Below are 144,179 nucleotides of genomic sequence, written 5' to 3'. Positions count from 1 at the left end.
GTGAGGGGAGGCTGGTTCCCATGATGTGCTGAGTTATGTCCATGCTCTCTGCAATTTCATGTAGTCACAGTCAGAGTAGTTGCCCATCAAGCCATGTTTCCTATGGTACATCAATAAAAATTAATAAGGCTCAATGGGGACACACTAAAATTTCTTTAGCCTCCTGAGGAAGTACAGGTGTTGGTGAGCTTTCTTGGCTGTTACATCATTGTGCTTGGATGAGGACAGGCTATTGGTGATGGAACTTGACACTCTCATTGATGTGTGCTCCTCATCCCCAATTTTGAAGTCAATGGCAAGCTCTTTTGTTTCGTTGACACTGAAGGAAACGTTGTTGCTATGATCCACGTCAATAAACTCTCAGCATCCTTTCTGTACTCTAACTCATGATTATTTGAGATATAGCTGTGGTATCATTTAGAAACTTTAGATGGAGTTAGAGCAGAATCTGGCCATGTTGACATAAGTGTACATGGCAGTGGAAGGCATTGACTTCCTGAGTCTGCAGTTTGGTGATGAATTTCCTTGGAATAATAGCATTGAAGGCAGAACTGTAGTCAGAAAACAATGGTCTGATGTCAGAGTCTTTACTGCCCACATGCTCTGGGTCCAGGGATATGGCGTCAGTGTAGATCTGCTGTAAGAATAGGCAAATTGCAATGGGACTATGTTGTCTGGAAATCTGGAGTTGATGCATGCACAAGCAATCTCTTCAACGTAACACAGACTGGATAATGTTATCTATCAGGAAAGATTGTTTCAGGTGCAGTTGTTTTCATTAGAGCAGGCAAAGTTAAGGGTAACCAGAATTAATGTATGTAAAGTTAATGAAGAGCAGAGATAGAATATGGTGGAAGAACCTGCATCCTAATAGAAGTGGTGAAAACTAGAAGATGTTGATTAAAAGTAATAAGTAGAGGGGTTAGAAGGGAAATAAGGAAATGTTTTCCATCAAGAGCATGGTAAGGACGTGGAATTCACTATCTGGAAGAATGGTACTTGAACGTGTGCTTGGAGCAACACCACTGTGAACCTCATGCTAGAAGCTGGGATTAGATGGTAGGACCCTTTCAATCATGACGCACATGATGGGCCAATTAGCCTTTAATGTGCCGTAAATTTCTATGATTTTTCCCATGCTTTCTCCCTCCAAGATGAAAAGAGCAACGGATGTGTGGAATCTGGTAAATTTCTCCCCAAGTTTCACCTGGAAATGTATTGCTGTATCTTCTTCACTGGATCTAAATCCTGCAGTCTCCCTCTGTAGCAGCATTGTGGGAGTAGCTCCACCAGATGGCAGCTCAATTAAAGATGGGGCCACGTGAGTGACATTCACATCCTAAGGGACAAATACATTTTAAAATAAAAACATTTTGTAATCAACAGGTAGAATCTTCACCTAAGTTACTGGGAGAAAGATATTTTAAATATTGCTCATCACCTCCTGTTGAAACACATATGATTGCCTTACCTGATGTGCAGATGCCTTTCATGGGTTCTCCAGGGCTAGTCATAGTCATAGTCATAGTCATACTTTATTGATCCTGGGGAAAATTTGGTTTTCATTACAGTTGCACCATAAATAATAAATAGTAATAGAACCATAAATAGTTAAATAGTAGTATGTAAATTATGCCAGTAAATTATGAAATAAGTCCAGGACCAGCCTATTGGCTCAGGGTGTCTGACCCTCCAAGGGAGGAGTTGTAAAGTTTGATGGCCACAGGCAGGAATGACTTCCTATGACGCTCTGTGCTGCATCTCGGTGGAATGAGTCTCTGGCTGAATGTACTCCTGTGTCCACCCAGTACATTACGTAGTGGATGGGAGACATTGACCAAGATGGCATGCAACTTGGACAGCATCCTCTTTTCAGACACCACCGTGAGAGAGTCCAGTTCCATCCCCACAACATCACTGGCCTTACGAATGAGTTTGTTGATTCTGTTGGTGTCTGCTACCCTCAGCCTGCTGCCCCAGCACACAGCAGCAAACTTGATAGCACTGGCCACTACAGACTCGTAGAACATCCTCAGCATCGTCCGGCAGATGTTAAAGGACCTCAGTCTCCTCAGGAAATTTTAGACAGGCTATTTTCAGTCCATTACACTATTTTCTTTTGCCAAAATATCAAACTGGATAGAAAACTTGGCTCCAAAGGACAAGTCCAATCCTATTGATTGGGAAGGCAATCTCAGCACTCATTAAAGCTTCTACTACAAATTTAAAACAGGAAATGCCAGAAATGTTTAGAATTGGACAGCATCAGTAATTGGACAAGCAATATTACCAATATAGGCTGATGAAATTTCACAAGAAATTAAAAGACTCAGTACAATTTTTAAGTGACAGGGACACTTTGGAGGTCAGTGGCAATGGGAAGTCCAGTGCATAGAATGAAAGGCAAGAGAAAGTAGGGCTGATGCAGCATGACTGTAACTTTGATTTGTGGATAGCTTAAACACCAAAGAAAGGATTCACTGTTGATTTTCTCAGGAGGTTAGGCTAGACCATTAGAGTTAAATCAAAGACTTTCGGAAGGAGAGGATATTTTCTGCCTGCCCAGGTCGCAAATTCTTTGCATTGGGTAACGGAGCTCTTGCAGTTTTTATGCAGCGATTTCCATGACCTAATTATCAACACAAAAGCTCACTGCCTTGTTTAAATTTGGCTACATTAGAAGTTGCCAATTAATTTTTCTCATGTGACATGATGCACTTTAATTTCAGTCTCTTCTTTCAGTGAGCTGGGCTTAGGTCAAGGCACTTCAGAAATGGGAGTAGCTCCTTTTGCAGCTGGATCTTTGTTTTGAATTGTTTTATGTCCCCAATGCCCTCCTCAAGGATGGAAGCTTATCTATCCAACCCTTCCTCCAGTGTATGTTGTGCAATATTTTCTTTGCTTTGTTTTTGAAGGTATTTTCCAGATTGAACTTGATTTTTTCAGCCAGTTTTGCCCAGTAATGCTAGGCCCCTGTCATAACCACCAGAGCAGGATCCAACTGTTGCCTTTAAACTTCACTGGAACTTGAATCTCTCCCACAACAAGAGTTCTGTTGCCTTGCTTATGTTCAGAAGTCAATCGAATGCCAAAGTGAGCCTCCTCCATTTCATCAGCAAATGCAGTGCCCTCAGTAGCACTCCCGAAGCAATGACACAAGTTATCATATAGCTGTCGCATCGGAAACCACTTACAAATATTGTGTAGATTTGATCTGAAAAGGTGTGACAAAGGTGGAAAAGTAGGTCACCTACAGTGAAAATGCAAAAATGCAAAACATGCTGTGCCTACCCAGATTCTCACCAAGGGCAACTCAATCAAAGGAAGACGATTTTACATTATCATTTGTACTCAACTGATGGGAACAGAGGTGAAATTTAGATCAACAAACCCTGCCAAGAAACGCACTCTGCATACAACTGGACAGCAAGGCATTCCTGTCACTTTACCAGAGCACAAGGGGGCTCAACATAAGCTTCTTTGTGTACATGTCCTCTGTTAAAATGACTTAGATTAAGTTAGAAATGTTTAAAAGCATCTTACTGAATCCGTGTAACACAGATTTACCAATTTCTTTGGTGTAGTCCGAGTTTTGAGAAATCCGGTCTGAGGTGCCCAATATAATGACTGGTAGAGCTGCCTCTGAACATTGGCGATTAACAGCCATTTAAAACATACTGCACAAGAATCAAAGCACTCCTTGAGTTTCTCAAATTGTAGCACGTGCTCAATTGTTACCATTTTATTGCTCTACAGTTTTCCTATCTTCCCAACTGTGCAGGGATTAATTGTAATAAGGAAGCATTGTTGACTAATCATAGATTCCAAAACAATGCTGATCCAGGCTAATTTTACAGCATTGCCATTACAATAATACAAAGAGGGAACAGAGGCACATGTTGGTCATCTGTGTGCAGCCATTTTTATTCTTCTCCTCCTTAGTCCTCCTGCTGGTAAACAGTGTAAGCAAATGTTATTGGAGTCCAAGACAAGCAAACACAACTCAATATTTGACAGAAAAACCACATTTGAATTTGGAAGGTGGCATTATCCCTAAGGAAAGATAAGCTATTATACTTGAGCTGAATTTGGACAGGGGGCCTTGGGCATAGAGGTTGGACTAAGGCTCAGACAAACATTTTGAAGGGTAAAGTGCAGAAACATGGGCTCATACTTCAGGTTGTCCTTTCGGATGTAAAGTCAGCATCCTGACAGAACAACTGGTATCAGTGCTTACCCTTCCTCCACAGTGAACCTGCTTGAATGAATTGCTACCCCTATCTGCTCTCTCAGTATTTGCATAAGTATTGAGTGGTTCTTACCCAGGCAGTAACTTTGCTCAAAAACTCAAGGCAACATGGTATTCAACTACCCTTATATAATATGTATACATTTACACTGTGAATTGGAATTGGTTTATTGTTGTCATATGTACTAAGGTACAATGAAAAGCTGTCTTGCATACTGTTCAGACAAATCATTCATTACACAGTACATTACCACAAGGTAAAAAATAACAGAGTTTTGAACAAAGTCGCCAGATCATAACAAACTAGATTTTGAGGTCAAGAGTTCAGCTTATCATACAAGGAACCATTCATTGATCTTAAAACAGCGGAGTAGAAATTGTTCTTGAGCCTGGTGGTATCTGCTTTCAGCCTTTTTGTATCTTCTACCCAATAGAGGAAGTAATAATGTCTGGGGTGGGTAAGTCTTTGATTATGCTTGCAGTGAGAAGTTAGCTTATCAAGCCAGGATACGCCCAGATAGGACGCTTTCTATGGTGCATTGATACAAATTATAAGGGTTGACAAGGACATAGCAAATTTCTTTAGCCCACTGAGGAAGAATAAATATTGGTGAGCTTTCTCGGTTTGGGCATCTATGTGGTTGGACCAATGGTGTTGCTCACCCTTAACCTCTCAGACCTCTCAATCTCAGCACTGTTGATGTAGACAGGAGCAAGTGCCTATTCCACACCCACCCCGCCTTTCCCAAAATCAATGACTAGCTCTTTTGTTTTGCTGACATTGAGGGAAATGTTGTTCCTGTGACAGCATGCTGCTAAGTCATTCATTCCCTGAAAGTTAGAAGAGTAGCTGATACCGTGTGATTTATTTTGGAAGTTTAACCCACTAATTCAACTGTAACTGAAAGATTGTTGTGAGCATTTTGAAAAGGGAGAGCAATGTTCTGTTGGCGGAATTCTTACTTGCTTTCACATTGATGAAAATTGTTCAAATATTCAGAAATATGAAGAAAAAATGTTGCATTTGAGGACAATAACATGTCAATTTCTATTCAGTGGTTGCAAATCATTTAAGAAATCCCACTAATTTTCTGTTCCCTAAACTTTGTCTCTTTTCTAGAGCTGACAGGCATCAAATACCACTTTCAACGATATTCCTTCTGAGAGCTGTGCTAAGGGAATATTGGCAGGCTATTTGAGCATGGGAGTATCCCATCAAAACTGTAGCCACTTCTCCCTGGGAAATACGTCTGCACACAACATTAACATTTAATTTTGAGACAATAATGAGATAACTGCAATACATTTTGTTTCCTTTCCGGGGATAAATAAAACCATTTAATTTTATCTGTGGCCCAACTGACATTTTTCGGTGGTGCAGAAATTGTCAATATTGATTTGTACACTCCAGCATTCACCTTCATTCAGCGATTATTTCTGGATCACAATGTACTTGCATGCTGTCAGTATAATGAATAGTCCTTGGTTAAAAGCCACACATAAAAACTCATGAATGTAGTGGAACTGCTGGTATGAAGAAATAATCATCTGTAAAACACTCATTGCCCATACCCATAGTCCTGACAGACAGCCAATAAGTTAATTTATAGAAGAGTCAAGGTCTGTGAGAGTGAGTTCCGTATGAATGGACAATGGAGAGACCGGCAGAATTTGATCTATTGCATGTAAGGTCTGGAGGAGCTCATGATTTATATTTCGTTTAATTACAATTTTCAAAATGATTTGCCATTTGTGTTCCATGGGGACGGCCATTGTTAATATTTATTGTTTGACAAGTATGACTGTTTTCCACAAATTTTAGAGTTATTGTACACTACTTCCTTCGGTGGCTCATTGCCTAATTGTGTTATGCCTGGTTTGAAAATGCTCCTGTGCAGCACATTGAGATGCTTAATAAAACACTAAGTGTTGTTGTTGACCTCAATCCCAGTTCCAAAAATGTTCTGCCTTCTATTTCTGGGAGATGGTTTGGTGCTGGGAGAAACATCAGCCAACATGTTTCCAAAGGGAGTATCCTGAGTGTCTAGTAACCTCTCAGCTGTGCATATACAGTACTATGCAAAAGTCTTAGGCACATATAACCAGGGTGCCTAAGACTTCTGCACAGTATTGTAGTAATTTTACGTATTGCACTGTACTGCTGCCACAAAAAAAAGCCACGACATATGTGAGTGATGATAAACTTGATTCTGATATGGGTCTCTATTATGGACTGAGAATGGAAAGGGGGCAGGGAGAAAGGAATCATGGTTAGGAAAAGGAGAGGGGAGATGGGAAGGAGCAGGAAGCACTAGAGAGACATTCTGTGATGATCAATAAACAAATTGTTTGGAATCAAGTGACCTTGCCTGTTATCTCAGGGCTGGGTGTGTCTGCACCTGTGCCACCCCCTCCACCCCTAGCACTCCTTCTCTGCGCCGCCCCCCCCCCACGGCACTCCACCCTCACCATTCCCAACATCCTTTGCTCCTGCGAGGTTTACAAACTCGCTCTCCGCTCCACATTGACAATTGCAGTATCATGCAAAAGCCTTAGACACCTAGTGCTGTGTATTCCTAAGACTAGTGCACAGTACTGCATGTGTCTCACTCGCCAGGAGATGTGGTGGTACTGTTGAGCTCCAAATATATTTTATAAACTTCTAACGTGCTCCGCGCTGATTCCTGTGCATTCCAATGATACTATATCCTCCCAGCGAGCAACAGGGAAACCCTTGGAAGTTTTTCTCTGCTTCACACCACTCCCACTCCAGGTAAAGATTACCAGGGCAGGGAGATAGGGCATATATATATAAAGTATATTTTAAAAGAGTTAATCCTGGCATCAACTCTCTTCTTAAATATATTAGCACCACATCTCCTAGTACCATCCTTATGAGACTAGAGCTCAGCACTGCTTGCTTTCCGCAGCCAGAGTCCCAGACTAACCCAGATACACTATTCTTTTGCAATTGTTAAAATCAGATTGGCTTTGACCTTTCTAAATGACAGAACTGTAATTAAGGGAGTCAAGTGACCTTCTCCTGCTCTTAATTCATATATTAGCATAGCTGCTGCTTCAGTCTGAAACCAGGAAAAATACTAGCATGGACAGAAGATTGGCTGACTGGCAGATGGCAAAGAGTGGGAATAAAGGCTCAAAATTCTCCTCATGCATCAATTTTTACTAATGTTTCAAATGCATCAGGTTATTTTGCTATGTTAACAATGCTAAGACATGTAAGTTACTGTTTATATTTTGTCTGTGCATCTTGAAGTTGTCTCATTGCACCTCTCCAGCCAATCAATTACTTTTGAAATGTAGCTACTGCTGTTTTCTAGATTTCTACAGCTGTTTTGTGTGTATGGCAAGTCCCAAAATGAATGAAATATAAAATTGTAAAAGATTATTTCTTGTTTTTTGTTAAATAAGCCACATGCTTGTATTCATTATAGGAAGATTTGGAAGCTTCATAGAGCGTGCAGAGATTTATCAGGATGCTGCCTAGATTAGAGAGCATGTCTTATGAGGAAAGATTGAGCAAACTATAGCTTTCACAAACAGGAGAAAATCTGCAGATGCTAGACATCCAAGCAACATATGCAAAAAGTGCTGGAGGAACTCAGCAGGCCAGGCAGCATCTATAGAAAAGAGTACCGTTGATGTTTTGGGCCGAGACCCTTCGGCAGAACTTTAACAAAAAGAATGGCTTTACTCTTTAGAGAGAAGGAGGATAAAAAATGACTTGAATGAGGTGTGTACAATAGTAAACAATGGCTAATATGAGAAGGCATTCTTTTAAGGTGATTGGAGGGAAGTCTAGGGGGATTTCAGAGGTAGATTTTTACAGAGAGAGAGTGGTGGGTACGTGGACTGCAAAACCACAAGTAGAGGCAGATATATTAGGGACATTTTAGGATGAAAGGAAAATGGAGGGTTACGTGGAAGGGAAGGGTTAGAATGATTTTGGAGTAGGTACTGTGGGCCGAAGGGCCTCCACTGTGCTGTTCGACTTTTTTTTTTCACAAGAGCTTTCTCGAGTTTGATTTCACTTAATATATTGAATCTCACAGAGATTTTTTACATCAGTCTGGTGGGTGTAGAGATAGGAATACTGTCAGGGAGATGAGGTGTGCAAATCTCATTAAGCACATTAAGAACTCACACGTATAACATCCCTCCTCAATAGCAGTCAAAAACAAAATTCTGCACACACCCATGATTCAATTGTCGAACAAGTCAGAACTTTCAGAAAATATGTGCTGAGAACATTGGAAAAAAATCCATCTTTATTATCGCCTTCAATTATTACGCATAATGCTGGGAATTTAAAGCAGAACAATTGACTGTGTGTTTTGCTTATTTTTAGCATTTTTGCACAACTTTGAGTAGTGATAGAAGGAGGGGTGCATTGCTTAATGAATGAAACTGGCTCAAGGGACTAACTGGCCTACTTCTGTTCCTATGTCCCTAATGACAATCCTACCATAATGGGGAACAGCTATAATTGGAGCAATTGACCTTCACCCTTAAGCTAGGGAGGAGGAAAGATTAACAAGCTAAAGTTTCCGCTTCTGATTGCAATCTGGTGATCCTGTTGGAAAGTTTTTGTTTGCGGACATCAGGTGAGACAAGGTTAACCCTAGGCACTGTGCCTCACACTGACTCTCACAACCTCCGTCAATGTAAATTATGGAGGGATTGTTGGAACTAAATCCCAATGTATTTAGCACTGGGGATAGGGGAAAAAGAAGATTTACTTGGTAAAACCTCAATAAGCCTGAAAGCCCTACTGGAAAGCGCCACTGAAATATCAGCAGAGTTAAACAAAGTATACCACTCAATTTTTAGAAATGTTTTCAAAACTCTTGACCTGTTGTATCCACAGCTGAAGTGAGTCTCAAAAAAAAATCGCTGAAACATTGTAGGTTTTCACAAAAGTATAGTAGAAGGAATGTAATAAAACAACATTCCAGCATCAACAAGTGATGTATTTGGTTCTGCTTGCCCACACCGAAAGAGTGCTAAAAAATTACTTTTAAAATTACTGAGTGTGAATGTTTGTTTCTTTTTTTTTCAAAGATGTCTACATTAACTTTTCACTCACCCAAAGCTGAAACTTGAACTTTAACTACTGGAAGTCAATCATGGAAAACAATAAAACAAACATGCAGAAGAATGAGGTGTTAGCAGGGTTGAGGAGAAACAGAAACGAGCCCAAGCAGATCAGATGAGGCAAAAAAAAACAGTAGAAAGAAGTATTATAGTTAGAGGAAACATGCTTGCCAATGAAAAGTTTTCTTTTTGATCTCTCCAAAACCGGAAAGCGTTTGCCCCAGGCTGGTTACTGAGTGGAACTTTCCATCCCATTTATTTATAGTGAGATTTTCAGAAGAGTGGTTTGAATGTGTACAATGGACAAATTAACTTTGTTTGAATATGTTCACTAATACATTCCAAACATTGCACAGAAAAGTAGAGTAACTTCCACACAAGAGGTTTTTACCCTCTTGGCAATAGTTGATTGCTATTTATTGGACTTAATTTTTGCCCTAACATTGGAGTTTAATGAGATACTGTTTAGACAGGGCTTCAGTAAATGGTTTTTTGATATAGGTATCTTCAGAAAATTGCAAAAAATGCTGAACAGACAGACTGAGCAACAAATGATATCCTTTTTCTTACAGCCCCTCCTCTCTGAGTCAACTTCTTATTTCTCAATTAATTCTGTTCTCAGAGGCTTTTGTAACCGTGTCTACAATTCAGGTGATTTCAGCAATGGAGTTACCCACAGCCAGCTCTTGAATCAGTTTTGATCTACAGTGTGGGAGTAGCTGTCCTGGTGTTTTCCTCTAAAAATACTACAGAGGTTGGAAAAATCACAAGCTCAAAGCTCTGTTAACATTGGGTTGGCTTTTATTTTCAAGGCTAATTCAACCTGCTAGGCCACTGAGACATAAGAGACTACAGAAGCTGGAATCCAGAGCACAAAGCAAACTGCTGGAGTCCACTTATTACTCGCCAGAATCTGTTTCAATACTCCCCTCTTCCTTCAACCCTCCCCACGTGCTCCATCTGCACATTACCTCCTACTTCACTTGGTTCCAGCTCTGAGCGATCAGTCCTCTCTCAGACTTCTTTATACTAAAAAGCTTTCCCTTACACTTGCAGTACCCAAAATGTTGATGTTCCCTTCGCCTCTACAAATGCTATTGCCATTGCGTTTATCCACTGATGTTTTCATCTGGCTCGTGACATTTGGTGTGCAAATGTAGTCAGGATTCAGTTGCTAGATCTCACTTTCCAACAGAAGTGATAAAATACATATTATAACATTACAAATACCAGCAGAGAACAGCAAGTTTCACAATCTGCCACATTCTACCTTTCTCGCGCTCATTTCTCAGCTACCGCTGCTCTAAGCGAAGCTGCTTGCCGTCTCAGCAAAAGATTCAGGGGTTTGAAACAGCCAGCAGCTTGCAGGAAAAGGTGCAGCACCTGTGTTGCTTTGCATATCAATCTGCCCCTTTCAAAGTTGCCCACTGAATGTTCAGGCACACGACTGCTCCTGTGCATGACAGTGCTCAGTTTGCTCAGAGGCCAGCAACACCAAATCCTTATTGCTTTGAAAGGGAAGTTCATAAGGCATTGGCACATTTGAAACAGCTTTTTGTTTGCTCTTCCAGATAGTGTCTAGTAATACTAGTTTTCTGCAGGTTTTCTCAGAACTCCTTCTGCTCTGCCTGGGAAACCACAGAGGAAGTTAAGCAGTCACACTTGTAGGTGAAATTTGCCCTGACAACTTGGCAATGGAAGAGGAGAATTTCGTTGCCTTCTTCATTTCATTCTGGGATAAGTAGTGGGCTGACTAGACAGTGTCTACACATAGCGTCAGCTTCACAAACTTCAGCCCTGCATCCGATAACTCTTCTAAAAACCGTCAAAGAGCCTGCAGAGGTTCTTTGCAAGCTGTGTGAAGGTAGAAACAGGACAAGCATTCTTGTCTTTGTTGCAATAATTACCTGATAGGAATGAAAGAAACATTGACAGATTTTGTCCCCTTATTATCCCAGAGAGAACTCGTACGGTAAGTTTTGAAGAAGGGTGTCGGCCCGAAACATCAACTGTTTACTCTTTTCCATAGATGCTGTCTGGCCTGTTGAGTTCCTCCAGTATTTTATGTGCCTTGTAATATGTTGTCTCCTTTCTACCACTCTGGTTAAGATCAACCTACCCCCCACCCCACTCCTTACCAGGAATGGAGAGCAGGATGCTTCCCATCTGCTTTGTTCAATGAACTTACTAACGCAAAAGGAGAACAGAGAAGGAAGCAGGAGATGTAATATATTTTCCACTGAAACTGGTGAATAAAGAGTTAACTAACTTCCTGTCAGATAGCATCAACCTTTTTTTTCCACTGGGCTAGTTGGACAGGTCGGGTTGTCTGATAGCACAGTGCTGACATGCATCGTTTGAAGACACGTAGGCCCAGCTCAGGTTTCTCCTGTCAAGATTAAGAACGAGATGCAACCTGCGCTATTACCTTAGGTGAAATCATTATCTCCCTTTTGTAGAAGGGAGTGGCAGAATGTTTTCTGCTTCACCTCATTCCCACATGCATACTTAATATATTTAACATATTGCCCTCAGGGAGGGCAAGGTAAGTTTAGCAATGTCAGGTTAAGTGTTTTCAAAAGGTATTCAAACAAGTACCAACTCACTGAAAAGCTCAGGGATATGCCAGTAGAGCTTTAATTTGCACAAAGATCTAGGATAATCAAAAATATCTCAAGAGTTCATCAGTGATAAATTGCAAAAACTCTATCAGTGACATTCATTTGTTTGTTATCTGCAGTATTATAAAAATTAATGTCTTAAAGGTAACAATCTATCAAAGGTGGGCCAGGTATTACTTTGAACCTTTTCCTCTAGAATCTGCTTCAGCTAACTAGCAAGCTTTAACTGTATATCAAGTGGGTACATCATGCCCTTGTAGACTAAATGCTTAAGCCTGCCGAACCTCCAAATGAATTCCTCATTGCTGTGCAAACCAGTCATTTATCTACATCTTTTATTCCAGAATTTCTATTGTTTGAAGATCTCTTTTTTTATTCTGAGCATTCTAGATCAGACAAGGTGCAAATTAAAATTGATCCTGCTTTTGTTCTGAATGTGAAAGTCCTTAGTACTTTGCCAAGATATTACCTTCTTTCCTTAGATTCATTTCATTTCTTTGTTTCTTTGTATTGATTTTCAGGATATGTGTGTTGTTAGCAAAACTGGCATTTACTCTCTAACTGAAAAGTGACTTTTTGGACCATTTCAGAAAGTGTTTGAGAGTCAAATGCATTTGTGGGTCTGGCATCACACAAAAGCCACACTAGAGAGGTAAGGGTGCCCAATATTCTTCCTTGAAGGGCACTGCAGAGCCAGATGGGTTTTTATGAACAGTTCAGTAATAACTTGGTCACCACTGGTCATGTTATAAATTATTTATAACATAAATAATTTATTTTTTATTTATGATTTATTTACGTAAGTTCTGGAGCTAGCACAGAAGATTGGAACTCCAGTTTTTGCATTGACACTGCAAGACCCTGGTTCAGGAAAGAGTAACCTGGTCACTATTCCATAGAGCTCCTGCTCTGCCTGCTGTCAGAGAAAGTGAAATCTAGTATGTACCATCCTTTGTGTATGTGTGTGTGTGTGTGTGTGTGTGTGCTTTTGTTCATAAAGAACAGACCATTTACTGCTTCATGTCTCTTTGAATGAACAAATGGTTTTATAAAAAATATAATATAATGGACCAGATAACTATACAGATTGGCTGAGTGCTTTCATTAAGGCCACAATGCTTCCCAAAGTCCAATAGCAGATGGACAACATATAAAATACGTACAAAATAACTTATAAAAGTAACATAGGGAGCTACCAGTATATTCACCAACTACAAGAAGCCTTAAATCATCAGGCATGAATAAACTTATCTTCTTTTTCCTTCTAGCACACAATTTTTTTCCCATGATACAAGGTGACTTTTGTCTTATTTAACCTACTTGAGCTAGTTCTTAGCTTCAAATCAGCCACGTGGAAGAAAGTGGCTCTTGCTCTAATTCTGCACTGAAGCCTTGCCCACATATCACTGTTCCATAGTGGCTCCCTGCCCTCCAATGGTTCCAATTTTAAGATCTTCATTGTTGTGCATGTGTTTCAATCCAGAAGCGTTCCATCTGATGGAAAGTTATTGACCTGAAAATTCACTCTGTTTTGATTTCCATAGATACTGCCTGGCCTGCTGAGTGTTTTCTCCATTTTCTATTTTAGTTTGGACCCTTCCGATTGTTCCATTTGTCATCTCAACAAACCTCCAGCGTTTTTTTCAAATAGTTTTTCATTTATATTTCCCACTTCTCTTGCTTCACATTCTAAATTATCTCTGTAATTTCACTACTCCCTTAAACTTTACTTCCTCTCTAGTTTTCTCCTTTTTAGAACTATTATTCACCTTCTCCTAGGTCAATGAACAGACTGTCAAGCAGTCTACATTTATATATCACTCACTTTACAGTGCCGCCCAAAGGGGAAAAGATAGCCTCATGTTGGAAGCAAGATAAATGAGCCTTTGCTGTTGGGAGCAGGTTTTCTTTGTCCACTTTTGTGACAAGCTATCTTGCTACAGACTCAACAATCTGGGCTTCTGTCACAGGTAACTTGAATCTGTCATCAAATATCTCAAACAGAGAAGCATTCTGTTCCTTAACATCTCATATTCCTGATTTTGAATGAGTAGATTGAACTTTTTAAAAAATGGATTCTAAAAAGCAATTGTATCAATATATTAAGTGAATTTTTTTTCTTGCACCTGACTTGACACACTGGCACAAATGATGTGATTCAGTTAATTAATAAACACAATAAGCAGAAGCCCAATAAACATGTTGCTCAGAATGTCTGCTATTTAATAAACATAACTGGTTTGTAATGAAGCCTTTCTTTAAAGTAATGACTGTATCCCCTTATTTAGCCAAGTAACTTCTATCTTTAAGGAAAAAGAGGCTGACATAATAGAAAGAAATAACAATTTTATATCTAGCATCTACAAAACTCTGCAAAATTATCTGCCTTCCTACCTTTTGCCTTGTTGAAAGATTTAAGTTTCAAATGATAGCCTCTGAGCTGTACAGAAATAATTGCTGCAGCTGTGCTAGTAACTATTTTCAGTTGATGGAAAGCCAATCGTATCTTCCAAAAGTGAAAACAGCCCAACGCAATTCTCTTGAGTGAACAGTAAAAACCATCTGAAGGCCTTCTATTCACTTTCAGTTCATTTCAGCAAGGAATAAAGAGGTTATGAATGGGTTTAGGAAGGGGGGGGGACCATCAGCTGAATCCTGCACATGCCCCAGTGTAACAAAATTCATCGCAATGTTCTGAAAACTATTACATCAGTGTTAGGAGCAGCATTTTGGGTGACATGGGTTTGATTCATTGGTGCATAGACTGGTTACATTTCCCTAAATTATTATTTTTCTGTATAAAGATGTTGTGGTTTATAGCATTATTGACTCAGCCCAAACACTTTCAGAGTACATTTTCTGCTTTTCTTTATGTGGGACTGGTGGTAGGATGAACTTCGGTACTGTGCAGTAAGTGCTGAAACTTTCAATTATTGTATTGCAATGTGGGTGGAGTACACAAAGAAACATATTATTCTAGAGAGGAAAAGAGCTCCGTTTGGTGTAATATTAACTCCTTTCCCACTTTACTCTGAAAATAATGTGAAATAAATGTCTATTGGTAAAGTAAGACGCACCCTGCTGCTAATATTCTTTGATGGTTCAATCAATAAAAACAGAGACAGACCCTGGGATTGATTCCTATCCACTTTGAACTGATCCTAATTTGGTGGCCACAGCACTTCATTGGTCTATTGCCTGTATATTCACATGACTTCACTGTGGAAACAGTTTGATGAAGATGTTGACCAAATTCTAGAGGCAACGGCGAAAGGAGGGGTTCATGGGAAGCTGCAAGCCATGACAACAATCATTGTTAGCTGGATGGAGAGCGAGGTGTCCCAGTGGAGGTTGGTTGTAGGGGATTCGTAGTCTATTCTTTAGTTAGAGCCTTCAGCATTTTGGGCATCGAGGGAGAGAGGAAGAGGAGAGCCATCTGCAGTACCACCGATGTGGCAGAGAGGGCCTCAAGATGGCTGTGGCTCAAAAGAGGGGAGCCATGGAGTCATAAGTAGCTAGCCATTTGGACACAAACTGGGGTCTGATCAGCCCCGGCTGGGTCACCTGGAGGAGGCTGTATGATGTTGAAAGACCCGAAACACCAGATGATTCCAGGAACATCACTGAAGATGTGTCCAGAAGCATCAATAGATGTATGTACACAGCTGACTGAATTAAAATAAAGGCACTATGCCTGATGCCCTCTGCACTGCACTCTCAGAGGCTGATAGTTCAATTTGTAAATTTAAGGAGATGAGTGAGGCCTATAACAAGATTGGAGACCATTCATGTGATGTTATTGAAATGAAAATGCGATACTAGGTTGTGTGAAAATTCCAAAACTATAAAGAAAAGCTGATGATGGATCCACAATGAGAAAGAATCATCAGAACAAATATATATTAGTTTTCCTTCTCCATAGGAGATTCACCATTTACCTGAGCATCTGTGACAATTCTCTCCATTTCTCAAATGCAAAGATAAATTGTTGTTCAAAGGATGTATGGTGAGATAAAATAGCAAACCTTTAGATTGTGGAATTGTTTGTATGTAATATTATTATTTAGTATCAGGACAATAATAATATTTAACGGAGTCAGATGGCATCTTAAAAGGGAAATAGAATTTAACAATCCAGGGCGTCAAAGGTTAAGGGGAGAAGGCAGGAGAATGGTATTGAGAAGGATAATTAATCAACCATGATGGAATTGTGGAGCACCCTCAGTGGGATGAATGGCCTAATTCTGCTCCTATGCCTTAGGGTCTTATGGATTTGTGAACAAATCTAGTAGAGATTTCTGAGATTCTTGAAGGTGTATAAAGTGAAACAGTCAATATTGTACATCTGGATATTCCGAAGATATTTAATAGGAGTCACTAATTTAAGATTGAGGTCACACAATCTTTTTTTTTGAGGGGGGGGGGGTTTAGTTGTGCAATGATTTCAGACAATAAAACCATAAGGCATAGAAGCAGATTTAGGCCATTTGGCCCATTGAATCTGCTTTGCCATTCCATCATGACAGATTTATTATCCCTCTTAACCCTATTCTCCTATCTTCTCCCCATAACCTTTGAAGCTCTGACTAATCAAGAACCTATAAACCTCTGACATAAATATACTCATCACTTGGTCACCACAGCTATCCATGGCAGTGAATTTCACCACACTCTGGCTGAAGAAATTTCTCCTCATCTTTGTTCTAAATGGATGTCCCTCTGTTCTGAGGCTTTGCTTCTGATCCTCAACTCACCCACTATAGGAAACATCCTCTCCACGTCCACTCTTTCAATATTTGATAACTTTCAATGAAATACCCTCTTTCTTCTAAACTCCAGCAAATACAGGCCCAGAGCCATCAAATGTTCTTCATACATTAAACCTTCCATTCCTGGAATTATTCTTGTGAACCTCCTCTGGACACTCTCCAATGAGAGAACATCTTCTCTTAGATATCTGGCTACTGTTCGGATCGAAGTCTTCTTATCTTTACAGTTTCTTAACTCTGCCCACAAGGATTCTACATCTTCCGATCCCATGTCACCTCTTTCTGAGAATTTGGTTTGATTCTTAACTAGTAGAGCCTCCCCACCCCCTCAGCCTACCTGCCTGTACTTTCAACATAATGTGTATTCCTGGAAGTTAAGCTCCCAACTATGATCTTTTTCAGCCACAACTCAGAGGTGCCCACAATATCATACCTGCCAATCTCTAACTGTGGTAGAAGACAACCTACCTTATACTGTATACTGAGTCCATTCAAATAGAACATCTTCAGTCCTGTATTCATCACCCTTTTAGATTTTGCCCCCATGTTACACTGCAACTCATCCCTCTGACTGCAATGATGCCCTATCGTCTGCCTGTCCTTTCTCGCAGTCTCGCTACACAATGCATCCACGTGTATACCACCTGCTCCATCCTCATTTTATTAAAAGGAGGAACAAATCTGCAGATTTTAACAATGCGTCAACACAAAAATTAACTCAGCTACTCACGACTGTGTCAATTATTTTTGACAAAAATAATGTAAGTTTCCTCCTGCTAAAGAGCTAAGTGGAAAAGTAAGGCATGAAGAGGGTGTGTTATTGTCTGCTACGCTTGCTTCAATTACTGATGAAGAAAGTGTCAAATAGCATTTCGTAAATACCTTATACAGTATATTTCATTAGAAACAAACTAGAGGAGCTCAGCAGACTGAGCAGCGTCTGGGAGAGGAAAATAATTATATCCATGTTTCAGGTTAACACCCTGCTTTGAAACAGTCCCCCTCTGCTGTTTTCATTTCTCTCTGCCTCTTTGACCAAATTCTTAACAAGACTGTCTGCAGCCTCTCTCTTTCATTGCCTAAAAATGATTCATCTGTAACTCTTTCAAACTGACTATAATGTTAGTCTGAAGCCTTGAACTTTAACCCTTTATTTGACACTCTATAGTTTATTTTTAAATAAAAATGTGTAGAGGACTTATCTAGTGGTGATACTGATAAATGTAGTCCTGTAATGTAAGTAGGCTTTTGTTGTTGTTCCTCTCCATGCCTTGTGGCACATTAGGCAGCAACCTTGCCATTTCTACAGCATTTATATGCTTTTTAAGAGGTAAATTTGCTAGCTTGATGCTCAACCCAGCATGGATGGAGACTGTGTGAGGAGTTGGCTGGATTAGAGTCTGGAATCACTCACCTTGGAGTCTGGTGCCACTGTGCTACTGGCTGGCTTTAATATAAGAGGGTGATGCACAGAAATGTAGATTGTGACTCCGATTCTTTTATTTATCACATGTACATTGAAATGTGTCATTCACATTTACAACCAACACAACCTTTTGATGTGCTGAAGGCAGCCCACGAGTGTCAATGGACACTGAAATTGGAACTAATGAAGAGGCATGTAACAAAGTTAGGGTCTTTATGAAAGGCAAACCTGTGGAATATTGAAAACTTGACGAAGAGGTATAAGAGTACCAAAGGAGAATATGTAAAACTTTCTATAGAAAGCTGTAAGGCTTTATTAAGCATTTAAATAAGTAAAAATATTTATAGAGAGAATAGGAATGTTTGGAGATAAAGACAAAAACTTGTGGTGGAATGGAAATGTGAGCCAGGTTTATCATGTTAAAAAGAAAATCTTTTAACCAATAATGGTAAAAGCTAAGCAATGGCTGTGCCAAAAGGATACACAGAATCCATTTGTGGCTTAACTAAATCCATCACTGGAAACTTGCACCTGTATTTCATTAAACGCAGATTAAGTGCAGATTTATTTTTTCTTTTAACCTTTTCTAGCAGCGTTCTTTCCTATGTCGCTGTAATTTTAGTTCATCTGTTGTTCCACTCCAATCGAATGACTGCCAACTGATGAGAATTTTAATTGTCTGTTCCTTACTCCAGCGTAGGTACCCCTTGTGTATTGAACTGCCTCTTCAATATAATTACTCATACACTAACTTCTACCTGTCCTTCCACACTCTGTTGCATGTTTAGGGTTTGGTCTCCTGCTCAGATGTTTCATGTTATTCTTTTTATCCATTGTTCAAGACATTTATCTGGAGGCACTCCAAGAGATGTTCCAACACAAATACTTGGGGTGCTTCACTACAAAGCTGAGATGCATCCACTTACTGTCACTTTCAACATGCTGCGTGAGCCCCTGTTTCAACCCAGGTTCTGGCAGTGGAGTAAAGTAAAGTTTATATTATCGGACTAGCATTCAGAAATTCAGACTATTGAACTGGAACCATGAATGTATCACCCTAGCAGAACTCGGCAACAGCACTGGAATTGAACTCTGAACTCCGGACACCCCAAGCTGTAATAGTGCTGCGCTAACCACTACACTAGGGACTTTGCCAAATGTGAAGTCAGAGAAGAACAGGCTAATGTCCTGGAGCATGTAGGGGTTACTAAAGAAGCACTAGAATTGGCTTGCCCACAGAAGGCAGGTTAAGTGTGTCTCAGCTGGAGGTCAGTGACTAGTGGTGTTCTGCAGGGATCTGTTCTAGGACCCTGACTCTTCGTGATTTTTATAATTGACTTGGATGAAGAAGTGGAAGGGTGAGTTAGTAAGTTTGAAGGTGGTGTTGTGGATAGAGTGGAAATTTGTACAACAGGATATAGACAGGATGTAGAGCTGGGCAGAGAAATGGCAGATTGAGTTCTATCCAGGAAATTGTGAAGTGATTCACTTTTGAAGATCAAATTTGAAGGCAGGGCACAAGGTTAATGGCAGGGTTCTTAACAGGATAGAGGAGCAGAGGAATCTTGTGTCCACAACTATCGATCCCTCAAAGCTGTCACACAGATGGAAAGGAGGGGTAAGAGCCTTATGAGGATAGGTTGAGCGAGCTAGGGCTTTTCTCTTTTGAGTGAAAGAAAGCTGACGTGATAGAGGTATATATTTTTATTAGAGGCGCAGACAGAGTTGATAGCCATTGCCTTTTTCCCAGGGAGGCAATGGCCAATACGATACGACATTCATTGAAGGTGAGTGAAGGAAAGTTCAGGGGAGATGTCAGAGTTTTTCACAGAGAGTAGTAGGTGCCTGGAATACACAGATATTAGGTACATTTAAGAGATGCACATTGGCTCTTGGGTGTAAGAGCAATAAAGGGTTATGGGCTGCCTAGGACTATTAATTGTAGAGAAGGGTTATGTAGATTGACACAACATCATGTAGGTTGACAGGAACATAATGCGCTGTACTCTGCTATGTACTATGTATAGAGTCATGGAATCATAAAGCCAAAGACTTCATGCTGATTAAGACTTTTCTTTCCACATGCTGAATATTAACATGGATTAACATTCTATTTCTCAAAATTCATCCAATTTAATTTTTATATTGAGTTTTAGCCATAATTAAGTGTTACACAGAAATAAGCTATTTGTTTGTAGCATTTATAATTTATAAGTGTATTTTCATCATGTCTAGCAAAAAACCTACTAGTATATTAGACGAGCAATTAAATTAAAATTGTTGAGATTGTTTAAGGCTTTGCTCTTACTCTGTGAGAAGTACGTTTGCCATAGTTGGTTTGGAAACTATCCATTTTCCTCTGGCACTTGCTTTTACTGTAAGCTTAAGTAGGCTGAAGGTTCTTCCATGCCAATTGTAAAGGACAATAGTTGATTAATTTTAATTAGCTTCTAATAAATACTGTCCCAAAGTGAAAAAATTAACATGATTCAACAAAACTAAACTGGCATCTTTCCATTTTGTCTTAATATTACAATTGTACTGTACTTACTCTCTCTATTTTTCAAACGGACTTGCAAAATAAAACTGCTCATTTTCACTTCACTTCAAAGTTGCGAACACATGTTGGGACTTTGCCATTTCCAAAGCTGGATGAGGTCAATATAAATCATCAATATTTAGGAGAAACATATAAGATAAATGACATTAGCAGGTAATCTTTGAAAAAGTACATTCACTATGTATGAGTGCCATAGATAAGTCCAGTATGTCAAAGGGCATCAACACAACAAATACAGGTCTTAACTGTGACTCAGGTATAGTTACTCTTCATAATGTTGTGATGGTCCGTCTCCTTACATTCGGAAAAAGTTTTCCCCTATTATCACTGGCAGAACATGTTATATTAAATTTCAATAGCAAAATTCACTGTAGTAGTTTTCAAAGGTTGTTCTAGCTGTGCATCTCAAACAGCAACCATGAAGGCAAGAGCTGTCAGCAGGTGAAAACTCTGCTTCAAATCGCACCCTTCTCTGATCTGAAAATACAATTGTATTCCTTCATAATCACAAGGATGAAAACTTGGATCTCATCACTTTTCCAGAACTGCAGGTATATATTATCTCAGAAGAAACTTCATCTCCAAGTTCTCAGAGAAATTAGTATGGAACAATAAATGTTCAATATCCTGCAAAGCCCAGATATTCATAATGGATTTCAGTTTAATCAGCTGTCTTTGTCCATATAAGTATATATGTCCTGTAGGGAACACACTGTCTCTGATTACATACCAACATATGAATATGAAACAGGACCAGATCATTTGCCCCTTGATCCTGCTTCACCATTTTATAAGATTATGGTTAAATTGATCATAATTCCACTTCCTCGTTGCTGCTTTTTCCCCCTTCCTTGTTAAGTAACTCTCAACATAGAATATAGAAATCTGCAGCACATTACAGGCCCTTCAGCCCACAATGATGTGTCGACCATGTAACCTAATCTAGAAATTGCCCAGAATTTCCCTAGCGCAAACCCCTCTGTTTTTCTAAGCTCCATGTGCCTATCTAAGAGGCTCTTAAAAGACCCTATTTTATCCACTCTATCTTCAAAATATTCAACACCCTGTTCCCACTGTCTGTTGAGGAAGAAAGTCCAAATGATTCACAATTCACTGAGAGTTGTAAAAGTATCCTTACCTCTGTCTTAGAAGTGTAAACCCTCGTTCTATGCACTCACATCTAACATCTCAAGGTTTCACAGGATTTTATGTTTTAATTAACTCTATTCTCACACTTCTAAACTCCAGCAGATTCAAGCATAGCCTATCCAGCTATTCTTTATAAGACAACCTATTCATTCCATCTATTAGTATAGTAAACCTCTTAACTGCCTTGAATTTATTTGTATCCTTGATTAAATAGGGAGAAAACCGTACTCCAGATGGAGTCTCAGTAATGTCTTGCATAAATAACAACATTCTGTTAATTTTTCCATGTACTTGCTGTATCTGCAACCTTGCCTTTCATGAGTTATACACCCAGACACCTAGATTGCTCTACACCTTGGAGTTCTGCATTAATCATTTAGATAACTGTTCAAATATGCTTCTTTTATATTTTTCAGAATGGAAAATTTCACATTTTCCCACATATTTTCCACTTTCCAAATCTTCGCCCGCTTACTTAATCTATCTATATACTTCTGTAGCCTCCTTATATCCTTTGCAGAACTTACATTCCTACCCTCCCATGGATCATCAGCAACTTTAGAAGCCAAAGCTGTGGTTTCTTCATCCAAGTTATTCATAAAATTTATGGCTTTAATATTGTAGCCAGGACAAAACCAGCATCGCCAAGTAGATAGATAAAATGCATATGAAATATGCTATAAATCAGGGACCAGTCTCATGCTGTGTTACAAAATGGAAATCTGACTATGTATTATGGGACTTGATTACATTCCATTTCTGTGGTCTCATAGACTGAAGTGATGAGTTGGGCCTGTGTTTATCAGTCTTAAGGCAGTTCAAGCTGGTTATGGAAGGTCACTGAATACTAGGGCCATTGTTCTGGCTTAGAGACAATGAAAAAAAGTATCTGATAAACATCATGGGGCATTCAGAACTGTCTATCATGTGCCCATAAGATAGCTAAACTATCCCTTTATCCATTATTAGACACCTGTTGGGTATGTATGTATTGTACATAATGAGTTGTTAATATAACTGGTTTGTAGCCAGCCTGGGATGAACAATATAATAGAATATTTTCTCCCTCTGTTCTAGAAACATAGAAACATAGAAAATAGGTGCAGGAGTAGGCCATTCGGCCCTTCAAGCCTGCACCGCCATTTATTATGATCATGGCTGATCATCCAACTCAGAACCCCGCCCCAGCCTTCCCTCCATACCCCCTGACCCCTGTAGCCACAAGGGCCATATCTAACTCCCTCTTAAACATAGCCAATGAACTGGCCTCAACAGTTTCCTGTGGCAGAGAATTCCACAGATTCACCACTCTCTGTGTGAAGAAGTTTTTCCTAATCCCGGTCCTAAAAGGCTTCCCCTCTATCCTCAACCTGTGACCCCTCGTTCTGGACTTCCCCAACATCGGGAACAATCTTCCTGCATCTAGCCTGTCCAATCCCTTTAGGATCTTATACGTTTCAATCAGATCCCCCCTCAATCTTCTAAATTCCAACGAGTACAAGCCCAGTTCATCCAGTCTTTCTTCATATGAAAGTCCTGCCATCCCAGGAATCAATCTGGTGAACCTTCTTTGTACTCCTTCTATGGCAAAGATGTCTTTCCTCAGATTAGGGGACCAAAACTGCACACAATACTCCAGGTGTGGTCTCACCAAGCCCTTGTCCAACTGCAGTAGTACCTCCCTGCTCCTGTACTCGAATCCTCTCGCTATAAATGCCAGCATACCATTCGCCTTTTTCACCGCCTGCTGTACCTGCATGCCCACTTTCAATGACTGGTGTATAATGACACCCAGGTCTCGTTGCACCTCCCCTTTTCCTAATCGGCCACCATTCAGATAATAATCTGTTTTCCTATTTTTGCCACCAAAGTGGATAACTTCACATTTATCCACATTAAATTGCATCTGCCATGAGTTTGCCCACTCACCCAACCTATCCAAGTCACCCTGCATCCTCTTAGCATCCTCCTCACTGCTAACACTGCCACCCAGCTTCGTGTCATCCGCAAACTTGGAGATGCTGCATTTAATTCCCTCATCCAAGTCATTAATATATATTGTAAACAACTGGGGTCCCAGCACTGAGCCTTGTGGTACCCCACTAGTCACTGCTTGCCATTCTGAAAAGGTCCCGTTTATTCCCACTCTTTGCTTCCTGTCTGCTAACCAATTCTCCACCCACACCAATACCTTACCCCCAATACCGTGTGCTTTAAGTTTGCACACTAATCTCCTGTGTGGGACCTTGTCAAAAGCCCTTTGAAAATCCAAATATACCACATCCACTGGTTCTCCCCTATCCACTCTACTAGTTACATCCTCAAAAAATTCTATGAGATTCGTCAGACATGATTTTCCTTTCACAAATCCATGCTGACTTTGTCCGATCATTTCACTGCTTTCCAAATGTGCTGTTATCACATCCTTGATAACTGACTCCAGCAGTTTCCCCACCACCGACGTTGGGCTAACCGGTCTATAATTCCCCGGTTTCTCTCTCCCTCCTTTTTTAAAAAGTGGGGTTACATTAGCCACCCTCCAATCCTCAGGAACTAGTCCAGAATCTAACGAGTTTTGAAAAATATCACTAATGCATCCACTATTTCTTGGGCTACTTCTGGGATGCAGACCATCTGGCCCTGGGGATTTATCTGCCTTCAATCCCTTCAATTTACCTAACACCACTTCCCTACTAACATATATTTCACTCAGTTCCTCCATCTCACTGGACCCTCTGTCCCTTACTATTTCTGGAAGATTATTTATGTCCTCCTTAGTGAAGACAGAACCAAAGTAATTATTCAATTGGTCTGCCATGTCCTTGCTCCCCATAATCAATTCACCTGTTTCTGTCTGCAGGGGACCTACATTTGTCTTTACCAGTCTTTTCCTTTTTACATATCTATAAAAGCTTTTACAGTCCGTTTTTATGTTCCCCGCCAGTTTTCTCTCATAATCTTTTTTCCCCTTCCTAATTAAGCCCTTTGTCCTCCTCTGCTGAACTCTGAATTTCTCCCAGTCCTCAGGTGAGCCACTTTCTCTGGCTAATTTGTATGCTACTTCTTTGGAATTGATACTATCCCTAATTTCTCTCGTCAGCCACGGGTGCACTACCTTCCTTGATTTATTCTTTTGCCAAACTGGGATGAACAATTGTTGTAGTTCATTCATGCAACCTTTAAATGCTTGCCATTGCATATCCACCGTCAATCCTTTAAGTGTCATTTGCCAGTCTATCCTAGCTAATTCACGTCTCATACCTTCAAAGTTACCCCTCTTTAAGTTCAGAACCTTTGTTTCTGAATTAACTATGTCACTCTCCATATTAATGAAGAATTCCACCATATTATGGTTACTCTTACCCAAGGGGCCTCTCACGACAAGATCGCTAATTAACCCTTCCTCATTGCTCAAAATCCAGTCCAGAATAGCCTGCTCTCTTGTTGGTTCCTCGACATGTTGGTTCAAAAAACCATCCCGCATACATTCCAAGAAATCCTCTTCCTCAGCACCTTTACCAATTTGGTTCACCCAGTCTACATGTAGATTGAAGTCACCCATTATAACCGCTGTTCCTTTATTGCACACATTTCTAATTTCCTGTTTAATACCATCTCCGACCTCACTACCACTGTTAGGTGGCCTGTACACAACTCCCACCAGCGTCTTCTGCCCCTTAGTGTTACGCAGCTCTACCCATATCGATTCCACATCTTCCCAGTTTATGTCCTTCCTTTCTATTGCATTAATCTCTTCTTTAACCAGCAATGCCACCCCACCTCCCCTTCCTTCATGTCTATCCCTCCTGAATATTGAATATCCCTGAACGTTGAGCTCCCATCCCTGGTCACCCTCGAGCCATGTCTCTGTGATCCCAACTATTTCATAATCATTAATAACAATCTGCACTTTCAATTCATCCACCTTATTACGAATGCTCCTTGCATTGACACATAAAGCCTTCAGGCGCTCTTTTACAACTCTCTTAGCCCTTATACAATTATGTTGAAAAGTGGCCCTTTTTAATGCTTGCCCTGGATTTGTCAGCCTGCCACTTTTACTTTTCTCCTTTGTACTTTTTGCTTCTACGCTCACTTTACACCCCTCTGTCTCTCTGCACTGGTTCCCATCCCCCTGTTGTGAACTAACCTCCTCACGCCTAGCCTCTTTAATTTGATTCCCACCCCCCAACCATTCTAGTTTAAAGTCACCTCAGTAGCCCCCGCTAATCTCCCTGCCAGGATATTGGTCCCCCTAGGATTCAAGTGTAACCCGTCCTTTTTGTACAGGTCATGCCTGTGCCAAAAGAGGTCCCAATGATCCAAAAACTTGAATCCCTGCCCCCTGCTCCAATCCCTCAGCCACGCATTTATCCTCCACCTCATCGCATTCCTACTCTCTCTGTCGCGTGGCACAGGCAGTAATCTCGAGATTACTACCTTTGCGGTCCTTTTTCTCAACTCCCTTCCTAGCTCCCTATATTCTCCTTTCAGGACCTCATCCCTTTTCCTACCTATGTCATTGGTACCTATATGTACCACGACCTCTGGCTCCTCACCCTCCCACTTCAGGATATCTTGGACACGATCAGAAATATCCCGGACCCTGGCACCAGGGAGGCAAACTACCATCCAGGTCTCTGGACTGTGTCCACAGAATCACCTATCTGACCCCCTTACTATCGAGTCCCCTATCACAACTGCCTTCCTCTTCCTTGCCCTACCCTTCTGAGCTACAGGGCCAGACTCTGTGCCGGAGGCACGGCCACTGTCGCTTCCCCCGGGCAAAATGCACAAATTCTCTCAACATGTGATAAATTTTGATGTATTTTTCTTTCTTTTGAAGAAAGAAATTTCATTTGTTATTTTCCAATTTGATGAAACTTCCCTAAATTCAGGGTATTTTGGAAAACACACAAGCCCCTGCATCAACTATACCACCAGTTGCTTCTTTCAGGTTCCTATGACAAAGTCCAAAAAGAACTGAAGATTTGTTAGTCCATACTTTCAATAATTTGCTCAGTATGAGTGCCCTGGTGATTGAAATCTTCTGTGTTTCTCCCTTTGCACTGCACTGTGCTGCAAAACAAAAAATATAGCTTTGTTTAAGTCAGTGATAATAGATCTGGTTCTGTTTCTGATTTCGTTCCCAGATTTCAGGGGTTTTTTTGTGGGGTGTGACTTGTATCATCTGTCATCATCTTATTTCTTGTTATTTATTGTCCAGATTATATTCTATTTTAAGGTTCTGATCTACCACCAGCCTTTGCAGATACACTAACCAGTCGTTAATATTACTCACTTGTAGCCAGCTGTGGATGAACCAGAAAACAGTAAAACAACAGATCTTTTCCCCTCTGTTCTGCTGAGAAATTGTTTGCAAAATTCACAAATGTTCTCAATCTTTGACGTATTTTTCTTTTTTTGCATATGCTTTTCTGTACATTTGATGCTATCTTTTTTTGTTGGCAATGAAAGGGGAGTTACCTTTGATGCTATTCTGTTGACAAAGGGAGGAGTACATTCACCAATTCATGTTGTCGTATCCTTTGTGATGTTGAGCTTCTTGGCTGTTTCAATTGCACCAGAGCAGACAAATAGAGAATATCTAATTTTGGTCTCCTTACCTGAAGAAGATTATTGAGAAAATGCACTGGAAGTTCAGTGGAATGTTGCTTGGGATAGTAAAACTTTCACATAACAAGAGTTTAATAGGAAAGCTCTACATTCTCCAAAATTTAGGAAAATGGGACATGACCTCATTGAGAAAAACAAAACTTCATGAGCTTTGCAGTCTAAATATGAGAAAGATGTGGAATCACATGACCAAAATAAGAATCAATGAGGATAAATTTCTTCATTCAGTCTTTGAAATTCTTTTAAAGGCTGTGGGGACTCAGTCATTGATTGCATTAAAAATAGAGATCAGTCAGTTTCTTGATGTCAGAGGAATCCAGACAAATTTGTGGATATGGGGAAAATGGCATTGAGGTAGAAGTTCAGTCATGAACGGGGAGCTGGGCAGAGGGGATAAAAATCTAGTCCTGTTTCTCACACAAAATGCTGGGGGAACTCAGCAGGCCAGGCAGCATCTACGGAAAAGAGCAAATAGTCAAAATTTTGGGCCGAGACCCTTCATCAGGACTGGAAGAGTCTGATGAAGGGTCTTGGCCCAAAATGTCAACAGTTCAGGTTCTGCTGCATGTGAGGATGGACTGTTTTATTATCTGAAGACTATGAAGCTTCTGAATAGCATAAAATCAGTAAGCATCTTGATAGAAGACAAGGTAAAACTGTGATTTTGGAAACTATCCTGAAGGATTACTGCAATGATGTTCTGGGCTGAGGACCTTCAAAGTTCAAAGTTCAAAGTAAATTTATTATCAAACTACATATATGTCACCACATACAACATTGAGGTTCATTTTCTTGTTGGCATACTCAATAAATCCATAATTGAATAATAACCATAATGGACCCTATGAAAAGCCGTACCAACTTGGGAGATCAACCAGTGTGCAAGAGACAACAAACTGTGCAAGTACAAAAATACAGAGATAATGATAATAAATAAACAATAAATACTCAGACATTGAGATGAAGAGTTCTTGAAAGTGAGTCCATAGGTTGTGGGAACACTTCAATGCTGGGGCAAGTGAAGTTGAGTGAAGTTTTCCTCTTTGGTTTGAGAGTCCGATGGTTGAGAGGGTAATAATTTTTCCTGAACCTGGTGGCGTGGGTCCTGAGGCTTCTTCCTGACGGCAGCAGTGGGAGTGAGCATGACTTGGATTTTGGGGGTCCTGGATGCTGTATGCTACTTTCCTGCAACAATGGTCCATATGGAAGTGCTCAGTGGTGAGTAGGGCTTTACCGTGATGGACAGGGCCGTATCCATCACTTTTTTAGGATTTTCCATTAAAGGACATTGGTATTTCCATACCAGGCTGTGATACAGCCAGTTAATATACTCTCCACCATAGATCTATAGAAGTTTTTCAAAGTTTTAAATGTAAGGCTGCAACGTCCTAAGGAAGTAATGAAGTAGGCTGCCGTGCCTTTTTTAGTAATTGCACTTACATGTTGGGCCCAGAATAGTTCCTCTGAAACAATTACACTGACAAATTTAAAGTTGCTGACCCTCTCCACCTCTGATCCTCTGATGAGGACGGGCTCATGGTTTTCTGTTTCCTCCTGAATTCAGTAATCAGCTCCTTGATCTTGTTGACGTTGAGTAAGAAGTTGTTTTAGCACCACTCAATCAGACTTTGATTCAGCCAACAACATTGGTGTTGTCAGAAAACTTGAATATGGCATTGGAGCTGTGCTTAGCCACACAGTCATAATGTTAAAGAGAGTAGAGCAGGGGGCTAAGCACATAGCCTTTTGGTGCACCTGTGCTGATGGAAATTTTGGAGGAAATGGTGTTACCAATCTGCATTGACTGTGGTTTACAAAATCAAGAATCTAATTGCACTAAGTGGTATTGAGGCCAAGGTCTTGATGCTTCATGATTAGTTTTGAGGGGATGGAGGTATTGAACACTGAGCTGTAGTTGATAAATAACATTCCTATGTATGCTTCTTTGCTGTCCAGGTGTTCCAGGGTTAAGTGAATAGCCAATGAAATGGCATCCGCTGTGCACCTGTAGGTAAATTGGAGCAGATTCAAGTCGCTTCTTAGGCAGGAGTTGATGCGTTTCAACCTCTCAAACACCTCGTGACTGTGGATGTAAGTATTACTGAATGAAAATCATTGAGACATAGCAATACAACAGGTAGATAGAACCGTTGCCCTCATTGATTCAAAGGATATTATGATGATTCTTTAGTACTGCATTCAACTGAATATTCTCTGGAGGTATAGGCCATGTACTTTGATCTTAACTTCAGAAATCTGACCTTGTTTTTGTGTTTGGGTGAAGACTGTAAGGAATAAGAAGTTGGATAACCCCAATGAAAACTGATATGATTGACCAAATTATTGATGAACTAGTAGTGCTTGACATTGTTGTTCATTTATTCTGTCACTTTGCTCATTTGGATTTGTCTAATAAAATAATCAGCTAGGTTCACTGTGTGTGGGTAGGAGAAATCAGGGTCTGTGTTGTTATGTGGATGCCAGGGTGGTGGTTATACTGGAACAGACTAGCGTAGGCTGTAGCTTGTTCAGAATTTGAATCAAACTAAAAATAACATATCATGGAAGTTTTCCAACAGTGGCTAAACCAGCTTAATCTGATCATAATCTTCCTTTGGCTTGATTGATATCAATGAAAGGTTCCATGTTTGCTGGGAAGTCGCAGTGATCTGATAGTTTTTTTTCTCCTCATATGTAACTTTGCCAATTTGCCAATCAATGTGCTGTTGGATTCAATTAATTACATTCAGATAACACCTGCACACTTACCATCTGACCTGTCAGGGTGTATCCATTGGTTGTGTGAAGCATTTGTCAAGTACACTGTAATACATCCTAACAAGTTAGATAGGATGATTATATAATTTGGTCTTCTGGCTAAAAGGCAATTTACAACTGATTGACTAACATTTTTGATCGACTTCATGGTTAGACAAAGAATTTCTGCTTTAGTTCATTGCTAACCTTTCTGAATGGAGTGGATAAGGATCTGTTTAGATGCTGGCAAACACCAAGTAAAGCCTGAAGAACATATGGCTTACATTAAACCAACTCTGATTGCATGTTTTATTACTGGCAATGGAGCTTGCCAGTTCTCTGCAATTGGAATTCGCTTGATAGTATCTTGGAGAATGGTTAGTGCTTCCAACTCTTTCTTGATATAGGTAGCAAAATCAAAATGTGACATTTTGTCCCAGTCTCGGTAATTAAAATAATGAAGCCCAGGTGTATCCTACAGCACAAATGAAAATGTCCTTGGCCAAATGGTTTCATTTTAACTTATTATGGTGTTAGCTTTCCCTCATATTTTTCTTTGACATTCCAAGATTATGCTTGCTTTGGTAACACTGACTGCAATATATCAAGATGGATCAAATTTAATATATAATTTTTTTCACTAAGTAACTTGATTTTCAGAGGTGTGATTAAATTCTGAATAAAATTTTGGAGATCTGATTGGGCAACAGATAGTGAGAAAAGATTATCTAAATGTTTGATTGCTTTATTAATATGCCAATCAGTAAATTTACTTCCTGGATTAAACACTTTTGAAGCCAAAGCTGTCATGTTACCAAAAAAAAAGGGATGCTGTATTTAGATTGGTAGGAATTCTAATTCCTTTTGGGGTGCCATGAGAGTCAAACATAAACACTGTGAGATTATTTTTTGAAAGATGCATAGCAAATCTGAAGCCATTTAATCAATAAGTAATCATGAGAAATGGCAGGATCAGTTTGAATGTGAACTAACATTCTGAAATGTAGATAGATTTTCCCTCTTTAACCCTCTCCCTCAGGAAGGAATGCCTGGTACAGGACTTACTTTCACTCGCATCACCATTCTTCACATGCAAGTCTATCCCAATCCTCATCTGCAACAGATATGGTGTACAGCAGAACCCGCTTGCAGGATCTCAGGCCAATTCTTTTCCATTCTCCAAGCCCAAGGATATTGAGGCCAGATTCATTACGGTTAACGCTATACTGGCTGAAATCAGTGGAGGTCAACTAACTGAAATTCATATGGGCTCCATCTTGGATGGCATTTAATTTAATTCTGCATCAACCTGCTGACTTTACCAGCTGAACCATCCATCAAAAGGCAGCCAGTATTTAATGGCTGGATCAGTGCTGACAGATGCATCTTTTCTGAGAACAGAATATCTTTGTACATAACCTCAGACCGTGATGGTTCTGTTTTAAATTACATTATGTAGTTATTTTGTGCGCCTGAGATTTAGTACAGGTTCAGTATTTAAAACCTGTTTGTGTGAATTGAGGAAACAGATTAAATTGCTTTATGTCAGCAAGGAGGCAGACATTTGTAAGTGCCTAAATATGTAAACATTTTAGATGCTTTATACAAACATAGAGATTTACAGCACGTTACAGGCCCTTCGGCCCACAATGGTGTGCCGACTGTGTAACCTAAATGTTTTAATTTTTTAAAGTAGTAAAAGACTATGACAATGAACTTTACATGATGCAGGACAACTATGGAGCAGGGAGAAAGATTTGGCAATTAGGAGGGTAAGATGATCCATTGAGCATTTTGGACACATAAAAGAATACAGCTGTTGAAATCTGAAGTAGGATACCTAGCATGTCAGTCAGGATCTGTGGAGGCAAAGCTTGCTCAGGACTCTGCATTAGGACTGAGAGTAGAGAGAAAGTAGTCAGTATGCAGAAGTGAGAGGGAGGGGTGCACTAGTACAAAGAAGTGAGAGGAGAGTGATGAGCCAGAGGCTGATTGGTGTTGGGGGGTATGATGCTCAAATGGAGTCAAATGGGAAAAAGGTGTTTTAAGTCAGAGGCTGGTAGGTGATAGGTAGAAACAGATAAGCAAAACTGGGCAGATGGTGCTGGGTAATACTAATACTCCAGCTCCCTTTACATTCTGCTTATTTCACGTTTTATAAGTATTTGTTTTAGCACTTTTTTAAGATACTGTGATTGTGTAATGTAAGTGATTTATTTAGAACCTTCTGATATGGCTACTCATATGCTCCCTCTTCTCCCTGACCTGGCTTCATCTGCTCACCATTCCTCCTCCTCCCATCTGGCTCCAGTGTTCACTCGGTGAATGACAGGCTTGTTTGCGTTTACCTGCGGCTCCATTAGTGCGTGATGATTGGCCTGCTGCGAGATTGTTCTTGCCGGCAACATTCAATGCAGCATCAACCCACATGGCATGACACTCAGGGATTAGGGCTAAGTTATTATTCTTTTTTTATGACTGACTGTTTACTGCCATTATAATTATATGTGCTATATGTGCCTTGTTCTGTGAATGACTGCTGATACTGTGTTTTGCACCTTGGCCCTGGATCAAAGCTGTTTTGATTGGTTGTATTCATGGGAATTCATGTGTAGTTGAATGACAATTAAACTTGAACTTGAACTCACCTACCAGTCTCTGTCTCATCCTCTCTTTCTCTCACTTCTATATCGTGACTATCTTCTATTTACACACTCAGAAACTGAGCCTTTTCTTCACCCACAATAATAGGTCCTTCCAAAACGACTACAAATTAGATAAGTCATGGAAATAGGAAGGCAAAATTCAACCGGAAAATGAGCTATATTGGAAATTACTTTTTAAGACTAGCAGCTTCAGTTTGACAACTGTGGTGTGAAATAATCTAGCGTTGACAAGAGTATTCTTTTGTGGTTCTTCACTTTCACGGTTTTCTCCTGTACTTCAAATTTCAGATTTAAATTTCTATTTCACACTTCAAATAAATATTGTGATACAATAGAATTCAATATACCAAAGCTAGAGCAGAATCTAAGCTAACACATTTCTCTGTAATGGGAAATTCAATTCACAAACCTTCTGTTAAATGAAAAGTAAACGGTAAGTAGGAGTTGTGCTTTGCTATATGTTGCTTCTTTCTCAATCAGAGGTTTAGTTGTTTGTGCCAGACTATAGGAAGGTTCTGTACTAAATCTGAGCTCTTATCTATCATCAACATAATGCAACATCAGTGGTACAAACTTCTGTGCAGAAAGCTGCGTGGACTTGAACTGTTCTCTGTAGACATGAAAGACACTGCATATTTCAAGAAGAATATGGGGAAATTCTTTCTGGTGCCCTGACCAGTGTTTATTGCTTATCAGGATCATTGAACAGAGTGAGGAGAAGTTTCTCCACAGTTATGTTGAGTCTTTTTTTATTTTGATACAATACCCAATATTTTTACCCAATATTTTCCAAAGTAGTATTCATCATCATGGAATCTTAATGATATTCAGCACAAACTAGTTTTTGTGTTTATTTTAAAACATTGTACTGCAACTTTTAAAAGTCCAGCCTTGCCCATGATACCAGCCAGGTCCTTCGTTGGAGTCAATGACCACTGGAATTTTCCACTAATTTGTTGATCAGCTCTAAACTTTGAAATTGAGCTCTAATTTATGTTCAAGGACCTAAACCTTGTAAAGAGTACTTAAATGGAATGCTCTTCTACACCAATATAATGAGCAGGTAATTCTGTACCTTGATAAAATGATTGATTTTATGATAATTAAGAATAAAACATATTTTATTCTAAAATGCTGCCTGATTGTTTAGGCTGATGGCTGATTTTAGCAGGCAGTGATACGTAAGTAAGTGTGTGTGGAAACTTCTGGTACATTTGTGCCAATTCGTTGAGTTCACCCATGACAGAAGCTGTACCTTAAGTGCTCATGATAACAATTATAATTTAAACATGAGCCAATATCTTCCTGTGCTCAGATGAATAATGAGGAAGGTGGATTTCCTTTGGATAGTGAGGACCAATACTGGGAGACCCTAGTGTGCAGCAAATATAAGAATCATAAAAGCACTCACTGTATAAATAGGCAAAGCTTTGGTTATACATGCTGTTCCCACACAATCCCTGCCACCACCATCCGAGATTCTACCATTGTTAATGACAATGCTATACTTAATCATTTTCCATTTCTTCCCTTTGTCTGACTAAATAAGGTTTCACATTTAGTTCAGTGCACTTTAAAATTAGAAAGTTTGCCAATTATGTTAAGCCTCAGGAGTCTATAACAGTTGAAGCAGTAGTAATATTAAATAGGCAACTCCCCCTATCCCCTAGACAACATGTGAAGACAGACTCCGGCGGATTGAGCGGACGAGACCGATGGAAGGTCCAACGGTCAAGAAGGCGGTCTCTGCAAGCGTCGTGGAACGTGTAGAGCAGGACAAGACACAGAAGACGTCCTGGTCATCCACTGTGCCTAGTCCCATCTCCAGCCGTCTCGACTCTGTCTTGCCACTGGATCCAGATGGGAATTGGGAAGAGAGAGTGAGGCTGACGCTGCGCAACTCTCCCTCACTTAAATCCAAATCACGCGCTAGTCTCGACACCATCAATAATGGTGTCGCGGTCCTCATCAACGTACGATGGATGAACAACAACAACAACAATATTAAATAATAGTCTCCATTTTAACAGATTGAACAATTGTAGCTGCACACACAAAATGCTGAAGGAACTCAGCAGGGCCTGTAGCATCTGTGGAAGGAAATGAATAGTGTACATTTTGGCCTGAGACTCTTCAGCAGGACCATAAAGAAAGGGGGCAGAAGCTGGGAACTTTGATCAATGATAGCTGCTGGAACCAATTGAGTGATTTTAAGACCAATGATTTTGTTGTACACATTTTCTTCAGACATATCAGATTTTATTGAAAAATCATAGAACTATTTTTAAAAGAAGTGCTAAATTAAATAACTGAAAAAATGATGTAGGTAGTACCCAAAGGGAGTTGGACTATGAGTACTACAGTGGCCAACATGCATAATTGAAATAACTGAAAGATTAGAGTGACTGTTCAGTAGATAAGAATAACTGTTCTACTGTCTTTTGTCCAGCTGCCTGTTTTGGCACTTGGTGTGCTTTTAATGCATATGAGTAGTAATGGTGCTGATTGAAACTGGGTGTGTGGGAAGGGGATAGGGTTTCAAAACACTTGCAGCTTCGTGCCTTAGCTATGAGGTAAAACTGGCACTGCTATTAATTGGGTCAATGAGTAAGTTCTACAGTCAAATCAAGAAAATAGGTTCAAAAAACTAGGAAAATAAGTTCCTTTCAGTAAGAAAGAGACACAAGATGATTATTATTTATTTTTCATCATTACAAATTTCACTTACAACCAAAAATGTGTTTTGCTTCCAATTCATCAGACATTATCTGACCTTCATCCTTTATTTTTTTTTCCCCCCCAATGCAGGCTTTGGTTCCTGAACTTGTGCACCGCAATTTTCAGCCCATGTCTTCTGCCTTTTGTTATCACAAAGAAGATCAGTGTTTCATCTTAAATTGAGGATCTTGACTTTTTGCTTAAGGAGGATTCCTGCTTGCATAATAAATAGTTTCAAGTATTCAGCTGTTGAACAGCTTTCAGGGATCATGGGGCATATTTGAACTCTTTGAAGTCTCACTGAAATAAACTTGTGCAGCAAAGGTTTTGTTAGCATTGTCAAATAAGAAAAATTACATGCTATTCTTAACCTTTTACTGGGGCCCATGTTCTACAGGACAGATATATTTAAAAGCGGGTCATACAGCACCACTGAAAATGTTCTGGTGAGAACCTCTTGCTGTGTGGATGAATTATGAAATTCAATCTCTTCACTATATTAATAAATTTTGATATACTATGCAGAGAATCATTTCCTGACCCATTTCCTTTTCAGTTTTACCTTTTCTCTCAGTGTTCTGGTATGAATCCAAAAACATTGTGGCCTGTTAGTACAGTATCCAGGTGTCAGTCCTGCATTTATCAGGTAGCATTGCAGAGCTGTTTAACCACGCTATTGTTTTGTATATTCAGAGTTGCATAATAAAGCCAATGTGACTTACACTTCCACAGGTGGGGTATGAGGTAGATGATGTGGATGGGTAGGTAGGTTGAGGTAGTACACTCATTCAACCATTTATTCAGGGCTCTTGTGAATGCTCCTCCTGCACTTTGAGTGGTCAAAGGCCAGAAGTTCTCAGCAGTCAGTGGAAATGTTACATTCCTTCAAAGAAGCTTTGAGCACATCATTGAATCTTATCCTCAATCTACCTGATCATTCCCCCCAGGCGGAAAAAAAACACGGAATAAAGTGGGAGTTTCAGTAATCTGGTGTCAGGCATGTGAATGACATGATAATAGGAATAGAAACTGTTTGAAAATCTAAGCAGGTTAGGCAGCATCTGTGGTAGGAGAAAGGGTCAACATTTTGGTCTGCAACCTTTTCTCAGAAGTGATGCCATGGCCTGCTCAGCATTCATTTTGAGGAGACGAGAATATAAAAGCCAATATGTAATGTAAAGGCTGTATAAGGCATTGGTCAGATATATTTGAAGTACTCTGAGAAGTTTAGGGCTCCTTATCTAAGAAAGGATGTTTTGACATTAGGGAGGGTCCAAAGGAAGTTTACAAGAAAGATCTGGGAATGAAAGTGTTAAAGAATGAGGATTGTTTAATGACTCAGGGCCTGTACTCACGGGAGTTTACAAGAATGCAGGGGGATCTTATTGAAACCTACCAAATATTGAAAGGCCTAGATAGAGTACACGTGGAGAGGATGTTTCCAGTAGTAGGTGAGTCTAGGTCTAGAGGGCTCAGGCTCAGGATAGAAGGACAACCATTTACAACAGAGATGACAAGGAATTTCTTTAGCCTGAGGGTGGTGAATCTATGAAAGTCATTGCCACAGATGGTTATTGAAGCCAAGTTATTGGGTGTACTTAAGGCAGAGGGTGATAAGTTCTTGATTAGTAAAGGCTTCAAAGGCTATAGGGAGAAGGCAGGAAAATGGGATTGAGAGGGAATATAAATCACTCATGATTAAATGGCAGGGTAGACTTGATGGACCAAATGACCTAATTCTGCTCCTATGTCTGATCATTTTGTGGAGTGTACTTATCACCTCGGTGCTGGAGATACTGGCCTGGGTGATAGGGATAATGTTGGCCTGCTTATCCTTCCAATGAATCTGGATATGCCTATAGATCTGGTCTCATAAGCACATAGAAGGGAAAGAAACACTGCTGCCCAGTAGACCATGAGGCCAGACCAGATCTGAGGCCTTGATCTTCAAATACCTATTTCCTCAAACAATCAAAGGTTCTGCCAGAGCATTGAAAATGGTCGTGAATTTCAACATTGTTGTCTGCCTTTATCATGGCTTCTGAGAGAAGGGAAATGGTCCATATTTACAGTGTCTCATCCTGAACCTTTACCATGGTGAAGTAGGAGCCAATTAGTAGAGGCTTTTGGTCTTGTTGATATTGAGTTAAAGCTTTTCCTCCTCCATAACTTGATGAATGAGTTGACAAGGCTTTGGAGTTCACCCCCTGAGCATGTGCAAATACAAACATTATCTACATACTCTACCTTGGCTACTGAGGTTCGGGTGACTTTGGTTCCCGAGTTAGTTGCTGCCAAACAGTTCCCGATTACCTCTGAAGATTAGTCCTGTCCCCAGCAGGGGTTTGGGGTTTGTATGAGGTGAAGTGCAGCACTGTAACGAGTAAGATTATAAGAAGTGTTAGAGCGGTGACCATTGGCTTGTTTGACACCAGACATTACTGAAATTGTTTCTGTTGGTGAATTTTATTCTCTACAAGACAGAGACAAGCAGTAGCAGTCACTTACATTATGTCACCAGGGCTGATGCAGGGGAGATTTATTTTTTTTTAGATTTAAGAGAATGCTGCCAGAACTGGAGGATTATAGTTAAGAGGAGCGACTATCTAGACAGGGTTTATCAAAGTTCAAAGAAAGTTTTATTCTCGAAGTACATGTATGTCACCATATATAACCCTGATTCATTTTCTTGTGGACATACTCAGCAAATCCATAGAACAGTAACTCCAAGAGAATCAATGAAAGATCAACCAGAGTGCAGAAGACAACAAACTGTGTAAATACAAATGTAAATAAATAGCAATAAATGAGATAGAGTTCTTGAAAGTGAGACCACTGATTGTGGGAATATTTCATTGATGGGTACACTTACTGATGTTGAGTGTAGTTATCCCCTTTTGTTCAAGAGGCTGGTAGTTGAGGAGTAGTAACTGTTCCTGAGCCTGGTGGGGTGAGTCCTGAGGTTCTTGTACTTGATGGCAGCAGTAAGAAGAGAGCATGGCCTGGGTGGTGGGGATTTCTAATGATGGATGCTGCCTTCCTATAACAGTGCTTTGGGTAGATGTGCTCAATGGTGCGGAGGGCTTTACTCATGCTGTACTGGGCAGAATATATGACTTTCTGTAGGATTTTCCGTTCAAGGCATTGGCGTTTCCTTACCAGGCTGTGATGCAGCCAGTCAATATACTCTCCACTACACACATATAGAAGTTTTTCGAAGTTTTAGATATCATGTGAAATCTTCACAAACTCCTGAGGAAGTAGAGGTGCTGCCATGCTTTCTTTACTTTGGAATGAAGGTTTAATCAAGGAAAATAAAATTATGCTAGGACTTGATGAAATGAAGGAGAAAGAGCCTTTAAGAATGCAATAACTAGGGGGTCGTAGATTAAGGCTGAAAGTTAGTAGTGTTAGAAGTATTAGAAGAGAATTAAGAAAATATTCTAATTATTTGCGAGATTTCAAAATTTACTACCCACCAGGGTGGTGGGAAAAGAAATCCTGAACAGAAAAAGAGCCCTCACTTACACGACGATAAACCAAGGTCTCGGAAGTATGAATCATCTGACTCATTTTTGGCTGGCTGGTCATGGAAATTTGAACACAAGGATGAGGTTTTTAAGATCAAGTGTTGCCTGGCTTAAGGGGAGGCAGTTTAGGTCAATGAACTTGAAATGATAGCTGAATGTGACTTATATTCACAGGGTACAGAAATATTATTTGGCCCATTGAGTCCACACCGTCATTCAAACACTTACTCATACTGATCAACACAGTGACCCATTTGCTGTGAATTGGGATATGGGCGGCGGAATGTGAGACAGTGAAAACTTATCAGAGAGTGAAGTGTGGCTGATCAAGGGCACTGGATTGGTATGAAAGGTATAAAGGGCTTCAGTAACAGATGTGCTGTGATTGAAGTGGGTGTTGGGCAATTTTACAGCAATAGAATTAAGTTGTCAATGTGATGATATGAATAGGTGGTTAAAAGATATTCTGATCAATTATTCTTGTTCTTCCAGATTTTACCTGCAAGCTCAAGCCAACGTATTTCACATTGCTAAAGGGCTGCTTGTTCCCCATAGCCTATTATGCTAGCCTTTCAGGTGAACCACTCCTACCACTGGGCCAGAACCTCAATGGATCATGTGTCACTTTAAATTGTGAGCACATTGTCCAGGCTACTTCATCAATGTCTTTCCGAATGTCAAACAAGTATTAAACCGAGGGTTCATCTGCCTGCAAGGTCTTGTGACACTAAGGAAGAAAGGTTGGGTAATTCTCCTGATGTTTTAGGCAGTGCTTATCCCTCCAACAGCACAATTGACTTCCCACAGTCCCATAGGACATAAGAAATTTACACAGGAGAAGAGAATATAGCTCCTCATGGCTGTCCACCATTCAGTAAGATCAAGGCTGCCTGAGTGCCACTTTCCTACACTAACTATATATATCCTGATTTTTTTTAAAAGCACGACGAATTTATTGTTCATTAACTTGAATATATGCAGAGGGTTATAAATAATTACTACCCTGTGGATGTCATTTTTTTTCTCTTCTCTGTCCTGAATGACTAACCCTTATATTCCGGTAAGATGGCAGCACGTTCGGTCGTAGCAGCTTCTAGGGCTAACTAAAGGTATTGTCTTTTTGAAATTTATTTTTTACAATCACAAGTTCCTGCTGGACATTAAGAACTTGAAACAAGTTGCTCATTGGCGGAGAAACTGAAGGAGCTAGACTTGGTGCGACTCCTATGTCAGAGCGGCATCGGATGAGTTGGTGCACCAAGCCCGGGTGCAGTCCAACAGCGGGTGATTGAGTTTCTTAGTCGCTTTTCTTGCGATCAGAAAACCCTGATGGACGTTGTTAATGTGGAATGCTGCAAGTTCGAGTCACTGATCTATTGGCGGACGGCAGGGGCGGGTAGCGTGGGAGCTGCACGGCCTCGGTCGTAGTGAAGACACGGCCTCAAGCCACAGTGTCGCCTGTTTACGGCTCCCCAGGAGAGAGGCACTGGAGTCGGTGCACTGCATCAGAGTGCTGGGGGTGGCGTGATGCAGCATCCAAGCTGGAGTCAGCGTTGCCCACCCCCCCCCCCGCCCCAGTGTTCAGTCGGCAGAGGACAAGCCATTGTGTTTGACTGCAGACTCCTGCAACATTCAAGGACTTGGGGATTTTAGACATTATATTTTTGTGTGACTGTATTTTACTGATATCTTATATGTGCTATTTGTGCCTTGTGTTGTGATGACTGTTGCTACTGTGTTTTGCGCCTTGGCCCTGGAATAATGCTGTTTCATTTGGCTGTATTCATGTATGGTTGAATGACAATTAAACTTGAACTTATTTTTGGAATGTGACATCTGGTTCTGGCCACTAGAGGCACAGTTCACTTGGTATGAACATCACTTCCGGGACATAAGTTGTTTTTAATATTATTTCCTGCGCGGGCTAATTTGGATTTGATTCTCTATTGAACTTAATGTGAATATTACTTAACTTTCTGCAGTTTCAGAAGTAAAAACCCTAAAGAAAAAGCTTCCACCAAGGGTGATTTTTGAGAAAGTGTTTAACTTGCTGCATAGTTGAGTAGAGACGGTGTGAGGGCAGTAAAATGCTCTTGCCAGGGAAGTACAATATTTATCCTGTCAAACTCTTTGAAAATTTTGTATGTTTCATTGAGATTACCTCTCATTTTCTAAGCACAAGAAAGGTCCTCTCAGCTTAATCTTTCCACCGGGCAAGGATGGTGTTTCCCATGTTATCATATTCCACTCCACTGGCTTCCACATTCAACCAGTCATGCTCCAGCCATTCAAATGTACCGTTTGCTCCATGACTCCCTGATTCACTCTTAAATCTTTACCATCACACTTCTGAAGCAACCACCTCTGTCCACACTCTGTTTTTGGGGGTGCTGCCACTTTCACGTGCTCTTTACAGGACCTTCACGATCTATTATTGTCACTTTAGCATTTCCTTTTGCACTGCCTCAGAATGAATGACAATCTTGGCATCATTCTGCTGCTTTGCACTTGCTCATTGTATTTAGTATTGTACTCCTGCTTGTTAGTACCATTTATTTGTTCTGTGAACTTCATGCAAACAAGGAATTTCATCGCATCTTGGTATATATAACAAGAATCTAATCTATTCCCTTCTCAAGGCACTTCTGCTTCTCATTTTTTTTTCAATTTTGAGGGAACCTACACTCCTCCCATGTGATGTAGCAATTTACTTGCCCTTTTTCCAGTTGAGTGTGCTGCATTTGGCACTCATGATGTCAACTCCTTTACATCGGAGCAACTAAATGAAAATTGGGTGAGTGCTTTCCATAAGATCTCTAAAATGAGCGATCCTGACCATCCAGTTTAATTTGATATCCCATTCTCGTTCTGATTACTTTGTCTTTTACATTAAGTCAGACAAGTCCAAGGTAAGTTCAAGAAACAGCTTTTTGTCCTCCAACATAAAACATTACAGCATTTAAGGCTCAACTTTGATTCCAACAACTTCAGATAACCAAACTTCCTTACTTATCTTGACAAGACTAGAAGTAGGGGTTGAAATATTTAAGGGGAACCTGAAGAGAGGTCAACATCCCTGGACGTGTGCTCAAGGAATGTGCTGATGTATTAACAGATGTCCTGACAGACATTTTCAACATCTCCCTTAGTCAAGCTATTGTCCCCAGATACTTCAAAACCTCCACAATCATCCCTGTAGCAAAGAAATCAGTTGTAGCCTGTCGGAATGATTACCGTCCCGTTGCCCTGACCCCCATAGTGATGAAATGTTTTGAATGGCTTGTCAAGCCTCATATCACAGCCAGCCTCCCCTCATCGCTGGATCCTCTACAGTTTGCCTATCGTCCAAATCGCTCTACAGAGGACGCAATATCCACCACACTGCACACAGTTCTCTCTCACTTGGACAACAAAGACACTTATGTCAGAATCCTGTACATTGACGTTCAATACCATCATCCCGCAGAGACTAGTGGAGAAACTGTCGTTACTTGGCCTTAGCACTGTCATGTGATGCTGGATTCTGGATTTCTTGACAGAGAGACCACAGTCAGTCCGTGTTGGCAGGAACATCTCTGACTCCATCACACTGAGCACTGGATCCCCACAAGGCTGTGTGCTTAGCCCATTGCTGTTTACACTGCTAACACATGACTGTGCAGCCAGATTCAAGGAGAACCTGATCATTAAATTTGCAGATGATACCACAGTGATGGGACTCATCAGCAAAAATGATGAAACTATGTACAGGGAGGAGGTCAAACACCTAGAGAGCTGGTGCAGGGATAACAACTTGATGCTTAATGTCACCAAAACCAAGGAGATGATCGTCGATTTCAGACAGCCTCAGCCTGAGCACACACCCCTCAGCATCAGCGGCTCCACAGTGGACAGAGTGGAAAACATCAAGTTACCTGGGGTGCAGATCCTGGACAATCCCACTTGGTCCAGGAACACCACTGGGATTGTGAAACGGGCCCAGCAGAGATTGCACTTTCTGAGGAAGCTTAAACAAACATCACTCCCCACTAACATCTTAACTACATTCTACAGAGGCGTGGTTGAGAGTGTGCTGACCTTTTGCATCACAACCTGGTACTCCAGCTGCAGTGCTGTCAACAAAAAAGCCTTGCAGAGGGTGGTTAGGGGAGCAGAGAAGGTTATTGGGGTCTCCCTACCTTCTGTCCAAGACCTCTTTCAGAGTTGATGCCTCCAGAAGACACGGTACATCATTAAAGACCCCTCACTCCCTCTCCATGAACTGTTTGTTCTTCTGCCATCAGGCAAACGTTACAGGAGCATCAAAACTAAAACCACAAGGCTACTAAACAGCTTCCTCCCACAGGCAGTCAGACTGCTAAATAGCTGCTCTATCTGACTCTGCTTTGGACACTTTTAACTTGCACTGGACACTTATAACTTGATTTTAACTGACATGTGGCTGTTGTGTTTTACTATTTATTGTTATGTTTATTATTTAGTATTGCACTGCTCCTGAGAAACGCTGTCTCATTCTGCCCTGCAGAGCTGATGTACGGTTAGAATGACAATAAAGTTTTTTGAATCTTTGAATCTTAACTCAAGGAGTGATGTGAGTGTGGAACAAGCTGCCAGCAGAAGTGGTGGGAGCTGGTTCAATTGCAACATGTAAAATAAGATTGGATAAGTAAATGAGTTGGAAGGGTATGAAGGGCTATAATCCAGGTGAGAGTCAGTGGGACTAGGCAGAATAACCATTCAGCAGGTCTAAATGGGCTGAAGGACCTGTTTCTGTGCTATAGTGCTCTATGATTCTGTGGTGGCAATTCCGAACCAAGCTCATCAATAGTTTATGTTAATTCTACTTGTTTTCCTGTGGCTGTCACTTAACCTGGTGAATACCAAAGCTCTCCTTTATTTTGGATTTCCAGCAACTGCAGAATTCTGTTTCTCAGAGTTTTGATGTTGTTTCCTTCTTACCTTCTCCTCAGTTCTCATTGATCTCCTTCCATTTACACCAACTCCTACAGATCAGCGTAGTTTAACCTGCTCCAATCCATCACTCTTCCACTTCAAACACAATCGAATAACAACTATTCACATTCTAATGTAAGGTTATTGTCTCTGTTTCTCACTCCTCAGAAGCTGACTGACCTGCTCAGTATCTCCAACAATTTCTGCTTTTATTACTGCAATCCCTGAATAATCCAGTGCTCTAATCATCGAGAGCAGCACGTGAACTGATGTGCTTTCTATTGATATTTCAATGTACCTAGGTCAGAATCCATAAATACAGTGCAGTGCAAAAGACTTAGGCGCATAGATATAGCTCGGGTGCTGAAGACTTTTGCACAGTACTGTATTTGTCAACGTAGAGCTGGGAGCAATTTTGTAAGTCTGGCAGGAAACTGTTAATTTATTGATTATTAGAAAATGTCTCTCTAGTGCCTCCCACTCCCTCCCTTCTCCCTTCCCCTTCTCCTAACTATGATTCCCTTCTTCCTGCCCGCCTTCCCATTCTCGGTCCACAATAGAGACCCATATCAGAATCAGGTTTAATATCACTCACATATGTTATGAAGCTTGACTTTTGCAGCAGTGACAGTGCAGTGCAATACATAAAATTACTACAGTACTGTTCAAAAGTCTTATTCACCCTAGCTATATATATGTACATAAGACTTTTACACAATACTTAATGCTAAAGATTCAAACACTCATCTGCTTCATCACTTGATCAGCATATCTATAATAAGCAAGTAAGCTTGAATTCACTCACTTAGTAAAATTTCTTAGTTGATTCCTATCTTTGGATATAACATATGCTTGCATTTCCTGTGTGTATTTCACCTGTAGAGAAAGTGAATGTAATCTAGCTATGTCTTAGTTAGACCTGTTTGAAATAGGTGAAATATTTAAGGAAACCTGAGGGCGAAGTTCTTCACTCAGGGGGTGTTGCAAGTGTGGAAGGAGCTGCCAGTAAAAGTGGTGATGTGGGTTTCATTGCAGAATATTGAGGGGAAGTTATGGGTGGGAAGAGTACAGAGAGCTGTGGTTCAGGTTTGGGTTTGACGGGACTAGGCAGTTTGACATGGACGAGATGGGCTGATAGGTTTGTTGCTGTGCTGTATTGCTCTGTGACTCTAAATCTGCTGGGTCCTAATGAGCTGATCTGAATAATGAAATAGCCCAAACTGCACAAAGCCTTGAGCAACTACTGTAGATCTTGCATAACTGCTGTCTTAAATTTGTGAGACCTGATAAATGTGTTTTTTTTTCTTCTGTACATCAGATAATACCTTCAGAGCACATCTTCCTTGAGATTTGTCTCTGTTTACTTGAGAGGGCTAATGGAGTTTTGGTTTAAAATTTTATTTAAAAGACATATATACCGATGAAGTTCGGTATTTTCTAAACAAGCGAACAATCCAAACGTATTCACCACATGAATTAGAGTCAGCAACAGCCTTAAAGAGCGTACGAGAGTGAGGCTATAATTTACTTTAAACCTTTAATGTTGAGACAGATAGTATTTTGGTGGACCTGCATAAATATTTTTACAATAATAGTTTTCTTGATCTTATAAAATAGGATTCAGTCAGACAAGGAAATAAAGGAGATTTATGAGCTAGAAATGGAAGCTGATATGAGTGTGGAGGAGGGCAAATCGTGCTAAACTGTAATGTATCCAGCATGGCAAACATTCAGGGTAGACTTCTGGATTTCCTCAGTGTCAAGAAATTTGTTTGCCTCCAACACTAGTTATATCAATAAAATGTTGAGTTAAATGAACAATGGGGCAGAAAAAGCCTAAAATGAAATCCTATGACCTTTATGAAATTTTTGCTTTTCTTATGGAACATAGCACTGTAGTGCTGCCCCCACCAATCCACCACCCTCCCCCCATGCCCCACCCACACCGGTATGCACCTAGTCGGCTGATCTAAACTGGAGGACAAGTAGAGGCACAAATGCCTATCCTTCCCTTTCATTGATTAGCCCATGATTGTATAGAACTAACAGTCACTGGAAATATTGTTATCCCTGGAGCTGATTTTCACATAAGAAGTTGTTGTTAATTGCAAATACATAGATTCAGGCAACAGCTAACTTTTTAATTTTGTCCATTATCCAGTATTCCAGACAGATTACTCTTGGATTACTATGAACCTATTCCTTCCTCATTTAAAGTTAAGGAAATGGGTAAACATCTGATCATCTATGTTGTGCTCTTTCTTCAAATTAATTACTTATTGGTCCATATTCTGGATTTCTGATAAGTCATGTTATTGGATGTCTTTGAGCCACATTCAAGTCTGCAAGCTGGTTGTCTTCCATGTTGGTAACATACCGGTGGTTTTGAATTGCTTGATGCCGACTATTACCAAATTACCATGAGATGGCGCTAAATCTCTTAAAATGCATGGCCATATGTCTAGGCTAGTAAATTTATTCGAAAATAAGAAAATTAAAATACATAACATTGAGGGGTTTAGATGGATGTTAGCTCATGAAATGTATTGGGGTGGATTGTTTAATAGTTTGGAGACAGAATCATGCAGTATCTAAAGCACTTGATTATAGCCGGCCGCTGGTGGTATGTAAACTGCAATCAGGAAGAGAATTCCCTAGATAAATAGAATGTTTGTCGTTTGATCGTTAGGTGTTCAAGGTCAGAGGGAACATGAAGTTGACAAAACCACCACATCGGAGAACCACCGAGAGTTTATTACAAAACCCGCATCTCCAACTTTTGCCTTCTCTGAACCAACAGTTCAGTCCATTCTGTGAATTGGGAAGTCTTCCAGTTTGATCGCGGTATCTGGCATGCTGGAAGAAAACCACATCACGGTCAGCTGTAGAATACAACAATCTCTCATTTCACTCCGATACAAAAATCTTGCCCTCAGGTCCTCAATATTGTTCACAAGGGGCTGGGTAGAGGAGATCCTCATCCCTTTGTGCTTCAGTCTGGCTTGGAATACCCCCACATCTTGCCTTGCTTCTGGCCATAGCAATGAAGCTTTATCTGCTTAAAGGTGCCATATCTGCTTGGTCTGCTCAGTCCTGCAGAAGATTGTGACATCTGTAGATTATTAAGTTGATTTAAAAAGAAAAAGAAACATAGAAACAGTACAGGCCCTTCGGCCCACAAATCTTTGCCAAACATGTTCTTACCTTAGAACTACTTAGGCTTACCCATAGCCCTCTATTTTCCTAAGCTCCATGTACCTATCCAGGAGTCTCTTAAGAGACCCTATTGTTTCCCCCTCCACCACTGCTGCCGGCAGCACATTCCATTCACTCACCACTCTCTGCATTAAAAAACTTACTCCTGACATTTCCTCTGTAACTACTTCCAAACACCTTAAAACTGTGCCATCTCACGTTAGCTATTTCAGCCCTGGGAAAAAGCCTGTGACGATCCACAAGATTAATGCCTCTCATCATCTTATACACCTCTATCAGGTTCCTCTCATCCTCCATCACTCCAAGGAGAAAAGGCCGAGTTCACTCAACCTATTTTCATAAGGTATGCTCCCCAATCCAGGCAACAACTCTGTAAATCTCCACTGCACCCTTTCTATAGTTTCCACATCCTTCCTGTAATGAGGTGACCAGAACTGAGCACAGTACTCCAAGTGGGGTCTGACCAGGGTCCTATATAATTGTAACATTTCCTCTCAGCTCTTGAACTCAATCCCACAGTTGATGAAGGTCAATGCTCTGCATGCCTTCTTAACCACAGAGTCAACCTGCTCTGCGGCTTTTAGTGTCCCGTGGACTCGGACCCCAAGATCCCTCTGATCCTCCGCACTGTCAAGAGTCTTACCATTAATGCTATATTCTGCCAACATATTTGACCTACCAAAATGAACCAACTCACACTTATCTGGGTTGAACTTCATCTGCCACTTCTCAGCCCAGTTTTACATCTTATCAATGTCCTGCTGTAACCTCTGACAGCCATCCACACCATCCACAACACCCCCAACCTTTGTGTCATCAGCAAATTTACTAACCCATCCCTCCGCTTTGTCATCCAGGTCATTTATAAAAATAACGAAGAGAAGTGGTCCCAGAACAGGTCACTGAGGCACACCTCTGGTCACTGACCTCCATGCAGAATATGACCCGTCTACAACCACCTTTTGCCTTCTCTGAGCAAGCCAATCCTGGATCCACAAAACAAGGTGCCCTTGGATCCTATGCTTCCTTACTTTCTCAATAAGCCTTGCATGGGGTACCTAATCAAATGCCATGCTGACATCCATATAGACTACATCTACTGCTCTACCTTCATCAATGTGTTTAGTCACATCCTCAAAAAATTCAGTCAGGCTTGTAATGCACAACCTGCCTTTGACAAAGCTATGCTGACTATTCCTAATCATATTATGTCTCTCCAAATGTTCATAAGCCCTGCCTCTCAGGATCTTCTCCATCAACTTATCAACCACTGAAGTAAGACTCACTGGACTATAATTTCCTGGGCGATCTCTACTCCCTTTCTTGAATAAGGGAATAACATCTGCAACCCTTCAATCCTCCGGAACCTCTCCTGTCCCCATTGCTGATGCAAAGATCATTGCCAGAGACTCAGCAATCCCCTCCCTCACCTACCACAGTAGCCTGGGGTATATCTCTCATCCGGTCCTGATGACTTACCCAACTTGATACTTTCCAAAAGCTCCAGCACATCCTTTTTCTTAATGTCTATATGCTCAAGTTTTTCATTCCGCTGTAAGTCATCTGTACATTCACCAAGATCCTTTTCCATAGTGAACACTGAAGCAAAGTATTTCCATATACACTTTTTCACTGTCACACTTGATTGGTCCTATTCTCTCATGTCTTACACTCTTTCTCTTCACATACTTGTAGAATGCCTTGGGGTTTTATTTAATCCTGCTCACTAAGGCCTTCTCAAGGCCCCTTCTGTCTCTCCTAATTTCATTCTTAAGCTCCTTCCTGCTAGCCTTATAATCTTCTAGATCTCTATCATTACCTAGTTTTTTTGAACCTTTCATAAGCTCTTCTTTTCTTCTTGACTAGATTTTCAACAGCCTTTGTACACCATGGTTCCTGTACCCTACCATCCTTTCCCTGTCTCATTGGAATGTACCTATGCAGAACTCCACACAAGTATCCCCTGAACATTTGCCACATTTCTTCCGTACATTTCCCCGAGAACATCTGTTCCCAATTTATGCTTCCAAGTTCCTGCCTGATAGCCTCACATTTCCCCTTACTCCAATTAAATGCTTTCCTAACTTATCTGTTCTTACCCCTCTTCAATGCTATCGTAAAAGAGATAGAATTGTGATCACTATCTCCAAAATGCACTCCCACTGAGAGACCTGACACCTCACCAGGTTCATTTCCCAATACCAGATCAAGTACAGCTTCTCCTCTTGTAGGCTTATCTACATATTGTGTCAGGAAACATTCCTGAACACACCTAGAAAACTCCACCCCATCTAAACCCCTTGCTCTACGGAGATGCCAATCAATATTTGGGAAATTAAAATCTCCCAGTACGACAACCCTGTTATTATTACACCTTTCCCTATCTGCTCCTCGACGCGTGGTCTATAAAAAAACACCCAGTAAGGTTATTGACCCCTTCCTGTTTCTAACTTCCACCCACAGAGACTCAGTAGACAATCTCTCCATGACTTCCTCCTTATCTGCAGCCGTGACACTATCTCTGATCAGCAGTGCCACGCCCCCACCTCTTTTGCCTCCCTCCCTGTCCTTTCTTAAACATCTAAAGCCTGGCACTCTAAGTAACCATTCTTGCCCCTGAGCCATCCAAGTCTCTGTAATGGCAACATCATCATAGTTCCAAGTACTGATCCACGCTCTAAGCTCATCTGCTTCGTTCATGATGCTTCTTGCATTAAAATAGACACATCTCAAACCATTGGTCTGAACACATCCCTTGTCTATCACCTGCCTATCCTCCCTCTCACACTGTCTCCAAGCTTTCTCTATTTGTGAGCCAACCGCCCCTTCCTCTGTCACTTCAGTTTGGTTCCCAGCCCCCAGCAATTCTAGTTTAAACTCTCCCCAATAGCCTTAGCAAACCTCCCTGCCAGGATATTGGTCCCCACGGATTCAAGTGCAATCCGTCCTTTTTGTACAGGTCACGCCTACCCCAAAAGAGGTCCCAATGATCCAGAAACCTGAATCCCTGCCCCCTGCTCCAGTGTCTCAGCCACTCCTTTATCCTCCACCTCATTCTGTTCCTATACTCACTGTCGTGTGGCACAGGCAGTAATCCCGAGATTACTACCTTTGAGGTCCTGCTCCTCAACTTCCTTCCTAAATCCTTGTAGTCTGTTTTTAGGGCTTCCTCCCTTTTCCTACCTATGTGGTTGATACCAATATGTACCATGACCTCTAGCTGTTCTCCTTCTCACTTCAGGATATCTTGGACGCAATCAGAAACATCCCGGACCCTGGCACCTGTGGGAACTACCATCCGTGTTTCTTTCCTGCGTCCACAGAATCGCCTGTCTGACCCCCTAACTATAGAATCCCATATTACTGCTGCCTTCTTCCTTTCCCTACCCTTCTGAGCCACAGAGCCAGACTCTGTGCCAGAGGCGCGGGCACTGTTGCTTCCCCCAGGTAGGCCACTCTCCCCCCAAACAGTACTCAAACAGGAGTACTTATTATTGAGGGGTCAGCCTCAGGGGTGCTCTCTAGTATCTGACCCTTTCCCTTCCCTCTCCTGACTGTTACCAACTTATCTGTCTCTTGAGGCCCTGGTGTGACTATTTGCCTATAACTCCTCTTTCACCTCCTTACTTTCCCTGACCAGACGAAGGTCATCGAGCTGCATCTCCAGTTCTCTAATGCAGTCACTAACGAGCCGCAGCTCGACGCACCTGGCGCAGATGTGGCCATCCGGGAAGCTGGGAGTCTCCTGGATTTCCCACATCTGACACCCAGTACAGAACACTGGCCTAACAGACATACTTTCTGCTTGTATTCTTCACAAGTAACCCACCTCGCCTCAACCCGTTATCACCGAAACCCTGTTGAGCCAAAGCCCTCCTACTCTGTCTACCTCTACTCTGTCACCCACTCCTCTGGCGCCCACTCTATAAAGCTGTCTTCTTTGTAAACTCTTCCCGCCGGTCTAACTTGCTGATGTCCACATTCCTGCGCAGTCATTCCTCAATCAAACCGCCAAAGGAAAAATTATCGCCTTTTATACTCCTCCTGCCGGTCTAACTTGCTGACGTCCATGTGCCTGCGCAGTGGTTCTTCTTCAGTGTGTTAGCTTTTGCACACTTTGATAATAACTTCACTTTGAACTTTGATTTTCAAATTACAGGATGAGTTTTGCTTTTGTTAGGTATCAAAACAATTTCAGATTTGAACATATATCTTGATTTTTGCCAAATAGATTAGGAGCCATGCTTTACGGCACCAAAGCAAGAGGGCTCAAGTTCCAAAGCTGCACAATGTTAGACTGGATGCCACTTACACAGACAAACGCAGCACCTGTGGGCTCCACTCCTGCGCGACTCAGAAGACCTACATGAAGAGATCAACGGATGGCCCTGGAAATCCAAGTCAGGTAGATCCCCTTTTGGTCATTCACTTCCCTAGCTCTACTCACATCTCACATTCCTTATTCAGCAGGCTAGTAGGTTACATGCCTAAACCTCATGCCACTCTACCACACACAGCCTTGATACATGAGAGAACCGATTGTTCTCATTATACTCCAAAAATTGCCCTGACTGCCACCACCCAAAATTGACCCGTAATTGAATCCCTTCCCGAACCTCCAGCCCACTCCTCTCCTAACTGAAGATCATTCCCTATCACCAAACCACACTGCCAGAGGATAATCCTATCCTTTACTTCCTTCACATCAGCCTCCTGTGCTACTGAATTTCCAAGTGCTGCTCTGGTGAGCTTTGTACTGTTTGGCTCATTGCACAGTGGCAAGTCAACTCAGTTCTTCTGTAGACACTACTCTAGTAACCACTCTGCCCCAACCAATGGGCGCATTTTATTACTCCAGGACCTGACTTCTTCCCAAAACAATTATTACAATTATTTCAATCTCAACTAATGCTTTACCTGCTCTTCCCTCTACCACTATCTACCTACACCACTTTAAATCCAAAATATACCTTCTAGGGAAACATCTAGTTGTACTCACACAAAAATTATCAAGGACCCTCTCCTAATACCCATCCCAAATTCTAAACAACAAATTATAACACTCCTCCTAATACCTCACACTCCTCCCAACCAACACACTAGACCTCTCCCTCATACCTGTCCCACTCTCATGACCATAATCCCTGTCTCACCAAGCAAACTCCACCATCAATACATGCTATTCTGTAATAAACTTCACTTCCGAATGATGATCACTACACCTAACCCAACAACTGCTCAGCACCGACCAATGATTGCATTCCTCTTCCCAAGAGCTGCTTCCCCAATGATCACTGTACTTCCTCCTCAGTATCAAACTCAACTTCTATTCAATTATCACACCCGCCTCTCCCAAATATCTAGCCCCACCCTGACTAAGAATTATACACCACTCCCAACATCTAAACACAAACCGGAGAAAATCTGCAGATGCTGGAAATCTGAGCAACGCACATACAATACTAGAGGTACTCAGCAGGCCAGGCGGCATCTAGGAAGAGAGTACAGTCGATGTTTTGGGCCGAAACCCTTCGGCGGGACTGGAGAAAAAAACGGAGGTGTGGAAAAAAGCTGAAAAAAGAGGTGGGGGGAGGGGAGAGAGAAAGACAAGGTGACAGGTGAAACCTGTAGGGGGAGGGATGAAGTAAAGAGCTAGGATCTTGATTGGTGAAGGAGCTAGAAGGCAATGGAAGAACGAAAAGGGGGGAGAAGCAGCAGAGGGAGGTGATGGGTGAGCAAGGAGATAAGGTGAGAGGGGGAAAAGGGGATGGGAAACGACAAAGGAGATGGGGGGGGCATTACCAGAAGTTTGAGAGATTGACGTTCATGCCATCAAGATAGACACTACCGAAATGGAATATAAGGTGCTGTTCCTCCAACCTAAGTGTGGCCTCATCACGACAGTGGAGGAGGCCATGACCCATTCCCAAGTTCTGAATTCCACCCACGCCCTCAGCACTCAGCCAACAATCATGTCTTCCATCTGCCGATGGTGGATTTCCACTCTTTTCTTATCAGGGAAATCTTTAACCATGCCACCCCCCCCCCCCCCGCATGAGTTGTTGCCTATCCCAACCCTTCCACAAATGCTCCTTGACACCCCAGAGCCAGCCCAGACATCTTATATTTCCTTCACAAGTTTTAACATGAGCCTCCTGTGCTACTGAATTTCCAAGTGCTACTCTTGTGAACATTGTACTGATCAGCTCATTGCACAGTGGCCAATCAACACATTTCTGTAGACACCGACCAAATGCTAGCTTTGATCTCATACGTCAAGGGCTTGGGGACTAACTGCAACAATGAATTATGCCTTCATCCCAATAGTGTGCTTCCTATTTTTTCTTAAGTTTGTTTTATTATTTTGGAGGGGTTTGAGATGGGTGTGGGCCAGATGTGTACATTCTCTATTGGCATTATCACAATGCGGATTGTAATTTGCGTTCAATGTGACGGAAATTTAGGCATCCTGGCTTAAGAACAGATAATTCAACACCTCCTGTTGTGTGCCTCTACTGACATTGAATTCCATCCCCTCTGTGTCAGCAGGATTTTATATCATAATAAATTTGAAAACAATTTAGTTCATGTGAAATTTATGGTTAACGTAAACTAAAATGTTTTCCTAACTGAACTGAAATAATAAGAAACAGACTGGACAGGGGCTGCCAGATTTGAAATCTTATGTCTCACAGACATTCATTATTCCCTTTGTTTCCTGGTGTTAAAATCCCCGTAGGTCTGTGAGAAACCTGACAATGAACCTGGCATTCGTAATTGAACTATGCATGTGGTATTCTGGAACAGTCAGATTGCACGTAGACCTTCACTTAGGTCTACCACATCCAAATGAGATTAAGTTTTATTTCCCAGAATGAAGTTAAACTACTGCAACTTTTCCAAAGTTCAGTGTTACAATTAGTCTTACTCAGTAATCGTTTGAACAGGAACTACTAGCCCTACATCTATAGATAACCTTGTTGTGGGCATTTGCCAAGTGATGAACACATACTTTCCACACAACAGTTGTCTTCCTGATTCTTTTAGACTAAGGTAAATCTATTGAAAGTATCTTTGATTTCCATCGTCTTATTTTACAAATGGAGTTAATGCTTTGAGAATCAAGTGAGATATCATCACTGGAGCAAATCACAAACAGGATATTACAGACATACATGTAAACCAGGTTTTTAAATGTCCACAGGGGACGGGGGGCATGTGCCCCATTAATAGCCATGACACACTGACCTACATACCTAAAGTACAGTGATTGAATCGTAGGAATTTACAGTAAAGAAAAAGACCATTTGGGCTCAACATGTCCACATTGGTTATTCCCACTTTCTACCTCTTTACATTTGCCTTGTAGCTTCCAGATTCTAATGTGATCCTTACTACTCTTAGAGTGAACATGTTTTGTTTCTTAATTCCTTGCTTAAACCATTTACCAATTAACACCAGCCTGAGTCCTTTCAACAAAGACAACTCCAATTTGCTACCAGAACATCAGGTCCTTAGCAGATGCCATTTCATTGGCTCTTCACTCAACTCTGGAACATCTGGACAGCAAAGATCATGATGCTCTTTATTGATAACAGCTCGGCATTCAATACTATCATCCCTCAAAACTAAATCAATAAGGTTCCTGACTTTGGCCTCAATACCTCCTTATGCAATTGGATCCTTGATTTCATCACTTGCAGACTGCAGTCAATTTGGATTGGCAACAGCATCCCCTCTCCACAATCCCCATCAGCTCAGATGCACTACAAAGCAGTATGCATAGCCCACTGTTCTACTGACGTTATACTTATGACTGTGAGGCTAAACACAGCTCCATTCCCATATTTAACTTTGCTGATGACACCGCCATATCAAAGGTGGTGACGAATCAGCATAAAGGAGGAAGACTGAAAATCTGGTTGAGTAGTACTACAATGACAACCTCTCACTCAATGTCAGCAAGACCGAGGAGCTGATTATTGACTTCAGGAGGAGGAATGAGCCCGTCCTTATTGGGTGATCAGCGGTGGAGAGGGTCAGCAGCTCTAAATTCTTTGGTGTTATCATTTCAGAGGATCTGCCCAGGCCCAGCACATAAGTACAATTACAAAGAAAGCACAGCAGCACCTCTACTTCCTTAAAGGATTATGATGATTTGGCATGACATCTAAAACTTTGACAAACTGCTGTAGGTGTATCGTGGAGAGAATATTGACTGGTTGCGTCTAAGCTCGGTATGGAAACACCAATGCCCTTGAATAAAAAATCCTACAAAAAGCAGTGGATACATGCCAGTCCATCTTACGTAAAACCCGTCTCACAATTGAGCACATCTACAGGGACTGCTGTCAAGGACCCCCACCACAAAGGCTATACTTTCTTCTCACTGCTTTCATCAGGAAGAAGGTGCAGAAGCCTCAGGACCCATGCCACCAGCTTTAGGAACCATCAGGCTCATGAACCAGTGGGAATAACTCTTCATCATTGTACTTGCACAGTTTGTTGCCTTTTGCAAACTGGTCATTTGTCCATTCTGTTGCATGCGATCTTTCATTGATACTATTACGTTTCGTGGATTTTCTGAGTATGCCCGTAAGAAAGTGAATCTCAAGGTTGTATATGGTGACATATATGTATTTTGATAATAAATTTACTTTGAATTTTGATCTTCAGCTAAAGGAAATGCTGTTCATCATGTCCAAATGTTTCATGATTTTGTACACTCCAATTAAACCGCCCCGCAGTGTTTCAAACTCTGGGTTACGCATAGCTTTTATTTTTTGAAAAATAATATATAGGATGGTAGGTAAATGATAAAATTCAGCCCTTCAGTTGAAATCAAGCAAGACAGTTCAACAAGTGAACAATTTCATTCTAGTTTAATAAAGCTGACAAAGATGAGCAGTTTTTTTTTCAAAGTAAACCTATTAATGTAACATATAAACTGTTACTTTCTATTTATCTGCCCTGATTTGCGTGGATGTGTTTTGTAAAAATGTTCACTACCTGTGGGAGATTTTGCAGTGTCATTGCAAATCTCCACAGATGAACAAGGGGAGAAACTTTATTTTAGCCAATTACTAGTTAATTTGAATCATTTCAATATCTAGAGTGTAACACAGGATTGTAAAGGAGCTGACAAAGTACAACTTCAAAGATGGTGAGGAAAAGATTTAAATATCTAATTGCATTTCTTTTTTCATTGTTGCAGGATATAAAGGAAAGGTTGGGAAGGTGTCTTGAAGTCGAAATTTCAAATGGAAGAGCACAGCAGTAATTTATATGACTTTACCTCAGGAATAAATTGCATCTAACTCTGTTGGACCCAGTCAAACTTCAGATAGGTATACATAGTTTCAGACTGATACATGAGGAAAAATATTTGAGCTAAATAAGTACTAGTTAATATTGTGATGTGACTTCCCACAAACTGAATTTACTTCCTACTCTGAAAATGACACACGGCTTGTTCCAGTGACCCAAAATCAGGTGAAGTAACACCAAAGGATTGATTACCCCAACTAAAACCTGACAAAAAGGAAGGTAATATTTACTAGAAAATGCTTTTTTCCCATCAGAATTCAGAGCCTGTAGTTAAATGAGTCTGCAATCACTCGTGTATCTTGTACAGAAAGGACCAGGCACACTCTACTTTTTTGCTCCTTTGCTGGCTGGAGCACTCAACAGATCAAGAGAGTATGATATCATAGTTTTCTAGAGCTACCATAAATGAGCTAGAGGTTAGATGGTCTTTTATTAGTTGGTCAGTGGAAAAATCAGAAAGCTCACCTCTGTCCCAGGATACTGACGGACTTTTACCGCTGTACCATTGAGAGCATACTCACCAGCTCCATCTCAGTGTGGTATGGCAATTGTCCCATATTGGACCGCAAAGCACTCCAGCGTGTGGTGAATTGCCCAACAGATTATCGGCACCCGATTACCCATCATTGAGAACATCTACCATAAATGCTACCTGGGCAGGGCAAAAAGCATTATCAGGAATACATCTCACCCTAACCATGGACTTTTTACTTCCCTCCCATCTGGTAGGCGCTACAGGAGCCTCCGCTCCTGCACCAGCAGGCACAGGAAGAGCTTCTTCCCTGAGGCTGCTGAACCTCTCATCACAGCGCTAAGCAGTATTGCATCCGTATTGTACTGTCTCAGTACTTTTATATTTGTGTGCTGCAGCACTTCTTTAATTCGCAGTTTTTTTGTAAATAACACATTCTTTGCATCTCTGGTCAGATGCTAAATGCATTTCATTAGCTTTGTATCTGTACTCGGCACAATGACAATAAAGTTGAATCTAATCTAATCTAAAATTGTGCATGACGTGCTGCCACAGTATTATTGCTCTGTGACTGATTTCAATGTTAATTTCCCTCTCTGATATGTCCTTTGACAAAACCATTGACCAGTCTTTCTTTGACCACACTGGAAGAGATGATGTCCCACCATTATCTCTCTATCTGCCCTCACTTAACCACTGTTTCATGGAGGTAATGATAAAAGATGGTGACAATCGCCACGATGTTTGTACATTGTGATTGCCAGTCATAACTAAGGTTTTCTCTCCCTCCAACTTATGTTCTCCTAATTTACTTCGGGACCGAGGTGTATCACTAGGTTTTTGGTGCCCTGTAGTTCCAGTATCTATCCCAGTGTTTAGGATGCCACTTTGAAGGTGTCCTATGTGAGAAAATGACCTTGACTGGGGAGAGTTGTCTCAAGACACTGCATGGAGTTTGGGCAGCATGGTAGCAGAGTAGTTAGCACAGCACTTTACAGTACCACCAACCGGGGTTCATCTCACGCCACTGTCTGTAAGGTTTCACCCTGTGATCACATGGCTTTCCCCCAGTTGCTCTGGTTTCTTCCCACAGTCCAAAGACATACTGGTTAGTAGTCATTGTAAATTGTCCTGTGATTAGGCTGGGATTAAATTGGGGACTACTGGGCAGTGTGGCTCGAAGAGTCAGAAGGAATGATAGGAATGATCTTGTGAATTAAAAAATGTTTTTAGATGATCAAACTATTCATAAAATATTGATTAGCACAATGATTCCCCTTATATTGGTGAGATTACTTGTTTGAGGCAGAATACTTTTGCATTTGTATGCACCTGTGAGAAGGTTTCGGTTGTTTTATCCCATGTAATGTTTTATGTAAATGCATACTTGAAAACCGGAAGTAAAAAATTAGGAGGAAAAGAAAGCATCTTTTTAAAAGCTTAATTCGGGAGTTGCGTATGTTGCCTGTAAGCACAAAACTTCTTCCCTGGCCCCAGTAGTACCCGTGATGATGCTGATGAGCTATCTTCTTGAACGGCTGCCATCTACATAGTGCAAATGCAGTCATTTTCTTGGTGGGAGGGAGATTTCAAAGTTTTGGGTCTGCAATAATGAGGTCAAGGTAATTATCTAGAAATAGGATTTCACTCATTTTTTTGTGTAGTCAATTGGTGGCATGGAGTGTTTATAACAAGCTTGTGCATCCTTGCTTTAATAAATTATTCTTCAGGTCTTCTATTAAAAAAAACATTAGCAGTCAACATATGTATTCACAGACGGCAGCTGCTGTCCAATCTTGCAGCTGCTGTCTCATTCACATGTTGACCTCTGAGACGTGGGTCGGAGCTGTTATGGAGCTCACTCGATGGCAACCACACGGGTCACCATGTAAGAGAAAAAACAAGAATGGTAAAAAAGAGGGAAAAGGAGGGAAAACAGTGAGAGGAGAGAGGATTTGTTGTAGAGGTGAAATTAAGTGGGGAGATGGGAGAACTGGGCTAGAAAAGGGTTAAGTAACACAGTGTTGAGGATCAGGACCTACACTGTGGAACACAATGGTCAGATTTCATGCCATCTACAAGAATGCAGATCAGAACATTTATCACCGAGGCATTGTGATCCTTCAGGGGCTGCCCGCCTTCAAGAGTACAGCACTTTTAATTCAATTCAGTGAATATGAAATAGTGTTCCAGTGGGGAATCCTTTAAATCGTGTATGGTTTCTGTCTTTCTGCGTGATGTACCCTTGTTACTAAATGAGCAATGAACGTTGTTGGCCATGATCCTTTGATCTGTATTGAAGAGTGTCTGAGTTGAGAAGTATCTTCACCCAGAAAGTGGTGAATCTTTGGAATTTTCTACCCTGGAGGAATCTGAAGGCTCAGACATTGATTGCATTCAAAGTTGAAATTAATTAATTAATTGGACAAATCAAAGGATATGGGGATAGGGCAGGAAAGTGGTGGTGATGTAAAGATCAGCCTTGATTTTATTGAATAGGACAGAGGGGCTGAATGACCTATGTCTGCTCCCTTTTCTAATGTTCATATTCATCATAGAGATCTGTTTTTCATTTTCTCTGGAAGTGTCACATTATGTAACTTTCATTTTGCTTACACTTAAGCTTGTGCTTAGTCTGAATCTACAATATTGTCTTTTCAGAGGCTATATTTCACATATATTGATCAGAGGCACCCTACCTTCTGTCTATTGCAACATCCCCAAATCTATTCACTTTACTGGTCCCCATACCTCATTAAATGGATCTCTCTGAAAGCTATATATCAAATTCCTGCTCTTGGCCATTTCTGACTTCCACGTTATGTTTTCCAGTTGTGATTTGTCTCATTTGCAACCTACATATCATCTAAATTTACTAATCTTCATGCTAATAATTTGTATTTGCTTGTTTGATAGTCTTAGATTCCCTTGAAGAGAGTGTCATACAGTCATAGAGAAGTACAACACAGAAACAGGCCCTTCAGTCCATCTAGTCCATGCCAAAACTATTTAAACTGCCTACTCCCAGCAGTTTGCACCGGGACCACAGCAATCCATATCCCTACTATCCACATACCTATCCAAACTTCTCTTAAACATTGAAATTCAGCTTGCATGCACCACTTGTGCTGGCAGCTCATTTCACACTCTCATGATTCTCTGACTGAAGAAGTTTCCCCTCATGTTCCCCTTAAACTTCTCACCTTTCACCCTTAACATATGACCTTTGGTTGTAGTTCCATGCAACCTCAGTGGAAAAAGCCTGCTTGCACTTACCCTATCTATACCCCTCTCAATTTTGTATACCTCTATCAAATCTCCCCTCAATCTTCTACATTCCAAAGAATACAGTCCTAACCTATTCAATCTTTCCTATAACTCAGGTCCTCCAGACCCAGCAACATCCATGTAAATTTCCTCTGCACTCCTTCAACCTTGTTAACATCCTTCCAGTAGGTAGATGGACAAAACTGCACGCGATGCTCCAAATTAAGTCTCACCAATGTCTTATACAACTGCAACATAACATCCTGTCTTCTGTACTCAATACATTGCTTTATGAAGGCTGGAGAGTGCACTTTTAGTTAAAGAATCAGAGTCAGGTTTAATATCACCGGCATATGTTGGGAAATTTGTTATTATTCAGCATAGTACATTGCAATTTATGATGGTGAAACAGTGAATTACAGTAAGGAGTCTATGTATAAAATACAAAAGAAGTGTGTGTGTGTATATATATACACATATACACACACTAACTAAAAATTACTTTAAATAAGTGGTGCACACATCCCACATATACCCACATCCCATTTTTTTTCCCCCCAATTTTGAGGTGGTACATCTCCTACAAAGTCAAGTGGCTGTGGTTTTGGTGCTGCTATGTTTTTAATGACTCAACAAAATTTAATTCATGCAGTATTGTTTAAAAATATACAATATGTACACCATGAAGGAATTAGAATTCATTATTCATTCACCCACACTGAAATTCATACTTATTCATTACCGCATGTTGTGGTAACCATACATCCTTTTCCAGTATGGAGCTCTCTAATGCTCTGGCAACGTTTGATGTAAAATCTTTCACACAGTTATGTCTCCAAGTGTTTACCAAATGTGGTCAAAGTAGTTTTACAGCTGCTCTGCATCATTTTTGCTCGCTCTTTTACTTTTACTACCTAATTTTAAGATGAAGTGGTTACATATGTACATTTGCAATAAATGTTGGGATCTTAATGTTAGCAAATACTTCTCAATTTTCTGAAATGCTATGAGTTCTGTATTTAAGTAAAGCTTTTAAGAATTGGTCTGGAAATACTGTAATTCGATCTGTGCAAATGTTTATTGTTCTGATATCAAATTACTTTCTCCATCGTTTGAATGGCGAGCCATACCCAATGATCTGATAAATTCAAGAGCCTTTTCTCATTTCAGGGCTCTTTATAAAAAAAAGGTGTTTTTTTAAAAAAACTATTGCACATCTGGTTATTCCTGACCCATGTGCTATGTATTACAACTACTATAACATGTGGAAAAATGACAAGACAGAAGATGGAAAGAAATCACTACATTGGGAAACTGCTGCCTTCCAGTGTCAGAATCTGAGCAAATTTCATCTGTAACATTTTTAAGTCGGGCAAAAAATAAATCATGAGACATTTTATACTGTTGGCTGCACTAGTATGAAATTTGATGGATGCTCAACAAATATTATAAAAGCACTATAAACTTTGAAATGTATTTTGTTTCTTATGAAACTATATCCAACTCTCCAATGAGTTTATTGACATTCACTTCACAGGAAAGCAACTAACAATCTACAAAAAATGTGTCTGCCGTTTTTCCTAACCAAATGAGAAGGTGAACAATGATTTTTGACTATTATTGTAGTCTTCCATTGCCTTTCCTTGACTAATGGCAATTGGGTATAGATAAATTCAAAACCTGAATTGTTTGCCTACTAAATGTATCCATTATTCATACATCACTTTGATTGCAACACTTGATAATACTTATATGTCCTGTGCTTCAAGTATGACTCCTTGAAATGATATGTAGCTAAAAACTACAAATACTAAATAATCCTGCAGCAGTTGAGCCTATATGGTCTGCAGCTTCCTTTCCTCCTTAATAACAGAGTAACTTGTGCAATTTTCCATTCCAATGGAATAGATTCCCAGTTGAGGGACACTGCCAACATCTTTATTGCTTATATGTTCTTACCTACTCTTTTTTTTTAAAAGCTTGGGATGGAAAGTGTTAGCTAGAGGGTGGGGACTGTGTAGAATTCATTGCTGCAGGCAGTTGTGGAGGCCAGGTCACTGAATATTTAAATTGGAGATTGATAGTTTCTTGATTTGTAAGGGTGTCAAAGGTTACAGGGAGAAGTCAGGAGAATGGGGTTGAAAGGGATAATAAATCAGCCACGATGGCATGGAAGAACAGACTTGATAGGCCGAATGGCCTAATTCTGTTCCTATGTCCTACAGTCTTAATAACAGAATGTACCAACAAATGAAGGATTGTTCATTGAAGTGGTGAAGTTCAGCCATTTAGAACATAGAGCATTACAGCAAAGTTAAAGCACATTGGCCTTTAATGTTGTGCCAACCTTCTAACTTATCCTAAGAACAGTCCAACACTTCCCTCCTACATAGTCCACTATTTTTCTAGCATCCATTTGCCTAACTCAGGTGCATACTGAGATATTTTACCGTAAACTTTATTATGATAGCAAAACTGCTATACCTAATCCTATGAATAAGTGTAAAGATACTTACATAACAGAATAAAGTGCAGTTAATGACTGGAATTCGCTTATCCCCACTATAGGTCTACAGTGGAAGTGGTCTCATTGACTCTTCACGCAGCCTTGGATCACCTGGACAATATAAATACCTATGTCAGGATACAGTTTATTGACTACAGCTCAGTGTTTAACACAATCATTCATACAGTTCTGATCGAAAAACTCCAGAACCTGGGCTTCTCTACCTCCCTCTGCAACTGGATCCTCAACTTCCTAACCAGAAGACCACAATCTGTACGGATCGGAAATCACATCTCTACCTCATTGACAATCAACACTGGCACACCTTAGGGAAGTATGCTTAGCCTTCTGCGCTTATCTCCCTCTACACTCATCACTATGTGGTTAGGCACAGCTCAAATGCCATCTAAATTTGCTGATGATACAACTATTGTTGGCAGAATTTCAAATGGTGGTGAGACGGTGTACAGGAGTGAGATATATTAGCACATTGAGTGGGGTCACAGCAACAACCTGACACTCAACATCAATAAAACCAAAGAACTGATTGCAGACTTCAGAAAGAGTAAGACGAGGGTACACACACCAGTCCTCATAGAGGGATCAGAAGTGGAAAGGGTGAGCAGTTTCAAGTTTCTGGGTGCCAGTATCTCTGAGGATCTATCCTGGACCCAACATATTGACGCAGCTACAAAGAAGGCATGATAGTGGCTAGAGGAGTTTGAGGAGATTTGTTATATCACCAATGACACTCTCCAATTTCTACAGATGTACCATGGGGAGTATTCTAACTGGTTACATCACCGTCTGATATGGGGGTTGTGCTACTACGCAGTTTCGAGATAAGCTGTAAACCTGGTCACCATGGGCACTAGCCTCCCCAGGATATCTTCAAGGAGTGATGCCTCAAAAAGGTGCCGTTCATCATTAAGGATTCCCATCACCCAGGTCATGCCTTGCTCTCATTGCTACCATCAGGGAGGAGGTACACAAGCCTGAAGTACACACTTAAGAGTTCAGGAACAGCTTCTTCCCCTCTGCGATCTGATTTCTGAATGGACATTGAACCCATGAACACTGGCTCTGTATGTACTTTTTTTATTTCTATTTTTGAACTACTTACTTAACTATTTTGTATATGTATACATACTTACTGTAATTCATGTTTTTAAAATTATTATTTAATGTATTGCATTGTACTGCTGCTGCACAGTTAACAAATATCACAACATATGCTGGTGATGTTAAACCTGTTTCTGAATTCTGAACTTAAGAAGGAACTTCCAAGTTTCTTTTTGTACCCAGTTTCCTCAACTATCACTCTGGTTGTATAAAGTCACAAAGATACTTACTTCCTCCAGTACCTGACCCAAAGAGAAGATATTTATTTCCTACACTTAATTGCAGTCAGCTGGACACATATTTCCATAAAATGCGCATTACTTTTTTTTAACAATGTTCATCCATGTACAGAGTTGCACAATGAAGTAATGAAATTTCAGACACTTTTGTGAGGCATGTATTAATGGCTGGGGAAGCAAATGAGGAACTCAGGTCTTTTACATGTGCACATTATCATGCTAATCATTGGCACTGCGGGGCATTGGAAACACATGTGCTATTGCTCTCATCCCTTCCTTTCTGAATTCCCAGCTAAGGAGCAAATGTGTTTTTTGATTGGCTTTAATTTCTCCAAGACAGCTGTCTTTGTCTCGTAATGGATATGTTTTCAGCTCTCTAATGAATACCATCTTGGATCTGGTAGTCTCTGTCCAAATAAAGCAGTTTGATGAAAAATAAGACCAAATTCATTTCTGTTCATCAGACAAATGATGAATAACAGATGATATCATTCTCTACATGCAGATTGAAATAATGAAAGGTGAACCAATTGAACCTTTGGTTTGGTTGCTTGACCAGTACTAAATGAAGGCTCCCAATTCAATTGAACACTTAACTGACATTTACTAAAAATGTGCTGAAGGTTTTCTAATACTGAATGTGGGAAATTAATTCATTATTGAAATATCAGTTTAACATCCATTAATCAAATTTAAGGAGTGCATTACTGTTAGAATCATTTGTTAGCACATCAATGGAGAAATATTTACCCCATCCTCTCTATAAAACTAATATGTCATTTTTTTTTATTTTGTCAGTTCTGATGAAGGGTCTGCAACTTGAAATATTAACTCACTTATTTTTCTTTCCAAAGTTGCTGCCTGATCAGATGAGTGTTTAAAACTTTTTTTAATAGGGGAAAGATTTACCCTGATATTTAAATAAAATAATAGCAGAGCCTTTTTGTCCATAGGTGTACGAGATTGTGACACAAGATGTTGAGGACATAATCTCTTCCAGTCTGATGTGCTTTTAGTACCTCTTGGTGATATTTGTTAGCTTTTCAATGCAAGATAGTATCCAATGTTCTGAACTTCAGGGAAGTTTTCTGAACTTTCATATTGTATCTTTAACTGCACATGTCTGATTGAAAACCCCCTTCCATGCAGCTGGACATCCCATCTCTGGTACTATATATTTTTGGATGTTTAATTTTTCCCCTTTCCTAGCCCATCAGTTTTGAACACAATTGCTGCATCCTGTTTCTCCTTCATCTGCCCTATCAGTCATATACAACACTTTTTTTTCTCTCTCATCTGCAAAGTGCTTGCAAATTCCAAGAGAGTTCTGGGTGATTGGGAAGCCTGCAGTCAGTGCTCACCACTTTAAAAAGATGCTCAGTTGTCGTCTCTTAAAAATATGTTGGAGAATCAAGAACTCGCCAGAAACTCTCTGCAACAAGTTGACACTGAAATTGGAACCCATCGCACTTCCAGTGGAGTTAAGCTGGGTGGGTATGGGTGGGTAAGGGTGGGTTCAGGAAATGATTTACGAATAAGTAAGGAGAAAAATAACTTTAAACATAACTTCACAGTTAATTTTTGCAAAGGCACAAAATTTTAGGATCAATAATTTAGAGCTGGTATCCATGCGTAATCATATCCAGAATGTCCACACAATCTCCTATTACAATCTTCTTTAATTTTCAGTCCAGGGCCTTTAAAGGACAAATTTAACAACTGTCTTGATATGAGCATTCTGAAGTGATCTAATAGAGCACAGTTCAGGAATGCCACCAAGAAGGTCTGTTTAACACTATTTTCAATATTATAGTGCCTTTTCCATTTAATCACAGGGGAGCTGGACCTCCATGAGGAATCTGTTAGGTAAATATTGAAGTTATGTTATTGATGACGAAATTAAAATTCAATATATTGTTTTAATTTGATGAGGGCTTTCGGTAGGCAGCTGGCAAAAACAGATGATTACTTGTAAGTCAGTCCTTGCAATGAAAGTGTTGAGAATATAGGTGACAAACCACTTGTAGGACTGGACGGAAACAAGGCTGATTACAACCACATGCCTGCAGTTATCTCAGCAGAGGAAGGAATTTCAGGAAGAACAACTGCTGTGATGTCCCATTAAGTCAGTTCAGCTCTACCTGGTCAGAAATCTGTAATGATTTGGAAGATTGAATTATTAAAGAGCAAAACAGGTCTGAAGTTTGTCTCAGACAATCCTAACAGCTATTTTAACTGTTCTTAAACTGATCAGTTCTCTATTATTTTACAGTATTTATAATTGTTGCTCTCCTTGTGTTTGCCCCCTTAATTTCCATTCAAGGATACTTCAGGCAGAATGCAAGTTTAGAGGGTAGTCTTAATGGTTAAGTTGGGAAATCAAGACTTAGCAGGTTAGGGCTGGAGGGAAGGGACAAGGATAAAGAATGGAGGAAAATGTGAGAAAAAAAACTAGAGAAGAAAATGCAGCAGTGCCTCATACAAAAACTAAAAGGGGGAAGAAAATTTAAAAAAATGAAAAACAAAGTAACTTCAAAGGAAAAAACAAATTATGACAAACCTGTTCCAGCAAAGCCTGGCAACAATAATGCCTGATTTAGTAATGTTTCCCTAGATGGTGTCTGATGGCTTCAGAAAAATAATATTCCTAGCAATTCCACCTATCGTTGTAACTTCTTCAGTCATACAATCGAGTGTCCTGAATTCTCCACAGTTTCTGTTTAGATCAATTTCCCCTATCCTCTTTACATCACCACTGGTAGCTGTGCCATGAGCTGTCTAAATCCCATTCTCTGATATTCTTTCCTTTTTGGCTTTTACCTCCATTTCCCCATCCTCCTTCAAACAAATTCCTAAAATGCTTGTCTAAATGTTATCATGAGTGACTTCATGCTACTCAAGACCTTAGAGGAGCTTCCAATGTCCACGTCATGTGGAAGTAGCTCTCATTTTTTGACCACTGGGTTTTGCCATATATTCAGGTATTTCAGAAGAGCTGCCTGCAAGTTTAGGTCTTTGCTACTATCAATAATAGGTCTTTGCAAGTTTGCATAAGACATGTTAGTCTATGGTACAAATCAAATGTTATTAGTATATCATCATGAAAGATCAATAAATGAATTCCTCTTCTAGAAATTGACTGCTCTTTGGGAATGTTTTTGCCTATTTTTCCACCTTTTCATTCCTCTTCTGGCAGACATGACCGCACAGAAGGAGGCCTTTGGCCAAATGAGTCCTTACTAGCTGTTTGTGGAGTAATTAGTTCGATCCCATTCTCCTATTCTTTCCCTGTAACCCAGCAGATTTATTTCCTTGAAGTTCCTAACCAAGGTCACTTACAAACTGGTGATTGCCTCAACTTCCACATTCTTGATTTGAGATGAACTCCAGATGTTGTAACTCTACATAAAACAAAATGTTCTTCCTTACATCATCCTCTGTATCTCTTGCTCAAAACCTTAAATTTACACTCCTTTTCCATCCACCATCAATAACAGGGAAGAGATTTTTTTCCGCTTTGTTTCTTCATAGAAATCTATCAGAATCTTGCATACTTCTACTAAAACATCCCTCCACCTCATATTCTTAAGATACAGTGTGGTAAGCAAAATTGGACACAATATTTTAGTTGCAAGTAGACGTTTTGGGTCAAGACCTTGTATCATGACAATATACTGTATATCGTTCCTTTTTTGTCCTAATCCTGATGCAGAGTCTTGGTCAGAAACTTTAACCTTTCGCCTCCAAGGCACAGGTTGACCTGCTGACTTCTTCCATCATCCTGTTTTTTTTTGTTCTCAATTCCAGCAGCTGCAGTCTCTTTAGTTATGACTTAGCCCAGCTTTTCTCCATTTGAATTCAGTATCTCTCTTTATGAAGCCAAGATCCCTGGTGTTTTTCTATTATCACACTATATCTTGCAAAATCCTGGATATCCCTGTTCATACACATTCCTTAGGACTTAGATCTATACTGTATCCTGCATGAATTTGCCAGAGTGCATCACATCACACTTCTCTGTATTAAATTCCATCTGCCTCTCGTCTGACTATTCCACTCATCCATCCACGTCCCACTGCAGTCAATTGTTACCATTCTCATGATTTGTCACACATCCAAATTTGGCATTAAAGAAAAAGTTTGCAATTTTACTCTTTATTTCAATCATATAAACAACAACAGCATTTCGAGCATTTTTGCCGAGGGAACATCACTGCTTACTATTTTCCAGTTTAAAAAAAAACAACTGTTTACAATGATTCACTGTTTCTTGTCCTTAAACCGATTTTTATCCAAGTTGGCAATGATTTGTTATTTTCCCTTTTGTCAAACATCTTTATCAAACATTCCTTTAAATCCATCAGGACTACATGCACTACATTCCTTCATTATACCTCTCCGTTCATCAATAGATTAAGTTATTCAAACATTATCTGCACTTACAAATGCATAACATTTCTCTTAAATTAAGTCAAGATCTTCCGAGTGTTTGTTATATTTTTATTTTTATTTATTTATCGAGATACAGTGCAGAATAGATCGTTCTGCCCCATTGAGCTTTCTAAAAACCTTACCCATCACCAATGCTCAAATGAGCGGTCAAGAATTATGAGAAATGTCCTTCCACCGTTCTTTAAACAAGTATGTCAATTTTTTACTTAATAATCCTGCAGTAATTCCCTATGTCTAAGGAAAATTTAAGGATTTGCAAGCCCTTCAGTGAAGTTCATCTTCACTTACGTAGTACCTAGGGAGCACACCATGTAGCTTATCCGCTCTAAGTTGCCCATCCATTGCCTCTACCAGATTTGTTTCACTACTATATCTTCAACATTCTCTTCATTAGCAAATACTGATTTAAAGTAACCATGAAGTGTTTCATCCGTGCCCTCATCTCCAATTCTTTGTTCCTAGAGAGGTGTTACCTGTTACTGCTACCCAGGGGGGAAGGTTCCAAGGTGGTGTAGGAGAGAACAGAGGCACGCCGGGCATGTTGGAACCATGGGAGTTGTGGGCTGACTCCTGCAGGCTGCTTTCCAGTGTACGCACGGTGGAAGAGAAGCTCACCTAGTGTGCGATAAGGAACTACAGTCTACTTATTCTTGCTCCATGACAACATCCCATGCACCATCAGTCTTTAGGACACAGCGCTCAGGGACCTGTGTTAATATTATTTTTAGTGACTATTGTAAATATATACGCTGTGTGCAGTGTGTGACCCCATATGTACCGTATTTTGCAGCTTGGTCCTGGAAGACCCTTGTTTCGTTTAACTGCATACACCTGTATGGTGGAATAACAATTAAACAATGAGCATCTTCATCTCTGCTTACTAATTCTGTGTTTTATGGAATATTGTCACTGTCAAGGCCAATATATATTGACCAATCCCTGAAAAGATACTGCTGTGACACCTTTTAAACTCCTGCAGGATTCTGGAAAAGTTAGATCCACAATATTATTGTGTAGGGATTCCTAGGATGTAGACCCAGCATGATGAACAGATGGAGATATGTTTCCATAAGAATGGAGTGTGATGAAGAGGAACAAACAAGGGTAAGTACCTCTAAGCACTTGTTAATCTTGTCTTTCCCGGTGGTAGAGTTCTGATTTTGGAGTGTGCTGCTGGAGCACTCTAAGAAAACAATTGCTACATTTTATAGAGAGCAATCACTGAAGCCATTACACACCACTGGTGGATGGAGAGAAGTGGTGAATGGTGTGGGACAATAAAGTGGACTGTTTTGTCTTGGATGGTGATGATTTCACGCGGGCTACCAGAGAATAATCCATCACACCTTCTGATTTAGAGACAAATAGTAGGAAGGCTTTAACGTGTTGGGACGTGAGTCACTTACCATGAGATACCTAATTTACTACTTGCACTTACTCACAGTATATACATGGGTGATCCAATAGAATTTCTAATCTATGTAGTACCTTAAGACATTGATGATCATGTGGAAATTTGCAATGCTAATATGACTAAATATAAATTGTGGGTATTTAGATTCTGTCTTGTTGATGGTCTTTTGATGCTATCAGTGTTGCTTGCCACCTAGCAGCTCATGCCCGAGTATTATCTAAATTTCACTGTAAGAATTCATGTGCTGTTTCATTAATTGAGGAGTTGTGAATGGAAATGATCTTTGTGCAGTTATCAGTGAATATCTCCACTTCGATCCTTAGGATGGAAGGTATTAAACTCCACCAGGGATGTCCTACTGCTAGGAAGATTGACCTCAGACAACAGCAGTCACCTTCCTTTGTCCAAAGTACAATTCAAAGTCTGGAGTAATTTTCTCATCACTTTCTCCTAGATGTCCATTGACTTTAGTTTTGTTGTGGTATGTGCCCCACCGTGCCAGCCTTCGGGATTTTAGATGCTCCAACTTTCTGGAGCATGGATAGCCCTTTTAAAGGGTCTGGCCCTCTCCGCTTATTGGCAGCCATGTTTTGTGACCAAGATTTGGATATTTGAAGAGGAGCTGAACCCAGGTTCGGTGCTCTATCATCAGCTCAACTTCGCTTCAGTCTGCGATTGTGTTTAGGATTTTTCTCTCACTGGGATTTTCATCTAGTCCACAGGTTCTTATCTAGCATCTAGTCAAGAAACCCATTCTCGTCTCAATCTCGAAATTGTGTTTGAATTGTAGTCTCGGATACTCCAGCATTTGGATCCTTACCATCCTTGCCTAGGTCTCTCATCACAGTTTCCCAGCATTCATTGATGCTACTCTTAGTCACATGTTAACTAGATATCAAGAGCAATAACTCTCATATTACCTCTGGACACATGATTGCAACAAGGTCTGAAGCCAGGTAGTCCTGTTAGAACCCAGTAATGGTGAACAGGTTATTGAAGAGTAAGTGCCACTTGATGGCACTGTTGACCAAGCCTTCAAACACTTTGCTAATAATTGAAGATAGATTGAATTAGTGGTAATTAGCAAGGCGGAATGTGTCTTGCTTTTGGTGAATATGCTATACCTGGATAATCTTGCCAGAAAGATGCTAGCATTGCAACAAAACTGGGATAACTTGACTGAAGGTACAGTAGATTTAATTTCAGATCTTCAACACACATTCCTGCAACATTCCAGAGATTTGTGGGCACACCGTATAGGCACCAGAAGCATGGACACTCATGGGCTGCACCCTGCACGTTCTGGGACTGTGTTGGGCATTGATGCAAAATGACGCATTTCACTGTACATTTCGAAGTTTCGATGTACATGTGACAAATAATGCTAATCTTTTCAACACTGCAGCTGGGAAGCTGTCTGGTTCCAAAGCAATTACCATATTCAGTGTTTTCGGCCATTTCTTCTTGGCAGGTCAGGTGAACTAAACTGGTTAAAAACTAGATTCTGAGCTGGTTGTGGATCTTGGAAATAAAGTGAGATTGATAATCTGTTCCGTGCTTCTGTCTGAACCATACTAACAACAATTCAGCATTTCTCACAGGGTGCATCTCTCTCTGGTATGGCGGAGGGAGGTGGGGGGGGCTACTGCACAGGACCAAAAGAAGCTGCAGGTTGTAAATTTATTCAGCTCCATCTTGGGCACAAGCCTACAAAGTACCCTGGACACCTTCAAGGAGGGATGTCTTAGAAAGGCAGCATCAATTATTAAGGACCCCCAGCACCCAGAGCATGCCCTTTTCTCACTGCTACCATCAGGTAAGAGTTAGAGAAGCCTGAAGGCACACACTCAGTGATATAGGAACAGCTTCTTCCCCTCTGCCATCCGATTCCTAAATGGACATTGAACCTGTGAACACTACCTCACTTTTTTAATATATATTATTTCTGTTTTTGCACAATTCTTAATCCATTCAATATACATATACTGTACTTTATTTATTTATTTATTTTCTTCTATATTATGTATTGCATTGAACTGCTGTTGCTAAGTTAACAAATTTCATGACACGTGCTGGTGATAATAAACCTGATTCTCATTCTGATCTTTACCACTTACGTGCAGGACCCTGGCATCACTAAGGATGGGGATCTCTTGAAGTTGTTTAATTATCCACAACTCTTCATGGCCAATTATGGAAGAATTCATCAAATAATCATAATCAGATCAGAGTTTTGGCTCTGTAATCAATCAGTTTTGCTTACCACTTGTCCATGTGTCCCTCCTCATTGATCTCACTCCTGGTATTTACCCTTGCAAGTGCCACACCTGCCCCTACACCTCCTCCCTCGCCACCATTCAGGGTCCCAAACAGTCCTTCCAGGTGATGCAACACTTCACCTGTGAGTCTGTTGGGGTCATCTATTGCATCCGGTGCTCCCAGTGTGGCCTCCTGTATATCAGTGAGACCTGATGTAGATCGGGAGACTGCTTCACCACATACCAATGATCTGTCCACCAGAAGAAGTGGGATCCCAATTCTACTTCCCATTCCAATTCTGAAATGTCAGTCCATGGCCCCCTCTACTGCAACAATGAGGCCACACTCAGCTTAGAGGAGTAACACCTTATATTCCATCTGAGTAGCCTCCAACCTGATGGCAAGAACATCAATTTCTCGAACTTCCAGTAATTGCCCAGCTCTTCACCATTCTCATTGCCATTTCCCTCTCTCACCTTATCTCCTTACTTGCCCATTACTTCCCTCTGGTGCTCCTCTCCTTTCCCTTTCTCCCATGGCCTCCTGTTCTCTCCAATCAGATTCCCCCTTCTCCAGACCTTTATCTCTTTCACCAATCAAATTCCCAGCTCTTTGCTTCACCCCTCCCCCTCCCAATTTCATCTATCACATACTAGCTTGTACTTCTTCCTCCCCTCCCCTACTTTCCTACTTAGACTCCTCATCTCTTTTGCCGAGTCTTGAGAAAGGGTCTCGGCCCAAAACTTCAACCGTTTATTAATTTCCATAGATGCTGCCCGACCTGCTGAGTTCCTCCATCATTTCGTGTGTGTTGGTCTTTGGTTGCTGCTTTTGCAGATTAACATTCGTGTTGTTCAGTGGGGGCACCTGGTTTTGATCCCAGCATATCCTTCTAATTTCTCTTTGAAGCAGAGTGTCTACCTTAGGCTAGATGTAATGTTGATCCCTGAGATTACTAATCGTGGTGTACATTTCTGTTGCTACTGATGGTGCACAGAATCTCATGAATGTCCAGCTTTGAGTTGTCGGATCTGTTCTGGGTATATCCACTTACACAGCATTGTAGACCCAAGCTGTTCCTCTTTAGTCCTATGACTAAACTTCTGGAGAGCAACCATTTACAATCCTGAACTCTATTTGCCTGTTTGGTGACAATCTTTTAATGATCCAGGAGACTGCCAGCCTCCCTGATCTTCTGCAACAATGTCTGCTGCCAACTCAAAGAAGCAGGAGATTCTGTCTACATACATGTTCCACCAGGGTAAATGAAGTGCCCAGAAGCCCCCACCTGGTACAGTGACTACAGACAATAGGTCTTAGCTACCTGTTTTATGGAACAAAATATATCTTCTCTCTCTCTTTTAGAATCCAGACAGTATTCTATTTAAACTATACTTTGTCATTAATGCCCAAGGATTACTCACTCCTGCAGATAATTTAAGTCTCGCTGAATCCAGACCATGATTTTTGATCATGGACATATCTCACTTTGCTCCTTCGCAGGCGTTTAGGTTGTTCCTCAGCTTCTACTGCAGTTTTGTGCTTTATAAGGTGGGTAATAAGGTCAATGTTGGAACTGTGAGCTCGAATGCAGCTGGGACAGGAAGATGCTGATGTGTGGGCAAATTGGTAGTTTGTAAGGCAGTGTGCTACTTTCACAGCTAACGTTGGAGCATGATGCACTCTGAATGCATAGACTCTAGTTTCTCAATAACATCCCCAATTCTCCTTCTCCACTTTCAGTCACCATGAACTAGAACTCCACAGGAGTTAGTGGAGATACTGTACTTCTTGAAAGAAGCTTTAAACAGATCCTTGAATCATTGACATAGACCTGTTGGACTTTCATGTATACCTATAGAGACCAGCAGGGGTCACTGGAGATCAATCAGAAACAAAAACGATGCTGAGTTCCGGATACTCATTATCTGTATCATTTTGTTTGTTTAGGCCAACTCGTTTCCTTTAATTTATCCCGGGGACAGCCAGTTGTAAAGAATTAATTTTATATAAAAAACAAACTAAACCAAAAAGAGTGGATGGGAGGAGGTCAGTGAGTCATACCGGTTCTCCAGTGCCTTCTGAGTTTGCCAGTGAGTTTTCCTTCTCCAGAGACTCCTGGGAGTGAAGAGGATGCTGGTGAGCCAAAGATAATTTAGGGGTAAATATATTTTTGAAAGATGGGGAATTGAGAACAATGGGGATCTGACATGGAGGAAATTTTGGGGCCTGGACTGGATCAGACATAATCATCTGGAATGGCAGGATGGACTTGAACAGGCAAGTGGTTTGCTCTTGTTGCTACGTTTCTGTGTTCTTGTGCGCAGGTAGGCAGGATGAAAGGACCCACTACCATTCATTACTAGTACATGTTGATGTCCTCCTTGACCCTCCCTAGGAGTATCACCATGAGGGGGTTGCTCATTGGGTAGACAACACTCACCTCTTTCCTCTTCGCACTGAGGAAGCCAAAGATTATAAGTTTAAGACGGAAGCGTCACAGAAAATGAGGAGCCTCTTTAGATTGGAAGAGGAAGGTCTACACTATCTTTGAATCATTGGCTCAAGCCAGTCCAGGCATCAGACTGTTTTCTTTTGTAGCTCAATGCATTTACTCAATACTTTGAAGAGAAACTGTATTTTTGAATATCCTGTATTTTCTTACAAGTATAGAATGTATTTTTAGTGAAATTGAATGCATTTTATTGTCAACAGGAGCATTCCTTCTTTACAAGTTTCTTATTTTTTTTAACTCGGCTCAAGAAATGACTGTGTTTTTCAAGGCGTAAAACTACATGTGATACCACTCTGTAGAAGCGGGAAGAAAGCAAAATTAATGTGCAACATTGGACGTGCTATCTTGTGGATTTTGCCTGCGAAGACCAAAGGATGAGAAGATATTTGCGCATTTCCAATGTCATAAGGAAGTTTAATGTTTTCAAAGACTTATGAAAATCAATCATTCGTTTATGCTACATATCCTTTGGGCTTTGTACTGAATGCTGTCATAGTTATCAGTTCCTTGCCAACAAGGAGTACAGAAGAAAAATTACTAACATTATAATTGCAAAAATTAATCATTCTCATATAATTCTTTGAGACAGGATGTATATCATAAACTGGAGAGAATATCCTCCCATTCATCTTAAGATATAATTAACAGATAAACAATTTTTATTCAATGCCATGAGTATTCAGGAAAGACTAGCATAACTCTGTGCATTCCCTCCCTTAAAGCTGTGTCCCAAGTTTGTTAATGATTTATATAGTTAATCTTCATGAGGCAAAGGTTGCTGGGTGCCAGTTTAGCCTTTCTCAAAGCTTAGCTGGCAGTGAGCATCAGTTCCAAAAAATTACTACAGTGTCTAGGAGTTTAGTTTAATTACAAAGTGTTTAAAGAGTGGGAGAGAGAAGGAGAGAAGAAAAAAAAATTCGCAAGATCGCTGTATATTTTTATAGTATTTGGAATAACTGCGCCTTTCAGAAAATGGCTGGCCAGCTGCTGATACTGCATTCCAACTCATATAATTCTAATTCCAGCAGCTCCACTGTGCTTTTCCAGCATGGGATTCACAGCACTGCCAAAGCCTTGGTCTTATGACTGAGGTCTGTGCAAGGTCACACCGAAGCGCAGATTTAACCCCTGTGTGCAGCTGAAGGCTGACTACTGCACAGGAGGTGTTATCATTAAAACTTAGCATTGATGTGTTAAATGCATATTTCTTCTTGGGTTATTAGTTAAGTCTTTGAAAAGTAAGTTAAAAATCAAATCCATATTTTAGTTCTCAACATAAGCTGATTTATTCACATTTTAAGAGTATCAGTAGACCCAAAAAGAGTTCCTCAGAGACCATGAAAATATTTATATGGAAAAATAATTATATTAGCAAGGAGGCTATAAGATTATGTTATACTTTTTCTCCTTCACTTGGTACTTATTCATGTCAGAGTATAGTTTCATAGCTCCTCTGCAGCCTTGTCCCATATAACTGATCTTTGTGAATTAGGCTTTGAGCCTCAGTAGACCAGTTAATGAGTGGCTACAGGCTCTGATCCTATCCACATGTGAGAACCCTGCCGGTGAAGACACTGAGATCTGATGGGAAATATGAACCCTGAACCCAGAGCATTTCAAGCTTTCTACATCTGTGGGAGGATTAATGGGGCTGCCCAGTGAAGCCAAGCTCAATTTTATTTTCCCTTGGTTGTGAACGTATAGGGTGAAAGATTGAAGTTGGATCTTACTATGCAAAAGGACTTGACCCGTTGCTCTAATCACAAGTCACATAGTACCCTTCAGGGTAAAAGTAGCTTGTGAGCGTCTCACAATTGATTAAAATAATCATTTTCTTTGCTATTATTTTAGATAAAATCTTTTAGAACAAACAATGAGCAACTATTTTTTTCCTCTTTTACTATCTAAAGGAGAAGTGATTGTTGCCACCTGTGATTCAGTCATCTTATGTGGAGGAAAATAAGTTGCCTATTTTCTTTTGAATATAGGAACTTTAGTGATCTTCAAGAGTTAACGTTATTTGACTGTATCTGGCATTCACATGTGTTTCCTGTTTTTCCAGTGAGCTCTGTGCTGCAACAGGCCTTTGGGAGTGAGTGTCCAGGATTTTCCTGAAAGGAAGGAGAGCTTTGTTCATGGCTATCATGGGAATGTTTCAGATTTAGACATCTATAACAGAGGCCTCCTGTGTTTCAAATGGGCTGATATCATCTCAGCACATGAAATTAATAAGTCTGAAAGACCGTGAAGGTTTTATGAGAACTCTATGCAGATTCCAGGCATCAGCCACAATCAGCCTAGTGAGACGACCTCTGGCAAAGTTCTTTATAAAGTCATGCACAGGGATGTGTGCTGGAAAGCAGTTTGTTTCGGTCTTCTGTGAACTGATGTATAACATTTCAAATCATTAATTCCCAAACGAGAAGGGAGTGATACCTTCAACTAAAAATGATCAACTTGTGCACAATAAACATGATCTGCTGTTTAGTCTCATTATTCCTCCAGAGCCACATCAGGAGAAAATGATACTTTTTAAACTTCCTGCTTCAACCCACTCACCCTAATAGAGTTTGACTAACCAGCCAGACGGCCATCAGGTACCATCCCATGGACAATTCTAAGAGCTGAGCCTCCTTAGCAGGCTAGAGTAATGGGCAGCCAGTTTATGCCAGTGATAGGATATTAGATAGCAGATTGTAGATCCTCCTCAACCTTTGTATAAAATGCACCTTCTGGATGCATGCCATGGGACATGAATTTAAATATTCAATAGACTTACCACCTATCTTGGCTCCAAATCGATGGCCATCGATGGCTGGTGGTTAGGCTTAATTATACCCCCTAATATTCACAAGGAGTTACAGCCCTGTTTTCACTATTACCTTCAGAAACAAGAGAAAATCTGCAGATGCTGGAAATCACAAAACGGTGGAGGAACTCAGAAGGCCAGGCAGCACCTATGGAAAAGAGTGAAGTCGATGTTTCGGGCTGAAACCCTTCGACAGGACTGAAGGGCTTATTGTTCATTATTGCTTTAACGTTATCTTCAAAGTCACCTATGTCTTTGGCATCAAGAATCCGGCAGTGAGATGGCGGCAGGACCAGCCATCTCCAGAAGGTTAAAGCCATTTAAAATTCTATCTTGGTTGAGGAGAAGCAGGGATGCTTCGCAAGGCTTGTCAATCCTTCAGTCTCCTTTCTGCTGACAGCCACAGTCATAGCTGAGCCACTACCCTTAAGTACTAATCTACAGCTTGCTTGCTTTTCCATTGCCAAGAACTATTTCCTCCAGTATGAAGTAACAACACAATTAGTGGCTCCTCAATGCAGGATAGGACACAGCCTCTGGCTCCTCTCACATTGTCTGCAGCTGTTCTGCAGATCAAGGTGTATTGTTGTATCATTGAAATCAATAACATAAGGCAGAAACATCAAATGAATCAAATCATTCACATCCTGGAAAGGTGCGCTAGTGGCCTGAATCATTTCTCTGCTCTGAGCCTCAAGCACATTTTCAAAGAGCTTTATTCGGCCTTCCCCGTCTCCCCGTTGCCTGAGAGGAGTTGGATTTTCTCATCTGGCAGACAGCCAACCTGTCAGTTTAGCTGGTTACTGAGTGGAGAATGGGAAACTGAAACTATAACAAAATCCTGCCGTTAAACTCATCAGGACCTCCGTAGCCCAGCCCTCGTGAGATTACTTTGACCTCCTTCAGCTGCCCTAGATGTTACCTAGTGAGCTCTGCTAGGAGTCTGGAAACACTTGATCACATCTGATCTCAGGAGCTAAACACACCCAGGCCTGATTATTGTTCAGATGGAAGCCCAGCTGGAGTTATAGACTAAACTACAGAAGAGATGGGTGCCACTGAGTCACTGTGAAGGAAAATCAGCCTATCAACTAACTTGACCTTGATATAAACACAAGAGATTCTTCAGATACTAGAAATCCAGAGTAACACGTATAAAATGCTGGAGGAGCTCAGCAGGTCAGAGAGCGTTTATGAAAAGGAATAGAGAGTTTATATCTTGACCTGAGACCCTTCATAATGACCTTGCCCTAACATAAGCTTTAGAACCATAATCTGTGTAGAAACATACAAAGCCTACAGCACAATACAGGCCCTTCAGCCCACAATGCTGTGCCACACATTTACTCACTTTGGAAATTACCTAGGGTTACCTATAGCCCTCTATTTTTCTAAGCTCCATGTACCTATCCTGGAGTCTCTTAAAAGACCCTATTGTATCTGCCTCCAGCAGCCCATTCCACGCACTCGCCACTCTCTGCGTGAAATACCCCCAACATTTCCTCTGTACCTACTTCTAAGCAGCTTAAAACTGTGTCCTCTCTGAAATTAGATTTGCAGATTGCTAATATCTTTCATCATGATACAGGTGTGAAAACATTGCAACATGTACACACAAGGAAAATCAGTCTGTTCAGTTTATCAACAAAACAGATATAATTCCTTCACTATCCCCAGGAGGCACAATTAATGGTTCAGAGATTTTATACCGTTTTTACTAGCTTCATCAATATGGTCTCTGGACTACCTGAAAGTGTGTTCTAGGATGTACAGTTCAGGCCTGAAGCCTTCAGAATCTACAAATTCCAATTCAGCAGTGGCAGTGGATACCATGCTGAGCTTGTTGGCATCCCTGCTGATGTTCCATTTTCAGCATCAGAAGTCACTTCAGTAGTTTACCTTACTAGTATTGAAACTGCCATAAACCCAAGTATCCCACTGAGTTCTAAATTTGGGAAGGAAATTCCTCTAAAGAGGACTTGTTGCTCTCTGGATATCATTATGTTCAGGGCATCAAATGTTTCTTCAAGTTTTGTACCTGAAGATGGTTCTGCGTCTTGAAAACCACAACCCAAATCTAAATCTTTAAATCAACAATAATATAGCTTGATTAATAAACACCTCCACAGACTAAAAAATCCAAGGGTTTGAGGCTCCTAAATTACTTATCATTTCAGCTGTAGGATTGGAGGTTTGAGAGGTGAGATTAATATGTTACTCAGACACATCGACACAATTTATTACACAAATCTCTGTAAAGATTGCCAATGATAAGGGAACAATTCCATTCCTGAAGTTTTGCCTGCTAGGTAAATGTACATTGATTACGTTATAATATTTCCCTACTGAGAGACGTCCAATTGAATTTATAAATTTATAAATAAAGTACTTATAAATAATCAATTTATAAATGTATTGCATTTATTGGGCTACCAATGACTCAGACGACTTCTTTCTCATAGTATTGCAGATGATGTGCTGAGGGGTGACATGTGGCAGCAATAGCATCCATTAAATTGGAGGCAGCTAAAATCCCAATGCCTGCTTCCATAGCTAAGCACAGCTGCAAGATTTCAGTTATGAGGCCATAGAACGACAGATAAGATAAAATTATTTTCAAGAGATTTCAATGTCCTCAGTTAAACCTAAGGAAAAAAAAAACAGAAGTATTTGAACGCAAACAACAGGAATTCTGCAGATGCTGGAAATTCAAGCAACATACATCAAAGTTGCTGGTGAACGCAGCAGGCCAAGCAGCATCTATAGGAAGAGGCGCAGTCGACATTTCAGGCCGAGACCCTTCGTCAGGACTAACTAAAGGAAGAGCGAGTAAGGGATTTGAAGAAGATCTTTCAGTCTACCACTTCGACATTTCAAGCCTGGTATTCTTGCCCTTAAATAGATTTTGTACACAAACTGTGATACAACAAGGACCCACTGGCTGTAAAGTACCTTTAGGCACTCTTAATATATGAAGGAAATTTTATATATGCAGGTCTTCCTTCGCTTATATTGGACATGACAGTTAATCTGGGATCAGTCTTCCAAAGCAAAATCAGATCTCTCACACGGCTCATGATAGTTGTTCACATTTTTGCCAAAGACATAATAATATATTTTGTTCAGCATGAGTTCCTTCTTCCACAATAAATTCCTCAGAAAGAGAAAACCCAGTCCTTTTGGTAGATATTATCCTATAAACCATTTTACTTCTTCATATTGACAACAGATTACTTCTTTTTTCTGGGAGGCAATATACCAAGAAAAAAGGCTTTTGGTTTTACCAATAACCTCCATGGAAAACCCACATATTTCATTTGGACAGAGTCTAGATATCTTTAAAGAGCTAATTCTCTCAAAAATCAACAAGTTGTTCTATAAACAGTTGCTTCCTGTTTGGCAAAACACTTAAATAAGCAAAGCAAAATAAATCTGATCCTCTTCAAGGCCAATCTACAGAACACAGAGGGCCCAAAAAATGTCTTAGTATTTTAGCTGGTAAAACAGAAACCAAGGGGCTTCAGGGCAAAATACTTCACTGCCTGGAATTACAACTTACATAAAGGAACACACGTCAAAGTTGCTGGTGAACGCAGCAGGCCAGGCAGCATCTCTAGGAAGAGGTACAGTCGACGTTTCAGGCCGAGACCCTTCGTCAGGACCTCTTCCTAGAGATGCCGCCTGGCCTCCTGCGTTCACCGGCAACTTTGATGTGTGTTGCTTGAATTTCCGGCATCTGCAGAATTCCTGTTGTTTACATAAAGGAAGATGTTTCTGATTTCATCCTAACTTCAAGATGTCATTCTAAAAGATCCTCAGGGTAAGTCCAACCATTTTTGAATCATGTCACCCTTCCTCTGTACTAGGAATGGGGATGATCCCAAAACTGCGCAAAGTTCAGTTATGTTTGCCACAACTCACAAACCAAAGCTGACTGCACCTGCATGCCATAAGCCCTAATAACATTCAGGCATAGGATGATAGATGCAAGTCTTCTTCATTTATATTGGGATCAGTCCTCCAAAGTAAAACTAAATCGCTTGCATGTTAAATGCCATCATCTCCTCAGTACTAATGAACATACTTCAAAACCTGGGGCTCTGATCCTCCCTCAGTAACTGCAAGCTTGACTTCCTCATTGGGAGACCACAGGCAGTGCGATTGAAAATAACATCACCTCCTCACTGACAACTAACACTGGTGCACCTCAGTGCTCCACTCATGGCTGTGTGGCAAGCCACAGCTCAAATGCCATCTATAAACTTGCCAACGACACAACTATTGTTGGCAGAATTTCAGATGGTGAAGAGGAAGCGAACAGAGTGAGATAGATCAGCTGGTTGAGTGGTATTGAAAGCAGCCACTTGCTTAGACTTCTTTGACAGCATCTTCCCAAGCCACAACCTCAGTCAGCAAGAAGATCAAAATCATATAAGTGCATGCAAATACCACCTCATATAGTTTACCTCCAAACCCAGGATCCCAGATTTGACTCTAAATTCGGATGTTGTTGGTGTGAAGTCTGAATGTTTTCCCCATCACTGAATGAGTTTCAGATGCAGTTTCAGTTTATTCACATGAAGCAAATATGGATTGATTGACTACTGTATTCATCCCTTAATGTTGATAAGTGGAAAAAGAATGCAAGGGAAAGTAATAGGTTTGTGAGGGAGAGAAGAGGTTGCAGGTTGCAGGTTACAGGGAAATAAATAATCTCCTTCTGTGTTTTAGTAAGTAATTTTCCTACCGTCCTGATTTGGATTTATATTATCCCAGCTTTATTATCACTGAGTTCATATCCTAGAACTCCCAACCCAGGACTGTAGATCATCAGCACTTTTGCAAGTCGAGTCAAGTTTATTGTCATTTAACTATATCCACGTCGTATTCCATCAAACAAGACAATGTTTCTAAGGACCAGGGTGTAAAGCACAGTAACACACATATAACACTCACTAACTTAGTAAAGTAAGGATAAAATCTACAGACGAATTACACATAAATAAATGAAGTGCATAAATTCTATTAGAAGCTTCCCTGATAAAACTATAAGCAGTATAGGGATACATACTAGTATTCAAATAATTATGACACAAAGGTTCAGAAGTGATATTAAATAGAGCCAAAGCCTTACTTTGGCTCAGTTCATCGAGCAGTACTGAGTCAAATCAAGTCAAGAGGAACCAAAGATAAATAATATCTATTGGCCTTGCTAGTGATGTCCTGAACCAGTAAATGAAAAAAATGCTCCAATTATTCCTTTTTTATTGTTCATGCTTGCTCTATTCAGGAGAGCATCTGCAATGTGTTCCCCCTTGAAAGCATTATCAATCACTACAAACATGATGCTTGATGCCACCTTGACCTAGTTGTAGTGTCCTGCAAGATTGCGCACTCATCCTTCTCATCATCATTTTCCACGGTGGCATTCCCTTTTATGGTCTCCACACCAGTCTGCTCTGATTTGGCTCGCTTGCCTCCATTCTCGATTCTCCACCAGATCTCTCATGGCAATTCTAGGTTATATTTCTTGGTTCTATACTTTTCCTTATTGATACTATTCCTGATTTAATGCACCTCTCTGAGCTTGTGCCATTCAGCATCTATGTGTATTTTGATGGGATGTTCATGGACCTCTCCATCACCTTATTTGAAGCCCGTGTTTTTCTATGATCACAGGCTGAGGTCCAAATAAATATGAGCCAGGACCTCCTACAGTCGAATTTTATTATCTGCCAAAATTGAGACACTTTAGCTATTGTCTCCATCTTACTTTCTGGTTACTCGCTCAAAGCTAAATTAACATGAACACAATTTTAATATTCTGTTAAATCTATTGATGAGCTTAAGCCCTTATATATCCATATCCAGCTCTACACAATTACTTCCCTTCACCCTTACTTTACCTCAAATATCAACAAAACAGACACTTCAGGGTTTAATTTGTCCAACATCATTACTGCCAGTTTCTTGATCTTTGTTTCCAATAAACTCAAAATCAAATTTCATCCCATCCTCTGCTTTTCCATCAGTCTAATACTGTTGGTATAGATTGGTTCCTCATCCTCTAACAAATTTACATTTTCCCAAAATATCTCATCAGCTTTTTCTCCCGTAATATTGGACAGCTTGCCTTCTCCTAACCTTTGACTCTGATCTCTTATCCACTCCCTTCCACGACTAGCTCCACTCTTATTTTCAGTTGGAGACTTGACAAATGTTTCAACTACTGTTGAAAGAACTCTGTAATCAACTACATTTGCCTATCATATTTTTGTCAGGATATGTGAAGGAGGCTTGACCCAAAAGCACAGCAGCGAAGATGATCTAGGAGCAAACAATATTAACTGATACTAATAAACTGCAATATAATGTCACGAGGGGCCATAAAACAAGAGAGAACAGAAACCTAACACAACAATGCAGCAAGGTAACTGAAGGCTAGGAGCAACTTGTTGAGACTTGCTGGACTTGGTGAATGAACAAAGGACTGTGGATAAGAGCTGGGTTTAAATAGGCTGCAGGTGATGAGTCGGAAATGAGTGGCAGGTGACTCCTGTTAGCTGGGTGGAGTCTGGGAGGTGGCTGCCTGTGCAGGTCTGACAGTTTCTTCCCACCTTCAAAATATATTTCCAGTATTTTTTCAATCAGGCATTCACTTACTTGAACCAATTATTCCTTCTGCTTCTTTACTCTTTTGTTAAGTATCATGTTTTTTTAAGACTTAAACATGCTTTCTGAAGGAAATCATTGTGCTAATTCAATCACGGTGGCAGACATGTTAAAAAGAATATGCTGGGAAAGAGCCCCTTTGCCTCATGAAGAAACCACTTGAGAGTATCTTGAAGAAGGGAACGTACCTTCTTGTCCACATTTTGGCAATGCCAAAAATCTTTTGTGGGCATTCTTCCTTCCCTCAGGTTCTCAGGGTCCTTTCAACCCTGATGAAAGAGCAACTTTGGGTGATTAGAATTGCTCAGTCCTAACCATGGAAACCGGATACTGTTCTCTTCTCTCCCTCCTGTAGTTCCATTCATTTGCTCTGCCACTGAAGGAGGGCCAACCCCGTCAAAAAGCAGAGATTTGGCAGTTTGCCCCACCCACCTTTCAGCTGATGCCTTATTTATTGAAAGGAGCAGATTGGATTGAACAGACAGTAAATGATTTTGGGCATGAAGATCACCAATCACTCACAATGCTAATTACAGTAACTGAAAGAGGAGAGAGATAAAAATTCTTCTTCCCATTCTCCATGCCTGTAAAAATGAGAAATTCTTCCAGTGTGTGCCAAATGAAAGTCTAAATAGCAGTCTGAGCAATGTATTTACATGAGACATTCTATTTTTTTTTAAAAGAAGCTCAATTACATGATGTCAGGGCAAGATTTTAGTTCCCTGCTCCTGTCAGTTGGCTGGCATTTAAAAAGAACTGACTTAGTAGTACTAAGGAATTATTAACAGTACTAAAAAGAACATTGATAGGCTAACTTAAACAGTGATCTGCAGAGCAATGGTCGCATGCTGTATAGTAGAGCTAGAGTATATCATCCCTTCCTGTCTGATCATATTTTCTTCAAAATGACGCCTAAAACCTTGAAGAGTCCTTGGTGTTGGAATTGATTTATGATTATACATGTACGGAAATACAATGAAAAGCCCACTTTGCATATGGTTTATACAGATCAAAATCCTTACACAGTGCTTTGGACTACAAAAAGTTAGAACAGTAACCAAGCAAAATAAAATGTAAACGGTACAGAAAGAGCGCAGTGTGGGTAAGTGATAAAATACAAGATCATAATGAGATATATTGTGAGGCCAAGAGGTCCATTCAGGAGTGTGATGACAATGAGATCGAAGCTGTCCTTGAGCCTGGTGGTATGTGCTTTCAGGCTTTTATATCTTCTGCTCAGTGGGCGTGGGGTGGAGAGGGAATGTCTGGGATGGGTGGGGTCTTTGATTCTGCTGGCAGCTTTACTATGGCAGCAAGAAGTAAAGAGAGAGTCCATCGAGGGGAGGCTGGTTCCTGTGATGTGCTGGGCTGAGCCATAATCTCTGTAGTTACTTATGGTCACATGAAGAGCTGTTGCTATGGATCTAGATGGAATGCTTTTTATGGTGCATCAATAACAATTGGTAACAGTCGATGGGGATATGCTGAATTTCTTTAGCCTCAAGAAGAGGTCAATGCACTCACTGTATACATCTTCATTTCTTGTATTTATGTGTGTTTGCCCGTCTCTGCTATTTCCTGAGCAAAGCAGTCAGGACATTTGGCTTCACCTACAGTACAAAAGGGAGATGCTCCAAGGTTAGATCACTTTGACTCAGCACCAACTGCCAGGAGACAGAAAGGGAATAGGTAGCCAGTGAGAGAACACCTGTGACTGGTCCCCTCAATAACAAGTACACTGCTTTGAATACTGTGGGAGAGGACGAGATTCCCAGATGCTATGTTGCCTCCTGGGTGCCAGGGTCCAGGACATCTTGGATCAAGTACTCAGTATTCGTAAGTGGGAGGGTGAACAGCCAGAGGTCATGGAACATATAGCGTAGGCACCAATGACATGGATGAGCGATGAAGTTCTGCACAGGGAGTTCAGGAAGTTAGGGGCTTAGGTGCTAAGTTTTTTAGGACAGGAACTCCAAGGTTGTGATCTCAGGATTGCTACCCATGCGTTGTGCTAGTGAGGCCAGAACTAGGAAGATCATACAGTGTAACATGTGGTGAAGGAGTTGGTGTAGGAGGGAGGGCATAAGATTTTTGGATCATTGGGCTCTCCTCCAGGGAAGATGGGACCTATATAGAAGGGACAGTTTGCACCTGAACCGGAGGGAGACTGATATTCTAGCATGTTAATGCTGCATGGTGGAGTTTAAACTAAAGGTGTAGGGGGATGTGAACCAGAGTGTCAGAGCAGTTAGTGGAGAGGTTGTGGAGGCTGATGTTGGTAAGACCTCAGACAAAATCAAGAATCAAAAGGTTGAACATGGTGCAACTAGAGTCCTGAGCTGCATATATTTCAATGCAAGAAGTATTGTAGGAAATACGGATGAGCTCTAGACATAGATCAACACCTGGAATTATGAAATTGTAGCCATTAATGAGACTTGGTTACAGGAAGGGCAGGACTGGAAGCTCAATATTCTGGGGTTCCATTGTTTTAGATATGGCAGAGCGGGAGGGATTAAAGGAGGTGGGGTGAAATGTCAAATCAGTGCTCCATCAGGACAGACCGGAGAACTCGACTAGTGAGATGTTATGAGTTGAACTGAGAAATAGGAAAGATATGCCCACATTAATGTAAAAGGACTAGATGGGACAGAGTTTGTCAAATGTGTTCAGAAGAGTTTCCTTAATCAGTACTTAGATTTCCCAACAAGAAAGTGTCCGATACTAGATTTGCTATTAGGGAATGAGATAGGGGAACACTTTGCATCCAGTGAACACAATGCCATTAGTTTCAAAGTAAATATACAAAAAGATAGGTCTGGTGTATGGGTTAAGATTCTAAATTGGAGAAAAGCCAATTTTGATTCTATCAGAAATGATCTGGCAAGTGTAAATTGGGACTGTTTTCTGGCAAAGGTGTACTTGGAAAGTGGGAGGCCTTCAAAAACTAAATTTTGGGAGAGTTACAAAGCTAGTATGTGCCTGTCGGAATAAAAGATATAGATAACAAGTGTAGGTAACTTGGTTTTCAAGAGATATTGAGGCCCTGGTTAAGAGAGAAAAAAGAAGTACATAACAGGTATAGGTAAGTAGGGACAAATGAGGTGCTTATGGAGAATAAGAAATGCAAGAGAACACTTAAGAAAGAAATCAGTAAGGCTAAAAGAAGGCATAAAGTTGCTCTAGCAGACAAGATGAAGGAGAATCCTAAGGGATTCTACAGATATTAAGAGCAAAAAGATTGCAAGGGACAAAATCTGTCCTCTGGAAGACCAGAATGGTAATCCATGTGTGGAGCCAAAATAGATGGGGGGAATCACAAATTAATTCTTTTTATCTGTATTTACTTGGGATAGAGAGTCTATCGAAGTGAGGCAAAGTAGCATCAACTGTATGGACACTGTACAGATTATAGAGGAGGATGTGTTTGTTACCATGAAGCAAATCAGGGAGGATGATAAGGCACACCCTCGGACCCTTGGGGAGGCAGGTGCAGAAATTGCCTGGATCCTAACAGAGATATTTAAAACCTTAGCGACAGGAGAGGTACCAAAGGAATGGAGGATAGCCAATGTTGTTTTGCTGTTTAAAAAAAGCACTGAACAGAGACTAAGAAATTATAGACCAGTGAGTCTGACATCAGTTGTGGGAAAGTTATTCAAAGGTATTCTAAGGGATTGGATACGTAAGTATTTGGATAGATATGGACTGATTAAGGATAGTCAACATGGCTTTGTGCATGGTAGGCCATGTCTAACCAAACTTATTGAGTTTTCCAAGGAAGTTACGAGAAAAGTGATTGAAGGCAAGGCAGTGGATGTTGTCAACATGGACTTTAATAAGGCATTTGACAAGGTCCCAATGGGACGCTGGTTGAGAAGTTTCAGTTGCTTAGCATTCAGGATGAGGTAGTCAATTTGATGAGCCATTGGCACTGAGGGAGAAACCAGAGAGTGGTAGCTGAGGGTGTCCTCTCTGACTGGAGGCTAGTAACTAGTGGTATGCCACAGAGGTCGGTGCTGGGTCCTTTGTTGTTTGTCAGCTATATTGACGATCCGGATGATAATGTGGTTATTTGGAACAGGAAATTTGTGGAAGACACCAGCACTGTGGGGTGGGGGGTGGGGTGGGATGGGGTGGTGTGCACTAGACAATGAGGAAAGTATGATGGTTTGCAGAGGGATCTGAATCATCTAGAAAAATGGGCTGAAAAGTGGCAGATGGAATAGATGGAATTTAATGCAGACTAATGCGATGTTTTGCACTTTGGTAGGACCAACCAAGGTAGATCTTACACAGTGAACAGTAAGGCACTGAGGAGAGTGGTAGAACAATGGTATCTGTGAATACGGGTCCATAATCCATTGAAAATGACTTAAAGGTAGATAAGGTCATAAGGAGAGCTCTTGGTTGGTACATTGGCCTTCATAGTCAATGCATTGAGTACATGAGATGGGATGTCATGTGAAGTTGTATTAGACATTGGTGAGTATTGTGTGCAGTTTAGGTCACCTACCTACAGGTTGAGAGAGTGCAGAGGAAATTTATATGGATATTGAGAACTCTGAAGGACCTGAGTTATAAGGAAAGCTTGAATAGGTTAGGACTGTATTGTTTAGAATCTAGAAGATTGAGAGGAGATTTGTTAGAGGTATACAAAATTGTGATGGGTATAGATAGGGTAAATGCAAACAGGCTTTTTTTACTGAGGTTGGGTGGGACAATTTAGAATAATTCCATACTTACAATGCTTCCTTTGAACGACACACCACTTTCGCACCTCCCTCTTTTGCACCCATACTACAGACACCCATATACACACAAATAATGAATTGAAATCATCGTTGTTTGGTCTTCCAATTAACAGTGGTGCCAGTTGTGTCTGTGCACAACGCCATATCAATTAAATAAAAGCATGCACTTGGGAGATGGCTTTAACTGGTGTATTCATAGTGCAACAAGAGAGTGTGAGAGGAAACAATGTGCATGCGTAGACAACAGATCAATATGTAGTCCTGGAGACAGGGTCATTGCTCTAAAAGAAATAGGTCCGTACAGTACACTTCCTGCTGTTAGTACCTCGAGTTGAACTTTGTCTTTTTGTGTGTTCTCCCTCTAGCCGTCAGTCTGTGGTTTTGTATTGCTGTGTGCTCCTGCTCTGCTCCGGCCCCTGTATTACTGAGTACTCCGCCTCTCACCTGTTTCTCATTATTACCTGTTTTGCTGCCACTTCTGTCTCATTGTGCTCCACCTATCATCTGCCTCTTTGTTTATTTCTCAGTGTATTTTAGTCCTGTGTTTTCACCTGTTTGTTGCCAGATTGTGCCAGTGAGTTTTCCTGAGCCTTTCCAGCGACTGTACCTGAACTCTATCTGGCCAAACATAGACTCTGCCTGATTCTGGTTTTTGGATTTCTCTGGATGTTATGATCTCTGCCTGAACTTTGACACTGACTTTGTTTGCACCTTGGGATTTGTTACTCATTTAATATCACTGAGCACAGTACTGGGTCTGCGATTGGATCCCTGCTCCAGCACCCTGACACCTGCCCCTTTAGGTTAATGCAACATAAAACTGTACATGTACAAAACATTCAATTTCCCCTTCATAAATCCATATTACAGATAAACATACTTTCACATTAACAGTCCATAACTAACTTCACAGTTCTAAAGGTTCAGTCTTTTGGATGGCACTCTGTTTCTTTCAGGATAGGACCTCTGGACTTGTGGAGTGGCATTAGGCTTAGCGGGTGCTTTGTCAACGATAATGTTCTCGTCATGCCCCGGGCCTGTAGAGTGGCATCAGGTTTGGTAGGTGTCTTGTCTAAGACAACATTTTTGGTTTCCAATGTCATGTTGCTGTCAGTGATATGATCATCACTGAGGTAAGTCCAGTGACTGTAATATGTCTGTCTTATTGGATGCAATCAAATCAGGTGTGTTCTTTGGTTGGGCATCTAGTATCTGGTCCACATGATGTTTCCATGTCTGATCTCCAAAGTCCACTGTGTACATCAGTGGTCCATTTCTTGTAGATCTCCTACTAGATGTCCACTTGTTTTCTTGGTAATCATGCGCTACAACTTCCTGTCTAATCTCGAAACTCCTTGCTGTTTCACTTGGCAACTGGCTGAACTGTTTATTCTGCACTTCTCTCTGTAGATCTGGTTTCAGGGGGTCTATGTGAGATCTCCGATTCTTTCTCATGAGCAGAGTTCCAATACACAAAAAGGAAGTTGTCCACCATATGATATGGAAAAATGTCCTCCAGTCCGTCACTTTAATTGACTTCTTGAAGGTTTGGATAAACCTTTCAGCTAACCCATTTGTTGCTCGATGGTGAGGAGCTGACTTGAAATGTCCGATGCCATTTTTCTTCATGAACAGTCCAAATTCTTCTGACATGTATTGTGGTCTGTTATCACTTATAATTTGTTCTGATAAGCCACTTATGACGAAGATAGTCCTCAGAGCAGAAGCAGTCTTTGCTGAGGTAGATGACTTCATTGGTATAACCACTGACCACTTTGAGCATCCATAGCAATTAGAAAAATGTGGAATCCATGAATGACCCAGCAAAGTCAATATATACTCTTTGCCATGGCGATGATAGCCACTCCCAAGGGTATAACAGTGCCTGTGAGGGTGCATTTTGAACTTTTTTGCATCCTGAACAGCTTTTTGCCAAGTCTTCAATCTGTTTATCTATTTCCGACCGCCACTAGTAGCTCCGAGCAAGACTCTTCATCTTGACTATACCCAGGTTTTCTTCATGCAGATTTTCTAACACTCTGGTGTGCAGTTAGAAGGAACCACAACCTGAGATCCACACATCAGTGTTCTTTCACGTATCAATGGTTGACCTCGTCTCGGTGTGGCCTCTGGAAACCTAGGGTTATCATGAGCTGGCCACTCTTGCACGGTGATGTCACTGACTTTGGACAATGTCGGGTCATTCCTTGTTTCCCTTGGTATTTCAGAATTTGTTACTAGTAACTGGTCCATTAATGTGGTGTGGAACACTTCTGTTGGGTCACGGTATGAAGACTTTTGTTTTCAGATGCTAGTAGTGGAAGGCATAACAAGCCATCAGTGTTACTGTGTTGTTTGGTACCCTTGAACTCTGTCATAAGAATGGGCTCCTGGAACAGAGCCTAACATGGTAATCGGGTAGCAGACATCACTGGAATTCCCTTCCTGGGATTGAAAACGGACATAAGGGGCTGGGTATCTCACTAGCGTGACAGACTTTTGTTTGTAGAGGTAGTGGCGGAACGTTTTTATTTCCCATACTAGACCAAGGGCTTCTCAGTTGATCTGTGCGTAGCTGCATTCTGTGCTCATCAGTGATCTTGAAGCAAATGCAATCGGGCGTTCAGATCCATCTTTCATAATGTGTGACAAAATGGCACCAATGCCATAAGAAGATGCATCATACACCGGTCTGATGGGCAGGGATTGGTCATAATGATGAACAGTTCATTATATGTTATTACTCTGTTTCCTTGAATGCTTCTTCACATCTTACTGGCCATTCCCACTTTGCCTCTATCAGTAACAGTGTGTTCAATGGGTGTAGTACTGTAGCAATGTTTGGGAGAAACCAGTGGTATTAGTTTACAAGACCCAAGTATGACCCGAGTTGTGACAAATTTTCTGGGTTGGGTGCCTGTAACACTGCTTCCATCTTCTCTTGTGACTTGTGTAAGCCACGTTAGTCAATGACGCATGTACAATATGAGATTTCATTCTTGGAAAAACTCTCATTTCTCTCTTTGCGCGAAGACTATACTTACTCAGCCTGGTAAGCACTTTACCAAGGTCCTGGAAGGGCCCTTCATCATTTTTGCCAGTCACGGTGATGTCATCGAGATAACATTGTGTTCCTGGGATACTTTAGAGCACTTGGTCCATTTCTCTTTGCTAAATTGCTGGAGTTGATTCAACGCCAAAGATGAGACAATTATTCCAAATAGATCCATACATTACAGTATCTTCCAACTATTTTGGATCATGGTCCTTAGAAATTCTTTGTTCAGAGTTGCATTTTAGATTTAATCTTCAGTACATATCAGGATCTGAATGTTTAATGGCTGAAGTCAGTTAAATTTATTTACTACATGTGCTAATCCTAAACTATGCTCTAAGACCCCAGAGGGTAGAGATGAGGAGGAATTTCTTTAGCCAGATGGTGGTGAATCTACGGAATTTATTGCCACTGCATAGGTTGATAGGTTCTTGATTAGTTAGGGTGTCACAGGTTATGGGAGTAAGAATGGAGTAGAGAGGGATAATAAGTCTGCCCTGTTGGTATAGCAGAGCAGACTTGATGGGCCAAATGATTTAATTCTGCTCCTAATTCTGTTCTTATGGTCTTATAAAATTTGAATGCTCGCTGGCATTTCAAAACTTTATCCCAGGGCAATATAGAGAGTTCAGACATCTGGGAAAATTAAGCTGTTAAAATCAATCAATTAAAAACAGAAGATGTCTGTAATACTCAGAAGATTAACAATCAATTGTGGAAAGGTAAACAGAAGTAACGTTTTGGATTGCAAACACGAGATTCGACGATGCTGAAAATCCAGAGCAACGTACACAAAATGTTGGAGGAACTCTGCAGGTGAGTCAGCATCTACAGAGGGGTATAAATAGTTGATATTTTGTGCCAAGACCCTTCATCAGGACTGGGAAGGAAGTGGGAAGAAGGTAGATAAGAAAGTTGGGGGGAGGGGAAGGAGTTCAATTTCTGTTTGAAGATGCTTTGTCAGAATGGGAAGAGAGAAACTAAGCAAGTTTTAGGTCGCAGGGAGGTTGTTCTGTCTGCATTAATATAGCTTGATCTGCTAGTCAAATCCCACAGTTTTGCACTTTGCAACTTGATGTTTCACTGTTCTGTTCTCACTCTCTAACTGCCTAAAGTTTGTATCTCTTGTTCATTTTCTGACTCAACTGTCTCCCATTAACCCAACAAGCCAATGGCCTCAACAGCTTATTCCCAAGGCAAATCTGGCTTTACCTAATTGCAATATTTTATTTGTCCTATCCATCCTCCCCTTATGCTCCGAGCAACACAAAATTAGCTTACATTTCTGACAAAGGATCTTTAGTCTGAGGTAATAAGCATTTGCGGTTTTTATTTCATTTTTCCAGCATCTGCAGTTTGTTGATTTTCAGCAACTTTTTAAACTCTTTGAATTTGTTTGGCAGTTTTACAACATCAAATCTTCCATTGCAAAACATTAAATTACATCATCTTTCAAGTGAGGATGTTGCACAACGTAAGACACTTCATGAAAGAGATTACATCTTTGCAACACTTTATTCAGAACAAATTACTCTATACATTCCTGTTCAACATCTTGGCATTTCCAAGTAATTGCAGTCATGAAACAGAATATTGGAACATTGGAAAGGATAACACATATTTTGAGCTTCTCATGAGGTAAGCATCCGTGCTAAGTAATAAAGATCCATATTCCAGTTTTCCTAATTGCTTTCTGTATTTGATTGTCAACATTTTGTGTGTTGTGCAGAAGGCGAACTTATATACAACCCTGCAATTCATTTTCTTGCGGATATTCACAGTAAGTACAAGAAACACAATAGAATCAGTGGAAGACCATAAAACCATAAGATATAGAAGCAGAAGTAGGCGATTTAGCCCATCAAGTCTGCTCCGCCATTCAATCACGCACTGATCCAATTCTTCCAGTCATTCCCACTCCCCTGCTTTCTCCCCATACCCTTTGATGCCCTGGCTAATCAAGAACCTATCTATCTCTACCTTAAATACACCCAATGACTTGGCCTCCACAGCCACTTGTAGCAACAAATTCCACAGATTTACCACCACCTGACTAAAGTAATTTCTCCGCATCTCCGTTCTAAATGGACGTCCTTAAATCCTGAAGTTGTGCCCTCTTGTCCTAGACTTCCCCACCATGGGAAATAACTTTGCCATATCTAATCTTTTCAAGCCTTTTAACATTTGGAATGTTTCAATGAGATCCCCCCTCATTCTCCTGAACTTCAGGGAATACAGCCCAAGAGCTGCCAGTCGTTCCTCATACAGCAACTCTCTCATTCCTGGAATTATCCTCGTGAATCTTCTCTGAACCCTCTTCAATGTCCGTATATCCTTTCTAAAACAAGGAGCCCAAAACTGCACACAATACTCCAAGTGTGGTCTCACGAGTGCCTTATAGAGCTCAGCATCACATCCCTGCTCTTATATTCTATACCTCTAGAAATGAATGCCAACATTGCATTCACCTTCTGCACCACCGACTCGACCTGGAGGTTAACCTGTAGGGTATCTTGCACAAGGACTCCCAAGTCCCTTTGCATCTCTGCATTTTGAACTCTCTCCCCATCTAAATAATAGTCTGCCCGTTTATTTCTTCCACCAAAGTGCATGACCATACACCTTCCAACATAGTATTTCATTTGCCACTTCTTTGCCCATTCCCCTAAACTATCTAAGCCTCTCTGCAGGTTCTCTGTTTCCTCAACACTACCCGCTCCTCCATCTATCTTTGTATCATCACCATACCCAACAGGATGGGCAAACAGTCAGTGTGTGAAAGACAACAAACTGTAAATCAAAAAGAAAGAAAAAAAACATCATAATATTAAATAAATGCAAATTTACTTTGCACTTTTGAATAGCAATATATTCCAATCTTTCGTTGTTTAATAAATATTCTGCTTCTGTATTCTTAGTAAAGAAGATAAGTCTATTTATTTTCACATTGTACTCCATCTGCCCATTTACTTAGCCAGGTATTCATCCTTTGTTATCTACATTAATCTTTCAGACAACTCTTGCACATAGCTTGGACACATTACAGTCTCCTAAGTCACTGAGCTGGTGTGTATCTGAATGCATTTCTCAAATATTGTTTATTTATCCTTCATTAGGTCCAGAACATCATGAGGTAGGTGCTTCACATTTTCCTTGAAACTGTATCATAAACAGCTTAAAGCTGTGTTGCAATGCATACCTAAAGAGCATGGTCATGATGTTGTCACATCTATCCAGATGAGATCCTGTCTGAAGACAAATTGTTCAAAACTTCGCTCTGCTTTGAGTGTAGCATTGAGAGTTTGTAGGAACTTGCATTCTCAGTAGTCAGCAGGAACTGGAGGAGCAGGTGTGTAGAGAGGTTACTCATTGTTATAAGAATAACAGGGTTGTCTTAGTGGGAGATTATAATGACCTAAACTGACTGAGCCACCCAGAGTGTTAAGGGCGTGGATGGAGAAGAGTTTGTAAAATGTATCTAGGATTGTTTTCTGAGTCAATATATAGAAGGCCCGACTTGGCAAAGTGAAATACTGGACCTCCTCTTAGGGAACGAGGCAGGGCAAGTAACTGAAGAAACAAGTCAGGGAGCACTTTGGCTCTAATGACTATAATTCGATTAGTTTTAAGATAGTGATTGAAAAGGATAGGTCAGCCCCACAGATTTGTGGCCTAAACTGGAACAGGACGAATCTCGGGGGAATTAGATAGGTCCAGCAGAAGTCAATTGGGTGAAGGGAAAGAAACAAATTTCAACTGAGAGACTTTTAAGAATGTGATAGTAAGAGTCCAGGAGCATCATGTTCCTGTTAGAGTGAAGGGTACACTTGGCAAGTCTAGTGAAAATTGCTGATGGTAGATATTGAAGCTCTGGTCAAGATAGTGAAGCAAACGTATATTGGGTTTAGGAGGTCAGGATCAAATTAATCCATTGATGACTATAAAAAGATTAAGAATATATGTAAAAGGGCAACCAAGAGAGCACAGAAAGGGTATGAGATGGCAAAGTTATGGAAAATCCTTAGAGGTACTGGACCTATGTTAAGCGTAAAAGGGTGGCTAGAAAGAAGGGCAACCTGTGTCTTGAGCAATTGGAGGTGGGTGGGGTTTTACCAAATATTTCTTCCCTGTGTTTACTGTATAGTTGCTCAAGCGATAAGGGAATCAAGTGGAGATATTATGGGGGATATTCATATTACCAGAGAGGAGGTATTTCTAGTCTTACGGTGCGTATTAAATGTGCTCTATTTTGGATTTTATCGAGACCCTGTCCTGTATTATAGAAGATTTGGTCCCATGGACTCCAGGAAGAGCTATTTATGTAAACACAAAATACTCTGCAGATTCTGGGGTCAAAGCAACACTCACAACACACTGGAGGAACTCAGCAGGTCGGGCAGCATCCATGGAAATGATCAGTCAACGTTTTGGGCCGGAACCCTTTGTCAGGACTGAAGAGGGAAGGGGCAGAGGCCCTAGAAAGAAGGTGGGGGAGGGTGGGAAGGAGAAGGCTGGTAGGTTCCAGGTGAAAAACCAGTAAGGGGAAAGATCAAGGGGTGGGGGAGGGGAAGCAGGGAGGTGATAGGCAGGAAAACAATGGGTAGTAGAAGGAGGCGGAACCATGAGGGCGGTGATAGGCAGCTGGGGGAGGGGTCAGAACTATTTATGTGGAGTCCAAAAATGGGGGGCATAGATTTAGGGTGAGAGGGGAAAGATTTAATAGGGGCATGAGAGATAGCTTTTTCCTAGAGATCAGGGTAAATATATATAGAATGAGCTGCCAGAACTGTTTAAGGCAGGTATAATAGTATCATTTAGGAAACACTTTGATAGCTAGATGGAGAAGTGAGGCTTGGCAGAATATGAGCGAAACACACGAAATTGGGATTAGACATGTGGGCACCATGGTTGGCATGGATACATTTAACCAAAGGGCCTGTATCCCTTCTGTGTTACTCCATGCATCTATGAAAGTGTCAAATGTGCAACTGGTTTCATACAATTGCAATCTGTGAGTACAGTGCTTATAAAAAGTATTCAGCCCCCTTGGAAGTTTTTATGTTTTGTTGTTTTACAACATTGAATCACAGTGGATTTAATTTGGCTTTTTTTGACACTGATCAACAGAAAAAGACTCTTTCATTTCAAAGTGAAAACAGATCTTTTCAAAGTGATCTAAATCAATTACAAGTATAAAACACAAAATAACTGATTGCATAAGTTTTCACCACCTTCCAGTCAGTATTTAGAGATGCACCTTTGGCAGAAACTACAGCCTTGAGTCTGTGTGGATAGGTCTCTATCAGCTTTGCACATCTGGACACTACAATTTTTCTCCGTTCTTCTTTACAAAACTGCTCAAGCTCTGTCAGATTGTATGGGGATTGTGATCAAACAGTTGTTTTCAAGTCTAGCCGCAAATTCTTAATTGAATTGAGGTCTGGACTCTGACTTGGCCACTCCAGGGCGTTAACTTTGTAGTTTTTAAGCCATCCTTGTGTAGCTTTGGCTTTATGCTTGGAATTGTTGGCTTGCTGGAAAACAAATGTTCTCCCAAGTCGCAGATTGCATCAATTTTCCTCCAGGATTTCCCTCTATTTTGTTACATTCATTTTACCCTCTACCTTCAAAAGCCTTCCAGGGCCTGCTGTGGTGAAGCATCCCCACAGCACGATGAAGCCACTACTATGCTTCCCAGTAGGGATGGTGTGTTTTTGATGATGTGCGGTGTTTGCTTACGCCAAGCATAGCATTTAGTCTGATGGCCAAAAAGCAAAATTCTGGTTTCATCAGATCATAGAACCTTCTTCCAGTTGACTTCAGTCTCCCACATGCCTTCTGGCAAAATCTAGCTGAGATTTCGTGTAGGTTTTTTCTCAACAGTGGCTTTCTCTTTGCCACTCTCCCCTAGAGCTGCGACTGGTGAAGTACCCAAACAATAGTTGTTGTATGTGTTGTCTCTCCCATCTCAGCCACTGAAGCTTGTAACTTCTCTAGATTTGTCATAAGTCTTCTGGTGGCCTCCCAGGTGTATTTTGACTACAATCAATTGAAACACCTTGATTGCACATGGTGACCTCCATTTAACGAATTGTGTGACTTGGCGGCACCAGTGATGATTTGGTGTGTCGTATTAAAAGGGGTAAATACTTATGCAATCAATTATTTTATGTTTTATACTTGCAATTAATTTAGATCACTTTGTAGAGATTTGTTTTCACTTTGAATCAAAAGAGTCTTTTTCTGTTGATCAGTGTCAAAAATGCCAAATTAAATACACCGATTCAATGTTGTAAAACAATAAAACATGAAAACTTCCAAAGGGGGTGAATACTTTATATAGGCACTGTATATCTGAAAGTATTAGTCACTCAGCAATACGTATTTTATCTGTCAAAGAGAGAGTAAATTGAATAGAGATAGCATCTTAAATTCCTAACCAGGGCAGAATCTGAACTCCATATCACTTAAGTATTATCCTGTCATCTTTTTATCTGCTGACATATAATCTGGAATGAAAGAAAGGTTTCTTGAGATGATTATCAAATAGTTTCTCATCAGCCTTTTGGACAGAACTGGAAACACCATTCAACACTGTTGTGTATGTGGCTGGGTTACACAACAAAGCTATAAATAAAAACGCTGGAGATGGGAGCTAAGTTAGTAGGGTTCTTTACTGACTGGAACTGAACAGAACACACACGTACAGATCAATGCGTGCCTAATAGTGCATGCTCAATACGTGCCCAATAGCTCATGCAACGACGTGTCCCTACAACATGTAGTCCCATATTATACAGTAGCTATACAGTACACTCCTCCCCTTTTATTTTAATAGTGTATCAACTGTTTTTTACTGGGCACTACGCTAAACAAATATGTTTACCCTTAAAATACAAGCGCCTACCAATTGTTTACTTAGTAACCTAATAATATCAAATTATAACAAAAAATGTAATAATATCAAATTATAACAAGCCTTTTCTTTTACTTTTGGTCTAAGACCCATTTATAACTCAAGTCTCTGGGGGGGGGGGGGGGGAAGAACTCTGTCTATTGTGCCGTACTTCTCCAGATGATGGTTATGTACCAGCGATAACAGAAGAAATAAGTGAAGCTGTAGCAAAATTAGTCATATTTTGCAAGAGGTGTAATTCATTATTTGTAGCTTTGGACTCCAAAAGAAGTAGTTGGTGATCTGCTGTCTCTGCTAGTTATTCAAAAGTCGGGGCAATCCAATAACTACAGAAAGATCAGTACTTTACCAGTAATCTTTCACTGTTTGAAGAAGCAGTTGATCAAAATCCTGAATTGTCCATTCCATTGTTCTGAAGCTGCTGTTAAAGTACAGTTTTGCTGATATTAAGGATTACCTGCAGTGCTATCTGTCTGAAGTTCAAAAAAAAACAAATCTTTGTCAAGAAAATGAGACGGAACTCTATGTACTGTTTCTGAATTGTTTGGAGGATTCTATGTATGAAAAATCCACGTTGTGCACAGTGCAAGAAATGATTGTGTACTAGGCTCAAGAGGGAGGATTCCTTCAGATGCACAAGTGTGAAAATACAACAATAGAAACCTTACAGTTTGTTGCCAGAATTTGCCTCTGTTTTGATGCTGTTTCCCAACTTCTTTGTACAAAACAAGACACATTGGCTGAGGATTCAAAATATGTATGTGCAAAAGAAACTTCCCTTAAAAGGATTAAGTGTATGATATCAATGGAGGAAATGATTGGTTCAAGATTTACCTTGTGTGAAAGCTGTTCTGTTTGAATGGAATTGATTTTGTCCAAGAGCTTTTAAGGGATGACCAATTTTCATGGATCTTTCCGAAGGAACTTGTTCAGGAGAAGACGGAGCTGCTGGTCTTTTCGGAGATTTAAGCTTATGGAGAGTTCCTAGATCTTCCATTATCTGTTCATCTGTTAACAAGTAATTTAACTGCGCAGGTGCAGGATTTGATCTTTTGTCTGTAATTGGAACAGGGTCATTAGGTCTCCTCCTTAGTTTCCTAGTCATTATTGGCTTTACCTCCATAGAATCTCCTGTGAGTTCCATTGTTAGCCTCTCATTCTCAATCATCTTTTTCTTTTCTTCTAACTCATCTTTTAATCTTCAAATTCCTTCACTCCTGCTTTCTTCTCTTTAATATAATTCCTTTCCACCTGTTCTGTCTCAAGTTGCAGAAAAAGCTCTGCATTTCGTATTCTGTCCTTGTATTGTTGATCTAGTTTCTTCATCCTTTTCTGATACTCCTGCAAAGTGCCTTCCTGTAACTGCTGTAGCTGTCTTTTCGGAGATGTCAATTTCTCCTGGTATATCTGCTCTTTTACTTCCATGTAGTCTTCATCATCCTGCTTATTGGCAATATCTGTCTCCCTTGCATCCTCTGTATCTTCATCCGAGTCGCGGCCATGAACACTGCGTTCGTCCTCAACGTTGACGCTGTCTAGCTCCTCCTCGTCGTTGTAATAGTTGACAATGGGTGAGAGGAGAGCTGCGGATATCTTCCCCGCCAAGCTGCCCTCCTTTGTTGACACATCTAGTGCCTTGATGGTGTGCCAATCCAACTGGATTTTCCCGAGCCATTCACGTCCCAGCAATGGTGGTCCTCCATTTTTCAGTACATAGAGGATCAGTTGCTGTGTTTTACCTCCGTGGGTCACTGTCACTTTAACTTTGCCTTTGGGACACACTTTCTGTCCTGTGTAAGCCTTTAGCAGTAGTTTAGTTTGTTTCAGAGGTATGTGTGAAAACAGTCATTTGTAGTCGTGTACAGAGATCACTGTTAAAGCTGAGCCTGTATCCAACTTCATTTTCAGTCTCACGCCTGCCACTTGTGGAGTGATCCATATTATTCTTCGATCATCTGTGTCTTTCACGTTGTGAAGTTGCAGACAAGACAACTCACTTTCGTCTGAGTCGTTTTCATCAGCATTGCTTGCTTTCATTTTGTGCACATTGTTGTATTTTCCTTTATAGGGTTTCTTGTTTCTCTGTATTTCGTCCTTTTTCTGCTGTTTACTAGCTTTGCATACTCTGCCAATGTGGCCCTGTTTGCCACAGTTTCTGCATTCTTTATCTTTAAACCAACAATCATCAGGGTCATGTGACCTGTTCCCACAATGGTAACATTTTTTTCCTTCATTTCTGTTCAGTGACATTTTATTTGTGGCATATTCCAGAGATTTTTGATGCATCTCGGAAGCACCTTGTGAGACTATTTCCGTTGATACTGCGTCTTCTCTAATGTAAGGTCTTTTTCACCCAGGAACAACTTCTGTGTGGTTTCACAGTGCATGCCAGACACTAACCTGTCCTTCAATGCGTCCAATAGACCAGCTCCAAACTGACAATGTTTTGATAATTTGTGCAATTCAGTGCAATATTCGGAAATGCTTTCATTTTTGCTCTGATTCAGATTGTGAAATTTAAATCTTTCAGCAATTACCAGCGGTTTGGGATTTAAATGTTGTTGGAGAGTGTCTATTATTTGCTTGAACGTTTTGTCAGCTGGCTTTTCAGGGGTTAACAAGGTCTGTAGCAGGCCGTATGTTTTTGCTCCCATAATACTAAGTAAGACGCTGGCATTCTTTTTATCATTATCATTGTTAGCATCACAATATAACTCCACTCTTTCAATGTAAGTTGTCCAGTCTTCAATGCTACTATCAAATGCTGTAATGGTTCCAATCATCGCCATCTTTGCTATGTTAATTTAGCCCCATTCTCCCTTTTATTTTCCTTTTTACTCGTGTGTCCTTTTTGCTAGCGCCATAAGCGCACTCCGACTAGATGTGTGTGTCGCTTCTTTTTATCTCCCTTCTGGGGCAGGCAGACTCTCAGCCCCTGGGTCAGCGCCGGCTGTGGTCTCGACTGGACGTGCTGTGGCTCCGACTCTGTCCCTTGGTCTCCCGACGTTCCGGACCTGCGGCTGTGCTTCTGTTTCCTTTCAGACTCGCGGCCTCGCTCTGCCTTGGCTCATACCTTGCGCTCTTCTTCCTAGTGTCGTTATCAATTAAAACACGGCGTTCCGATACGATGTAGATTCATTAACCTTGTCACCAATTTGTGTATATGGCTGGGTTACACAACAAAGCTATAAATAAAAACACTGAAAATGGGAGCTAAGTTAACAGGGTTCTTTACAGACTGGAATGGAACTGAACACACACGTACAGATCAATACGTGCCTAATAGCGCATGCAACGACGTGTCCCTATAACATCAAGTAGTCCCATATTATACAGTAGCTATACAGTACAAACACCAAGGAATGAGCCTGCTAACAAATGAAGAATCTTAATTCCGATCTTTTTCTTGTGTTGAAAACTATTTGAGGTGCTATTGTCCTTCCTCCAGTAGCTTTATAACAATTCCATACGAACATTAGCTGCTGGAATCCCTATTTATGAGTTTTAGTACTAATTGCATTTAGGGCTACCATTGGGATTGTTTGGATGTTAAGTGAAGACAATAGAAACAGAGAAAACCTACAGCACAATACAGGCCCTTTGGCCCACAAAGCTGTGCCGAACATGTCTTTACCTTAGAATTTACCTAGGATTACCCATAGCCCTCTATTTTTCTAAGCTCCATGTACCTATCCAGGAGTCTCTTAAAAGACCCTATCGTATCCCCCTCCAACACCGTCGCCAGCAGCCCATTCCTCACACTCACCACTCTCTGCATTTAAAAAAAACTTGCCCCTGACATCTCATCTGTACCTACCTCCAAGCACCTTAAAATGATGCCCTCTCATGCTAGTCAGTTCAGCCCTGGGAAAAAGCCTTTGACTATCAATGCCTCTCATTATCTTGTACACATCTATCAGGTCACCTCTCATCCTCTGTTGCTCCAAGGAGAAAAGGCTGAGTTCATGCAACCTATTCTCATAAGGCATGCTCCCCAATCCAGGCAACATACTTGTAAATCTCCTCTGCACCCTTTCTATGGTTTCCACGTCCTTCCTGTATTGAGGTGACCAGAATTGTGCACAGTACTCCGAGTGGGGTCTGGCCAGGGTCCTGTATAGCTGCAACATTACCTCTCGGCTCTTAAACTCAATCCCATGATCGATGAAGGCCAATGCACCGTATGCCTTCATAACCACAGAGTCAACCTGCATAGCGGCTTTGAGTGTCCTATGGACTCGGATCCCAAGATCCCTCTGATCCTCCACACTGCCAAGTATCTTACCATTAATGCTATATTCTGCCATCATATTTGACCTACCAAAATGAACCACCTCACACTTATCTGGGTTGAACTCCATCTGCCACTTCTCAGCCCAGTTTTGCATCCTATCAATGTCCTGCTGTAACCTCTGACAGATCTCCACACTATCCATTACACCCCCAACCTTTGCATCATCAGCAAATTTACTAACCCATCCCTCCACTTCTTCATCCAGGTCATTTATAAAAATCACGAAGAGTAGGTGTTCCAGAACAGATCCCTGAGGCACACCACTGGTCACTGACCCCCATGAAGAATATGACCCGTCTACAACCACTCTTTTCCTTCTGTGGGCAAGACAGTTCTGGATCCACACAGTAATGTCCCCTTGGATCCCATGCCTCCTTACTTTCTAAATAAGCCTTGCATAGGGTACCTTGTCAAATGCCTTGCTGAAATCCATATACACTACATTTATACATCACATATTTGTAGAATGCCTTGGTATTTTCCTTAATCCTGTCTGCCAAGGCCTTCCTATGGCCCCTTCTGTCTCTCCTAATTTCATTGTTAAGCTCCTTCCTGCCAGCCTTATAATCTTCTGGTTCTCTATCATTACCTGGTGTTTTTAAACCTTTGTAAGCTCTCCTTTTCTTCTTGACTAGATTTACAACAGCCTTTGTACACCACAGTTCCTGTACCCTACTATCCTTCCCCTAAGTCATTGGAACGTACCTATGCAGAACTCCCCCGGCAAATATCCCCTGAACATTTGCCACGTTTCTTCCGTACGTTTCCCTGAGAATATCTGTTCCCAATTTATGCTTCCAAGTTCCTGCCTGATAGCCTCATATTTTCCCTTACTCCAATTAAACATTTCCCCAACTTCTCTGTTCCTATCCCTCTCCAATGCTATGGGAAAGGAGATAGAATTGTGATCACTATCTTCAAAGTGCTCTCCCACTGAAAGATCTGACACCTGACCAGGTTCATTTCCCAATACCAGATCAAGTACAGCCTCTCCTCTTGTAGGCTTATCTACATACTGTGTCAAGAAACCTTCCTGAACACAACTAACATACTCCATCCCACTCTAGGGAGATGCCAATCAATATTGAGGAAATTAAAATCTCCCACCAGAACAACCCTGTTATTATTAGGCAGAATCTGTCTCCCTATCTGCTCCCTGATGTCCCTGTTACTATTGGGAGGTCTATATATAAAAAAAACACCCAGTAGGGTTATTCACAATATTTAACATTGAACTTCAATGCAGAAACAGCTTATGCTGAACTGTTGAGGTGTGAGGAAAATGTAAACTCTGTGCATTTAAGCACAGGTCAGATACAGAGTTAATACACTGGCGAACAAAAAGATTTCAGAGAGTTCCCTACACCACTAATTTATATAAACAATGCATTTACTGCTCCAATATGTAAAGCTTGCGAGAGCAGTATTGTATACTGGGAATGGTGGAAGATGCATGGTTTCAGTCTCTGTAACATGGTTATGACTGATATGTACCTTACAACTAAGAAAGTTCTCCTGGAACAGTTTCTCATTCTTATTGTGCTGCAGGAGAATAAAGATTAAGGTTTAACTTTTTAACTCTGGATCATTCTGGGCACCTACAGAGGAATCAAAAGCTTTGTAGTATTCCATTAAGGAGGAAGTTAAAAAAACTTGTTGCCAGACAGCCAGATATATTAATCTACACTGGTGACCTACAACAGTAAGCAGCCGAATTTGTTAAGTCATTCATGGTATTGTTGACTTACATATATTCATTTAACTACCATTAATTTCATTGCATGCATAAAATAAGGTATTTTCACATTGATATCAGAAGGGTTCAAATGATACTGCACCTCTTTTTATTAGCTTTGAGAGGATGGAAATTCCTTCTGACATAATCATGTTTATCACAGCTCATTGAAGAAGAAGGGGAAATGGATACTCCCTCCTTGAGGATATGGACTTTACACTACATCCACAATTGTACTTCAGCGGAGATTGGCTACACTAAGAGGAATTTGGGAGCTCATTCATTGCAGCTCTGAGATGTTGAAGCAACATTTCAGTATTTGGAAGGTGAGTGTAGAGAGGCTCATGGAATGCCACATAGGATCTGTGATATCCTGCATGGTAATGAGGTTGACAGACTTTGCTTTAGACACGACTTCTGCATTGTGAAATGAGACAGCTCAGCTACTCCTTGCTCTTGCTCAAAGTTATTTGCATCATCTGCAATTTTTTTTTGAAGAGTACTACTTATGATTCATTACATTTAACTTCTGGATACTTTGCAATATTTTCTGCATCATAAATGAATTATAAATTGCAGCAAAATACTCGTCAACAATGACAACAGGGACCTGCCTTTCTACAAAACAGCTCAAGGGCCTTCACAGGAGTGTTGTTATTGAATAAGTTGTTCTTTGCAATTCATGTATGACTTATGTATTTTAATCATTTTGCACCACATAACTGGCTAACTGCCCATGTGTTCCTTGCACCATGAACTATTTAGAAGAATTGCAATAGCAGGACCTTGAGCTCCTTACCAAATCAAGAAATTGACAGTACACCTGTCAATCAAATTTCCTGTCTAATGACCACTCGCTACTCACATTATAGCTAGCATCCTATAAACAGAGAGAAAAAGCACACTGAAGCTGGAACAGTGGGAATTGATACAGCTGATCACCACAGACAATGGTGAGAAAAGAAATGTCACTAACACATTGATTGCTCCTGTCTCAGTGATTTAGAACACAAAATAATCTGCAGATGCTGTTGTCAAAGGAACACTCACAATGCACTGGATGAACTCAGCAGGTCAGTCAGCATCAGTTGAAAAGATTAGTCGACGTTTCGGGTCGAAACCCTTCGTCAGGACTGAAGGAAGAACTTTGGGGAGGGTTTGAAGAATGCTGGTAGTTGAAAAAAACAGTAATTTGAAAGACAAAGGTGTGGGGGAGGGGAAGCAGGGAGGTGATTGGCAGGAGAACAGTGTACAGTAGTAGACGGAGGCAGAACTATGAGGGAGGTGATGTGAAATAGGGATAGAGGAAGGGAGGGGGAGGGAATTACCAGAAGTTGGAGAATTCTATGTTCATACCAAGGGGCTGGAGACTACCTAGACGTTATATGAGGTGTTGCTCCTCCAACCTGAGTTTAGCCTCATCATGGCAGTAGAGGAGGCCATGTATGGACATATCTGAATGGGAGTAGGAAGCAGAGTTGAAGTGGGTGGCTACCAGGAGATCCTGTCTGTTGTGGCGGACGGAGCGGAGGTGCTCGACGAAGCGGTCCCCCAATCTGCATCGGGTTTCACCGATGTAGAGGAGGCCGCATTGGGAGCACCAGATGCAATAGATGACCCCAACAGATTCGCAAGTGAAGAGTTGCCTCACCTGGAAGGACTGCTTGGGGCACTGAATGGTGGCAAAAGAGGAGGTGTAGGGACAGGTGTAGCACTTATGCTTACAGGGATAAGTGCCGGGTGGGAGATCCGTGGGGATGGACGTGCGGATAAGTGAATCGCGGAGTCGCAGAATCTGCTTCCTGCACCCATGCTGAACTCGCCAATTTCACCGACTTTACTTCTAACTTCCACCCAGCCCTCAAATTCACTTGGTCTATCTGACACTTCTCTCCCCTTTCTCGATGTCTCGGTCTCCATCTCTGGAGACAGACTGTCCACTGACATCTTCTACAAGCCCACTGACTCTCATAAATATCTCGACTATACCTCTTCCCACCCCGCCACATGCAACAATGCCATTCCCTATTCCCAGTTCCTCCATCTCCGCCGCATCTGCTCCCAGGATGAGGCTTTCCGTTCCAGGACATCTCAAATGTCCTCTTTCTTTAAGGATCGTGGTTTCCCTTCTACGGTGATCAATGATGCCCTCACCCGCATCTCCTCCATTTCCTGCACTTTGGCCCTCACCCCATCTTCCCGCCACCACAACAGGGACAGAGTTCCCCTTGTCCTCACCTACCACCCCACCAGCCTCTGGATCCAGCACATTATCCTCTGTAACTTCCGCCACCTTCAACAGGACCCCACCACTAAGCACATCTTTCCCTCTTCACCCCTCTCCGCTTTCTGCAGGGATCGATCCCTCCGTGACTCACTTATCTGCACGTCCATCCCCATGGATCTCCCACCCGGCACTTATCCCTGTAAGTGTAAGTGCTACACTTGTCCCTACACTTGCCTGACACCTCCTCTCTTGCCACCATTCAGGGCCCCAAACAGTCCTTTCAGGTGAGGCAACACTTCACTTGAGAGTCTGTTAGAGTCATCTATTGCATCTGGTGCTCCCGGTGCGGCCTCCTCTACATTGGTGAAACCCGACGCAGATTGGGGGACCGCTTCGTCGAACACCTCCGCTCCGTCCGCCACAACAGACAGGATCTCCCAGTAGCCACCCACTTCAACTCTGCTTCCCATTCCCATTCAGATATGTCCATACATGGCCTCCTCTACTGTCATGATGAGGCTAAACTCAGGTTGGAGGAGCAACACCTCATATACTGTCTAGGTAGTCTCCAGCCCCTTGGTATGAACATAGAATTCTCCAACTTCTGGTAATTCCCTCCCCCTCCCTTCCTCTATCCCTATTTCACATCACCTCCCTCATAGTTCCACCTCCTTCTACTACTGCACATTGTTCTCCTGCCAATCACCTCCCTGCTTCCGCTCCCCCACACCTTTGTCTTTCAAATTACTGTTTTTTTCAACTACCAGCATTCTTCAAACCCCCCCCAAAGTTCTTCCTTCAGTCCTGACGAAGGGTTTCGGCCTGAAACGTCGACTAATCTTTTCAACTGATGCTGACTGACCTATTGAGTTCCTCCAGCGCATTGTGAGTGTTTCAGTGATTTAGAAGGCATCATAAAACTTTGTTTGAATTCAAAGATTTCAAAATTCCCAGAAAGATCGCAGTCACAACGAAAAGGAATTTAAAAATATCCAGCTAATATGGGTCTGAGGCCAAGTTCAGGAAGTATTGACAGCCAGTAGGCCAATCCACCAGTACTTTGATGAGAGAAAGGGGAACAATCTGAGACAAGCATGGAGTTAAATACTATCAGGATTAAATAATAATTAACTGACACGTGCAAGTTCACAAGCATAATTGCCGTAGCTACTGCGCTGCCGAATCCGTGGTTGTGACATGCCTAGGAGAAGGAAAACTCTGATTTTAAACCTCCGCTGCCTTGTGGCCATACCGACCCATAGGAAAGGCTTCGGGAGTAAACCCAGAGAAGAAATCTGGAGCCGGGGTCCCCAAGGCAGTTTGATGGTGTTTACAACTTCGCTCTGGCAACCACTGTGACGACGCTGGTGTCAAGCTGTATCGGTGCTTGCCCTTCCCTTGGACTACATTAGTGACGTGGAGAGGGGGAACCCGCTGCATGGGCAACAGCTGGTTCTTCAAATCTTCCCGCCCGGGCTTGCAACCTGGAGAGGACACAGTCCACCAGAAGCACAAACATATGATCCCCTGGGATCGACGGCTGCCTACTACCTATTATCTTGTAAGGATGTGCTCTTCTGAAATTTCATTCCATTCATGGACTTCTCAAAGATTATTCAAACAGAAGTATTTGCAAAACTGATTGTCAAATGGTTCTCAAGTAGTTTGCTAGCACAAGCAGTAAAATATCAATCATATAATGAGGTTTGCAATACTTATTCTGAAACAGCTGGGAAGAAGAGTGTGGTGGTCAATATCAAACATGCAGAGCAATTTATGGAGATATTTAAGAGGGAAACTCTCAGTTGTTCCAGCGCACCATGCCATGGATCGATGGAGACTTGTTGGCAGGTATGCTGCAAGGCTCAAAATGACCATATGACCATATGATCATACTGATTGAGTAGAATCGAGCAATGGTGCAGATAAATGTGCAAGTGAATGGACCAATGAGCTTATGGACTCAAGTTTACAGAAAATGTATCCCAGGATTATACAAAAGGTGTTTGGAGCTGAAAAATCATGGAATTAGTTTCTACTGCTTTCTTGTTAGTTAATTTTCAGAAACATAGAAAACCTACAGCGTGATATAGCCCCTTCGGCCCACAATGCTATGCTGAACGTGTACTTACATGAAAATGTTTGAAGATTGTTTTCGGTCTCCAGTCCACTCCAACCACACACTTCATACTTAATAAAGAGAAAATGCTGGAAAAACTCAGCAGGTCAAGAAGCAACTGTTCAAAGAAATACATTTCATCATTTGGTGTCTGCAGTGCATCCTTTCATTATAACTTCTCCCAATCATGATTCCTCTGTTGCCATCACTCTCCCAGCAAGGATCTCTGCTGAACTGCGATGTTTACTCCCTCTCAACATTTCTCAGACACATATCCCAAATCCCTTCTCCCCACAGTCCTCCAAAATGCACAATGCAATCCTTTCACACGCTCCCTCACTTCTCCGCTGCACTGTCATCCTTACTAACCACAATACTTGTCGTTGTAGTGCCTGTCAAGACTCGGACAGAACACAGAAATGCTTCACTGCCTGTTTGCTTTCGGCCTTCCCTGAGAAATGGGACTTTTGAGTCAACTGACTTTGAAGACTAGCGGTATTCGTTTAATGTCTAGATTTTCTTTTCAGCTGCAGTATAGGCTTCGTTTCCCATTTAAGAGTTTTAGTTAATGGCCCTATTTGGCCTAGCACTTATTGTTTATTTTCTCTTTAACACTGTTCACCATAAAGTTTGTGAACTATCAACCTGCTTCAGTGTCTCTCACTGGCACTTGGGTCATATCGGAACCTGGTAAGAAGGTGGGCTGATCCAAGGCTGATGATCACCACCTGCCCGAAGCAACTGGTTTTGAGGCACCAGTGATCTGCCTTTGCCCCTTCTCTCATCATTAGAAACAGGTCTGCTGGGCCTAGTAACTAAGCCACACATGAAGGCCAAGAGATGGACTTGGTTGTCAGAGGCTGTTAGGGGTGCACACCATTTGGAGCACTTTATAGGTAGTGAGAACTTATCTCCACTGCCATCCCCAGCTATGACAGCCTTAGGAACCTTAGTATCTTGTAAGGAGGACATAAGTGGTACAAAAAGAAGGCATTTACAGAAGCAAAAATATATAGTCTTTTGTGGAGATTTTGAAAGAAGACATTGCAACAGCAATCATATTATTTTCATCATGTGTTATATGGACTTTCCCTCCCGATAAAATATTCTTTTCCTTGAAGTTTTACATTCTGATGATTATGTGCATCTAATTAAGCATTAAAGTATAAAGTAAAAGACCACTCACCCAACCAATTACAATGCAGGATCAAAATAATTAGTCGCAAACCATTTACTTTTCATTCAAAATTTTGGTCTAAAGTGACATTGAAGCCAAAGCAGAAACTCACTGGATGTTATTAGAATTCAACTCGGGTTTCTCTATTCTGCCACTTAAGGAAGGAAGAGGCGAGAATGGATCTTCAGTCTTTCACACCTGTTAAATGTTATCAGGTTAGGAGTAGGGAGCGGTGTTTCTGAACTCCACGCCTGCTGCAGAATTCAGTACTCAACTCTGCCAAGCAATGAAAAGTAATTGCCAAAATACGCCTCAGTAATTCATTCACAGATGATTGCTCATCTTCCTGAAGAGAAAACCTAGTACTATTTAGAACAAAAGAATAGGGGCTACTTCTTTTTGGAGCAATTAGATTAAGAGTGGCCTATAAAAATCATTCAGTAACATTGATTTCTACTAGTAGGTGAGTTACAATTCTTTACTCTTAAACATTCTACACAGAATTAATTGTGCCACATTGATGGCTATTGCCTCAGGTTTCCATCCATTAAGCACTATTTCACAAGAACCAATTGAAATAAAAATAGAAAATAATGCAATCTAAAATGCTAGCTCTGGTATTCTATCCACACTGTCAAAGTACCTGGTGATTCTTTCCAACATTTTCTGTTTGATTTTCAGTGTTCCAGCCTTTTTTGATTTTCAAGACTTTATTTGGTGCCCCTGTGGCTTCATCATTCAGTACTTAAGGAAAAAGCTGAGCCAGAGAAACTTTGAAAGCACAGCATGATCTCATGTCTCCTTGTAATGCTTCATTGACTAGGACACCAAAATGCTGGGACTAATATTAACCCCAACTGTGCTCCAGAAAAAGACAGGATGAGGTCAAACACTGCCTTCGCACTTTGGCCAATTATACTTTCCATTATTTTCAAGCAGATTAGATTAATGCTAACCACATTGTTTCTGAAATGCTTTGAACCTAGCTTCAGAAACAGTGCAAACTAACATTGAAATACTCCATTTTAAGTACTCTTTGCAACTCAGAATGAATCTTATATGAGACATTTCAGTTAAATTTTGAGATGGTTGTTCATAAATCCCATTAAACCAAAATTATCTATGGCAGTTCCCACTAGAAAATGAGAAGGAAAGACACTAAGGTTGGAAATTAGTAAAGGCATTTGCGATCAGTCAACTACAAACCATAGTTGCAGTTTAATTCCGAGATTATTTATTCTCAATATACATCCTGTTATATTGTTAAATGAGTTGTTTTATTTCTCCACTAAACCACCTCCCTACAAAAACAGGTTGAAATATTTTTCTGGTTTATTCTTCTTGTTAAAAATGCTAAAGATGCCCACATGGGGGAACCAAAAATATATGCAGTGGACTGCAAGAACAGTGTGCAGATTCAGATAAAGTCTTCTTAAAGGGACATGCATCCTTCTTTGAATTGTAAACTCATTCCTTTGCTTGTGATTTGCGCTGGTCGAATCAGTAGAAAAATTGAAGACTAGTCAACCAAGGTGTAGTTAATTAACTTTTATTCTTGTAATACAGTATGTTAAATAGAAACTAAATAATTTAGTTAATTGCCAGATTCTCAATGTGCAAGATGTATTTTCAGTCTGGAGTAAACTTAATGTGACAACACTGGTAAAAATTTTGTGTGTGAATGATAAAGTACATTTAGAGTAGAATTATTGCTCAGCATTCATTTAGAATAAGAGCAAAAAGACACAGTATACTTTAGAAATATGTATTTATTTCTTTTCTGTTGCCTACACCCAAAAATGAGTTATCCTTGCTGAAGCCAATAAAACAAAACAAAACTAATCTCATGTGAGAATGCTTTTTTTTCCACTTGGCTAGTAATTCCAGGCACCCTTCCATATTTCCCCATTCAGCAATCAGATGAATATTTTGAACTAGTTCTTGATGCCATCAGTTGCTTCAGCCATGCCTGAACAAGTCAGTTGTTAACAACTGGTAATAGCCAAAGGGTACTGGCATATCTCAACTGCTTTGCTGTTTATCATTCAAATATATCCATGCAGGTTTCCAGGAATAGAGAAAGCATCAAAAGATGTAGCAAGTGCTGGATGCAACATATCAAAATCCTTTCTCAGCAATATGTCTGTACATATAAAAAAAAGCGGTAAACTTCTTTAAAATGCATTGTGAAGAATGGAAACTACACAGACGTAATATCTAGCTAGTGGAGCTTAGTGGATTCAAGATGCCCTTCGTATGCATTGGAGCCTTAATCATTTTGAAGAATGCAAACTTTAAGAGGCCTGAACTACTTCTGGCTTAATGAACTTAATTATTAGTATCTTTCCTTAAAGATATAAATGAGTGGTCAGCATTCAATGTGCTTTCATATTGCTGTAATGGTATAGTCAGCTCCATCTTGGGTACTAACCTACAAAGTACCCAGAATTTCAAGGAGTGGAGTCTCAGAAAGGCAGCATCCATTATTAAGGACCTTCAGCACCCAGGGCATGCCCTTTTCTCACTGTTACCATCAGGTAGGAGGTACAGAAGCCTGAAGGCACACAGTCAGCGATTCAGGAACAGCTTCTTCCCCTCTGCCATCTAATTCCTAAATGGGCATTGAACCCGTGAAGACTCACTTTTTAAAAAACATATTATTTCTGATTTTTGCATGATTTTTAATCTAGTCAATATACATATAATGTAATTGACTTACATGTATTTATTTATATTATTTTGTTTTTTTTCTTCTTCTATATTATGTATTGCATTGAACCGCTGCTGTTAAATTAACAAATTTCATGACACATGCCAGTGATAGTAAACCTAATTCTAATTCGGAGTTCATTTAATAGTCAAAATTATAAAGATGGATCACTGTGAAAGACTTACTTTTTTTTATATAAATTTCATAGTTTTGGTAGTAATGAAAGTACACAGAGTCTATTTAACAATGGACACTTAATTATTTTACCTTCAAGCATATAGTTAATGATAAAGTACACATTAAGATGTTGTTAAAACATGAAGCCCATTACAGAGAGTAACTTCATTCATCCATTCAATGCAGAGTAAATGTGTCAAATCAACAAACTCTACTCTACGCAATCGTGTACAGACTTGTCAGCATTTTAAGTCAGTGGGAGATGAGTACAATGCAGGTCAATTCCTTGGCATTGCTTGTTGTTGACCCAAGAGCAGAAAATAGGAAGTTCTTTGTTCTTTAAACAAGGCTTTTTTTTAATTGTCCAAAGCAGCTGTGATGAAAGGGTTATTTTTGATACCTGAAAATACCTTCAATAGTGAATGCCTGGAACTATTACAGCAATAAATGATTTTCTGGCCTGTTTCAAATTGTGCTTTGAATTGGACTTTTTACTTGGGAAACAGTTGCAAGTTTGATATTGATTGCCATCTTGGAACCCTTAACCAAAGCTTTCTTTCTTAGCCCTTGTATTAAAACAAATAGCAATATCCAGATGTCATAGCATGCTTGAATACCGCCAAGCTGAGATACAGCAGACTTGGGACACATCAGATGAATTCCTGATCTTGACATTGTTGAATTGAAGTCAGACCCTGTGCTGCATGAAAGGAGGAAGGAGGAATTTGACAGACTCCACCCCTGTCTGCATATGTGTTATTCTTAGTGGTTGCCTCAAAGTGACATAGGCAGATGTCAGGAATGGTCTTGCTATGGGAGTTGGGCGATCAGGGAAAGTACGTTTAAAAAAGACACAGAAATCCATAACCACATATGCAATTGTGGTAATTATTTTCCTTTTTGAATGTTGTATCTACATATTGACTATGATCATTTTAATTGCTTTTCCACTATATGAACAAACACTTCCATTTTATGGAGCATAGTCCTTGATGACAGGGTGTTCTAAAATACTTCATTACTGTTGACATAATTTAGAAGTGTGGTCACTGTTGAAGCCACGATCTATTGTGGTGAATTATCTGAGTATCATACACTATACTTAAAATATATTGAAAGTAAGTTGAGCAATAGAAATATTTGATAGGGAGAACAAGTACATCAGCAAAGTGACGTGACTATTGAACTGTTGAATGTACACTCACCATTGAAAGGAATAGTGGTAGCAGCCATTTTGTTTGTTAGTAAACAAAATTTCCATTAATAGTAATGAAGCATTATAAAATAAATAAACCATTGGCTAGATTGGAAAGATCACTTTCTATACCTCTGTTTCACAATACCTGGGTTTCACAATAACTATAAATGACCAACCCATGTAGCCATTGCTCTCTGTGGCCTAAAACCTGGGGCAATTGGTAAGGCCTAGCTGCATGCGCAGCTGAATGATATGACGGTTTACATTTATGGTTCCCTATTGTTAACCTCTCCTTTGCAAAACTCAATGGAGATGCGTAAGGAGTTCTGAGACAGGAAGCTGAATTTTCAAAAAATGGAGTGATAAAGTAGGCAGAAGAGACCAGTTAGTTTTTTATTGCTAGTTTAATTAGTTTGACACAATGTCATGGACTGAGCTGTATTGTTTAATTTTCAATGTACTGCTCTGTGACTATCTTATCTCCAAATGCCCTTTCTCTCCCCTTTGCTTGCTGATATTATCGAATTTGTTTGTTAGCTGGCAGATTAACTCCTCATCACTCACCTTCAAATAGCCATAATCACCTGAAAATACCTATCAGAATTGCTAATAGGAGGAAATCTGCAGATGCTGGAATTTCAGGCAACACACATAAAAGTTGAGGGAATAATGTCTGAGAATTTTAATAAAATAGTTCTGGTGGGCCGGTCATGGGAACTGAAAATAAGCACTGATGGAGAATAAGATGTGAGGTTTCATAAAAAGATAACAGGGTCATGCAGATAGTGATCACTGAACTACTGAGAAGGGACAGACAGGAATTTCATGGTCAACCCAGAGTAATATAGGAAGCCAACAATTTACAGCTAGAAGGAAAAATAGAGACACATGGGCAATTCTGATAACACACATAAAAGTTGCTAGTGAATGCGTCTTTATCATCTTTACAGTAGAGGAAGCTGTGGTTAGATATATCAGAATGGGAAAGGGACGTGGAATTAAAATGTGTGGCCACTGGGAGATCCTGCTTTCTCTGGCGGACAAACCACCTCCAGTTCACATCTCCTCCTAATTTTAGTCATGCTAGCTTGTTCATCATCCAGTTTACACTCCAGTACTAAGTCAATATCTAACCCCTAAAACATTAGAAGATCTAATAGTAAGTGAACAATGAGTAGTACTCAGATCATCTCAACTCATTCTGTTTGGTAGATGGAATGAAAGCAAATATTTACAGGTCAAAGTCCCTTTACTATTTCAAAAATGTATCTTCATTCCTGTAATACATTGAAATCTTCCCTGTGCTATTGCCTATATAAATGTGGGAAACTTTTTACTGGTTGTTCATTTAGTTCCACTATTTACAATTAGAATCAGCATAGTTGTGCCATGCCTGGACCATCAGAATTAACTCTGGGTTGGAGTGGTTAGAGAGAAGTACTTTATGAGAGGCAAATTCTCTCACTTACTAAATGACAATTTACATTAAGCTATCTGAGATTTTATTTCATTCTATTTTTGTCTTTATCCAAGCTTCAGCACGTCAACTGTAAGTGGAACTCATTTCGGTCAGCCTACATATCCTGAAGCAGGATAAATGGAATGAATTAATTTAACCCTTGCATTGTGACATCAGTTTAAAATGTTTTAACTAAGGAATCTTTGCATGTTGTATGGCAGTGAGTTAGGTATTTTCAATAACCTTTTGAAATATTATTAATCATATTTATTAATATATTTACTCTGAATATTGCAGGTGAGGTAGCACAGTTTGCATTGGTCCTCTCAATTGATTCTGTTAGGCTCACATATAAAGGATGCTTTATATTGATGGGATGTTTTCAAAATAAAAAAAATACTTGACTTTACATAGATGCAATACTTCTGATTTACTTGAGTTTCTAATTTTGCAGTAATATGGATTGAGTTGTGATACGGCCTTTCTATGATCGATCATAAGCTAGTAAGTTGACTGTATAACATTGAACATAGACATAGATATCTTTAACCATTTTGTCTCTTCCAGATTCCAATATTCTCACATTCACATGTATGACATTTTCTACACCCTGCATACACTTCATCCCATTCGGTTTTTGTTCATGTAGCCTATTCTTTTCCATATCTCATTCAAAGTTAAGCTTTCCACACTCTGCCTCGGAATGTTACAAAATTAAAATTTTAATCTTCACTCTCATACTGTCTCTGTAACCTAGCCCATGTGCGCAGCCCTCTCCTTGAACCTTTCGCTTCGCTGACTCGGGTCTTTTGTGCATTTTTCTATCATTTCCAAATACTATTGAAAGCCCTGTCTTCTGCGGCCCATGGACGAGAATTCCTTCCTAAAATGGCTTGCTGTACTTTACAGTTTTTCTGATGCTAAAAAAGGTGTTTTAAAAAAGCAAAAAAAAGTTTTAAAAACTGTTAACAAAAAACAAGTTATTATGCCCACAGATGTGCAAGAACGATTTCTTTGTTATTTCCACAAATATCACGTAAATGCCAGGGGAAAAAAATCTCATGTAAATAACCAATATAGGTGTGAAAACGCTGTACCAATATTCATGGCATTGGCTAACATGAGGAAGAATTATTTTAGCACAAGTGCGAGCGCAGAAATACTCATGAGGCTTTCTTGTCAAGAGAGGGCATATCAACAGCTGTTGGGAGAGATGAAGAAGCCCTTCTACGTTAACAAGAGACTTGCCTTGTAAGGCTAAGAAGAGCAGAAGTTTGTTTCCAGGCCTTGTTATAAATATTGGGGTTTCCCCTCCTCTCCTCTCTGCTTCCTATGCAAACATACCAAAAAACCATCCCCGCTGCTCTCATGACTGCTAGCCAGCATTCTTTTGATCCTCACTTCCCACTCCCTCCTGGTGGCCAGAAAGAGCTTCCTGCCTTTTCCTGGCAGGCAACTGTCTGATATCCCGCGCACCCCCCCCCCCCGCCGCCCCCACCACCTCTAAACCTCTACACCTCAAACTTAAGCAAACAAGCACATTAGTTTCTCACCGAGTCCTCACCTGTCTGGAACCAGACAGGGTTAAAGCTGACCCGGATATCAGTGGACTCATTTTGTCAGTAATTTATTGTGTGCCTTGGTAGAATTTTAAAAGGCCAATCCCACATCTCATTATCAATTCTGGACAGTCAGGGGCAATGAGTGAATCTGTTCTCTATCCAGATGTGTGCATCACTGTGTATTAATATACTGTGTATATTAGCCCAACATTAAACAAAACAGGGAGAAAGAATCATAATGATTTATAAGAGAAAGAAGATTTATTTTTAAGAATACTGGAATCAGACAAGAGATCCAGTGGAAACAGATGTACTGAATTGGAGTGTTTACGTACCATGACTGTCAGTATCAAGCTTACAGCATCTTTTTTACATCAAGAAACTGCAATCCCAATTGGTCATGAATGCCACAGTGATTTATAAAGTTATGTAAATTACGACTGCATAGACGATAAAATGTCACTTTTTCTCTCTCCCACCTTTGTCCGTCCTTCTTTCTGAAACTGCTGACTGATACTGGGTTATGGTTTGCAAGTGCGAGCTGAGATGGCGAATGTCAGCAAGCTGTTCCGCTACTTACAGCTGAGTTCTGTCGTTTAGCATCTCAGCCTTCTGTATGAACCTCTGGGTCGTTATCGTGATTGGAAACCTTGGCTGACTTTTCCTTCCTCTAGCCGGGGGGGGCAGAAAGGCCAATGCCCGTGACCCTACTGCCACCCAAGCTGAGATCAGCTAACTCAGTACAGACAGGTCATTGAAGCTGTAACTCGCTGGTTGCCATCAATTTCTATGGACTTAGAACTCCCACAGCTGGTTTTAATGTAAGCTGTAATTAGCAGATCAAAGATTGTAAGCCCTTATTTTAACTCAACCCGCCTGGTAGGATCAGAGTGGATAAATGGTTAAAATTGAAAAAAGACTCATTAGGCAAATTCCTGTCAGAAAACTGTAGTGTGCATTTTTAACCCTGGTGTGAACCAGGTGACAAAATGTACCCCTTAGAGAAAGTCAATTATGTTATGAATAAATCTAAAAAATGTCCTTAAGACTAATTTGTGCCCTAATATTGCTATAACTGTGCAAAATTCCAAATTGCAGCAAACATTACTGCATTTGATTCTTACAGCTTTGACTGAAAGTTGAATTTAAAGGAGAAATCCGTGGCACATTGTTTGATGATCGGGAGCTGTGAAGTATCAGGGGATAGATACTCTTTTAAAGTGCCCTGGAATCTTCTATATTCAGCTGAGAAAGCACCCAAATCTCTGATTCACATCCGTTTGAACCTTAGTACCTGAAACAATGCAGCACTCCCTCAACTCAGCGCTTGAATGTCAGATTAAATTTCCTTGCACAAGTCTCTGGAATGAGAACCGTTAGCTCAAACAAGAGGGCTTCCAATGGAGCCAAGACATGCATTTGTAACCCACACAAACTGCTAGAGGAACTCATAAGGTCAAGCAGCAACTATGGAAAAAAATGAACAGTTGACGTATTGCAATACAATACAGGGGATTGTACTGGCTCCCTTCCTGCTTACCCTACATACCTCAGACTTTAGATAGAACACTGAGCCATGTCATCTGCAGAAATTTTTTGAAGACTCTGAAGACTCAGTTTGGTGTATAAATGGAGGACAGGAGGATGAATACAGGGCCCTGGTGAAGGACATTGTCAAATGGTGCAAGCTAAATTGTCTGCTGCTCAACATCAGGAAGACAAAGGAGCTGGTGATGGAGTTTTGGAAGACTAAGCCTACACTGTTCCCTGTTCCAATTGATGGTGAGGACCTACAAGTACTGGGGGATGCACCTGGAGGAAAGACTTGAGTGGAGCACCAATACAGAGACTGTGTACAAGGCGGCCCAGAGTCGCCTCTATTTCCTGAGGAGACTGACGTCCTTTGGAGTATGCAGGCCTCTTCTTCACATGTTCTACCAGTCTGTTGTCACCAGTACAATCTTCTATGTGGTGGCGTGCTGGGGCAATGGATTCACACGGGTGATGCCAACAGACTCAATAAACTGATTAGAAAGACTGGCTTTGTTATAGGAGTCAAACTGGACATGCTGGAGGCTGTGGTAGAACAAAGGACCCTATGGAAAATTCTGGAAATTCTGGACAATGTTTCTCACCTCTGTGTGCCACCTTGGCTGAACAGAGGATCACATTTAGTAATAGTCTAAGACAACTGCTCTGCCTTTAAGAGCGCAATAAGAGGTCATTCTTACCTTTGGCTACTAGGCTCTGTAATGAGTCAACCTATAGCCAGGGAAGTGATGACCCCCCCTCCTGTTAGACTGTATGAGGTAACTTGTTTTTTATGTTCTTTCTTACTTTTCTAATATTTGTATATCTGTGGACTTGTAATCCTACTGTGACTGTAATTTCCTCTGGGATCAATAAAGTATCTATCTATCTATCTGTTGCATCCAGGGTCAGCTTCGCGTTTCCAGTTTGCAATTTGTGCTTCCTTCTCCCTCATTCATATTACTCATTCACAGCACCTGATTCACAACATTCACAGGAAAAACATAAATTCAACATAAATTTTGCAAAAGTTTTACAAGAATGAACACAATTAGAAAAAAAGAACAAAGTCCACTGTAGTGCAAAGTATTGCTATCCTGAGGTAATGGTTGAGATTGTGCAGGTTGCTTCACGAGCCGAATTGCTGAAGGAAAGTAGCTGTTCTTGAACCTGATGGTGTGGGTCTTCAGGCAGCCTACCCAGATATCTGTATCTACAGAGAAAGAGTCAGATCAGTGTGCATGAGCATACAGTTATTGACCAATTGCAAGCTCTTCAAGCAGGGCTTGTTGCCTTTCAATGCAGTGACCAATCGTTTACTAGCAGATGCCAAAGACACGAAATGATGTCAACTGGTAATTGAGGTTGCTCTAGGGATGAACATCAGAGGACTTGTGTTGAAGGAACCTGGCTGTAGCTGCCAGGAATGCAGAAACCATTGGCCATCAGTAGGAACAGAGAAAATTTTGCACTCCATCAGTGGTCAACAGGTAAGACATCCATTTTCTGTTCTAATCCACCCACTCAGGAGTCAGAATTTGTCTGCTGGCAGAGGTGCGTGCAAGCATTTAAACTGACAGCCAGATTACTGAGCACAGAAGTTGGGATGCTACTTTGCAGTTATACAAGACATTGGTGAGGCCACATTTGGAATATTGTGTACAATTTTCTTCATTCTGTTACAGGAAGGATGTCAATAAGTTGGAAGCAGTGCAGATGAGGTTGTTGCCAGGACTCTGGACTGAGTTGAGTAGGTCAGGACTGTTTTCACCAGAGTGCAGGACAATGAGAAGTGATCTTATAGAGGTGTATGAAATCATAAGAGTTATTGATCGGGTGAATCTGGACAATACTTCTTCCTACGGTTAGGGAATCAAGAACAAGAAGGTATAGATCTAAGATGTTGGGGGGTGGTGGATTTAATAGAAACCTGAAGGGCAACTTTTTAACCCAGAGGGAGGTAAGTATATGGAATAAGCTGCCAGAGAAAGTGACTGAGTCAGGTACATTAACAACATTTAGAAGGTACATGGACAGAGAGATGGATAGAAAAGGTTTAGAAGGATATGGGTCAAATGCTGCCAAGTGGGGCTATCTTAGAACTGAGCTGTGTTCCTCCAGCATTTTGTATGTGTTACTATGAAATATCTGATACTGGGAGTATAATGGTACAAATGTAACTTTTGAGGGTGGAAAGAGGAATGTAAGAATAACAGTCTTACAACCAACTCCTTGACTTGGAGTATCCTTATTAGGATTCAGATTTGTCAAAGGTGGGGATAGGTGCTAGGTTGTTACAAAGCGTGGCACATGATTTCAGGCCATCCAGTGTGTAGAGTAGCCTCCACATTGAAACAAAACATGCTATAATTACTCTCTACATTCAATCATTGGTTAATTGAATAACTTATTTCGGATAGGAGATGTTAAATTGATGGTTCAGCATCATCTCTGTCACCTACATTTGTTTATCTGAACATATTGCAAGATCAAAAGCATGCAAAATGTTACAAGAATGGATCACATCTATGACAGTTAATTCTACTGCATCTGAGGGTTCATGAAAGTAGCTAAACTGAAGATGTGGGGAGTAGCAACTGCATTTGAATAGAGTTTTGTGGGTTTATGTTTCTTGACCTATGAATCTGATGGGAGGAGAAGATGGCGGCGCGACACAGCTTGCAGCAGCCTCTCCAGTGGTGATGTCTGTTATCTGTCAAGTAGGGTGCCGTGCACAATCCTGATTTGATGGAGACGGACGTGAGAGCACAGAAGAACATCTGGTGAAACTTCTGAAGTGCCTGCTTTGCTGCTGCTGCTACTGTGTGGTCCAGAATCTCTGGAGGAGAAGGCCTGGAGTCTTCGGCTTTGCTTGTTGCTCAGCGGCCAGGACGAGGTCAAAGTGCTCGGCAGAGGATGGTGCTCGGAGAGGCTGTGTCGGAGGGGCTGGTCGGAGGCTCGAAGTTTTTGGATGGACTCAGAGTCTGCTGTGGTCGGGTGCTTCCAATGGAGCTGTGCATTAGATGATGCGTCTATCGGGACTTGGAGACTTTTTTTTTACCGTGCCCATGGTCCGCTTTTTATCAAATTATAGTATTGCTTTGCACTGTTGTAACTATATGTTATAATTATGTGGTTTTGTCAGTTTTAGTCTTGGTTTGTCCTGTGTTTTCTTGTGATATCATTCTGGAAGAATGTTGTATCATTTTTTTAATGCATGCATTTCTAAATGACAATAAATGAGGACATTCAGTCCTCATAATCTAATCTAATCTAATCTATTACATTTTCAGTTTTATTCATGGTGTCTGGGTCAGAAAGGCAGAAAATATTTTCAATTGCCTTTCATTTGTTTCACAACTGGAAATTAGTTGGCAAGGCAGGCACTTGGGTGAGCAATTTATAGCTGATGGGTTCAGCAAGTTCATAATGAAATGAGGCACATACACTTTTCCTTCCCCAGATATGAGTCAGAGTCCCAAACTGATCGTGGCTAGGACAGCAATCAAACTAAAGATTTTTCTTAATGTCTAAGTCAACTCTTTGAGTCTAGGTTAGAACAAAAATTATGCTCCATGTAGCTGATTCTGGAACAGCACAATTATAGGGAAACTCTTTCAGTAAACTGATCCCTAACGTTACCCATTAATATGCAAGCACTCTCTCCTAGAGTCATCAACCGTTTTAGAATTTAGTTGCCTCAAATCAAATATTTTTATAGAGATTTGAAAAAGAAAATACTAAAGGCAGTTTTATTTTTGTTTACTCTCATTGAAGGAAAGTGAAAAAATCATCTAGATTTTTCTTCTAAAATGATTGCTTTACATGGAGATGAAAATTCTTAAGTTGTATCTCTCTTCCTGCTTGTTATAATTTCTGCTAATTGAGGGATGCACTTAAATTTGTCAAGCATCAAGGAAATTTTCTATCTATTGGCAACTCTCTACCACTCAAGTGGAGAGTTGTTTTAATAAACAGTAGTCCCTTTTCATATTTCATTCCACTTGAAAGCTTGTTGCATTTGAAAACTGACAAAAAGCCTTTTACTTAAAATGAAGTTTGGATGTTAAACCCATTTTGTTCTCAGACAGCATTTTCTAATGAAAGGCAGCTAAAACCAAATACATTTACCATCTGCTACAGATGGTTTAAAAAACTTTTATGAACAGACTGTGCTGAATAAAATTTTATTCCCATTATGTATCATTAACTGAACTGGAGAGGCGTGTGGACATTAAAAAAAGTTATAACAGACATGGAAGCAAGTAATCCAAAACTGCTACCCATTCATAACCTTTGGTCAGTAATCTTATGGGAATTGATGGTTTCCTTTGGATCTATTTTAATTCAAGACCTGAGAGCAACAGCCTCATTTAGAGCTGAGAGCAGGGGCATTGTGTTTGTTCTAATTGATGAGGATTACTAGTGGGACATTTTCCAATTTACTGATTAGAATTCCCATGGTAAGCAGTGGGTGCCTGATTCAGAGGAACTGCCCCTGGTAACTTAAAAGAATGGTTCCTAAGCAAAGTGGAGATGATGGGCCTAAATCCAGGAGAGGGATATTCTATCGGAATAAATACTCACAATGGCATGGTAATAGCAATGTGATGACACTAACCTCTAATGGATTTTTCCACCACATCTGCAGATTCTGATGGAAGATCATTGCTCTGTTTTCCTCTCCACAGATGCTACCTTATCTGAGCATTTCCAGCAACGATTGCTTACTTTAATTATAAAGTGTAACTGGCTTTGCAAAGGGAAACCTATTGTTGTCGCCTCCTGTAAATATAGAGATCAAAATAAGCAGAACGTAGACTCAGACCAAATAGTTGACAATCATCCAAATGTTTCTATTTCAGACAGGAATATCTCTCAGGATGCTATGTAGTTATGGCCTTTTGATATATATTCATTACAGCCCATTAAAATAACAAAGGAATGGAGATTTTTGGATTACATGTCTTTTAATGGTTCATACTTCCTGCTATCTGTCAAATATTTTGCTGGTAGTTTGACAATCACAACTCATATTTCATTTTCTCACAGATGAATAATATTAGCCTTAGCCTTGGCAAGCCCCAGAAGAATTATTCTTATCACATTAATGCCATTGCTTGAAGTAACCTTACATGAAAAAGTGTTTGCCTGTGCATCAATTAGAATTCAGGTTTGGAGTCAAATGTGAGATCCACCTTGGATAGCAGACATTTGCCGTTGAAAGGAAGGTATTTACCAACTGCAGAATACCCTTCAATAAATAAGTGGAAGTACCAAGAACCAGGCTAGTGGGAGTGTAAGTCGAGAGTGGCAATGATATTCGTTGTCATTTGTTGAATTTTACTTAAGACATCAACGTATTTGGTTGTCTTGTCACCACTTCAGTCAAAAAAACCCTGAACCTAGTTGGGTCAAACTCCCAGCAATTCACAAAGTCATATGAATAGATTCATGGCTTCTATTGGTTACGAGCAGCAATGGCCTTGCCCCAGCTCTACCGAAGTTATTCATGGAGCACCCTGCACAAACTCTGGGTTAGTCAACTGGCTTACAAAAGAATTTTTAAAAATTAGTTTCCCCTCTAGTTTTGTGGGCACCTGCACTGGGTCCTAATGAAGTGTTTCGGCCTGAAACATTGACTGTTTATTCCCTTCCATTAATATTGCCCAACTTGATGAGTTCCTCCAGTATTTTGTATGTGTTACTCTGGATTTCCAGCATCTGCAGAATCTCTTGTGTATAGGATACTTCATGGTCTGTTAGATAATATATCCTCAATTTTCTGGGCTCTTGTGCAGAATTTAAAAGAAATTACCCTCAGATGCCCACAACCATTCACATGGTCTCAGTGCTTTTGATTTGCCTCAACTTTCTAAGCATATAGCTGTCCAGCAGAGTGGCTCTAGTCCATCATTTAGATTCCTCAACATAAAACTAACATCATTCCTCTGTGCCTGTTGATTGAACGGCAGACTGGGTGGGTGCCAGCGAGGGTCAAATAATGTTGCTTCATTCATTCTGCTTTGCTTTGCATTGCTGAGTTCACTGTAATGATTTTGGCATCAGAAACAAGCCTAATGTATACCCAAGTACCTCCTCCAACTATCTTTTCAAGCTTTCATCTCCAATTGCATGCCCCTTGCACTCACCATTGTCCTTGTAATTAATTACTGTTGATTGGTTTAATTAACTGGCCATTGTTTCTGTTTGTGATCAAAGACTGACCTCAATTAAAGCATCGAAGCAAATGTCAGATTAGCAAATTCTTTAATGTTATTATTGGAGATTTTCTTTTAAATTAGGACTTGTCAAGAATGATTGCTGCAAAGTTCAACTCAGAGGTCATTCAGCATTTGCAGTCTTTAGAAGAATTAGTTTGTGATGGGAACTCTTAGTCACAGCAGAAATACAGATTCCATATTACTGAAGCAAAAATTTACTGCTTCATTTGTTGTTGCTAAATACCATTCTGACTTCTGTCTAGTGGGGGCAACAAAAATGCTTTAATAGTATCCCATTTTCTGCAGACTTGGATTTAAGACAGCTAATATGTATCATAATCTATAATTGTGGGTCTCTCAACATATAGAAGTAATGTCTTAGTATTTTAAGCACTTCATCAATCAACTTCAATGGGTACGCAAGCTAACATTGTCAGTATGCAGATGGAGAGGGGAATGGGTGAGGGAAATGTTTGAGTTGCTATCTATAAAAATAAAGTATTTAAACAGTATTGTTTACCTTAGTGTTTTGCTTGAAGCAAATTTTGCCCCATAAAAGCGAATCAGTTGAAATAGGTTGGCCAAAGTTTTGCGAGGATTAAAAGATTTGAAGCTACTAGATCAATAGAGCATAGTGCACAAAGGAGTTCAAGACAGTGTGGGCTCTTCAGCCCATGATGTCATGCTAATGTATCATATATAAACCTTCTTCATGATCATTCTAACCCTTCCTCCTACACAGCCCAGAATCCTCCATTTTTCTCATATCCATGAGCCTATCTAGGAGTTACTTAAATGTTCCTATTTTATCATCCTCTAACACCATGTCTGACAGTGTATTCCAGGCACTTACCACTCTCTGCATAGAAATCCTACTTCTGACTCCTTCCCTAAACTTTCCCCCACTCACCTAAAATGGATGTCCTCTGGTATTAACCATTGCCACAATGGAAAAGGGCATTAGGCTGTTTGTGTTTAAGGTGAAAAAAAAATTTCAACTCCAGTTCAGTTTGCAAATTCAACATGTGAATATGAGTTCTAATATTACCAGTTTTACAGAATTCAACTCATAACCTTTTGGAGAGATATAAGTATGGCATACAGGGGAAATTATTATGTTAAAGTATTTTTCCTGAAGCTAAATAAGTACTTTTGCTGTGTACAGTAGGTTCACAGACTTCACCATCATTGGTAAATTATGGTCAGATGTACCTTAGCACCTCACTCTTTCTACTACATCACCACCTCTTACTCCGGCATGTTCTCTACTGGAGTGGAATTACTTTGCAGGATGAACTGAAAATTTCACCACCTCTTTTCATTGAAACCAGTTAATGATGTCACTGCCTCCAAAGTGCCAGCATCGTGGTCGACTGAGTAATATTAATACTAATCATCCTACATGAAGACATAGGTAGCTTAAAGTATTCACTTCAGATGTATAGTACCTCTGATGTCACCTCTCAAAAGCCCCTGCCAATTTGCTGGCAGGATAGATGACAGTGTCTTCTACCATGCCAAGATCAATAATTTTCTCAGTGGACAGGACTTCCTCCATTCGCAACAACTAAAACAGGCACTGCATTCCCAGCTCCCTCATGGGAAGAGATTCCGGGGTGAGATATGGGAAGAACTTTAAGGACATCTTCAAAATGTAGCATCCTCACCAACTCATGGGAATCCCAGACCTAAAAGCCTCTGGAAAAAACACTGAGTACTCAAAGGGTCTCTTACTGTGGCCTATGGAGGCAAAGTACAACCAGCCAGGCCCTAGTTAACTCACCTACTCATTTATCAAGCACCACCCATTCTGTGGCAGAATCTGCAGATCTTGCACTGGATCCAAAGTTCACTTCAGAACCCAAAAGGTAGCACGAAGTGGAAACACTCTGCTTCAAAACAAATCTTACTTGTGATTCCTAATGCAACAGAAGTTGCAACTATAGAGGAAGATATAATTCTATTTTTTTCTGTAAGTTCATTTAACCTACAAGCCTCCATGTGCTTGCAGTGTTATCTTTGTTTCATGGGACAAAACAAATATTGTAGGATGGGTTTAAGTTGTAAGGTTATTTTCCAATAGACAACTATTACAAAGCTTCTAGATTGACAAATGGGAATCTTGGCTGATACCATGCTCACCCTTCTTTCAAGCCTGAGCCTATCAAAGAGACCCTGCTGTAGCTTAACTCAGCACAGACCATGGCTTGAACATGAACTATTGCTTCTATATGGGTCTCTGTCACAGAATGGACACTTTGGGGTCCGCAATTTACCCCACTCTTGATCCTATTGTTATCCCACTGCTCTCTGGACTCCACAGATACACTTGAGTCATTGTGGCCAAGACCATAACACTTGTCTGCATTTGCACATTAGTTTGTATTTCACTGAAATCCATAAATTTATGTCTGGGAAGAAATAGAAAACAAAGATAATTACAGCGGTTCATGTTTTTAGATGACAAAACTGCCAACTTTGAGAAGTTCACATATCTGGGCATAGCTTTATCACTCGACTCTCCTTTTCCATAACCACCACACTCCTATAACCTTCCATAGATTCCAATCTCTTCCCTTCAAATCATAAAAATACTTGATATGCCTAACTATACTGACTAGTGATTATCCTCATCACAGATGCAGCATTGTCAGTTGATTATGATGTTTGACATAGCTGGGTTAAAATTAGCACTATGGTAATATTGGTTCACAAGCAGTGTGATTTATATTTCCAAAGGCCAAGGTTACAAATACTCCCATGAGGAATGAACCATTTCCTGCAAATCTGCAAAACGGAGTAAGGTCAGATTGCATCTGAATGGTTTTCCACATGCTTATAGACTCAGTCCATCCCTGGGACGAAGGAAAGCAGAGCAGCTGAAAAGTATTAATATACTGCTCAACATCGAACTTGTTACTTTCTCTTAGAGCATTTATACTTTAAATATGTTGAATAGCTCAGCATGGGAATCATTTTATCTCAGCACTTTTTAGACCTTGTCATGAAGACAATTTCATAACTGATGCTGAGAGAATTTTGCCCTATTTTTATAATTTTCACATATAATTATATCTGCAAAGACAAATGGCAATCTTTTCAGAAAGGAGCTCAAGTGTGCAACTTGCTGTTAGGTGAGGAAGGAACAGAGGAAAATGGAGGTTTCTACTACTTTTGTTCTCAGTTCAGGATAAGGTATTCCTTGTTGTAGCGTGGATGAAATCACTGGAGAGACAGAGTCACTGGTAGATAAAAAGCAACTTCTTTATTCGACACAACAAGGTACAGTAGGCATCTTACGGACGGAGACGCTTTCCGCAGAAAGGCCAGGCAGCATCTCTAGGAAGAGGTACAGTCGACGTTTCAGGCCGAGACCCTTCGTCAGGACTAAGGGTCTCGGCCTGAAACGTCGACTGTACCTCTTCCTAGAGATGCTGCCTGGCCTGCTGCGTTCACCAGCAACTTTGATGTGTGTTGCTTGAATTTCCAGCATCTGCAGAATTCCTCGTGTTCTGCAGAAAGGTCTGCTAGCTAAATGTGGGCTCGATATTTACATGCTAAACACAATCGCTACCTTCGGATCTCATCTTTTCCTTCTGACACCAACATGTCTGGGTTGGTATCCACAGCCTTTAGTTCAATCCACAATACACTTATTTGGCATTTTACGTGCTAACATAGAAGACGATTAATATTTATAATGTATAGATAATACTGTCTTTGAAACTACAGCATCAGGCACCAGAAGGATCTGGTATTTACACCTTTTAGGAAGCCCATTGTGGTGGACTCAATCCACAGTCCTTTGTCAAACAGTTAAAATAGAAGTCTGGTGGCCAAAGTCATTTAAGTATAAACAAATCATCTACCCAAAAAGAAATCCACTCTAACATTCCTCAGTCATAATCAATGGGTCAGAGGTGAAGGAGAACTTTAAAGTTCAAAACTCAAAGACAATTTATTATCAAAGTATTGTGCAACCTTGAAATTCGTCTCCGTATAGAAAGCCACAAAACAAAGAAACCCAAAAGAACCCATACAAAAAAAGAGGACTGACAAATACCATAGGTGCAGGGGAGAAAAACTTGCTAGCAAGGTGTTAAATAAAAACTTCAAATACATACAAAAACAATTCAGAACATGCTGTTGCTTTAGGGGTCTTATTACTGGGTATGTCTTGCCAACCCTCTTCATAATTTGAACTGCATTTTTGGGAAAATGTCTTAATTATATTCTTTCCCATATGTATCAGCAGATAACACAAAATTTCTCCCTATGGACCAGCTCAATACTTTGCATGTGTGCGGACAAGTCATAAATGTTCTGGTAATTTTGTGCCATAATGCTGCACTACGACATCCTTATAGACATAATAAGTGTTTGCAGATGTTGATGATGTCATTACATCACCAGTGATAAGTATATTTTTGCCATTTGAGCAGAGTGTTTATTTCCATCTTTTAATTACAATGCAAAATTCTACTACTTTTATGCTGATAGGTGGCAAGTTATGTTCATCCTCCACCTTATAATTTCACTCACTTACATAGGCTCAGCCTTGGAAATATTATCCTTGATCTAAATCCATCCATGGCCTCTCATTTCCCTTAGTCTCCTCCAGCCCTTCAACTCTGCCCTGTTGAGCATCCCCAATTTGCTTTGTCTTTCTGTTAGTAGCTGTACATAACTCTCATTCCCTAGCTGCTAAATGCTGGAGATTATATACAAATTGACCAGCACAAATGACTCCTTGTATTATCTTAAGTCTAATTTAGTTTTAAAACATGTGAAGCGCTTTTGGACATTTTCTTTTATCGATTAAATATCCTACATCTGTACAAGTTGTCACAGCATGGAAGCAAGCCCTTCTGCCTACCCACTCTGCACTGACCATCAACACTAATCCAAGGTTAATCCTTTATTTTTATTTTCCGCACATTTAAATCAATTTCCTCCAAACTGTACCATTTACTGACACTCTAGGGACAATCTGCACTGGCCAGCTAATGTACCAACATGCCCATCCTGAACAGCTGGCCATCACAGAGAGAGCATACACACGCCACACAGATGTCATCCAACATCAGGGTGGAATCCAGGTCTTTGGCATTGTGAGGCAGCAGATCTACTGGCTGTGCCACCGTTCTGTCTCAGATTATTGTTTGCTGACCTTAGGATGATCATACATGACAAACATGAGACAAAAAGCGCGATCTTCTGGCAGCCACCCATTTCAATTCTACTTCCCATTCCCAGTCAGAAATGACAGTTCACAGCCTCCTCTACTGCCACAATAAGGCCACCCCCAAGTTGGAGGAGCAACACCTTGTATTCCATCCGGGTAGCCTCCAACCTGATGGCATGAACATTGATTTCTCTAACTTTTGGTAATTGCATCCCCTTTCATCATTGTCCATTCCTGTTTCCTTCTCTCATCATATCTCCTTACCTGCCCATCACTTCCCTCTTTGCTTTCTTCCATGGTCTGCTGTCCTCTCCTATCAGATTCCCCCTTCTCCAGCCCTTTATCTCTTTCACCAATCAACTTCTCAGCTCTTTACTTCACTTCCTCCATCTCTCCTGATTTCACCTATCACCTGCCACATTGTACTTCGTCCTCCCCTGCCCCACCTTCTTACTCTGACTTCTCCTCTTCCTTTCCAGTCATGTTGAAAGGTCTCAGCCCAAAATGTCAACTGTTTATTCTTTTCCATAGATGCTGCCTGGCCTGCTGAGTTCCTCCAGCATTTCGTGTGTGATACATGACAAAGTTCCTTTGAGCTGTCAACCTTAAAAAAAATCGCTAACGATTGTCTTCATATCTTCAGTTGTTTTGCAGAAATTAATGGCTAAGGACCAAAGATGACTTCATCAGATGAAAAAAACCTGGACCTTGCTTAATGTTGCATTGTACAAGATTAATTAAGAAGGAGACACACATTTTCCTGAACTTGAGGAGGCTGTGGCAACATTAATGATCTTCTTAGAAAAATGCTTGTCACAATTTAAGTAGAAAGAAGAACTGTGAACCATTTTCGTCACAATAATATTGCCTGGAAGTTAAGAATTTCACTGTGTTTTCTGACACCATCTTGTAAACAAGGTCCAGCCTTATGTTACATTCCAGAGCTGGTTTGTCCATTAATTTTCATTTTTCTTTTCAGTGTTGTAACATAAACCAGATTTCATCCCACTGGAATCAATTGTAATGTGGACTGACAGTGAGAAATGCCATATAGTTACACAAGCTCTATTACACTTTTTTTGTGAATATTCTGAAAAACAGAATACTGTGGGGAGAAATCTAGGCAAGAATTACAAATTATTAGCGTCTCACTGAAAAACATTGCCTTTGAGATGCTGTACAAGCAATGTGGATTGTGTTCATCACTCCATTGTTCACTCTTCACTCCCCATCTGGACCTTAAACGCTGTATCACAAATTATGTTTCAGCAAACATTCTCTTCTGATGTGTTCACTTCCTTTCTTATCATCTCAGTTTTCAGACTGCAACATGTTCTCGGATTTCAGCTATTGATTTCATTGTAATGACCTTTAATCCCAGAGGGGGTTTTTGGTGGAGAACTTTGAGAAACTGACAAAAATTTTCAGTCTAATTATACTTTAAAATTAATTTTCTTTCTATATTTTTCTTATTACATTGTCTTGGTCTTATAACATACATGTCTGTCGCAAGTTCATGACGTGTTCTCTTTTTTGAGACTGGACCAACCTCATAGCACTGAGCATTATATGCTGTGAATCCTTCATTTACTAGAGTTAACCCCAGAGGGATTTGGTTTTCGTTTGCATCTTGGCGCTTACTGTCTTCAAGTATAATTAAAATTTCAGCAAATTCAACAAATATATTATTTTGTGTTAAATTACCCTCTTCTTTGTTCCAGGCAGATTGACTTCAGACTAATGTAAAGACCTGAGGCATGTGTTTGTCAGGAAGGTGAACAGAACTCATTATCTAATCAAAATGTTTCGTCTGTTCTTTTGCAACCTATTTTCCAAAAGCCTACAACAGTGTTCACTCATAGTTTGGGCAAGTATGCCGATATCTGCAAAATTGTCTTCCACACAAAAATGCTTGATTAACTGCTGGAGGGGAAAAGACATCATGAGAGACACAACAGGTTTAGTAAGTACTAGATTGATTTAGTGTCAACAGACTTTGACCATCTGGGAATAGTGTAGGCAAGGCCAAACACCTGACAGTTGGTAGACAAGTCGGAGAAAAACTGATGTCAGCCGCAAATCTCCTTATCATTTCTCAAGCATGATAATTTCAAGCTGTAGTTGGACATTATCTTATGGTTGTCATGCTTTAATATTGACAACAAATCATGTTAACAATGTGACACTGGATTAATGGGAATTGAAATGCACATCTGCTCCAGTTCATTGAAGTTCAAGAAGCAACACACATTTCAAACATCAAAAACAACACCATAAATGACCAGGACAAGGAATTTATTGTTCAAAACTTTTAAAGTTGAAAACTCATGTCACCATATTAATGCTGTAGAGTTCTTTCCATCAGTAAGAAACAGCTTTTGCTGTCATACTTGCATTTGCCATTTCATTCTTTTTGCTAACCAATAATCTGCAAGTGATTTTCTCTGAACTATTCAAATATTTTCCCCTTTCAGTGAAATGGAAATGCAATAGCCAATTTGTTTTTCCATATCAAAAATCCATTTGTCGAACAGCTCTTATGCTTTTATCGAGGGAAGCAATAATGTTTCACTTGGCGTGCCTTGAAATGGCAATATTTGTGTAAGAGAACATTAAAGTCTTGGACTTACTAGCTATATTTATTTACTGGTAATACATACAAACCAAATGTGTAATGTGAAGACATGTGGTTCCAATCTTTACCATCCCATCATGTTGCAGACTCAATGTTCCCATTTATTTCCCATGAGACATTAAACATCAGGTTGTATTGGGCACATTCTTTAAAGTACCACAATTCCCTAAGGCAACAGGAATTCCATTTACAGTGTGTTTTCAAATACTGTAAAATTATGATCAATGCTAAAGTTGTTTGTGAAGGAATATCTTCTTTGGGTGAGACTTTGAATATTATTACATTTGAATGCAAAAGATGAGAGATTTCTTTTGATGAGGTTCATGGTATGTACCAAGATTGGACCAGGCTCTATAGACAAGCCCAGACCTGCATCTGACACAGGGAGAAAACGTTTTGAGCCAGTTTTATTTTGGGAGGAATAGCATATGTCATATTGATCGTGAACTAAGACTGTTGCTTTAAAGATATCATCCCTTTAAGAATCACGTCATCTGAGTGGTTTGTGGAAAGTTTCAGAGAGGTAGTCTGTGAAGAGCCTTTGAGTAAACATTCATGCTATTTAAACTCAGCATGCTGTGACTTTGCAGCAGACTTTGTTAGGAGCTGAGGGTCCACTGAACACGCACACACTTTACAGGAGGAATGGTCCTCACATTTTAATGACCAAATGGCATGTCAGAGCAGTACTACAATCTAACACACAGGCACTGGCAAGACATGGTCCATTTTCATAAAACAGGGTTCCCACACATCGGCAGGGCATAGACCCCATTCCCTCCATCAGGACTCAGTGCAAAATTCCTGAAAATGACTGACACAGATTTGCTCAATCTCTGTTTTAGGAAACCCCAGATAGCTTATTGTGTTTTTCCAGTGATTCAATGGATTTCAAGGTTCAAAGTTCAGCCAACGTAAGTGTTGGAGAGTGCAAACAACCACCTACACATCACCACCTGCCTCCATCTCCACCCTCCCCCACTCATTGAACTTCCAATCTAATCTTTAGGGAAGAATTGCATTTTGGGAGCAGGATAGGGATGCCAAAATGGCGTGAATGAATTGACTCAGAGTAATTTATCTAAATTATCAAAGAAGATCATGAAACAATGGTGATTGGCAAGTTTTAATTTTGTGTATTTAAAGTGCTTAATACAATGGGCCCAAGTTGAGGCCCAAATGCTGCAAATGGTAATGCTTTGCTTTCAGCTTTTAAAAAAAAATTACATTCAAGACATACAGAAAACTTTACTGCAACAACCCTAGACTTTTTTATGAATCAGATGTCTGGTCAGATTTTCAGAACAGAATGGAAATGCTTAAGGGTAAATTCCATTTTTTTTTCTTGGCAGGACTAAAGAGGAAGTGGATCACACTAAGAAAAGATACTATTCTTCAGTGGAAATGTTACAGGCCGTGGGGACCTTCATATGTTTTTAATATTTCAGCTCACAATAGATGCATTTTTTGCTGTGATTTCATTCTTGGCCTCATTTCTATTTCTGCAAATCCTCACCTCCATTTTGTGAATTATATAGTTTTCTATTTCAGTCCAGCTGCCACTCCTCGATTAGCAGCAGAGGGGACAAACATTATGCTCTCAGGCAATGCTGGTGCTGCTCTGTGGTGACCACAGGGTGGTACTTGAGGGCAGCAGTAAATGTAAACTAGCTTTTCTTTTCCCTTTGGTAGAAACACTTGGAGTGCCCTGTCCTGCTCAATAGGAAATAATTCAAGTGCAATACCCTGTACCCTTTACCCCTTATATCGCTGTACAAACAATATTTTATTTTATTTTATTGAGATACAGCACAGAATAAGCCCTTACAGGCCTTCAAGCTGTGCCGCCCAGCAATCATCCAGTTTAATTCTAGCCTAACCACGTGACTAATTAACCTACCAACCAGTACGTCTTTGGACCGTGGGAGGAGACCGAAACACCCAGAGGAAACCCACCCGCCTTGGGGAGAACGTACAAACTCCTGATGGGCAGTGGCAGGAATTAAACCTGGGTTGCTGGTACTGTAAAGTGCTGTGATGACTACAACTGTATTGTGCAGCCCTAATTCTGTGTATCCGCTGTACCAGCAGTACCATCCTACTCCAGTAACCCCGGTACCTACTGTGTCCGTATACATAAAATGACACTGTCCCTGCTCACTGTACCCCCTGTAGCTCCTGTACCACCGTACCCAATCACTGTGAAATTGTATCTCCTGTACCCTTTTACGTCCTCTACCACTGTGCCCACTGCTCCTGCTTAGGTACCTACTGTAAGTACCATGCCTCCTGTACCCCCTGTTGCTGTACCATGTACCCACTATTCCGTCTATATGACTGAACGTAGCATACTCCCTGATTGTAAGATCACAAGACATAGGAGCAGAATTAGGCCATTCAGCCCATCGAGTCTGAGCCATCATTTCATCACGGCGAATTTACTATCCCTCTCAAACCCAGTGTCATTAATCAAGAACCTACCAGCCTCTGCTTTAAATTTACCCATGATTTGGTATGTACAGCCATCTGTGGCAATGAATTCCACACATTCCACACTAATTTTTCCCCATCTCTGTTCTAAATGGACATTCCTCAATTCTGAGGCTATGCCCTCTGGTCCTAGACTCCCCCACTATAGGAAGTATCCTCTCCACATCCACTTTATCCAGAACTTTCAATATATCACCTATCCCTTCTGTAGCAATGGGCTACAAATCCATTCTATTTTTATGAAACATTTAACTTCTCTCCCTGCTCCTTCTTTGCCTTGAAGACATCAAGGGTGAGCTTTTGATTGTCAGGACTTCTCACCTCCAAAAGTGTTTGCTACTGGCGGTCTTAACATTCACATGTTTGATTCCACTGACTTCCTGAGTATGGAAAACTGGTCGCTAGTGCTCAGATATTCATTTTGTTCTGGTGAACAAAGATAGGTTTCTGCCCTATTTCTTCTTGGAGTGCTACGTTACAGATATTCAAGGCATCATAGGTCAATCATTCTTCATGTGAACTTTATGAGCTAGTCTCCTGTGTGTGGTATGTAGCGCAAGACTGACCTCAGTCTAGATCCTAACACAGGATGGATTACTATGGAGAGAGACCTGGCTGACTAATATGTAGGAACCAATACATGCTTTAGTAATACATTGATTTTAAAACTGTACCAAATTTTGACCATAATGGTAGTTTAAATTCAGGTTGGTACCAGACTAAGGTGTTTCAAGGGAACACGATTAAAGTCAATTTGGAACCAAATCACGTAAAGGAGGTATTAGGCTAGGTGACCAACAGCTTGGTCAAAGTGAAAAATATTGAGTAGCACCTTAGAAGAGGAAAGAGGATTACAGAGGTGGTAAGGTTAATTCATGTGTCCAGAGTCCAAAGCGAGTCCAAAGCATGATCACCAGTAGTGGAGTAATTATCTGCAGGTTATCACAGCTTGATCAGCTTGAGTATCTTGGAAGTTCGTTAGGCTGGGCATGGTTACACAGAAAGGTAAGGAGTGAAAGTGTGGAGGCGCTTTGCAAAGAAAGATGGAATTTTCAAATGAAGTCATTCACTTTTTATCCATTCTGCAAGCAATCACATGATGGCTAGATCAAAAATGGTGACCTTGCAGATCATATCTCATTCCAGGACTTTAACCAGCTAAATCAGGGATTTTTGGAAAGCTCAGAATTCAATTTTAATTTAAGCCATCCAATTGGAATGGAGGGGCCATGTTCTGGTCTAATGTTAGCGTTATCCTTGCCCAACTTCACATTCCAAACACTTAGACAGCCAGCTTCTAAAGGAAAATAATTCCATCGTTGACAGTGATGTTTATATCCCAGGGAGAACTTTAAAAATGACCATTTAATGAAGTGGTTGGATGAAGTGAAATTTCCATTCATGTTCTGGCATTTGTTATTTTAAGTAAACCACAAACTAAAGCCACCAACTAAATAATTATTCATCAGAATTACAATTGTTATAAAGCAAGTTAATAATCTCCAGTTGTCATCTCAATTAATTAAGTGTCCTCTGATATGTAACTGCAATTAAAGATGACACTTAATCAATGATATGAAGTTTACAAAGCTAATCTCAATGCCGCTGACAATGAAATAGCTAAATTATTGTAAAAAATAGAGCCACTGCACTTTTACCTGGAGAATGCATTAAACACAATCATGGCAATATGAACATGGTGCTTAGGCCTGTTCTTTCCTATTGCTGTTTTCCTGTAAAGAGCAATTGTTTCTGGAAAACAGCTATGTCCCAATAGTCTGCTGCAATAAAAAAGATCTTCTTTCAGGCATGTCAGTTATTCTGTCAGTACTGAGTATGTGGCAGATGTGTGACTAACTATTTCCTTTTGAGACGTGGAGAATGAAACCCACTTTGAAATATGACATATGACCACATATTTAGCATCTGAAACATTGCCAGTCTGCATTGTAAGTATTGCTTTAATTGATGTTCTAGTCACTCTGGGTTGGACATTAGTGCCGTACTTACTGCAGAAAATATAGGTTGATGTTGGGGTTAGCAAACAATCATTTCACTGTAAATAATAACTGAGAGATCAGATTTCCAAGAGATGGTGTTTCTTTGGATTGAACTTGAAAGAGTCACAGAATGAATTCCTAACCTGATCAACAGGTGCACAGATAGAAGAATGTGTATGTAGCAACATGAAGCAAGAAGCTTGCCGTTTTGGCACCCAGCTCAGCATTCCCTGCCTTCAGTTTGACTTTAATGACAATATTACAGTTTTACTTCTTTATTCAAGGCAGCTAAAGAAAAAAAGAAAATGGATAATAGAGTCTTATTTTAAGTGAATGAAAATGTGATAGGATGTACTGATCGATGAGCCTCCATATACTTGGCACAGGCACAGCTTTTACCTCATTAACTGAAAGGAATGGCTGGCAGGCTCAATTCCAGGCAGTCAATCTTTTCCAGCTGAATTTCTTCCTGATGGCAATCTACGTCCCACCTCAATATGTATGAAGCTTGAGTTCAACAAACTACTCTCTGTGGTCAACAGCCTTGAAGCAGGATACCCAGGGGCTCTTTTCAATGTTGTCAGCGACTTCAATAAGTTGTCTTCAACATTTAAAGTTCAAAGTGAATTTTATTATTAAAGGACATATATGTCACCAGATACAATCCTGAAATTCATTTTCCTGTGGGCATACTCAACAAGTCTATGGAGTAGTAACTATAACAGGATCAGTGAAAGATCAGCCAGAGTGCAGAAGACAACAAGCCCTGCAAATTCAAATATAAATAAATAGCATTAAAAATTAGAAAATGAGATAATGAGATAAAGAGTTCTTGAAGTAAGATCATTGGTTGTTGGAACATTTCAATGATGGGGCAAGTCTGTGAAGTTATCACTTTCTATTTAAGAGCCTGATAGTTGAGAAGTAATAACCGTTTTTGAACCTGGTGATGTGAGTCCTGAAGCTCTTGTACCTTCTACTTGAGGGCAGCAGTGATTAGAGAGCATGAGCTGAATGATGGGGATCTCTGATGCTCGATATTGCTTTCCTATGACAGGGTTTGTGGGCACGTGGCCAAGTGGTTAAGGCATTGGACTAGCGACCTGAAGGTTGTGAGTTCGAGCACAAGCCGAGGGAACGTGTTGTGTCCTTGAGCAAGGCACTTAATCGCACATTGCTCTGAGACGATACTGGTGCCAAGCTGTATGGGTCCTAATGCCCTTTCCTTGGACAACATTGGTGTCGTGGAGAGGGGAGACTTGAAGCATGGGCAACTGCTGGTCTTCCATATAACCTTGCCCAGGCCTGCGCTCTGGAGAGTGAAAACTTTCCAGGTGCAGATCCATGGTCTTGCAAGACTAACAGATGCCTTTACTTCATGACAGCGTTTCATGTAGATGTACTCAATGGTTGGGAAGGCTTTATCAGTGATGTACTGGGCCAAATCCACTACCTTTTGTGTGATTTTTCATTCGAAGGCATTGGTGTTTCCATACCAGGCTGTGATGCAGTTAGTCAGTACACTCTTCACTACACATCTATGGAAGTTTGTTAAAGTTTTAATGTGATGCTGAATCTCCGCAGAATCCTAAGGAAGTAGAGGCACCGCTGTGCTTTCTTCACAATTGCGCTAATGTGCCGGGTCCAGGACAGGTCCTTTGAAATAGTAACAATCAGGAATTTAAAGTTGCTAACCCTCTCCACCTTTAATGAGCACTGACTCGTGAACCTCTGGTTTCTCTCTCCTGAAGTCTATAATCAGTCCCTTGGTCTTGCTGACATTGAGTGAGAGGTTTTTGTTAGATTTTCAATCTCCCAACTATATGGTGATTCATCATCACCATTGGTTCAGCCAATAACAGTGGTGTTATCAGCAAACTTAAATATGGTATTGGTGCTATACTTAGTCGCAGAGTCATAGGTGTAAGGCAAGTAGAGCAGGGGCCTAAGCACACAGCCTTCTGGTGCACCATCGCTGCTGGAGATTGTGGTGGAGATTTTGTTGCCAATCCGGACTGACTGGAGTCTAGAAGTAAGAAATCTAATATCCAGTTGCGCAAGGAATCAGAATCAGAATCAGGTTTATTATCACCCGCGTGTGACTTAAAATTTGTTAACTTAGCAGCAGCAGTTCTATGCAATACATGATCTAGCAGAGAGAGAAAAAAAATAATAGTAATAATAAATAAAATAACATGTAATAAATAAACAAGTAAATCAATTATGTATATTGAATAGATTTTTTTTAATGTGTAAAAACAGAAATACTGTATTTTTAAAAAGAGAGGTGGTGTCCAAAGCTTCAATGTCCATTTAGGAATCGGATGGCAGAGGGGAAGAAGCTGTTCCTGAATCACTGAGTGTGTGCCTTCAGGCTCCTGTATCTCCTACCTAATGGTTACATTGAGAAAAGGGCATGCTTGGTGCTGGGGGTCCTTAATAATGGACGCTGCCTTTCTCAGACACCGCTCCCTGAAGATGTCCTGGGTACTGTAGGCTAGTACCCAAGATGGAGCTGACAAGATTTACAACCTTCTACAGCTTCTTTCAGCCCTGTGCAGTAGCCCCTCTATACCAGACAGTGATGCAGCCTATCAGAATGCTCTCCATGGTACAATTATAGAAGTTTTTGAGTATATTTGTTGACATTCCAAATCTCTTCAAACTCTTAATGAAGTATAGCAGCTGTCTTGCATTCTTTATGACTACATCAATATGGGACCAGGTTAGATCCTCAGAGATCTTGAAGCAGCTCACTCTCTCCACTTCTGATCCCTCTATGAGGATTAGTATGTGTTCCTTTGTCTTACCTTTCCTGAAGTCCACAATTAGCTCTTTCGTCTTACTGACGTTGAGCGCCAGGTTGTTGCTGCAGCACCATTCCACTAGTTGGCATATCTCACTCCTATATGCTCTCATTGGCTGCTTGGTATAGCAGCCAAGGTATTGGAGCCTATTGATTAGTTTTGAGGGGATGCTAAGCGGTAGTTGATAAAGAGCAACATGATGTATACATCTTTGCTGTCCGAATGTTCCAGGATTGAGTGAAGAACTAATGAGATAGGTGGAACTGTTGCTGTGATAGCTAAATTCGAGAAGATGCAAGATGCCTCTCATGCAGGAGCATATATGTTTCATCACCAACCTCTCAAAGCACTTCATCACTGTGAATGTTAGTGAAACTGGGTGATAGTCATTGAGACAGGTGACAATGCTCTTCTTGGGCACTGGTATAAGATATAGAGATAGATAGACACTTTATTGATCCCATAGGATATTACACTGTCACAGTAGAATTGCAAGTGCACAGATATACAAATATACGAATATTATGATTATGAAGACACGTAGTCCTCTTTTATTGTCATTTAGTGGTGCATGCATTAAGAAATGATACATTATTTCCTCCGGTGTGATATCACAAAACACAGGACAAACCAAGACTGAAAAAACTGACAAAACCACATAATTATAACATATAGTTACAAACAGTGTAACAATACCATAACTTGATGAAGAAGTCCATGAGCACAGTAAAGTCCAAAGTTTCTCAAATGTCCCACATCTCACACAGACGGGAGAAGGAAGATAAACTCTCCCTGCCACGCCGACCACAATCCGACTCTGAGTCATCCGAAAACTTCGAGCTCTGATCAGCTCTCCAACACCGAGTACCGAGCGCCATCTCTGTCTGAAAGATTCGACCTCCTTCTTGGTCGCCAAAAGCAGGTAAGGCCGGGGATTTTGAGGCCTACCCTCCGAAAGATTCCTGACCACACAGTTACGACAGCAGCGAACAGGTGTTTCAGAAATTTCTCCAGATGTTCCTCTGTGCTTTCATGTCCATTCTCCATCAAATCAGAATTGTCCACGGCCCCTATTTAACAGATACATTATCATTTTTCACCGGAGGGCTGCGCACATGCAGGCACGCCGCCATCTTCTCCTCCTGCTTTCTTAGAAGAGAAGTAAGAAAGAATAAAAATAAGATCCTCAAACAGTCTAACAGGAGGGGGGGGGTGGTCATCACTTCCCTGGTATAGGTTGACTCATTATAGAGCCTAATGGTTGAGGGTAAGAATGACATTGGAGCAGTGCAGTTGCCTTAGTCTTTTACTAAAAGTGCTCCACTGTTCAGCCATGGTCAAATGCAGAGGGTGAGAAATATTGTCCAGAATTGCCAGGATTTTCCTTTATGTCCTTTGTTCCACCACAGCCTCCAGCGTGTCCAGTTTTGACTCCTATAACAGAGCCTTTCTAATCAGTTTATTGAGCCTGTTGCCATTGCCCCAGCACACCACCACCTAGCAGATTGTACTAGAGGCAACAGAGTGGTAGAGCATGTGAAAGAGAGGCCTGCATACTCCAAAGGACCTCACTGTTGTATCTAAAGTCCGAGGTATACAATATTAACAGGAAGGGAACCAGTACAGTCCCCTGTGGGGCCCCAGTGCTGCCAAGAGCCATGTATGACACACAGCTGTGAAGCCGCACAAACTGTGGACTGCCAGTCAGGCAGCCATTATACAGGATACAATGGAAGTGCCAACCTGCATTGAACAAAGTTTCCCCTCAGCAATGAGGGCTGTGTGGTATTGAAGGCACTTGAGAAATCAAAAAGCATGATCTTTACGGTGCTGCCCCACTTATCCAAATGGGAGTAGGCTCTCCTTAGCAGGAGATGACAGCAAACTGCAGAGGATCAAGGGCTAATTTGACCAGGAGCCAGGATCAGCTTCTCTAGGGTCTTCATGATCTGTGAGGTCATTCAAGACTCTTGATTGGCCCTTCTTGGGTACTGGGAGCACAGATGTTGTTTTCCACACAGTTGGGACCTTTTCTGGGCTGAGACTCAGATTGAAAATGTGCGGAGAACTCCACACAGCTGCTTAGCACACTCCTTCAGGACCTTAGGGTTCACACCATCCGGTCCCAATGCTTTGCCAGGTCTGAGTTTCCCCAGAGCCTTTTGCACCTGCTCAGTAGTGAATGTGAGTTCGTGATGACTGGGGAGTTGGTGGAAGGAAGTTTGTAGGGGAATTTCAGCATTCCAGACAACCCCGACACACTGCAATTCACCTATGGCCAAAACACGTCTATGGTAGACACCATCTCCTTTGCCCTACACTCATCTCTGGAGTGTCTGGCCAATAAGGACATTAACGTCAAAATATTGTTTATTGATTGCAGCTCTGCCTTCAATACTATAATTCCAAACTAAGTTTTAAGATCCAACTGAAATTGGTCCCATGACTTTATGACCAACAGAAAACAATCAGTAAGGATAAGCAGCAACATTTCATCCATGGTTACTCTCAACACTGGTGCTCCACAGAGATGCGTCCTCAGCTCCCTACACAGTTATGACCACATGACCAGATTCTGCTCTGACTCCTTCTGCAAGATTACAGATGATACCATAGTGAGCTGTAACTCAGATAAGGAGTTGGAGAACAGCAAGGAGATAGAAACTTAGTGACATGGAAACAACCTTACCATCAATTTCAGCAAAGCAAAACAGCTGGTCATTGACTTCAAAAAGGAGGTGGAGGTGTGCACATGGTCCTGTCTACATCAAAAGTGTTTTGAGGTTGAGCGGGTTAAGAGCTTCAAGTTCCTAGGAATGAACATCACCAAAATCGTGTCCTGATCCAACCACATAGATGCCATGGCCAAGAAAGCTGTCCACTACTTTCACTTTCTCAGACAGCTAAAGAAATTTGGCAATTTTTAACGATGCACCATAGAATGCCTAAGCCCATAACTTCTAATCTCCAGTGATCACAGGCCCAAGGCTATCAAATGCTCCTCATACATTATTCTTTTCATTCCTGAGACCATTCTTGTAAACCTCCTCTGGACACATTCCAATGCCAGCACATTCTTTCTTGGATATGGGGCCTAAAACTGCTCACAATACTCCAATACAGTCTGATGAGTGCTTTATAAATCCTAAGCATTGCATCTTTGATTTTATATTCCAGTCCTCTTAAAATAAGCGTTAACATTGCATTTACCTTCCTTACTACCAACTCAACCTGCAAATTAACCTTTAGAGAATCCTGCACTAGGACTCCCACGTCTCTTTGCACTTCTGATTTCTAAATTTGGTCCCCATTTTAGAAAACACTGTGTTTTTATTCCTTCTATCAAATTGCATCAACATATACTTCCCTACTGTATTCCATCTGCCACTTCTTTGTCCATTCTCCTAATCTGTGCACAACGGCTCGGCGTGACTAGAAGAATCTGCAGAGATTCGTGGACAAAGTTTCTCACATCACAGAAACCTACCTCCCCTCCATGGACTTA

At 40.7% G+C, this 144,179-nt stretch overlaps 4 long non-coding RNA genes across 7 annotated transcripts; 3 read left to right on the top strand and 1 right to left on the bottom strand.

Moving 5' to 3' along the window:
* Positions 1-29,486: 29,486 nt before the first annotated feature.
* LOC134350473 (uncharacterized) lies at positions 29,487-69,227 on the top strand. Of its 2 annotated transcripts, none has more exons than XR_010018906.1 (4): positions 29,487-29,617; positions 51,598-51,771; positions 56,581-56,713; positions 69,214-69,227. It is a non-coding gene; the product is annotated as an uncharacterized LOC134350473 (long non-coding RNA). The 2 variants fall into 2 exon arrangements; XR_010018905.1 differs by lacking the exon at positions 69,214-69,227 and adding an exon at positions 63,001-63,642.
* Positions 46,172-110,924, bottom strand: LOC134350470 (uncharacterized). 2 transcript variants are annotated; one of them, XR_010018900.1, is made up of 5 exons: positions 110,707-110,924; positions 109,534-109,638; positions 62,949-63,049; positions 57,215-57,345; positions 46,172-47,006 (listed from the first exon to the last, which is right to left on the bottom strand). It is a non-coding gene; the product is annotated as an uncharacterized LOC134350470 (long non-coding RNA). The 2 variants fall into 2 exon arrangements; XR_010018901.1 differs by lacking the exon at positions 46,172-47,006 and adding an exon at positions 47,076-47,243.
* Positions 81,371-134,825, top strand: LOC134350471 (uncharacterized). 2 transcript variants are annotated; one of them, XR_010018902.1, is made up of 4 exons: positions 81,371-81,568; positions 105,338-105,500; positions 132,464-132,516; positions 134,730-134,825. It is a non-coding gene; the product is annotated as an uncharacterized LOC134350471 (long non-coding RNA). The 2 variants fall into 2 exon arrangements; XR_010018903.1 differs by lacking the exon at positions 132,464-132,516 and having other exon boundaries at positions 134,730-134,823.
* Positions 92,955-93,971, top strand: LOC134350091 (uncharacterized). The gene is made up of 3 exons (XR_010018809.1): positions 92,955-93,045; positions 93,633-93,867; positions 93,959-93,971. It is a non-coding gene; the product is annotated as an uncharacterized LOC134350091 (long non-coding RNA).
* Positions 134,826-144,179: the final 9,354 nt, after the last annotated feature.

The sequence above is a fragment of the Mobula hypostoma genome, chromosome 8 (genome assembly GCF_963921235.1).
Source record: "Mobula hypostoma chromosome 8, sMobHyp1.1, whole genome shotgun sequence".
Taxonomy (NCBI): domain Eukaryota; kingdom Metazoa; phylum Chordata; class Chondrichthyes; order Myliobatiformes; family Myliobatidae; genus Mobula; species Mobula hypostoma.
The sequence above is the reverse complement of the archived record's forward strand: the minus strand, read 5'-3'. Positions and strand labels throughout refer to the sequence as shown.